General features: G+C 36.0%; 7 protein-coding genes across 18 annotated transcripts; 3 read left to right on the forward strand and 4 right to left on the reverse strand.

The window, feature by feature from the left end:
* Positions 1–1,091: 1,091 nt before the first annotated feature.
* On the reverse strand, positions 1,092–45,487 carry LOC115443673. 2 transcript variants are annotated; one of them, XM_030169164.2, is made up of 7 exons: positions 45,072–45,487; positions 27,372–27,501; positions 7,284–7,389; positions 4,025–4,167; positions 3,291–3,388; positions 2,725–2,890; positions 1,092–1,273 (listed from the first exon to the last, which is right to left on the reverse strand). In XM_030169164.2, exons 1-7 carry the CDS (start codon positions 45,195–45,197, stop codon positions 1,170–1,172), a joined length of 873 nt encoding a protein of 290 aa, XP_030025024.1. In that variant the 5' UTR covers positions 45,198–45,487; the 3' UTR covers positions 1,092–1,169. The 2 variants fall into 2 exon arrangements, with proteins under 2 accessions (XP_030025024.1, XP_030025023.1); XM_030169163.2 differs by lacking the exon at positions 2,725–2,890 and adding an exon at positions 2,024–2,189 and having other exon boundaries at positions 1,093–1,273.
* A 1,236-nt stretch (positions 45,488–46,723) lies between these two features.
* LOC115443672 (nudC domain-containing protein 3) lies at positions 46,724–49,101 on the forward strand. Its single transcript, XM_030169162.2, is given in 6 exon segments — positions 46,724–47,023; positions 47,107–47,501; positions 47,653–47,838; positions 47,929–47,985; positions 47,988–48,043; positions 48,729–49,101. Coding segments are annotated over 6 exon segments (987 nt in total). The 5' UTR covers positions 46,724–46,910; the 3' UTR covers positions 48,909–49,101.
* On the reverse strand, positions 48,967–50,372 carry LOC119189093 (zinc-type alcohol dehydrogenase-like protein SERP1785). The gene is given in 4 exon segments (XM_037437899.1): positions 48,967–49,263; positions 49,266–49,596; positions 49,598–49,738; positions 49,740–50,372. Coding segments are annotated over 4 exon segments (1,116 nt in total). The 5' UTR covers positions 50,211–50,372; the 3' UTR covers positions 48,967–49,090.
* Positions 50,373–52,599: 2,227 nt separating this feature from the next.
* LOC115443675 (TBC1 domain family member 16) lies at positions 52,600–61,086 on the reverse strand. Of its 2 annotated transcripts, XM_030169167.2 has the most exons (8): positions 60,543–61,081; positions 60,023–60,191; positions 58,806–59,002; positions 58,123–58,624; positions 57,206–57,350; positions 56,204–56,310; positions 55,449–55,630; positions 52,600–54,984 (listed from the first exon to the last, which is right to left on the reverse strand). In XM_030169167.2, the coding sequence occupies exons 1-8, from the start codon at positions 60,907–60,909 to the stop codon at positions 54,791–54,793; spliced, it is 1,863 nt and encodes a 620-aa protein (XP_030025027.1). In that variant the 5' UTR covers positions 60,910–61,081; the 3' UTR covers positions 52,600–54,790. The 2 variants fall into 2 exon arrangements, with proteins under 2 accessions (XP_030025027.1, XP_030025026.2); XM_030169166.2 differs by having other exon boundaries at positions 60,023–61,086.
* A 4,181-nt stretch (positions 61,087–65,267) lies between these two features.
* On the forward strand, positions 65,268–92,246 carry LOC115443674 ((E3-independent) E2 ubiquitin-conjugating enzyme). Of its 8 annotated transcripts, none has more exons than XM_037437797.1 (26): positions 65,268–65,604; positions 68,998–69,225; positions 69,580–69,822; positions 73,449–73,560; positions 75,574–75,705; positions 75,959–76,095; positions 76,498–76,670; positions 77,963–78,088; positions 81,442–81,658; positions 81,749–81,874; positions 82,583–82,612; positions 82,697–82,797; positions 82,930–83,065; positions 83,242–83,328; positions 83,515–83,668; positions 84,157–84,401; positions 84,925–85,014; positions 85,403–85,576; positions 85,844–85,946; positions 86,290–86,395; positions 86,812–86,901; positions 88,989–89,119; positions 89,421–89,644; positions 89,941–90,138; positions 90,230–90,380; positions 90,463–92,246. In XM_037437797.1, exons 1-26 carry the CDS (start codon positions 65,380–65,382, stop codon positions 90,801–90,803), a joined length of 4,080 nt encoding a protein of 1,359 aa, XP_037293694.1. In that variant the 5' UTR covers positions 65,268–65,379; the 3' UTR covers positions 90,804–92,246. The 8 variants fall into 8 exon arrangements, with proteins under 8 accessions (XP_037293694.1, XP_037293696.1, XP_037293690.1 ...); XM_037437799.1 differs by having other exon boundaries at positions 81,448–81,658; XM_037437793.1 differs by having other exon boundaries at positions 65,269–65,604; positions 77,936–78,088.
* Positions 92,247–93,060: 814 nt separating this feature from the next.
* Positions 93,061–105,345, reverse strand: LOC115443641 (transmembrane protein 104 homolog). The gene is made up of 5 exons (XM_030169120.2): positions 105,050–105,345; positions 104,044–104,256; positions 101,873–102,126; positions 97,496–97,704; positions 93,061–96,922 (listed from the first exon to the last, which is right to left on the reverse strand). The coding sequence occupies exons 1-5, from the start codon at positions 105,125–105,127 to the stop codon at positions 96,150–96,152; spliced, it is 1,527 nt and encodes a 508-aa protein (XP_030024980.2). The 5' UTR covers positions 105,128–105,345; the 3' UTR covers positions 93,061–96,149.
* A 6,270-nt stretch (positions 105,346–111,615) lies between these two features.
* Positions 111,616–130,319, forward strand: LOC115443628 (protein Gawky). Of its 3 annotated transcripts, none has more exons than XM_030169100.2 (17): positions 111,616–111,795; positions 112,735–112,829; positions 113,815–114,835; positions 115,363–115,467; positions 115,623–115,751; positions 115,972–116,150; positions 116,235–116,801; positions 116,873–117,318; positions 118,314–118,574; positions 118,804–118,960; positions 119,036–119,158; positions 119,240–119,374; positions 119,536–119,693; positions 120,022–120,166; positions 120,566–120,892; positions 121,207–121,326; positions 121,408–130,319. In XM_030169100.2, exons 3-17 carry the CDS (start codon positions 113,995–113,997, stop codon positions 121,657–121,659), a joined length of 3,945 nt encoding a protein of 1,314 aa, XP_030024960.1. In that variant the 5' UTR covers positions 111,616–111,795; positions 112,735–112,829; positions 113,815–113,994; the 3' UTR covers positions 121,660–130,319. The 3 variants fall into 3 exon arrangements, with proteins under 3 accessions (XP_030024960.1, XP_030024961.1, XP_030024963.1); XM_030169101.2 differs by lacking the exon at positions 111,616–111,795 and adding an exon at positions 111,840–111,983 and having other exon boundaries at positions 121,408–121,659; XM_030169103.2 differs by lacking the exon at positions 111,616–111,795 and adding an exon at positions 112,056–112,340 and having other exon boundaries at positions 121,408–121,659.
* Positions 130,320–133,057: the final 2,738 nt, after the last annotated feature.

The following is a 133,057-nucleotide window of genomic DNA, read 5'->3' on the forward strand; positions in this document are numbered from 1 at the left end:
CAAAAACAATCTTGACGTCAATTTAAAAATAGCGACAGATTCGTTTCGACGTAATTCAAACCAAATTACAGATAAATACACCTCCCTATTATGTTTATTTATTAACTAACAATCAGCCGACACTTTGTTCGTTGGAAAAATCACATGAAAATATGGAAGATACCAGTGGTGTCAGAGTTTCGTACAGCCGTGCCTCAGGGGCCGGGGAGCGAATTCGTTCGATGTCGTTCGGAGTCGGAACTACTGAACTAGTACACATCTACCGAACCACTCGCGCCGCAGCCCGTATAAAACGTGCCAATACCTACAACTATATCACTCAACCAGATTCGGGCCACCCATCAATAGAGAGTATGCAAACAGTGCAAGAATACAAACTTTTAATACGTAACGCAACGCGTCGTCTGCAACGGCCTTCGGTCGAAACTCGTCACCATTCCATTTCAGTCAACACGACGTCGCCGCTACCCTCGCGGTGGTCAATACATGAACGCCAGATATAAATTGCTATGTTTCGACTTTTTCACGTTGTATTTTCCTCGGTGTTGCACCACGTAGCCGTCGTCGCGGTAGAAGGCGTACTCGGGGTAGTGCAGCAGCGGCGCCAGCGGCAGCGCCACCGGCACGTCCGACATGGAGGCGCGGCGGCCGCGCGGCACGTCGCGCGTCATGTCGCCCGACACGTCGCTCGCGGTGCCGTCGGAGTCCTGCGGCCGCGCGTACTGCGGGCTGGGCGTGGCGCTGTCGCGGCGCGCGGCCAGCTCGTGGCTCTGGTTGCAGACGGGCACGCTGCGGCTCGTGTCGGCCGAGATGTTGGAGCGCGAGCGCAGGAACGGCGCCGTGGACGAGAAGTCGGCGGAGTGCTGCAGGCTCTTGGAGCGGGCGCGCACCGGAGACGACTCGTCGATGCGCGACAGCGTGCGGCGCGGACGGTACGGGGCCCGCGCCGCCGCGCCCGCCAGCCGCGGACGCTTCAGCTTGCGGTGGGAGTTGTACGTGTCGAGGGAGCAGGCGGAGGCCGCGGGGTGCGCGGCGTGTGAGGAGTGCGGGGACAGTGGGCCGGGGGGCGAGGGGTTACGCGCAGGTGCCTGCGGGGCGGGCGCGGGGGCGGGGGCGGGGGCGGGGGCGGGGGCGGCGAGCGGGGCCGCGTCCCTCATCTGGTCTCGTGCTCAGTAATTGTAGGGTCCGTATTGCGACCCGTGATAGTAGGGCCCGGGATACGCGGCGGGAGGGGGGTAACCAGCGTACGCATACTGCTGCTTCTGGGGGTACACTGCACACACAAAACGATACAAAATGTTAATGGCAGCATCGAGACAGTTCTTGAAATTAAATTCAATATTGAACTAAATAATTCTGGAAATATGTCTTAAATATTTTTTTGTTACATCATAGGAACTTAATTATGGCAAATATTAGAAGTTATCATTTTTTTTTTGGTTTAATATCACATATTTTTTAATCATATAGTTATAATATATAATAAACAAGTAATTTATAAAATTTACTGTACACTGTATAACCATGCACGGCACGACACCAACCTATCATCGAAGATAAAATATTTACAATAGATTTACAATTAGATTTAATTAATTAAACACACACCATAATTCAGAAATTAAAAGAGAAGTACAAGTAGGTTTTTGTTGCATAATATTAAAGTGGCACATAATTTCAGACCAACATTTTATTTTTAAATCAGCACACGTATTTTTTTCTAGCCCGACATATAACTACAATTACGATACATTGAACGCATTACTATACCAAGATATAACATTAGCTTAGATCTAGAGACCAACAAGAATCATTACGGACACCTAGGACCGCAATAATTATGCCGGTCTGTCACCGGATATACCGATTGATCTCAGATCCACTTTACACGAGTACAATGGTCACTTATCATATTTAAGGTGATCGCTATAAAAAAAAATCCGGTACCCCCGTACCACTTTCTTTGGCTTTACAATTAACAATAACTTAATATAAATGGGAGTTATATGAAAGCATCGTTTACCCGGCATGAGGTACTGCATGTTAAGCGCCTCTTCCCTCTCCCGTTCGCCGCGCAAGCAAATGGCCGCCGACGAGAACAAAATGGCGGACAGCAGCGACAGCCCCACGCCGCACCAAGCGACCATGTAAGACCAGTCGTACCACACGCGCGAATTGTCACGTAATATCTGGTTTAATACCGATTTTGAAGATTGTGGACGGGGTGGTTAATTTTTTTCGTGAAAGAATTTATTTTTTATATTGAAAATGTATTTGAATGGCATAGAAATATAATACATAAATATGTGAGGGTAGTTGTTGGTTTTGATGATGATTGATGTAGTTTATTTGTGTGTGGGGGTTTGATAATAGTATTATGTACAACACCAATGTTAAAGTTGGTAAGCGAGTTAGTATTGCGGGCGTAAACCAGATATTATGTGGCGCAATCATTATATGCATTAACCGACCGGTCGCGTTTCCGTAGTAGCCAAATCCACAGAAACATGAAAAGAAATAGGAAAAGCATTTTGTTAGTATGATAATACTTACATTTTTCACTTAGAACTAAGTTATGACTTAACTTATTGATGGATGAAAAAATATACAATAGATTTATAGCGTTCCTGTAAAGAATCATCCGTAACCGCCAAGCGTTAAGTTGCAGGCCAACAAGATGGCCGCCGGCGCAAAATGGCGGCCGGCACAAGATGGCGGTCTAACCTGGCATTATGTACTGCACGTTATTCTGCTGCTCGCGCCGCTTCTCCTTGCTCAAGCATATGGCGGCGGAGAAGAATAATATGGAACTGCCGAAGGAGACGCCGACAGACAACCACGCGAGTATGTACGACCAGTCGTACCAAATCGACGAGTTGTCTTTTAAAACCTGAGGTTGGGCTTCAGTCAGAATAGCAACAATTCAAAGGAGCTTTTATACGTATCTTATTACTATAATATTTATGCTAATTGCTTAATTCATATTTGTCAGAGTCTGAAGAAACTTTGTAACTGCATCAAATTAAAGTTCTCCAGTGTGATGATTTCTTATGTTTACACGAATGTTAGACATCGAGAAAAATCTAGTTTTCGGATCGCGGTTTTATTCTTAATTTTCTCCTGAAGTTTCGAAGACTTTATAAATAAAAAAAAAATCACTTAGAAAATTAAAATATAAAAACCGCGATAAAATCCCAAAACTAGTCTTATATCAAGTTCTTCAGTGTTTATGTCTTAATATAATAATATATTAGCGATTTACGAGTAAAATGCCAAATAAAACGACTTACATTAGGCCATTGTTGGTAAAATTCCTCTCCGACAACTTTTTCCTTCTCGTAGAATTCCACTCCGTGCCATAATGCCATGGCACCCGCTGATAGTAGACCTATAATTCAACAAAATAACGTTGAATTTTGAATGGCGTGACAAAGTACCTACTCCTTATACCTACCATGTAAATATTGTGAGTCTCACGTCACATCTATTTCACAGTCGACATATTTGGCTTCCATCTTATAGACAGATAAAAGAAGCATAATAGGGATGTTGTGTTCTGTTACTTAATACATATTGATTCATGATGAAAATCAGACTTTAGCATGGTGTTGTAGAAGGAAACTTATTCTTCATACAATTACTGAATAAATAATATCAGCCCTGTATTATATACTGTCCCACTGTTGGGCACGGGCCTCCTCTACTACTGATAGGGATTAGGCCTTAGTCAACCACGTTGGCCTAGTGCGGATTGGTAGACTTCACTCACCCTCGAAAATTCCTAATGGAGAATTTCTCAGGTATGCAGGTTTCCTCAAGATGTTTTCCTTCACCGTTAAAGCAAGTGATAATTCACAAAGAATACACACATATTTTTTAGAAAAGTCAGAGGGTGTGCCCTTGGGATTTCAACCTGCGCACATTCGTCTCGGCAGTCCGTTCCATAACCAACTAGGCTATCGCCACTTTTTGCCACTGCAATACTAACTACTAAATGCAATTTAATATATTGTAAAATACTAACAGGTGACAAGCATGAGTATAGCGGTGGCGGTGATGTTCCCAGGGCTTCGCTTCCAGCAGCCGACCACGCCGGTCCAGAAGGCTATGAAGAGCGCGAGGAACGCCACGATGAACAACGCCACCGTAGACCGCGCCATGTGCAGCCTGCAAAATACAATAGAAATTCATAAAATAACAGTCACAACTCATCTATACTCAACCTGCTTGCCGGGTTTTCCCTTGTGGCCCGATGAGCTTTTGTAAGGGGTCGTCAATTAATCACGTGAGGCTCGAAAGGGACCGAGAGGTTCGGAAATAAAATCACGATATATCACAACGAGGGGGGGGGGAGACTATGACATATCACGTGTATTTATTTCTCGTTAATCGAGCGATTTCTAAACCAAAAAGCGCGCGTGACCTTTGACTCACCGCCAAGCAACGATTTCCCCGCGCTTTGCAACATTCATGTACAAATATATGTTTTTTTTAACACCTTCCTTTATTCTTTTTACGCGTCTAAAAGAACCTGCAACCTGTTAATGTCTGTCTTAGACATTTTTTATCTCAATGCTTAATTTTCTAAAATTTAATCAGTTATACCTGTATCTAAAGATTGTTCTCATAATTTCCATATACTTTAAAAAAAAATACGTGATTTTGGGTAGGGGAGGGGCAGACTAAAACCTCACCACATATCACTAGCTTTAAAAAGTCACTAAAAACGTCACATGATTAATGGACGACCCCTAAGTGGATTAACAGAATTCAAAAATGTTAGTAAAGTGAAACCAAAATCATTTGAATTGTATACTGATCCTATAAGAATAATATCAATCAGTTAATTGTATGTACTTTTTATTTAAATACTATAATTTATAAACCGATTTAAAAAATACAGTTGTATGGATAAAATAGGATATAAAGTTCCCTATTCAATCCTGACCTGGTTTTTCTGTCCTCAAATAAAAGTTATCCATCTAATAAATTATAATCTGACTTATTATTTTAAGAACTTTATTATTTAAAGAAAAATAGTGCAGGACCTAATAATATATTTTAATTAATATCAAACAACGTCGTAAATTTTCATGGTCAGAAACGATTATAAAGCCTAATAAAAACATCGTTATTCCTTTCCACATTTTACTTAACGGATAAGAAACATTTAATTGAAAGTTTAAGATAAAACAAATGGGTATAACGCACATTTTCAAAATATTTTATCACCAAGGTTCGTTCCGTGCTCGATTTACTCACTTCCGGTGAAATATAACACACTTTAACTATTTAATTGTTATAATCCTTGACCGAATAACAGTTAAGACTGTGATGGTTTGATGATAATTGTAGTTGAAATTTTACATGCGTCGAAATCCTTGTGCGCGGAGGTCGCGTGGAATTGCTACGTATTTTCTATTTATAATTGTTCATTCGTGCAACAAACAAAACGAATATATGACATTTAGTAATAATGGGGGTCATTGAAATAAACGCGTAGTTTGGGTTCTCACACATTATTTGAATGTCGAGGGTCGGAAGGAAATACAAAAAATAATATTTACTTTGTGGATGAAAATTTAAAGCATTTGTCATGACAACAGCACATTAGGTTATAAGAAATGGCGTATAACCAAAAGTATTTTAACATGAAAATATTACCCTACTTTAAAATGTTTCAGTAAAGGAGACGTCACGTGACTTATCGGTAAGCATGGAACGAAATAATGGCCGAGGCGATTACGACGCGTAAACGAACCTGTACTTAGAAATATGGAACAGTGAGTCGGCTTGAATATAACGTATGTTGTAGATGGCCTTACTGTTATATATCGTAAATGATAGAGAAACGATTTATGGGTCATCTGGTTGGAAAATATTAGTACTTACTACCGTAGTTACTTGAATACCCATAAGCCTCAACATCAGTGAAATCGAGAATTTGGAAGCAGGTGCTACTTGTGCTGCAGAAATTTGTCGTTTTTTCTAAGCCAGTATTTTTCAGTTATTACCTAGCCCTGCCATATATTATTTAAAACACATACATACATACATACACACACACGTTTTTTATCCCCGAAAGGTTAGGCATTGACGGAACTGGTGCACCTACTTTCCGCCGTGTGCATTCCGTCCTATGTAATGCGGGACGGGCCTGTCACCATATCGGGTAAAAATTCCAGACTCCGGGCTGATAACGAACAAACAACCCAATATCACATTGCCCGACCCGGGGATCGAATCTGAGACCTCAGCACTGCAGTCGTACCGTAATACAACGGCACCAAGGCAGTCATTATGCATCATATAAAATAAGATCTAAACAATTAATCAGTATAAATACCATTTCACCTTGCAAGATTCGCATTGTTAGCCAAAATCCAATACAATCCAATTAATACCGAATGCCTCCAAATGTGATGGTAACAATAAATCAATAGTAAACATGATAAACAATGCAACGAATTGTTATCGAATTCGATCTACGTCTATTGGCGGCTGACCCACTTGCTTCGATCTGTTACAAGGCTCCGAGACGATTTATTACCACTTTTGTTAGCCATTGTCAACTTCGAAATGTATGGCACGCGCAACTTCATAATCAAACAGTTGTACTTAGACCTTTTTTTGTTAAATAGGAATGCAGTCAACACTGGGGAAGCCTATGAATGGGATACTAGAATCCCCCGGCTTAATGACTACAAGAGCCCATAGGATGGTAGAGAGGGGATGGGATTTGTGGGAAGGGTGGGGAGAGGAAGTTCTGGGTGTTAGGACCTGTGTCCCCTCCTCTACAACTCAGAGGGACCGGTACTTTAAACGATATATTGCTCAAAAAGTGAAGCGTTTCGCAAAACCTATGCCAGTCATAGAAGGAAAATTAATAATAAAAATGAGTAAATAACTTCTTGAATGCTTTGTTCAGGGCTGTAGGCACCACATACAATAAAGGGCTAAGTGGTTTAATGTTATTTTCGTTCTTTCCTTCCCTGAATATGACATACCTACCTATGTAAAAAGAAATACTGGCGAATTAAAGGAATATAATATTTTCGTGATAACTCACGAAGCAGGGAATAAACATTAAACAATCTCCTACATAGTAATGTCATACCATTTCTCGTTACTTAGCCGTATTCGATCCATAACACTACACATATTATTTAGTGTTCTTTTATTGCATATTAAAAATAATGCTACAATTATACAGTCGATAATACTGATTTACTAAAATTATTGTACAACCTCACCGAAATTGTATGAAGTAAAAATAACAGTACCTGTTCATCGCGTCGTCGGAGAGTCCCTTGGTTTCGTTGTTCTCGTCAGGGATGAAGTAGTCCACATTGCTGCAGTGTGTCTCTACAGGTGATAGGTAGATTTCAACTGAAACACGAGAAAAAGAAATTCAACTTTGGAATCGAAGTTATTGTCACCTTAAAGTATATGGACCGGATCTTGGGGACGGCATTAAGCAATAAAAATCTAAAGTTTTAAACTATTCCCAGATTTCGCAATACTGATTTGCCTCTAGTTCTGTTTATGGTTAGTTTCCCAACCATGGTTTAAATATATTATGTATAGTTCGACTAGTTTTTGCGATTAATATATTTATTTATTTTCAAGTAAGGGTTAAAAGTGGCGATAGCCTAATTGGGTGTGGAACGGACTGCGAAGACGAATGTCCGCAGGTTCAAATCAAAAGGGCATACCTCTGACTTTTCTAAAATCATGTGTGTATTCTTTGTGAATTTATCGTTCGCTTTAACGGTGAAGGAAAACATCGTGAGGAAACCTGCACATCTGAGAAGTTCTCTATAGGAATTTCGAAGGTGTGTGAAGTCTACCAATCCGCACTAGGCCAGCGTGGTGGACTAAGGCCTAATCCCTCTCAGTAGTAGAGGAGGCCCGTGCTCGGCAGTGGGCGAGTATTATATAATGGTTACAGACAGGATAAAGTAGGCACAGTGTTTTTAAAACTAGAGGTCACAGATATAAATTCACTTTAAATACAACACAATTTAAAAATCAATAGATAATGGCTAAACTAGATTCCAAGGAATCTGTACAATAGTCATGAGTAAGCGTATCGTACTACTTCGACTAGTTAAGAATAGATAAGATAAGTCACATATTCCTAAATTTAATATAATTTACCTCCAAAACTAACCACAATAGTCATTATCAATATCTTTACTAAAACGCTAAACGTGACAATATAATTTTATTGTTTGAAGCATGAATAGATTTACGGAGATTCACATAAATGCCAAGAGATTGAGTCATCGGTCACAGTTGATGTGACGAAATCTAGAATGCGGAGTTTAAGCACCGACTAAGGCCTTTCACGCACTATAACGCGTGATGTTTCACTGTTCGTAAATCTAGACACAATTATGGTCGAAGTAGTCGGATATCCAATAGGTTTAATTGTAGTGGCTAGTTAGCAGTATTTAGGGAGAGTAAAGTGCTTTGGGCTCAAGATTAGAGGGTCTACTTCGAAAAACGAACGTCGAAACGTCGGTCCGAAACGAAGAAACGACGAACTACGGATTTAACTCTACTACCAAATTACTTCAGATCCGTCACCGATCCGTAGCTTACCTTAGAGGTAGGATCTATCATATATTTTTTTTATGAAAGCAGTGAAAGTTTATCCTCGCAGATAGTTTTAAAAAGGGATGGCGAAACCCTATAAGTTTTTTACAAATTCCATGTCTGAAATATTGCGATGCACAGATCGGATCCGTCGTCGAATCCGTCATCGGATCCGTAACACCTCGTAACAACAAAACGTGCAATCCGTCATCCGAACTACGGATTTCGTTTTTCGAAGTAGACCCTCAGTTTTCAAGTCTCAGGAGTATATTTATCCGGCAAGTCGTATAAAGGTAACACATTAGCAAGAAAATAACGATATAGGGAAAGGTGCGATAATAAATTGCTCTTAATATTTCATGTGTGAAATACATGTATGATTTAATTTTATTTTATTGTTATGGTGATATTATTTTATTTGTAATATCTGCAAATAGCCGTTGGACCATTGTAATAATATAATATACATTCCTATAAACTGATGTATAATGTAACTTCGAGTAAGAACGAGCACACGAACACCAACAGACGCTTTGACATAGTTATAAAGTTCTAATTCTCGGGTATCACAACTATATAAGACAGACAGCATTTTGACAGGATTTTGAGCGGTCATGTTCTTGATGAAACTTGCAATAGGATGAAATAAAATGGAGGACAGGACAGCCATTTTACATAAAAAGACAAAATGTATTTTCACTTAATATTGTAATTGGCAGTTTAGAACTAATAAGCGCAGTATGTTATAGTTATTCTCTCATTAGTAGTCGTATGAGTTGAATACAAGTTTGCGTCATCGATCTTTAAAATAAACTTTTAATGTTCTTGCAACAAGATCTTACGCAAAGACCTTTGTATAGCCAATACTAACAATAAACTGACCTCATGAATGAATCAATGAATGATGAGAGTCAGTTCCCTGCAGGGAATGACGTAATTTTGTGCAATTGTCATGCTTTTGGTATGTTGGATAAATAAGTTTTAGATGCACAGCTACTATAAAAAATATTTTCAACGTGCTAAAATATTTCCCAACAATAGTTGGTTATTTTGTAAGGAATACACGTGTGAAAACTCGATTGAAGTAGCTGCGAACCAGGAAGCGAAGCATCTTCAAGTGCGTAGTACAAAGCATAGGAGGTAACGGTAAAAAATACACAAGTAAATAACAAACATTTTATAAAAATATGTTGGGTGATAAGAAAAAATAGAGGACATAAATATACATAATATATTACATTATTTTTGCATAAATAAAATTTGTACCTAGGCGAACCAAATGCCGTAGACAATCTCTCCCAGTCCAGCTTTAGATTGGAGCAGAGATGAATAAGGTAAGTGCATTAGAAAATGATGAAAAAAAGAAATATGTTGCGAAAATATAATAAATAGGTCTGCGACTAAATTCATTATTATTAACTGTTTTGTACAAATAGTTATTGTAATAACAATAGAATTATGTTCTCGTTACTGTTGTCTATTTATATACACACTTTACCGACCTATTAAATAAAAAAGTGTATATAGTATTGTTTGCATTACATTTTCCTGTTTATAGCGACTATAATATACCCTTATAAAGTATTAACAAAGACGTGAACAATATACATACACCGATTCTAAATACGTGGAATAAATATGTGTTTCAAAAATGTAAAACTCCACAAGTTTTTAAATTCTAAGATAACCTTTTAAAGTTACAAAACTAGGCACATTTACAACTTTTGCAACCTTTGAATATAACTGCTACTTAATTTTACTGTATTTGTCAATTAAGCTAATTAAGAACTGACTTATTCATTTAAGTGTAACTTACGTCAAATTTATGGTAACATTCCAAAAACCTACTTAATTTAATGTCAATAAAGAATGAATGCAATAAAAATTACGCTATTGTAACCCGTCACCGGTTCTCACATGTGATATCCATTCACTTCACTGCTTACGAATTTATTGTTTATCTCTTTCGCGCTAAGTACAAGCTTGAGCAAATGAAAGTGACAAAAGGTGGTTAAGTACTAGCTGCTTTGCGCCGACCGCGTTTCGATTTCACTAGGAAAAAAGTTTATTTTGTAAGATTTCCTGATGTTAAGTATATGTTGGCGACTTTAATTCTTGGGAATCTTGGTGTCACAACTTTCGATACCGACCGCATTTTCTATGAATTAGTTGCGTATGAAGGTTTTTTATGTTTTATTTCACGGAATTGAGAAATAAGCATGGAACGGGTTTGTTTTATTGCTGATTTAGCATCAATCTTTTGAGGAATGTGTCGACATACATACATTTAACATCGGAATTGCGTCCGACGTAAAATTATAAAGCCATTAATCATCTTCGTTAGGTTAAAGTAAATAAAAAATACCTATCATAAATGTAATGCCGTAAACTATAAATAAAATGAATATATAATTAAATTAAAATACCTTAATTACGAACAATACAGCCATTATATTACTTCTATTATCGATTTGCGGTTAAATCGATAGACATCTAAAATCAAAGGACATCGAAATGTGCCGCTGAAATAATAAAATACATATCTAATAGCTAGCACAAGGCCGTCAAGAATTTGTACTTAGCTATTGTCGGGCACGCAGCCTGTGCAAATGAATATTCAATGAAGCTTAATATTTAAGTGCGTCAAAGAACTCATTGTTCTACCTACAAGAGCATGGTATGCGATTATCTGGGAATGACTTATGGACAAACTATGTGCTGGACATGACCTAAGAAGGCCTTAAAAAGAAATTAAAAAATGATGGATGAATGATTTGATTATCAATCTCACAGACCACCTGTTCTATAAAAAAATGCCGTATTCTGGAACGCAATTTAGTTGACGTGAGCATATAAAAAAACCAAACCCATTTAAATCCACATAAATTATTATTTATGTAGTTATTACTAACAATTCCATGTGACATCAATTTGTTTTTAGTTGCTAATGAAGACCATATCCAGAGGTGCCGTGTTATCAATGGCGGAAATAAACATAACGAGGCAATATTGACTAATCAAGCACTAACTGCTTTTCAAAGATTACATCATTAACAAATTCATTGAAAGACCCATTAGCACAGTTTTCAAGTCTCTTCATTGCATATTCTATAGATTTTACATAATTATGACATTAATTAATTAGGGACGTTGCAATCGTTACGTCACCAGGAAATGTACATACGAAAAATACAAATCAATATTATATAAATAATAAATATTATAAACTGAAGTCTTCTAATAAACTCCAAAGCTAATTTATATACCAAATTTCGATCTAAGTCTGCAATCAGAGCATAACTTTGACGATAATTACAACGCGTTATCACTATTTCCAAAAACGAAAAAGTTTCATATAGTGTTTCAAATACTAAGTAGATACCTTTTGAAAAATAGCTACATATGTGGTGCATGAAATTTTTAACCGTATTTGATTCCGATTGCCACTTATATGCCTTTGTAAATCTAAACAGCCCAATAGCAATACGGGATAAATAAAACAAAAGATAATATTTTCGGCACAGCATTCCTAACACCCTCGAATACTATATTACAAGACTAGCATTCAAATAATTAGAACGATAGAAAGTCGTAAATAACAATTAGAACTTCTTCACCGATGGCACTTTCATTAGAAATCATGGAATGTTCGCAAATCGCTTCACGTACGGCGCTTGGACCACGTCCAAATATGATAAGTGTGTGCAGCAAATGGGTAACCCGGTCCGAGCGACATTTCGTTTAGCGATTCGTAGGCGCGGCATAGAGAAAGTCAATTGTATGTCCTTGTTGCGCGTGTACCACAGCCAGGTGTTTTGTAAGGCCTGCCTTTATCTTGACGCATGGAATTAGAGACTTCCTACTTTTTAATAAAATTCCTAATGCAACGGCACGGGCGAGCTTAGCTTTTAATCATTATTGAATTTCCTGCAACGGAAATATCAAATATTTTCACGACCATCTGACAGGTTAAATTAGAAGTTTTAATTAGACGACTTTATATGTTAGTGTTTTGTTTTTGGATTTAGAGTAATCCCTCTTAGAATATCAGCCACGGCCGATCTCAACAGTGATCAGGCAGGTATACAGGAGCTAAGTGTGTACACGATACACTGGTGAACTCTATTCCTTCACTCTCATAGTCCGGCGAGACGGCAATCCTACATGACAAGAGAAAGATCAAGCGCAGGACCAACGGCTTTATGTGCTTTTCGAGGTACGGAGGTATCACACGGCAAACCGCTAAATTTCTGGCTGCGAACTGCAACTGAATAATTTTTAAGATTGAAAAAGCCGATCATAATGTTTTTGCCCGACCCGGGTTTCGAACCCAGAACCTCATCGCAATAGTCGCATTCGTATCGCGTACCCGACACAACTACGGCACGCACCGAAGCAGTCAATAGTCAAATGTGCGATATAGGGTAACAATGATGTTTCTGCAAATTTTATCAATACCAAATTGTGAAATAAATTTTAACACATAGCATCTCTAAAGATATTTTAGTAAAAGATATTTCATTGAAACTGTTTATAAATCCTACGTCATCTGTAATCCGTGAAGGAAGTAAAACAAATCTCCATTAGATATCACATGTTTTATATAAACCTTATTTCTAAGGCCTATTGTTATCGACGCTTTCACAACGATCACAATTAAATAGAATGTTCGTACAACAAAAACCATTATCCGAAGAAAGTCTATAAAGAAAACAACCGCGCTATTCGACTGTATGCAATAATGAACTCATTTAAATAAGACATAGCTATTTGCTAAGTCATTTCGCGGTATAAAATAATAATAAACTTCGTACATTTTTATGTTGTATAAGAGTTACATAAAATTTTATAATAGTGTAAACGGACGCGATGTGATGTAAATTGTATCCGAGTTATGTAAATTAAATATAGCACCAGGTTGATACTGTAAATAAGGTCCAAATTGATTGTTACTGATGTGTGAATAACATAAAAGGTATTTCTGTATACATTCCTTGAAGACTAAATTTATCATACTTATTATACGTTGACTATGATATCGAATTAAGATATGAAGGTTTGTTCATGCCTAAATTTATAAGGCTACTTTTGTTAGACTTTTTATAATGATTTCCTATGTTCAAGCGACTGTTAGACATTAAAATAAATTTATTTTACGGATTTTATCGCGGTATTTATATAATAATTTTCTCCCAACATTTCGAAGACTACAGCCTTCGTGGCCACGAAAAATCCGTAGAATAATTATATTTTAAACATTTGATGTTTGCATTGCTTGATTTGTTAATAGCGGCAAATGAAGTATTAAATAAACTTAATTTATAACAATGATTTTTTCAACAAAACTTTCTTCCAATATCCGTCAATTGACCTAACCTTAATATCCGCATTATTGAATTAATGCACACTAAACCTCTAAGAAAACACGCCAAACGAACGTGAAGAAAAAGCCAAGCTGTCAATAATTTCCTCGGCTCAGTTTCCACGATAATTACACTACGGTTTCACTTTCACGATTTTCCAAAGTACGCTAATACTTAGAAAAGCGACTAGCGGTAACTTAATATCGTTTGCAATTAATGTTAATTCTGACCTCAGTATGCCCGAGAGACTGTCGAAGGCATGGAATCAAATGAGACATGTTTAAGGTATGGAGTTACTAAGTGGAACAAAGAAAGTGGATAACTCTAATGCATTTTTAACGGTTTCATATGACCACGGATTTGCCTTCACGACATTAAATTTGATTGCGTTTAATTGAAATCCGTCAAAGTAGTAACTTTTTACTACGCAGTTAAGATAAGTTGTTTCAATTAATACTATGAATTCAATTAAACAAACATAAACCAGTTAATTTGAAAGTGTTACTGAGACACAAGTTAACGATTTAAATATCACTTTTATCGTCTTTCTTGCGCGCTTTTGCTAGGGTTTTGCATTATACCTTAGATAATAATACCTCCTTGTAAAATTAGATCATTTATCAAAAACAATAAAGAACCTTTCTACGAAATTTCTTCTTTCTTACCTCGTAATACAAGACATTATGAGATACTGTTACAAAGTTTTGAAACTAATAACCTTGAAATTAAACTGAACCACAATTTCTATTGGCATTTGTCTAAGCCTTGCACGTAATTCGTGACAGTGGCCCAACACCCTACCCCACTTGCGGACATTCAGTACATTTTTACCATACAAGTACATTGACCAATAGATTCCAAAGTGTTATAATCAAACGGGCGGAATACAAATGCGCCCGTTTATAATTTACAAGTTTTACGAAATGAGCACAATGCAATTCCTTAACACGATTTATGTCGCCTTGAATGTGAACGTTACTTTAATCTGCATAGTAAAGGAGATAACGAGGGCTGTTTTAGGAGATTGGATTAGTTTAATATCGATTACGGACAAATTAAGGTATTGCAGTGAAATATTGGTTTAGGATATCTGTTAAACTGGTATCAGTCGTTTGAAAATTTTCGTCAATATTAAATTTTGGACATTTTGTGCAATTTGTGTCTGCTGTTGTAAAGTTTTCTAATTATAATTGAAGATCTTGCGATATGTCGGCGGAAGGTCACACAATATTTAAGCATCGAAATATCAGCTGCCCGATTCTCAGTGACATTTGAAATTTTCTCGATTCATCACATAATTTGCACTCCTGTGCATATCATAACAATATTAGTTGCAAAGCAGATTCAGAGTAAGTTGCGATATCAGCTGAGACGCTATCAAGTTAAAGTCAGCATCTTAAGGTAGTCTATATTTAAAACATATGCATAACGTCTTAAAATATATCTTAAGTCACAGTAGGTATGTAAGGGATTTTGAGCTGAGTTTTATTTATTGAACTGTGCCGACTCAGTTGACGGCAGGCGCATAAATAACAGTTCAAGTTTTGTTTCATTAATATCTCAATACGATAAATATCTACTTAAGAACATACTCATGTGAGACATACAACATACTCAGATGAGATTGCTTTGTTAATACCGCCCTTAAACACTCTGAGGAAGTATTGAGACTTGTAAGACCTAAGGATTGCGAAGCTTAAATCAGTCAGAACTTCGGTCTTCGACTAATAACATATTATGTGATAACTCAGCCGCTTAGTAAGTGATAGTTTGGCGTTGTTAATATTAAAATAAAACCTTTTGAATCTGATTTTCTACCGACGTTTCGAAGACTGCAGCTTTCATAGTCACAGAGGACTCAAGTGGTCGGAAGAGTCAAAGATACAATGTCTATCTACATTTTACAATATATATTTATATTTATAACGGTCCAATCTACACAGAATGAGCACACAGTGTCATGAAGTCTGGCAGTGCGACAGTGTATGTTAACATTACAAACCTATTTGACAAGTTAAGGAGTCATGAATTCGTGACTTACTTATAAAATTTGTGAGTATTGTTCACGTCTGTAGAATAAGTGTCACGCATCCATTGATACGTAACAGGGTTAGCGTGATCAGGCTGACCAGCGTGTTACGGTAGCAACGAGCTTCGAATGTTTTTCTAACTGTTGTGTCGATTCTACATCGGCTGATATGTAAATGCTAGTGTTCGAGCGTGATATTAGCTCGCCTGTTGGTAAACGTTCGATTTCAAATTATAGGTTGTTGTTTCTCGTTTCTTCTGTCTCACGTTCTACTAAGTATGTAGGTGTTTTTGTCTTCAGTTTATATGTGTGCGTTATCTTTTTATATCTTATGTTTAAGGTATTTATTACTGATGATTCAACATTCCATACCAATGTCTGCATAATTTTATATATGCATCTACGATCACACCTTAATATCCTTTGACCTATAGCTAAACTCAAATATTGCTCGCGGCTTCACCCGCGTGAAGAAATTTTCCGGATATAAAGCCCGCTATATATTTTCCCGGGATAGAAAGTAAACCTTCTCATGGTCTTAACCTATCGCGATACCAAATTCCATAAAATCCGTTCAGTAGATTTTGAGAAAATCGATAACATACTAAAATGTACAGACAGACAGAAAAGGGGACTTTGTTTTATAATTATCTTCAATGCGTAATAATTGCTTGAAATATCAAATAACATTTATATCCAAGCAATTCAATTAACTTTACATCAATAAATACGAAACTACAATTTACATTTCAATGACGAGGCTGTTATGTATACTTATTAAGATTAGATAGATAAACCGCTAGACTAGACCTCAGCAATTTACAAGACATTACAAAATTCCGCACGGCTGAGAACACCGAATATAAACAGTAAGTACTTCAAACAACTTAAACCCCTTAGAAGTCAAATTACCACAACAGTTACTAAACAGTTAATAGAAAAATTTCCGAGCTCAATTATTTCCTACTCATTAATGTGGTCATAGAAATGTCCTAATAGCCACGATTAGATGAAAGAAAGAGACATTTTTCTACGCAGTACTACGGGACAGCTAATTTCTTTGGCGGCGCAGGCGCAGTGCGGTCAACCAACGGGACCGGTGACGGACACGCGCCTCCACTCGCGCACAATGTGAGCCACTCACGTCGTAATATTGCACATTACCTGCGGTTTATCGGATTACATGAGCCAACACATCTTCCGCTATCGAGTGCCACCGGTACACATTATAACGTCCAACAGCGCTCAAACTGAACGCTCACGAGACGATGATTAATATTGAAACGTCTATCGTAAAATATCGACGTCGTCAACGCAAATTGTGATTACTGCGATTACACGCGTGTTGACTTCGAAATACGTTTATATTTATTTCATGCAATATAACCACTATTTCACTATTTCTTCTTATCACATGAATAGTTAGTCAAATTGAAAAACTACAAAATTACAGGATTTATCAAGATCAATGCTCACAGTTTCACTTTACAAGACCGTGGTGTATCAGATGTTTTAATTCAAGTGAATGGGCCGTATAACAAGTAGGCGCAGCGAAGGTCCGAACATCCTAACAATTGTGCATTCCTTCACGGTACGGTGGCTAGTTGCAACACTCTTTATATGGATTTACATTCGCCAGCGTTCGCCGTTTGCGAAATTTTAAATTATCAGTTGCGAGCCGCTTTACAGTGTTTTTGTTTCATCAGAAGCTCGTTGCCAATGCCGTAGTATACGCGCTTGTATAGGCCTGGATATACAAGTAAGTATCTTTGTTAATATTGCAGATTATTGTATCTCTATTAAAGTTATGCGCGAGATATATTTATAATATGTATATGTGTAGCACACCACAACACACGCTTTCTTACTATACTAGTATCGCAAATATTCAATTAATCTATACAAATATCTTAATCTACACCTATATGACCATATAAACTTCATTAATACAATTCTGCACACACGATACATAATACGCAATCACATTAGTATGAATATCAATGTTTAGCTTAGAAGCGTCTAACCTTTGTATATTAAAGCGTTGATTTCTAGTACGTGTATAAATTACTGTAATCAACGCCATAGGTACAAGATTACAAGGCGTAGTGGAAACTCATTAATTCTTGTACATCATAAAATTTCGCGTCAAGCAATAAAGCATTGTTTGCACATCATGTTATCTTAAACCGTAATCACACAAACAGCCAACATGACATCATTGAATAATCATTGTACTCGGCTCGAAGCGTCGCTGGATTGGTGGGTGGTAATTTTAACAGGAAATTGTTAATTCCGCCATGACCTCAAGTCTGGAAGTAAATACGTTTAAATCCTCTACTTTATTAATGGTCTTCGTTTCCGTTCGTTATCGATCATATCTCAAATTGTGGTTAACGTTGTTCTCATTTTTATTAGATTTTGTTTTAAATGTTTAAATCAATAAGTAATTTCAAAAGTAGTACATAAAACAATTTATATTCTAGACATATTTTATTAGAGACAGTGATAAGTATTCAATTTAAATAAAACAATGTGACCTAAATCAAGGAGGTTCAAAGCAATCTTTCAATTTGGGAACAATTGCAGAAGTGATCTCAGACAGATTGTAATCATTTGAACTGTTATGAGAAAATTACTGCTGTTCTTATAACATTTACTATTTGAGAAAGCTTTAGTTAATACTGTCAATAATTAAATTTGACACACTGAGAAGGTTTTACTGTTTAAAAACGAGAAACTAAATTAAACACAATTCCGATAAATTATTAGAAAAGCTATGATTCCGGTCAAGGTAGGATTAACACAAAAAGTATTTATAACTTTAGCAAACAATTAAAATATGCCTTAAGAAACTGCCATTGCGTGTAATTGTAATGTAAATCTAATAACGAATCACTTCCTGCGAGGGAAACAATCGCGTGTCTCAAACTTGTGCAGTCATCAGAGTGGCGTCAACAGCATTGAATACAATGCAAACATATATAATTATTAATTTATTACGAGGAGAACAAACGACGCGTAATAACACATGAATAATTCTAGTAACTTCTTAAAACGAGTCACAGTTTGTACTTGTGCTTTCGAAACTATAAAGGCATGCATAATGTAAGGACAGATAATTAAATAAGGTTATTAAAAGTTTTATTCTTCATGGTATAATAAGGATAAAATATATAAATACTTAAACTATATTAATCATAGTAAACGGTTTTATCCCTGTCTATAAGCTATAAAACCTAATGTGTCATTCCTTCATCAAATCTATTCTACATTTTTTCCTCGTGTTTGCATTAAAATATTCTTATTTTGAACTTAATTTCACAGAGCTTGCAATACGGTAAATAATATTCAGGTAAATAAAGATTATCAAGTCAAGTACGAGGCATGCATGTGTAACTAAAGTTTGCAGGTGTAGTGAGTCAGATATTTATCACAAAGGACAACAGGGCTGCCACGACATTCCTGCGTATGCGTGAGATCGCTTTGTACGGACCACGAGCACTGTTCGCGTATTAGTAACCGACAGTCGTCATCGTGCGCATTAAAATACTTTAATAATCACCAACTAATTATTATAATGGAAGTTTTCTAAACATTACGTAACTAAAATATGGTTTATGAGTCCGTATTTGGAACAGGTCAAACTGATATTACCCGATAACAAAAATGGCACATGAATAAATAGCTTTGGCTGCACGATACAGTCCTCCATGCAATTAAAGCTATTTCTTTAACTCAGTTTGTGGTTTAGTTTCTATTTTACAAATACAATACACCTTCCTGATTCTAATATGAGGAAATCTTAGTTAACCACACGTATTGAATATCTGTTCACAAAAAATCATACTGCAGCGTAACTGGTTTCAACGAACACAAACAACGGTCTATAGTTTTACAAACATCCTTTTGGGAGCCAAGTTTTTTGTGTTTCGTCTGACGACCTTCCCGGGCCTTCCCGACTATCTTAATCTTTTGAGCGAAAAGAAAAAATGTAAACCCGCCGGGGCATCTTGTTGTGACGAGCGAGATGCAGATAGCTGCCGCAGGACCGGTTATCTGTCGGTTTGTGGAACGAAGATTTCACCTCACCTGCGAGGCTGTTTGTTCTCATGTTAAATACCAATGTATTCATTGATATACCGAGAAAGTCAATTCGTAATCTAAATTAAAATTAAGTAGTGAGTACTAGGATTATGATGGGTGTTTATTAGTTCTGCAACTGTAATTATATTGTAAATCTATAATGTGTTTATTTTTTTGTTTTTGTTTTGCGCGGTTGCAATCTTTGATTTCTGCTAACTATCGCTTAAAACACAATGTACGTAAATTCCAAGCGTTAATAAACTTATAATAGCGTTTATTGATTTTCTAAATAGAAATATGAATATTCGCATATGTTAAGCATTCAAATCTTACACATATAATATTATAGTATGTATGTAATTATATAATTACAGAATATCCTAACCTCAAACACTGAGACGATCCATCGGATACGATGTTCTTACAGTTTTTGTGCGTTCGTGTTAACATATCCGTCTGGTAACAAAATTCGATTGCATGACTCACATCTATTAAATATCTGTACTAGTTGCTAATATAACAATTCGGGCCGTTGCCTAACTCACTATTCTGGTTTTGTACCCGCAGTACTATGTTAGAAACATTGAGTTGGCTTACTTCAATATTCTATTTACCAGCGCTTACTTTTACTATAATTATGTATTGTGATGTCCTTAAACTATTCTAGTTTAAAACTTATATGTGTATGCGCATAATTTGCATCCAAAATTAGTTGAGGATTTGTGATACGACCTTTGAGAATGAAACGAAGGTCTTCGAGATTCACTCTCTCCGTCGACTCGATGTTAAATTGCTGGCAAATATTAAAGTTGATTTTATTTAGTTCATACAGTATACGGTAGCTCTATAGTGTGTGGTAAACATTGGTATCTGTAGTGATCAAAATCGTCTCAAAGATGATTGTAGCCACACTACCAATAATAAAAACAGTGGAATATAAAATAGGGGACCGGCCTATGCTTGATTTTGTACATTATTCTATATGTAATGGTTAATAATTTGAAAAAGAAGCACTCCTGCGAAAACTGCATAAATATTGGCTAAAAAATGAGCGAGTAATTCATATTTCAAATATTGTAATGTGCAGAAGTGGGCGTGATGTGGGGATATCGCTTCATCTCTTTCTTTGCACGCGTCTTAATTCCCGATGACGTCACATGTGGGTATTTCGTCTCTTTTCTGTTTCTTCTTAATTACCCTTTCCACCGAAAATCAAAGACTTATAACTTGTTGATTTTTTACCGGATTTCAATAATTCTTTCTGTGTTATAATTTATATTATTAATTGATAATTAATATTTGATAATAGTAAAGAACAAAAATTAGTCCGGTACCCTATTGCAATATACCAACCCATAAATGACTACGCAGAGGTTTTGGTCATGTTTTACCACAATAAAGCCTAGAAGGAATAAATTAATTGTGGTTGATAAGACTGCGCACGCACTTACACAATAATATTTCTGCGAAATATATTAAACAGACATGAGCAATACTTGGAAAATATGATAATTGTAAACTATAAGTTATGACGAATTTAAACTACTGCGAATATACTAAATAGTATATTGACATCACTCGCAGTTACTTGTTACAAAATGATACATAAAGTTGCTCGCTCAGACATACTAAGTCTATAAAATGACTTTGTGTGAATTTAATGCTAGTCCTCATGATTCCATACAAGATAACGCAAAGTATCCTAGTCTAAAAAAGTTCTATTTTCTAAATTGGAGCTGGTAATTTGTTTTGTTTATGATTTATTCTCATTAAAATACTCAGCAACAAATTCAGCAAAAAAAGAAAAAAACATTCTTTTTTTTTAATATAACTCTGTATTTTTGGTTACAAGTAAGCAATTATAAAACAAACAAACATGTCAAAAGCTAATGCGAAATTATGCGTGAAGTAGGAATTAGGAGGTAGGTCAAGGTTTTCTTTAGTGTCCGTTTGTTTGTAGGCGTTCGGCCTTCTGCATTCCATACCCATAGTAGATTAAACACAGTAACGACAAATATAATAAATTATCTATATCTGTAAGTTTAATTTATAATTCGCAATGCAGGTCGAGACCGAAAAAGGTGGTTCGATATGAGAGACCTATACCCGGCAGTGCGACTCTATAAGTTGTGGATGATGATGATGATGGTGATGATGATGATGATGAATGCATATTCATCACCACAAATACTTAGTATGGCATCTCTTTCTCTCTGACAACACTCGTTAGCTTTAAATTTTTTGATCAGATTTTATGATTTATTACTGGACTGGTTAAGATGGTTAATGAAATTACATTATAATATTTAAAATTACAGTCAGCCACATAAGTATCTGAACAAATTCAATACTTCAAAACGCCTATACAATATGAGTTCTTACCATTTTTTTTTTTCACAAAAATTAAATAAAATGATTATTCTATGCTAAACAAAGAAAAAAAAAATTACTTACCGTATAGGCGATTTGAAGTTTTAAAATTATTTAGCTACTTATGTGGCTGGCTGTATATTAATATGATATACATTAGAAAGAAGCAGTAAATCTATCAATAATTTTGTTGAACGCGTCATTCACTTTGACACAAATACCTATGGAATATTTTCAATCAATCAATATCAATACCACCCGACTGCCTAACATTAGAATCGAATGATTTGATACTTTCTACGTCAATTACTAATCAGAAGTACTCTCAAAGCGAATTGCACTAGTTCAAACGTACTTTATGTTAATGTAGAAACGTTATTTGATCGCCATTAAGATATGTCTAATGCTGTCAAAACAAACATCGTTTAATATTATGTTATATGTTGTACCTACTTTTTAAGTGTATCAACAGTTACATTGCAAAATACAGATATTAAACACCGTTCCTTTGAACTACAATTATTTAGTAGCAAATTACCACTTCTCTTCTAGTTTTTCCAATGAATTACAAAATCTGAATGACGTTTAGATCTAGCGTGAATAAGGCAAATATATCAAGTATATTTTAATTCGTAATATGTAACTACGTTTGATTTGGTGCATTTTTAATATGCAACAGCAATTAGTACAAAAACGAAATCCTTCTGTGAAAAAAGCATTAAAATTCAATAAGAAATGAGGCAGTAATTCAAATTTCAAGTATTGCTACGTGCAGGTGGAGCATGGATTAGGGGTATCGCTCCATCTCTTTCTTTCGCACGTATAATGCTCGCTAACGTCACATGCAAGTATTTCGTCCCTTTTCTGTTCTTAGACACTCACCCTACTACATAATTTAAATGGCTTATAACTCGTGGATTTTCATCAGATTTTAATGATTTCTTCTGCTTTAGATTTTATACGACGTACTAATTTTAAAGTTATAAATAAAAGTAAGTTAAATACCTTGTTTTAAAAAGTATAGGAAAAAGAATGGCTGTATGGTCGCACCAATTAATTTGCAACTAGCTCTTAAGGAAAACAATCTATACAAACAATTAAAGGATATAAATAAATTTTCGTGTTGAAATACGGAAACATGAATATCTTCAGGGTACATATTTACTTAGTCATTCGCAATGGTTTCATCATTGACATGCCTTATGATTGAGAAAATCACTACATTGCAAACTACATTACGAATGATTGTCCGGAACGCAAGTATTGATGGCTTAAACTGGTATTCAATACTTACGTAACATATTGTAGGAAGAAAACGATCGAGGGCGACGAATGTATCGTTACATCATTTTCGTAGAAGTTGTGATTTTTATTAATTTCAGTAAGCTTCTAGCATTTAAAGTATTTCTTGTGGATTTAATTCAGAATGAAACCGTAAAAAATACATCCATCAGTGTACATTATCTACCAAAGAGTTTTCGTAATGTTTAAATTTTTAAATATTCTCAAATACTAGACTAATTAGCATTGACCACGTCGAACAATAATAAAATTACCCTCTCTACTTTATTACAATTTTTCAAAGAATTTCTCTGTGTATACCTAATGAGTCCTTGTTTTCATTTTTAAGAAGAAATAACAAATATTAGCCGCTTACTATCATACATATAGGTATCAACGTGATTTATCATTTAGATGCCGATATAGCCTTGTGGCTTCGGATGGTTCGTCTAGGCACGTCGTGTACTATAAGGTAATATGTAAATAGATATGCACACATGAATGACGCCAGTGGCGACACGACACGCACTTCACTTGTTAATGACATTATCATTGAAATCGTATACAACTTTATTTCGCTTATACATGTAGTACTTTGAGTTTACTTTAATTCGAACATTGCTGACCTCAAATATCTTACAATATTACCGAGTCAGATATTTCATTCGATACGCATAATAGATTACGATTTGATTCAAAACCAGGCTGCTTAATTCTAAAATTCTTGTGGAACGTTGAAATACATTGAACGACAACTTAATTAAAATATCTGATTCAGCTCTCAAAGCGGATATGCGAACAAATTACATGTATAAAGTCACAGTAACCTTAAACGTGAATTAATTAAGCAATTGTATGCGCACAAAGTCATGGGACCGGAATTTAATATTTTATAATCGATGCAACGATTTCGCGAGTCACACGTGCGGCCTAGACCTTCGGGAAACTGCCGCGTGGACGAAAACGTATGTCCCAAATACTAAGCGTTTATGGTTCATAGTCGCAAACATTTTTATGGCTCGCACACTTACGATGAATATTAATAATTACGGCCTCGGCTTTCCAATTTAATAAACCGGAGTATTCCTGCGTAGTGTATGGTCGGAGTTCAAGGAACCCGTGGGCGCCATTGAAAGTGATGATCTTGGAATGCGCATTATCTCCTTAACAGCCGCCCGCGCAGATTATATCGCTTTGTTTGAAGATTCCATTAAAATTATGTTTTAATGGATTTTGATCTCAATATGTTATATATGTGAGTTGTTAACTATTGAAATACGCTTTGTAATTTGTAAACTATTAAGATAAAAAGGATAAGTATGCGAAGCTGTAGTCGGTCGGTCAGTCAGTAGTCAGTAAGCTATCTTTGATAATCTACTACTAAAAACTGTGCTAATTTTAATTTGATGACATGAAAGAACAGTTATATTACATATAAAGAAACATTATTATACATTCATATTGTCATTATACTTTCGAAAACCAATCGATATGTGACTCACAATATAATATATACGGGCACCGAAACTTAATGCTTCCGTAACTTTTGATACGATATATTAGCATAGATAATTTTATCAATCCAGTGTAAAGAAAAACGAATACAATTTAATTAATTTGTACATCGCAATGTCCTAATTAAATTGAAAAACAGGTATTCTATCTACTTTATGTATATTTATGCGAAAAAAAGTATTTATTTAAAAACCTATGTAGTGCAAATTACTCGGTTCGAACTATTACAGGTACAACTATATTATACGCCATGTTCCAAGAGGTTATGTAACCTTAACGACAGACTTCATGCGACGCACTTCCTAACTTTATAGTATGTGTAACATGCGATGCCTTACTACATAGCAATTGCGTATCAACATTCCAAAAAGCGCATCCTAAAACGCGAGAAATCTAACGAACTCACTTCCGTACTAACCAAAATATGGGTTAAGTGACATTATAATTAATGGCGGTGAGTTTCGAAACTTACCAGAAAGAATTGTTATCTATGTATAAGTTTCATAACAGCGGAAGATAAACAAGCTTTCATAAAACCGAAAGAAGTTCATTAACATCACAAAAGCTTAATAACAAGTACTAACACTCTCACTATCATGTCGCTGATGAAGCTTGCATATATTACAAGACATATTTACCCACACTCGGGTTATAATACGTAATTGCTAGGCATCATGAGCAGCAGAACGAGCGCACCCTGAGAGTGAAATCAATCATTATAATCTCAGAACGTCTTACGAGAGTAATTTAAAACAATCTCTTGGATTCAGTTCCTTTCATACCGGTTTGCTTTTGGGGCACCTGCCAATGATATTCAAATCACTATGAATGGCACGTAACGGCGAATTAATAATAAAATATACCAGTTTGAGACAAATTTTGCGTTATACGAAATTGTTGATTTTTTTACGAGTTTAAATACCAAATTTTATCGATTCGTTTCTTAAAATGCTAATGATAAAATCACAGTGACTTCATAGCGTTTGGAATATTCACAGTAGACATCCAGAGATGATCATGATTTGTGAGAATTGTAAACAACTTGAACAGACTGGTGAATCAGTATATTGAACCAGACATACTGAAAAACTGACAGGTCATAACGTTCATAAGAAGGCGACAAAACACGAGAAAATGACCACCAGCAATAACCTAGATGTTCATACTAGCAACCATTATGATTATTGTTCTACAGCTACAGTTAGCCATCTGCCGCAGACCAAAATACCGTACACTTGATTTGCTCACTACGTTTCATGTCACGAATAATATTAGTGTCTATGTGTAATATGATAAAATCTACATTCCCGTACATCTGCTGGTGTATAATGCACGAATGGTTTTTAAAATCTACACAGGTATGATTAATTAGAGATATCTTGTTACCGTTTAACGTATCTGAGACGTTACGGGATGTATTAAGGCTAAACATTTGGGGCAAATTGCTCGCTCAATATGGACATTGTTTACATTTTCGAGCCGTATTTTTCATGGAATCAGAGAAGGAAAAGGCTGGTCGCTGTTAGCAGGTAATTTTATAACCAAATGTACCAAACTCCCGTGCCTACATAGAAACGAGTTACAATCAAAAGAACAATGTTGACACAAAAGATTGCATCAAAGTATTTCTTAACGTTCTATTAAGATAAAACAGGTTCTGAAGTTTGAAAAGCGACGTGTTAGTTTAAAGTTTAGTTATGAATAAGCAAGGTAAACTTCTATTCAAGTTATAATCCCAATTTATTATACACATAATAATGACCTCTCATGTTTACGCGAATGTTAGACATTGAAATAAAACTATTTTGCGGTTTTTATCGCAATTTTTTATATTATAATTTTCTCCCGACGTTTTGAAGATTGCACCCGTTGTGGTCACGGGTCGGACGGTAAAGGCAGTCTTTGAAACTTCGAGAGAAAATTATAATATAAAACCGCGATAAAATCCGTAAAAAGGTTTTATTTCAATACACATAATATTTTAGCCACTGATTTTCGCTATTTAATATAACTTTCTATCTTATTTTTTGGATTTAAAGTGAAAGACAAAACACTGATTAATAAATATGACGCACAATAATATCTTTTTATAAACTCTCAGTGTAAATAAGTATGGTCATGGTGTTTACCTGTAGGAGGTCGTTCCTTGGGGTAGCAGATGCGGAACAGCCCTCTCGTCCTCGTGTAGAAGAAGTATTTGTTATTGAGGCTGTCCAGTATCACCTGAGAGTTGTCCGCCGTGTTTTCCGCAGCGTATGCCTGGAACAATCGAAAAATGATTTAATTATTAAATCACTATGTACTTATTTCTTAATCAGTGATTTAACTAAGTATTCATTTACATAATGATTTCTTATGTTTACGCGAATGTTAGACATTGAAATTAAACTAATTTTCGGATTCTATCGCGGTATTGGTGTTTTATTTTCTCCCGACGTTTCGAAGACTTTGCAGCCTTCATGGCCATGGGGGGGACTGAGGTGTTGTTCATCTTCAAGACACTGTGAGCTCATTCTGCGTAGATCGGACCACCAACAGCTAAAATTTTAAAAAAGTTGTATAATTGTAAAATGTAGGTAGATATTGTAACTTTGACTTTACGGATGAACAACACCTCAGTCCCCCCCGTGACCATGAAGGCTGCAAAGTCTTCGAAACGTCGGGAGAAAATAAAACACCAATACCGCGATAGAATCCGAAAAAAATAGTTTAATTTCAATAAGTATTCATTTGTATTTTTATTCCCGACGGCAAATAAAAATAATCTAAGAGCTTTAGCGACTAATTTAGTAGTATTAATGAAATGATTATTAATTTCTTACGAACATTATTACCCCATTAAATTTAGAGCAATTCTTGTACAACGATTTTAACTTTTATTAGCATCACCATTTCATACCAGAAATAAGCATGTAATCCAAGGCATATAAATTCATAACACGATCATATGGCGAATAAAAGAATATGCGCCACCCGTATTGACTTCGTAATCAATCATGATGCTGACTCCCTTGCTGTGATTACCGCATCGCGACAAGTTTCTCGAGATAATCCCCAACTATAGCAATTGAACCGTAAGATATCGATGTACTAGTAACGTGTGTACTTGTGTCACTATATTTTTGTGAACAGCCTAGAGTAAATCAAAATTTTAAGAATATTATGTGCACTGTTTTTGTTAACGCATCCTGGGCTCTCTTATACATAGTTTCCGAAAAACATTAAAAACGAAATATACTTAAATAATGGTGAAATCATTAAGTGTATAACCAAGTACAAATGAAGTAGCTTGGTCCAGTATTGAGACGCGAACAATGGACCCTGTCGGTGGTCACAAAGGGTGTATAATTACGAGGAAACCGGCTCTGGTTCCCGCATTCTTAGCGTCGTTCTCAGGGACGGATCGGATTGATTACCTTGAGAGATATTCAGGGTCTTTTACAAGGTTGCCTCATGCCTGTATTATGTGTAATCAGGATATGATATTGATAAATTGTGAATACAGGTTGCATTTCTTATACGGGTTTTGTCAATATTAGTCTGGAAATATAATTTTAATAGAAATGTTTGAGCATAGTTTTATGGAGTACTTAAAAACAGTTGTTTCCAAGGACAAATATAGTATTGATTTATAAAATAGATTGTCAAGTGCGTAACGTAGGCGTTTCAATAGAAAATAGAACGCGTGCAAATTAAAATATTTTTTGTTGTTTTATCTACACTAGAGAACTTACCAAAAGTAACTGCCTAACTAATGTTTTTAAGTTACTATTTTTTGTACAGGTTGTTGCGTTACCATTGGATGCAACTATTTGTTAACAAAATATTCCCACAAATTATTTCTGTAACAGACCTATAAAAATATGAATCGTAATTAATCAATGAAATCATATTGTTTTACTTTTTTTTTCTTTTTATATCATACTGTGATGCCAGAAAACGAACAAATAGTAAACCAATTGTTACCACTCATAAACCTCGTCACTCAAAACTCTTGAGTAATTATAACAAACAGAAGAGATTTTTAAGGTAAATTTTGGGTTAAAATATTAGGTAATTCCTAAAATATTAAAATTTTTACTATGACATGAATATCTTTTTATTATATTATTCAAATTCATGAGGAAACGATAATGAATAAGCTGAAAGGAAGGAATGGAAGGGAAGGGATATGATTTGACGTTTGTTGAATTCTAAGAAAGATACGGGGTCGAAATCAGCAAAACTAGCAATTCACACCGATCTCCGAGACAGTTGTATAACACCGGGCTAACGAAAACTGGATACAACCTCTACCGTGTCTACAAACTTAAAAAGGTTAAGTAATCACTGCGTTTTAAATCGATGACATTTTAAAAACCATGAATGTCCCTCATATTTGATACATGGTTAATATTTACGGACGTGAAATTATTCCGTCGTGTCGAGTATACATTATAATGTAGTTAATATTCACGCTGCGGCTTTCAGTGATAAAGTGCGTGTTACATTGACTTTCAATGCCCTTTTTTGTCATTACTTTTCCGTAGATAGTGAACTACCTCTTTAACACGTTGAGGAAAATGTAGTCACATACTCATTAATATAACTTTTTTACTGTATTTAATAAAAATAGAGCTCTTTTATCTATCTAAGCTTCTTAATCTAAAAGATTTAAGGGATATCCATGCTTATGACACATTGTTATAACAAAAAAGTCGCTATCTTTAAATAAATGGTGATTTATGCCGAAAATTAGTTCGACGAACCGTAAAGCTAGTCAAAGACATATCTACCTATTCCTTTAAATATAAAAGTTTCAATTTATGTATTTAAGAAACTATAACTAATGAAAATTGCAAAACGGCTAACCGCAGAGCTACCGAACGCACAATTAGTAGAAAACCAACAATTTAAACTCGCTAGAAAACGTATGTTTCTTAATAATGCTGTGTCATCGCAATATTTTCTTAGAACGGCACAAACACCCATTGATCGTGAGAAACCTGGGCTCAGTGGGATCACAATGCCGCACACTGCGATGTCTATTGTAAGTGTATTTTGCTACCTGACTAGACTTTTTATTTACGAGTTTTTAAATTTACAAGTGGTCGAGTGGAAACAAAAACTAACATCTCGGTTATATAAAAGGCTAAGTTCAGATGTTTGTGGCGAAGGACGCGATTACGTCAGAACAGCTTTAGAAGCTTAGTACATGACTAGTGGCTTCCGCCCGCTTATCGTGATTTGGGATTTGATGTGAACCATTATTAATAACTCTAGCCAATAAAACCAACCTTAGTCCAAACTATAAAACAAAACACCATCGCAGATTTAGCGAGGAATTTATAAAATTATGTTCTCTTAACCAAAGCAGCGTAAGAGGTTTGACTTAAGACAACAAAGTCTTACGTTGGCAGTGTTTATTGAAAGCAAGACAGCGGAGTGGGAAATTCCAACAAACAGGTTCTAATGGCTTACTTCGCGTGGGGAGAATAGCGGAAGAATATACCACAGTTACAACTATTAAACTGTTTTTTACCCATCCCATAATACTTCAGTACTGTTGTTCCATTTTCTAACATTCACTCAAGAATTTATAAAACTATATTTTTCGAATTAAACTTTCATATTTATGAGTAATTGTCTATGAAATAGACTCGTCGATATCTAAAAACAACCCTTAAACATCTATCGGTGATCATTGAACGATCAGTCACCGCCGAAGCGCGACGTTCCTTCAACTCGAGAGTTCATCGCTCGCCGTTTTTACTCGCTATCGGATGACGATAATCGATGGGAAAGTCCAATGAAAGTTATATTTATACAAATGATATTCTCCGTCTAAATATAGCGAAACTGGATATGTTATAAGTTCACTTGCTATATTAAAGAGGTAGGTCTATATATATTGGAAACGTTTTAAGTCAACTTTCATAATGATTAATGTATCAGGTTATTACGTAAGTCTAAAAGAAATGATTTCATACCATATTTTTCGTCGCCAAAAATTATTTATAATTATAATAATTAAAATATTTAAAATGCAATCAACCTAATGTCACCAGAGAAGCCAATTCTCTATGTTCATTGTTCAATCCAATTGTTGATAAGACAATGAAATTCGATTGTATGAAAAACAATCAAGGCCGTCTACCCAACATTGTGGCGAACCCAAAACATCCTACAGAAGACACATGTTTCATTCGTCGACTTTCTCATTGTTCTTATTTTGGACAGTACAATTTCTGTGACAGTGACGTCCCCGATATCGCCAGGGACAGGGTTGTCACTAGAATAGATTTGTGGTCAATTACGGGTACTTTCGCCACACATCTCACGTCACTAATTACAAGGCCACGCCATTGTCTACCCACTTTCGCTAGCAACAAGTGCTTCCGTTTGCACCTTTCCATTTACTTCTGTAACTAAATATTCCACACACTGCACGATACCTTGAACATCTATAATGAAGCGACGTTACTTTAAATATAAGTAACAACGCATCAGACTATGATAAAAATTCGGACGTGTCAAGAGGAATGTTATTTGCTAAAAATAATAGCATTGATGACCTACGAATCGATTAAGTGTCGTTCGAAAAAAATATTATACTTAAGCAGTATTAACAATACTATAGGTACATGATAACATTTACAAATTATTCCACACTCAACTTTCTACAACTCTTTAATAAAAAAGATATTATTTGTTTCTTTCAGAATTGCTTTACCTTCCTTATATGTACATAATATTTTATAACATTTGTCGGTGGTGTATTAAATTTTTATTTATTACAAAAAAAGGTTAAATAAAAACCATAGTCCTTGTATCGCACAACAATGTTGCAGTCAACAAAACACTTAAAATTCTGAGCACGCGCTAAATGTATCCCGTTGATATCTTTTGTATTGAAAATATGTTATTTGGGTATGTGTCTTAAAATAACCATGTTTAGTGTGTAATCTAAATGCAATACCGTTGCAGAATGCAAATAGCATCGTTTGACTTTAAAACATTTCAACTAAACTTAGTACATCAGAGTCAAGATGTCTCTTGTTTAATAAAACATGTCGGGTTACACAAAGTACCCATTGTTTTATTTGTTGTCATTGGGCATAGTTTCAATACTTCATTTATGACAAATTAACATGCAGAATAAAATTTTATATAGGCTTTAATTTACAGCGAAATACAAAGTTTTAAGTCTATGCCACCCGAAATACCAACGAGAGAAGTTCATTATTATACAAGCTTCAGCACTAACCTGGACTATCGACCAATCCACACGTTATTACCAAAAAGTCAAATATGTTTTAAAAGTATGTCGGTAACCTTTTCAAGATATATATAGAAGGGACTACAATAAATTCATTTTTTATTTCACCTTTATTTACAGTAGATGTATACAGGTGGACTTATTGCCTAAGGCATAAGAACGGAGGCAAATTGCCTCAGTTCTCGCTTATATTACTTATAATAACATATATCATTGCATATTGTGAGTATAAAGTTCTTCGTCTTGTATGAATAAATGCATAACCACGTATAGAGATACTCATCAACACTTATATGACAATCACGTAGGGAATAATGTAACGCAGTCGTGTTAAAAACCCGTTTAAAGGTGCCTGTAAGCCAAAATTTCGCAATAATATGCGTTCTGTAGTACGTACCAGTATTACATTATATGTTGATTGTAATGATGAAAATTTTGTCAGTAAAGTAATATATAAAGAAATTGTGAATTAAAGTAAGTAAGGCGATACGGCTAATCGTATTTTCTACATTCCTAGTTTTGGTTTTTAAATATTCTTTTGTTCTAACTGTGCCCATAAAAATTTAATAGGATTCAAGTGACATACGGAATTTCTCTTGTATGAATTCAAAAGAAATACCTAGTTTCAAAAATAATAAAAACCTTACAAGTGCGAGTTCGATTCGCGCACCGGCGTGTTCCCTACAAACTTGTAAATAAGGTATCAAGTATAACTGTATATAAGTTCAAACTTATCATACTTAACTTTGCCGTCCGATCCCTAGACACGGTTACTCCACAAACCGCAAATAATAAGTTTGCAATGGTCAAACTTTTTTAGGTTTATTAAAGAACACGTGTACGGTTTTCAGATTTATTCCTTAACATGTGCTGGAAGACATGGTTTCTTGTACAATTTTGTGTTTCTAGGTCGATGGGAAATACCTTACTGGTTTTGATTCCCTTGTGAGTTCACAAAATAGGCGAAAATATGCGACATATGGTCACATTTTTTGATCGCGTTGACTTACAAGTTTGATTATTTCACAGCTGAAAGAGAACGTAGGCCCGAGTATTTGATACAAATTTCAACTCTATTCGCTCCTGAGAATAATCGTCTTGTCAGACAAACTCACGGACAACAAGGTAATCCTATAAGAGTTTCTTTTGGGACACGGAACCCTAAAAATGTACACGAAGCGACGACTCGACCGGAGCTATTATTAATATTAAAACGAGCATTATATGCATAATGGCGATATAAATACATGCACCCACCGCGCACCTCGCGCGAAGGATATACTGATGAAATCTACAATTTATGCGTGTTTTAGCGAATATAAAATGCAAATAAAACTCTGTGAATTGAACAGGTATAAAATTCGACGGAATGAAATACGTAAATTGATACAATAACATGTATTCAAAAATATCATTTAAATTGAATAAGTGTAACTATCGAGACAATGTAATTTTATTATCGATATCAAATTGAACCAATTTATTTGTCCCGAAAAACCGGTTAGTCTCTGGCTATCCGCGACTACGGACATGAAACACATTTATTAACTATTTAATATCAACACCAATACTCTCTCAATCATTTATTCATCATTTATCAACCTGTCATTTCGTAAAACATCAATAAATCAGACATTCCGGAAAACTTCAAGTGCATTTTACGCTACTTTTCCTCAACACAAAATTGAGCGTATCGATGCTTCAGTCTTGAACATACGAGTCAACGTTTTAATAATGGGTCGGCGGGCGGGTCGCGTACTTGGCTGCAATGCGTTGTCCGGGACTCGCTCACCTTGCAATGCCGAGCGTGAAGCCATCAACCCCATGTATAAACATGTCTGCCCGACATTAACGTGGAACGTGTTCGACGCTGTATTGAATACAATGTGTTTCAGTTAGTCTATGTTACTTTCGAAGTTAACTAGTCGAACGTAGATATTTATACGGTTGTTTATTCAAGTTATAATCGTTCAGATATTTTAATTACGCATTGTAGTTATTATATTAAAATTCTGTATTTTCCTACTGTAAGTGCGATTAAGCTTATCGTAAAACCCGCAAAAAAAAAGTTACGATACGTTCTCGTTTACATGACGTACAAACTTTGTAAATAAAATAATTGCTTTAAAATAAGCATGCATTAAGGAATTTGCTTGTAAAAATTAATCAGCGCACGTAATCTAATAAAAGTATCGTCATTCGTTAAAAATTATGCAATTTTAAACATCTAAAATCTACCCTCAATATTAAGCTAATAAGCATTGTAGCCCATTGTTGGTTTCAAACATCATTTAAAAAAACTATCCAAGCAATCTATTTTCGTAGTATTTAATAATGTGTTGATTTCAATTAGCGTTTAAAAAACTATCTAGACAAATTATTTTTGTAGTATTTAATAATTGTATGTCATGTTTTCATAGAGGTTTTATACAAGACAAAATACCGGTTGTTAAAGCATAACCCGCCAACCTTGAACATACGACGTATAAAAATAACAGCAAACTGAATAATACGTGGATAACCGTATAATTATCACTTATTTTTTATAGCAACGTTGAAAAATAAGCTCTACAAATTGAAACAAAATCTTTATAAAACAGACAAAAAAATAATATACTACCTACAATAATTTTTACCCATGGTAAATTCGCAAAACTTGTAACATTTATGTATCTGGATTATATTATGTATAGCTCATAAGTACATAGAGATTTCTTTTAAACATCTAAATAACAAAGAGTGTTTGCAAAATTTTGAATAACAATGACCTCTCGATATCTTTTGTAAAAAAATATATCCACCTTTAAACAAGGAATAGACGCATGCTAGTGCATTAACGTGTACAAAGACTTAGGCAGATATTTAAAAATAGAATGCACCTGCCCATTGCTAAATATAGCAATATCATCTGCTTAAATACCAGCACCCAGTCGATGGAAGCACCTACCTTCTGCCTAGCAGGTCCGATACCTAGTTTACTTTTTCTAAAAGTGGCAATATATCTAATATTATCAGCTTTTTCTTTAAAGTTATGTAGACATTACTTCATCGTTATTTAAATATTTAAATCACCTGTTACTTAAGACGAATGCAGAAAATTTCCTGTTGATTATTTAATCTGTGATTTTGGACATGCCTCAACTCTTTTGATCGTCTTCTAAAGATGACAAAGTTGACGATTATCCTATCGTATCGTTTAACACCGTAGCCATAAGATAACCTTAAATATAGTCGCCTGTAAACAATAGGAAATGGAAGGTTACCTCAAGGACTGCCCATCAATAAAAAAATAATTACCTATTGATTTTTGCGTGCACAATGTTGGGAAGCAATAAAGAAGACGCTGATTTTATAACTAACTTAAATTAAAAATATTTTCTATTGATATGTAAGAGAGCAACTAACGAGATGTCCCAAAAAGGATGAATGAATGTGAATACTTGAACAGTGGTATGGAGCTCGTAATGTTATATATTCTCCTAATTGGTTATTTACATAAATACCGCTATAGTGCACGAAACCATTTATTAGGAATAACTTAAACGTAATACTGAGCTTAGACAAATATTTATTAGATGTTCGTTCTCACTTCTTATTATTTGTATTGCGTTTTATGACGTGCAATTTACTCTTGGTTTTAAAGAGTCTACTTAGTAATTTGATTCTGATTATGGATGATTTGAAGACGACAAACTTTTATACTAGGTAAAAAAAATCAAAATCGACGACATTATCAGTTATATTCGATATCAAATGGGATAAATCGTTCATATTAGATAAGTTGAAATAAAAAGTATGACAGAAAATACACGGGACAAATGGAATCTAAAAACATATACCACATATCTCTAAAATTGTTCAAGCAAAACCAAAACATATAAAAGTACGAATGGTTAAATATTGAATCGCTTAGCCATTCCACGTTACGTAAAGAGAAATTAAATGTGCTCACACATTAACTTGAGACTAAGCTAATAAACTCGGTGATATAATGTCTTAATTCCAACAAAACTACTCCGACTAATCAACAGTGCGGCGGCCTCTTGAAATGACAAGTTTCACTCGTGTGGTGACAAACACGCAATGAAACAATTAAAGCAATTGTTTCTTTCTTTAATTTATGAGCTAATTACGAAAATGATTACATCTATTAATTGAAAACAAGAGTAGTGGTTTCTTTAAACGTGGAATAAGTTAGTCGTCACTGGCTTATAATAATATTAAAACATTTCATGAATACATCAGAAAGTCGTGGTTGAGTTTCCTTTAAGGAAAAAATAGGGATTCGGTATTGTTCCTTCGACAAATGTGCTGACCGTATGAAACACAAATGCAAGGCTTACTTCGCATCTATTTTAATACAAATTTCAGCTATACACATAACTGGTTACATTGTACCGTCGCCATATACCAAATAACTTTGATTCCGCACAACTGAACTATGCTTTAGTAAATCCTAAATATAGGTGAAATAGTAATTGATGCTACATTATTCCCAAATTTAATGCCATGTCAATAGATTCCATAATCACAAGCTTCATCAAAACAAATCCTGACACCAAAGATAACATTACAAACTGAGTATAAATAATAATGTTCCACATTAACTTCGCCCTACTAATTTATCAAGTTACGATTTTAATCAATGCCCATAGAAAGCTACGTGAGGTCGTGCCAGTTCAATAGTAATTTAGACGAAAATAAATGGAGCGTAAAATAGAGAGATAACACTGGTATTTGTGATGAGTTTGAAATAATTGAATTTTGAAACAATATTCATTATACTGAGTGCTCAGGAACTGGGCTAGGGAGGCTATTGAGATGTTATGTTGTTGACGTAAAATTGAAAGAATTTATGGAAATATATGTATTTAAAATGTAACTCATAGCATAAATTGCTAAATATTGGCCAATATAAACTGACACAACACATAACAATCATGAGAGTGCCGCGTGCGAACACAAAGTAGTTTGGCAAGAAACATTCTTATCCCATTATGTTAATAGTAATAGTTGATGTATGTAATATGTTCATTTTTAAGGTCTTAGTAAGGTCAGGAGGCCCTATTCCATTTAGGCGGGCAAATCTGACTGCTATTACGGTCTTTTTAATCAAAGGACATTTTTGATAGCCGTACCTATAGGTGAAAGAGTCCAACAATCCCCTATTTGCCCTATAAGGTAAATATAGGGAAATAAGATACTAGAGGGATATATGTTATGGGTCTATTAACTTCTATGGCTGATCCAGGTTAACATACATACTTACTATGTTTGATTCGGTATGAGTGATTTGGGAAATATATTATTCAGAACCAAAAAGTACATTAACACCATTAAATATCGGTGGAGATGAGGGAAACTAAACCAGTTACAATTTGTGAAAGGCAACAATAACAGCTCAACTAAAGATGATTATCTACACTTTCCAACATTTCTGTTTATTTTATTCATTTACAGACAACATTACATAATTTCATAATGTTATCATTATGGAAATCACTATTCGTGAGCTCTGTTCTATTCTCAAACTCTATCATAGCATCTGTTTTTGTATTCCACACCTTTACGTTAAATCTGTTAACAGAAGACCTAGGCATTTAAATATATGAGTGTCATAGCTATCTTGGAATATATAGGCCGTGCACTAATTGTTACCCATGATAAGCTATTTACAATCTGTTTCTTCACAGTCCTGGTTTCCTTGTTAATACGGCCATAGCGAAGTGAACCAACTGCACGAGACGGTAAGTGGAGTAGGGTCCAGAGAGGCAACTGACGAAAACTATTTACCTCTCACCAGTTGACATAATTAAACCGGGCTCTTTGAAGCCGGATATTCCGGTCCGCGACACACTTCTGTAGGTCACTATTGCCGGTCTTACTTTTATACGGTAGTCGCTATCCAGGCAAATACAAATAGCCTATCACAAACATTTTATGTGTAAAGTGTAAAAAAAGGTAATTCATTTTTCTATTATGCTTCTTCACCTGTCAACAGTTCAGTGGAACAATAATTATACTTGGTATACCGGACTATTAGAAGCCGCAATGACGCTTGACCGTGCAATATCCGCGCCTCTTGAGCAAGTTGGATTTCATAACCACCACACGATTATTTATATTCTTATGCACTGAAACTTCGTGTCTTTGGAACCTAATTAAGTGTTACTTTTATGTGACAAACAAATTAGGAAATTAAAAAGATTAGTCGCGTATACGGTATTATAATTTTGATTGATATGTAAGAATTCGATTAATATCTTGTCCCTGAAACCTGACCCATGAAACTAGAAAACTTGAAATATTGGAAATGTAAATAAGTTCCGATAAACATGTTAAAGAAAGGTCTCACGGCATATTTGTGTATTCACGAATCCAGCCAAAAGGAAAACATTGTACGTGGAAGCGTGCGCAATCATTAGTACATTCGATTACCTTTTTCTGAGCAAGCAAGAAAGCGGAATGGCATAAAAGAAACGACGTCACAAGTCGTGAGAAGTGTTATTATGCTAAGAAAGCAGGTTGTCGAGGTAATCGCTGTTATGAATGCCTGTTGTACGACAATTGTACTACGTTTACAATCAATTGAAACCCATTTAAAGAAATCTTATTAAATAAACACTATTAACTTATTTCAAAAGTAGCTAGATTCGTGTTAAAAATAAAACAATTAGTACTAATTGCTCAACAATCAAATGGAAGTTGCTTATAATAAAACTTAAAATCGTGGCTGCAATTGCTTTTATTAGTTCTTGTATTTCATTTTATCAAATAAAGGAACCAAACCTAATAGACCAATAATTTCTACCAGTGATCCAAAAATAGAGGAATGGTATGGAAGTTTTGCAATATATACAAATTTAAGTAATTTGTTTGCTTCTATCGATCACAATATTCAGATTCAACCCATTGGGAAATAGAAGCCAAACATAAAACGTATTTATAGTACTGTTTTTGGTTTCATAGTAAACAAAACTTCCACGTTTGATCCGTGTTTACCAACTGACATATTTATAGAACGTTAAAAGCGTAATATTTAGGCTTTGAATGATTGCATTTTTACTCTCTCTCTTTCTCTCTTCAGCCTATATATCCACGCAATGCTGAGTGTAGGTATCTTGCAATGCACGCTAGGTTTTTGTCGCCACGTGGACCAGGTCGTCGGTCCAACTCTTTGAATGCCTACCCTGGTTTCTTAGACATTTTTCTATGATATTCTTACATAGGAATGAATATCACGGTTAACACACTAAGAACTTTAGTCATTAAAGGTATAACAGATGAATTTGAATTCCAAGTGGAAGAGAAATGCAGGGCGATTGCATTACATTTTGTGTGGCATATGGTAAATGCGAGGCTAAAGTATCTTTTATCGGCACCGGGATGTTTTTTAGTTCCGCTAATATGTTTGTTCATTTTGACGTTATAAAGGAACATCCGGTCCTCAAGCAGGTAACACTGTCCTTCAATCCATCCCATTTCCTCTCTTAACAAAAAAGTCGATTCCCGTGCCGGCCTTTGTAAACACTCCCTTATCGTATATTCTAGTAGTTCATGTATAGAGTTCAATCTTTTACTATAGATAAACTGCTTTAATTATTATTATTATAGTTAGGAAGCCTATTCCATCTTCGAAAGCAAATTTGTCTTTTGGCAATTAGGGGGATTCTAATAGAACAGTTTTGATACCCGTATATTATGTTCATAGGTAAGAGTATAAGAGATCCTATATACCAGGGATGGCCAACCGGTCGATCGCGATCGACTGGTCGATCGCGACAACAAGTCCAGTCGATCGTGGTAAGGCAAAAATATAAATACGTAGAACAGATCGCGCCACATACCTAATCACTAACTGCTGCACGCATCGTCTTGTATAATTTTTTAATCAAAATAATAATAAATTGTGCACTGAACTATGTTGTTTCAGTTAAGATTTTCAGATGTCGGTAGCTTGGTAGATCGCACAGAGTATCATCAGTGAAAAGTAGATCTTGGGTCTTACCAAGTTGGCCACCCCTGCTATATACCTTAGGGCCCCCTGACTATATGGAATAAAAGCTATGCTTGTACAACTCATTAATTTTTATACTCATGCGCATAATATTTCCGAAACAACTGTCAAAATTATGATAATAAATTGTTTAATTGCAGCTCCTTATCTACGTATGCTACCACAATTAAATCATAGTACTATGACTTGCAGTAACCATCCTAAATTATATGCAGTACTCGAGAAGTTACAAATGCTGTTATTATTTTGTTATTAAGGTGATATTCAGGGCGGAAAATACCTTCAATAATGAAATTAACTATAAGAAAGCCAGCGTATAGGCAACAATTAGATAGGTAGAGCTAAATAGCACGCTCGATGGCATACAGAGCTTACCAAGAAACATTTAAAACGCGGAACTAAATTAACCAATTTTAATTCTAAAATTTAAAACATTTACAAATTTATGCGTATTGGCTTGTTTCATTAATTCTCGTTCCTCATGTTCCCTTTTACCTATGTAAAGTATGTTCCACCTCTAGAATTGATAGGCGAATAGTGTAAATTTAAAGGAAGTGTTTAATTAAATATACGAGAAAGTCTTTCGCGATTATCTACCGACGGAAAAATTGAGATCTTAAATTCGCTGGTCGAACAAACGTGTTTAATTATGTAAAGCAAGTATGTGATGCCTGTGATAAATTGAATTATTTACACAATTTTAACATTAAAAGCGTAGTGGTGACAAAATAATGTGACAAATACCTATGCTAACAACTTAGATATGCGAAGGAATTTTATATTTATACATCCGTGTTCACCTTTTATACATTTGATATCATAAAATACACAAATTATTTTTGGATATTTGTGACAATTTTATTTCAAAACACAATCCTTTCGGTATTATATATACTCTTTATTATGCGTAGGTTTCCAAGTGAAAATTAAAAAGTTACAAAAATATTTTTTTTGTTCTAATTGATTTTGTTTGATTTATTACCTTGCTATAACGACTATGATTCGTCATTTCTCGTTTAAAGAACATGAATATTGTCTCCTAACAATAAACCATAACTTACGCGTTTACGTTAGTAATTGTATAACACCAGTTACCGTAAACGTTACCACGACATGCATGTACACAGATCTTCTCACAGATTTAGTCACTTTCTCGATCGATTTCTCTCAAGCTTTCCAATGTTTGTCGTTTGCAGATCTAATAGGCTATTACGTGTGTGAACACATAAACATTCCATTCACGGGCATCCGGTGTTTCGACGCTTTGATTTTACTAAACGTCCACCGTGTTTAAAAGATCTACTTTTATATAGATTTTAGAACATGGTTGTTAACATACGAAGTTTTAGGATAGAGTTGGATTAAGATAATACTTTCAGTGGCAATGTTTGTACGTATTGACTTGTGACGTCTAGAATTAATAATTACTATAGATAAAGATTAACGTGGTATATGCAGTAATGTATATACACGATGAAACTAAAGTGCATATTTGATATTATCTACAGTCCTCGTATTTAACGTTCATAAAACGTGCTCAAATGAGAAAAATCAATGACGCACTGGAAATTCCATGCCATACTACTATTTTTAGATAAAAACTATGGACATGTGTATCTATTTAGCCCAGAACTTACATTTGGTCTGAGCCACATATCTGACAAATCTGTGACATTGCTAGATATTGCTTAATTGTCCTGTGCTAGAAAATTACCACGCACAAGATAAATATTTCCGCTCAATCAATACCTTAGTTCATTCGAAACCTAATTAGAATAATTATGTTCGCAACTTAGATGTCTTTGTAAAAAGCATTTGAGGTACCCAATTATACACATACACACCATCCTTTGTCAGCGAAGAGGTAGGCAAAGGCGCAATTGGTGCACCCACTTTTCGTCATGCGTGTTCCGTCCAATGGTGTCCATATATTCAATATACATACAAAGCATCACGCCTATCTCCCATAGGGGTAGGTACAGACCATGGATTACCACTTTGCACGATTCTGGCATACTTCTCTGGCTTCCTCCATCTTAATCAATCTTTTCATGCAGTCCCACCGGTTCAGGGAACTTTTGACCTGACCGTTACTAAGAATGTCCGATATTTGACATTCGAAGTTTCTGTGCGGTCGACCCCTACCGGCTCTTCCACCATGGTTTGATTGGGCCTAATAGTCATTTTCTTTAGAAACTGATTAATCGTGCTACCTCTAAGGCTTAATAACTTTGACTATAAAAGTCTATGACCGTAAAATATAAGCGTGGTCAGATAAAATAACAGTGGCCGCAGCCAAGACGCCTTTCTACAATAGCTTACGCTAATAGAAAATCATAGGCAATAAACAGTAAAGTTACTTATAGACCGGACATCAGGCGAATTTGTGCTCCAAAAGTTATTACCAGTCGTAAGTCGCTGTAATATTTGAAAAGCCCGTATGACAAGACGTCTTTCGATATTAATACAAAAATCACATACTCACAGAATATGCTTATATGCCCATTAAATACGTTCAAATCACTATATGGAATAAATATGAAGTATCTTACATTGATGTTTTGCTATTTCACGGTAGATTGACAACGCATAAGCGCAAAAGTTTTGTATGACAATCTTCCCAATGTCCTCTCTATATAATGTAAAAACAAATATAATATGTATAAATGACATGAGCGATAGACTGATCGCTTGAATATGTCATCCCCATACATCTTTTGTTTTCTCTTAGCTTTAACCAGGCATTAAAATTTGTAGAAAAGCATGCTGTCTACGGCCCCAGGGATTGATTATTTGTTTTTTCATAATTTAAACAAATACAGCCAGTTCGAGGGTATTAATTAGTAAAATTTAATTTTAAGAATGCTGTTCTGTGACTTGTTAATCTGGTTTCTTGATGGATATTATTTATCTTGCACAACATTTTGACGCAGTTTATACTCATTAGTTATTTTGATAGATTTGACACAGGTATTCTTCATTATTGTTACTCACTAAGTATCTAAGCCAAGTACAAAAGTAATAATAGACAAGAGGGCGTTGGTAGTTTTGTCGATGCGTAACATCGAGCAAAAACTCTTAGCACCGTAGTTAAAGAAAACAAACTACAAAGTTTGATAAAAACTGACGCAGTTAATAAATGAAATTAGTTCGTAATATTTTTTTACATTGCCCAACTAAACAGTTGAAAATGTTTTAGGCGACTGTACTTTTTTGAATACTGATAGCTAGTTGTAAACCAGTTTTTCGTAGAATAATGCATTTAAGATGTATTGCTAAAAAGATCTAAGGTTTTCAAGTGTATGTATGTCCATTTTTTATCTTATTGCCTAAAGAAATAGCGAACACGTTCATTAACAATTTGAGGACACCGATGACTCAGGAAAGGCGCTATGTTGGCGATATCCGTTCATATTAAATTCGACCATAGTGTTCATGGAATAAGGTTAGATAATTAAGGTTAGGTATTCAGTTTAACAAATTATACAAACTAATCCGGAATTTCTAGCCCTCTCATAATTACATTACAAAAACTAAGTAATTCCAAATGCAACACTAGGATCTCCAAGTTTTGATTATGGGCTGGTCATGTACATAAGTACTTAATAGTTGACAACTTGAATTCTAAAAGATCTTCGTTGAGTCACTTTAACTTTTTCTTATTACCATACACGTTTACAATGGGGAGATATATTTTATCGGTCAAATTTTTTATCTTCACGTACGGATGCGCAGGAGTCGCTCACGGAATAGTACAGTTACGTACACATTCGTGCCATTAAATACGTGCATATTTATGCGTAACGTGTCTACAATAACGGTGCCAACTGCCAACAGGCAAGGACTAAGAACAGTGGTAATACATTTTTATCATTGAATCATTTACTTTCGAACTAATTGAAGTTTCATTGTTTTGAATTGTTCATTGGTAATGTTGGGAAAACAATTGGCCATAAAGTAAACATACGTTATTTTATAAATATCTTTGCAATATTTTATGGGCGTGCGTATTCTGTTTTAATATCTGCTTATTTGTTTACTAAACGTAAAAGCAAAGATGGAAAGACAAATTACAAATTAACATATTTTTTTTATTTTATTAACTTGTTGCTAAATGTACCAATAAGTATTTAACCTACTGCCTATTTCCATATTACACACGCACTTCGGTATTTAAAAAAAACAAATATCCCGATAACTGTACCTTATACCTGCCTACTGGCATCGTAACTCCTAAGAATACCAGCATAACTTTGACTTATTAAGTGCAACTATGTTCGCCTACGTGATGAATAAAGCATTTTTTTTTTTTATTATTTTAAATTCTGTCCGTAAATTTCGGAATTTAATATTTAATCTAATTTATATTATAAATGTGGCAAAGTATAGATACATAGCAAAACTTACACTTTTCTTAGTATATTCAAACCTACATAACTTATCTAGCAAAACCACAATAAGGAAAAGTACAAAATACAAAAGTTACATTAACATATGTTTTTTCCGTAATTTAATTAGAAATATTAAACATAAGTAGTCTTTAAAACACCTCACCTGTATGTTACTGCGTTTTACTTCAATGTATAGCCAGTTATCTGTTGAAAAAGCTATGGCCATCAAAGCAGCAGCCACGATTGCTGTAATGGTCGCTATAGATAAAGTTACCGCTGAGCAAGGCATTTTTACAACCTTCGAGACAGTAAAAGATAGAATATAAAGATTATTAACACAATCACAACACTTTTCAGGATAGTTCACCTATACAGCATTTTCGTAAACATTTAACGGAACGGAGAACACGACAGCACACTCACAATATAATAAAAACTCATACGAATGCGGTCATCGCCTGCAGCGTACCAAGTTCGCGCGCGAGACTTCTTTGCCTACTTCACTTCGCCTTGCCTTGCCGCTCTCTTGCGGATGTGAAACTTTCGAAAGCGAAGTGGCCGCACCAAGTGGCGGGAATGTAAATTAAAAACAGGTCTTGGGATACCAGTAGTAAAATTAATCTAACAATATAGCAGTTATATTGGTATTCTTTTACAAAAGTTTTTAAAAAATGCGGGATTTTTTAAATTTCTTTAATATTCAGATTATAAATTAATATTCATAATGCAAAATTTTTTTTTAAAACGTCACGTCGTAAAGCGATACATCGTACTACAAAACATTTTTACAGGTGGATTAAAGTTATATGTTTATTTTTTTAAACACAAAGAATAAATAATTTATAATACTACACTTTGGAGTGTTTTTTTTTTATTCTAAATTATAAATAATCGTCTAGTTATACGGTAGGTGGTGCTTATAACTGATCTTATATAAAGCAAAAATTGATCCAAACAGATCAATCCGAATAATTTATATCAGAAAAAAAAAAGAATATGTGATGTACAATTGTAATATACAATTGGAATTATATTTAAAAACAATAAATTACACGCATGTTAATGGCACGCATCTGAAAACCTGAAGATTCATTATTATCCCAATAAGGTAGTACAAACTTTTAAAAATGCATTTATTAAAAATGTTAGTCATCCAAAATCTAACTGAAAAAGAATTTTGGAAAATCCACGCAACACTAATTAAGTTATAAAGCTTTGAAATTTGGCATAAGAGGTAGCTGTCAAATAACAGAAATAGCAAACTGTGACGTTATTGAGTATCACTGATCATGACGCTTCGTGCGTGAGATAAAGATAACACGATAACCCAAGCTCAACCCCACATTTGCTCATAACAATATTTCATATATGAATAACCTCTTTATTTTTTAATCAATTTTAATGATGATTTCACAGAAGATTTTTTTTTTAATATTTTATTTACCTACGATAATGTACAAAATCAAATGCAGCAAGCTATCCTATTGGAACAGTTGCACTATACTCATAAATAAATAATAACTAAATTATAGCTTTCTTTTTGTCATCGGTTGAAATACGTCATGTCTTTCATGCGACTAGTCAATGTAGCGAAATATAAAAGTACGTGTATTGTGTGTGTTGCGTACACATCTTTATCGTTTTTTTCTTTGTGTATAATTAATGAACCGATTCAGAACGGATCTACTAATAAAAAATTGTCGGTTTAGTTGTAAAATCGGGAGTTTCTCTTCGATCACGCGCTCAGTTAATTTTACGGTGGATTTTCTTAACCCTATTTTGTTTTTTTTTATTATAGGATATTGCAAAACTGACATCTGGTAACACTGCCGAGCGCTGTCATTGGGCTCAATTGACTGTTCTTTAGAGCGTAATATTTCTTTTTTAAAAATGCTGTCATTTGTCAATTTTGAATTTTCATAATATGGTGGAGACCGAGGTTTATATGTATACATTTTGAAAATCAAGTAAATAAAGGAATAATTATACGACCTAGTGAAAAATGTCTCATACAAACGATTTTACAAAATATGATGATGTATTGACAAATATATTGGTGAATGAAAAATCTATTCTGGGCTTCCTTTCGGCTATATTCAGCTTTTTAGCAAGACGGTATGTATGCATGATTTTCATACACATTGTAATACTTGTATACTTAAATTATTATTAAATCTCATGACACTTAATTTTCATAGGACCGACTTCTACTATGTCACCGAGGGACCCTACGAAAACATGGGCTTTCCGCCGGGAGTTGCGGAGGAATTAGTCATAAAAGTTCTCAAAACATGTGACCCAAAGAACCGAAAGGCGCCAAATGGCGCTCGCAAACCCTCAGACATAAATGACGAAATAATGTGCTCAACTGTTGCCCAAGAAGTGGAAGTTATTGCAGATAATGAGGATGATAATGAAGAAAATGAAACACAAGTTGTCACAGAAAATCCAAAGGAAGAAAAAGAAGCAACAGCTTCTATATCCATTCCTGAGGACTATAAACCTCCAGTGATACCAACACAAAAGAATAGTGAAACCTATAATGGTGCTCAAAGAGATAATTATTGTTGGTCGCAGTCTATCACAGAACTTGGTACTTATATAAATTTAATTACCTTCTTTTTTTTTCAATATTCACCTTCTCATTTATATTTTTAAATATTGTGTTGTATAAATATTTATTTATTATTTTTTAATTACAATAGATTATACTAATATAACATCATACATTTTTATACTTACAGATGTTACAATAAAACTGCCTCCAAGTGTGAAAAGCTCTAAAGATATAAAGGTGTCTATCAACCCAGGTGATATTTGTGTTGCTTGTAAAAACGGAGATGTTATAATAAAGGATTCATTGCCATTCAAAATCAAAACTATTGATAGCTTCTGGAGTATTAGCGAAGGCAAAGTTTTGATTCATTTAGGTAGCTATCATACTAATAACATACTTTCTATTTCAATTATTCCCTATATAATTTTTTCATCTACTATTTTTCCACAATGTCAATTTACAGAGAAAGTACAGGAACGATGGTGGGATAAATTATTAAATACTGAGGTACCAATTGATCTTTCAAAATAGATTGTTCTCGACGTTTGGATGAGTTACCTGAAGATCATATTGCAAAGGTAAATAATTATTAGAAACATACCTATATGAGTTCACCACTGCAACTCTTAAACGGTGCATAAAGATTTACTAGTGGCAGTCTTTTTATCTATATGTGATTGATATAAGTCTGTTTCATTTGAGAAAGAAAAGTCCAAGTTAGGACCCTGATTCCCTATGCCACATATTATTTTGACAGCATTATATAACATGCATTATGTAATTATAATTTGTATTTTATGTATTTCAATGTTATTAATTAGCTTACTTATATGCCTTATATTTAAATTAAATGTCAGTTACTTTATTTATGGCTAGTCAACCTTATAGTGGTACTCCACCATAAGGTTGTCTGGGAGGGAATACCTTTAGCTTTAAGTCTAAATACATTTGTATATAATATGCAAATAAATGAACATGCACATAATGCATCTTATCATGTTTACAACAATTGAAATTGGCACAACAATTGGAATTGTACACCATTTCACACCAATTCCAAGAAGCTATAATTTGAAAATTTTGCCCAACTTGGGATTTGAACCCTAGACCTATAGATCCAGCTCACAAACTCTGTCACTAGACTAAGGAAGAAACAAATGTCTATTGAATATACTTTTGAAAGAATACCATTTTCTCCTATTTACCCAAAATAGTTACAAGTTAATTACAATACATTATTGAAAATTTTTCAAATATTTTTAGATCAAGGAATTGCAATGGAATCAAGAACAAAAAAGTAAGGGTCTACCTACAAGTGATGACATACGTAACATGGAAATTTTGAAGAAGGCATGGAATGCTCCAGGCTCTCCATTTAAAGGACAAGAGTATGATCCTTCATTGTTGCAACTGTCATCACAAACATTGGGAAAAAAGGATTGAAATATAATAGAGATATAACGGAAAGATATTTTTCTTTTGTAAAAATAAATGCAACATATTTTTCTTATAAAATATTCTAGTATATTATGAATAAACTCATTTTATAAATATAAAAAAATATGCATAAACTTTAGAATATATAACAGTTCTGTGTAAAAAAAAAAAACATTTTTAAAATAAAGTCAAAATCCACTTAACACAAGCTTTCCAATCATTTTCTGCTCCTCTATAAGCCTATGGGCTTCCCTCAAATTGGCAGCATTAATCGGTGACAATGTTTTTGTAAGTGTACATTTTAGTGTACCATTGTCTAGCATTTTTGATACCTCCTGCAATATCTCATGATGGCGGAAAAATCTTCCGTATCATATTTGATTCTAGTTAACATGGACTCTGACACTAAAGTAACACTTTTGTCCTTCAAAGGCCTTAAATCAACAGGTCCGCTACTGTCAACAATGATTGAGATCTTGCCTTGGGGTTTAATTATTTTCATTAATGTATCCCAATAAGGAAATGGATCATAGTTTACTAGGATGAAATCAACACCATTTGCATAACCAAGTTTATCTAGCTGTGGTTCCAAATCCTCTGTGTGGTTGAGGACAATGTTAGCTCCATGTTGCAGAGTAAAAGCTTGAGATTTAGGCCGTGATGCAGTTCCAATTACAGTCAGCCCTAAATTCTTTTGCAATTTGAGTTGCCACAGATCCAACACCACCGGCACTGTTAATAATTAAAAGAGTTTTACCTTTATCTTTCTCAGACAGCAAAAGCCGGTCATATATTGTTTCATAGGCCGTCACTGAAGTTAATGGCATAGCAGCTGCTTTCCTCGAATGTTAAAGATTTCGGTTTTAAGCCCACTAAGACTTCATTTAAAGCGACATACTGTGCATTAGATCCATTTCTTCTTAAATCGCCGGTGAAAAACACTTCATCACCCACACTGAAAATCTTTGCATTTTCACCTTTAGCGACAACAACTCCTGATCCGTCCCAGCCTAGAATCCTCGGCGTTGCTTCTACATTTGGCTTAGGGGCCCGTTGTTTAGTATCAATTGGATTAACCGATGTAGCCTTTACTTCAACTAAAACATCTTTTTCTCGTATCTTTGGTATCTCAAGCTGTATATCCATAAGACTGTCGAAATTAGATATTGGTAAGTATTTATACAAACCAACACCTTTCATAGTTTTCGGTAATATTTGATTCAAAGAAGCCATTTCTTGCACAGTTGGACGTAGACCAATGACAAAATACGATAACGCGATAAATACGTAATTTAAACACACATGCATGCTTGCAATAAAATAGAAATACGGCCCAGATAATATCAGAATTTCTTTGTAGGTTGATAAGTTGTATATAGATACGGAAATAAATAAAAAAATTTGCTATCGAGATTATTGGCGGGAAATTGGGCCTCCCACCCTCGCTGGCCGTCGCATAAAACGGAGACAAATAAACTTTATAGAACTTAGGTACCTTTTTTATATTATTTAATTTTTAACCGAGAGTTTCCTGTTTCATAGTAGTTCACATTTATTTGACGTAATCGACTTTCAGTAGGTTTAAAAATTGGTAAAATTATATACCTACTTACATAAATTGTTAAAAATATTGTTAAAAGAAAAAATTATATAAACAATTAGAATTACTAACGACAGCTGATTTCTGAACTGATTCTGAATTCATATTTCCGTAAAATTTTGGCGGAAACTACGAACAGTCCATGGTGTCCTAAAATTTCGTAGACAGATATCCTGTAGGTATGTATATAATATTTAGTGATTTTTTATATTTACGCCAATGTTAGACATTGAAAAATACTATTTTACGGATTTTATCGCGGTTTTTATGTTATAATTTTCTCAATCAAGAAAAAGATTATAAAGAAAGAGGGAACTAGAAAGGATTTAACTAAGTATAATATAAAAATCGCGATAAAATTCGTAAAATATTTTTATTTCAATACATAATAATTCTACATTACATAATACATACCCAATGTTTGAACTTCAAAGATCACCTATATACCTACTTATCTATGTCAGTGTGTAAATTACCTACCTACTACTTTTATACCTACATAGCTACTCAAATGCATTTTATAAATTACTAGTTTTTGCTCGGGTCTCCAGCCAAGGAGAGCATTAAAAAAGTCCCACAATTACAAGATAAACAGTGTTGTGCGTAAAATTTCATCGAAATTAATTTAGCAGTTTCTGCTTTAACTTACCTACTTATTTCTAATAATTAATACCCAAAACTTTTCAGCCACTTCCACATACCAAGTATATAATATTGGCAAATCGATTAAGTTATTATCGACACCTACAACATCACTATAAATTACGGATTTTTTTATCACAATAATGTACGGTTGACTCACCTTTGACCTATTGATACGTTGCATAATATTGTTACCACCAATAAGACGAAAGTATATTCAATAAGTATAGATAGATATCTATAGTAGCGCTGCTAAATTATGGCTAGTTTGAAGTTAGACTGCTGATGCGCCACAAAAGGAGTCTTGATATTCATTGACGTAGGTATTGTTTTTTATTTCAATGGCTATGCTACCCTTTTGTAGGTGATCTATTTATTTTATTATATTTGAGCAATGGACTTTAGATAGTGACAGGCCACCGAGTGCAAAAAAAATGTGTTTTATGTTATTTCTCAATAATACGACTCTACCACTTTTGAGGAGAGTATCTTCCAAGATCGTTGAGAACCAGATATTAAATATATATTCGGGTCAAGAGCGTCGATGGGTTGATATGGAGAATAGATATGAGAAAAGTCGAGCACATCCCGCTTTATCAATAACGTCTTAATTGTAAATATTAGTGTGGTGCATTCATTTGAGCTTAACTGCATTGTGTCCCTTGTGAGTATACGAGTATCGTTTAGTCCATTGAAATGTTACATTTTTTAGGCCTTACGTTGACGCAAATTTTGAAATGTAGGGGGTCAGTGTAAAGTTAAAACCAAGTTTGTGTGGTCGCCACCCTTGTCCCACGTCCGCCATCTTGAAAATAGGGGTTGAAATGTTTTTTACGATGTATCTCTTAAACTATTTATCTGACAAAAAAAAATTATAATCATTTTTTGTTGCAAATTAAATTCTCTACAACTTTGGTCCAGTAACTTTTTGTCGTAGAACTAATAAATAAAAAAGTTATAAGCGAAAATGTGAAGAAATTCAATGTTAAGCAATGTCCATTGCATCGTCATCAGAACGTGTGTTTATAAGGTTCATAATACTTTTTTTTGTACTCTCATTACGTACAACACAAACCCGCGGTTGTCGGCTTGTACCCGAATTACTTGGATCCTGAATCGCTTTGGCACAGATGAAGCAATTGTTCACAAAATCAAAGTCTGACTCTGGAGCTTCTGAAACTGACGATATTTTCAAGATGGCGGCCGTGGGACAAGGGTGGCGACCCCACAAACTTGGTTTTAGCTTTACACTGACCCCCCCTACACTTCAAAAAAATAAAATTGCGTCCTCTAAAAAACACAACCCCAAATGTAACTTTTCAATGTACTATTTATCCGACATATAAAATTGACTGGCGCACTAAGTAAAAGTAGGTACCTAGTAATTTCTTTTTCCTTAAGAATTATGACAGAAGGTAAAAATAAAGCAAAGAAATCTGAAAATAAACAACATTCCATTGATGCTTGTACATTTATTTCTATTAAGATATGATAACTAATTTTCTCGTACGTCGTATCAACATTTACACATTATATTACAAGCCGATCGGTATATATCACAGAATATGCGTAACAAGTCACAATATGCGAAAATAACATCACTATAGCTTATTATTTCAAATAAATACATTTTATAACACAAAGATTATAATTAAGATGAGCAGGCAGGGCGATTACGTAGGACGTCAATAGGATGAGCAAAGAGGAGCTAATATCCGTCAACAGTCAAATCCAAAGGACGAAGCGACTTCTATTTTACGTCTACCTAAAGAACTACAAAATACAAATAATAAGTGCATTCAATCGCTATTAGACACCTATAGGTACACGATATAGCAATTTTAAATACTCATCTAATTCCACTTCATACAGACATCTGAACGAGGTTTATATTTTTTGTAAAATATTTTTATGATATGAGAACACATAGATATAGTCTGAGAATACAGTCTACACCATGAAGAATGAATACTTTAAGTATATGAATCAAAACAGTCTAAAACAATTATTTGGAACATTATAATCTCCTAACTATAATTAAGTTAGAATAAATATATGTAGTTTCTCTATTAAAGGTAAAATAAAATTATAACATCAACAAACTTATTAGAGTAAATCTACATTAAACCATTTACTTGTAACGTAATGCAAATTGATAGTAAAATTTAACGGTCTGGCATTTAATGTCATGTTGCAAAAGAAAAGCCTGTTCAGAGCGTCACGTCATTGCTTTAAAATCGCCTACGTCTATGACAATTGGTATACTTTCGTAATAAACATAGGCTTCAGAGGATTTTTTAGTTTTATATATAGGTAAGATACCTATCACAAAAAGCTACGAAGTTTCGGCTTTTATATTCATTTTCTAGGTGCTAGATGCTAAATAGTACTTATAGCATATTCTATTTTTTACATTACTTATTCCTACAAGTAAATGGCTATATGCGTTTTTATCCTTTCATAATTACTTATAACATGATAGGTATCTGATGATTTTAATACATTGAAATACTTAGGTACTGTACAAAAAGTTAAGTTAACATTTTGTAAATATTCAACGTCGGATATTAAATAATCCATTCATTAACAATGATATTATTAGAACATATTTTGTTTCTTCATTGATATGCTCTATCCCACAATAATGCCCATACAACACAAATTCATTCACTCTTCAAGAAGGTCAAAGTCGGTAGGAACAGTCTACAATTAGATAATTGTGGAGGTACTTACAATTTTCCATTCCCATACTGGAAATATGATTAAGAAATATAATTTTTTTGATTGCTTTGAATGACGAGATGAGCTTGCCGTCCGCCTGATGGTAAGCGATACGACGCCCATGAACAGTAGAAACACCATCCAACACCTTGAATTACAAATATTGTTTGGCATTCCACTGCGCTCGCCATCCTAAGATATGAGATGTTAAGTCTTATTATGTCCAATAATACACTGGCTACATTTCGCGTATTTTTCATTTCATAAGTAAATATCTTGAATGAATCAGGCAGTGCTTTTGGATATTAAAAATGGGACCATTTGTAGTCTATACCAACATAAACATAAGTACATATATATGTCATTTGTACTAAACATTTGTACAATCTTATACATTCAAACGCATAGTCAATATTCACACACTCATAATTACTTCCTTGGCCTTGAAATTAATCGTTTAATACTTTTATTACAGAAAGACATTATGTAGTGATACACGTCTCCTATTTATAATATGATGATTCCTTATTTTCATTAGTTTATAAATACATTGCAATCTTTATAAGTATACCATATCAAATACAATACGTACGATTTGTGTACCAACAGCCATTCAATAATTGATTATTTATCCCGTCAATTAATAATTATATTGTTTCTGTATACTATGTTAAATTTATAAATCAGGTCACGTTTTTATACAAAGTTGATTATTTAGTCCGATGCGACTTAGTATTTCATCACACTGTAATTAGGTTATTCAACATGTACGAGTATAATATAAAATGCCTCAATAAGTCAGATCATAATTCCATAAACGATAATAAACACGTAAATGCAAATATGGCAATAAATACATTTGGTACCGATATTAAAATTACAAACTTAAATGATTTTGTTACATTGAAAACGACTCGTTAATTATTTACTGAACAGTGTATTCGCAGAAGTCGTGGGCGCCAGTGCATTCGACGCTGGGACGGTGGGTGGAATCCCAAATCCCCGGGCCGCATCGCTGGCACATACCCGCCAGTGTGCAAGGAATGCGAACCAACTGCCTAAACTGGTGAAGCAAACCGCGAGCCTTGCGCAATATCAACCGACCGTCCATGTACATGGCTGAAAATAAATGTGTCATTGGAAATAACTTTGTAATGTTTTATGACGAACTGTTTTTGTAAACTTTCAAAGCAGCGATCATGTTTTGTTTGCGTTTGTTTACATGAGTTTATACCCAATCATTAAACAAATATAAATGAGAAATAGGATCCAATAAAACCCATACATAGTGGATGGTACCAACTTCTAATCAGTGATACAAAATATCCCCCTTTAACTCACAAAGTGATAGACGTATGAAACAAAGGGACAGAATAATATTGATTATAAGTAGATAATTATTAGCACCAGCGATTATCTAAATAACAATAAAAATAGGAACGTTTGTGAGTTTGTTTGTTTGAATATTTGTAGGGGCTTATCTCTGGAATTACTAAACCGATAAAAAAGAAACACGAATAGAAAGTTACATTACTCCTGAGTGCTATAGCCTACTTTTTATCATCATATAGAATATAACTTACCAAGAGAACTGAAGTGCAACAGCATTTCATCGGTGTTGAGATCTTGGGCGATGACGTCATCCGCGTAGACAGCAATGATGGCCAGGCACAGGAACAAGTGGAAGTAGTCCGTCTGGTAGTTCGCCCAGCAAGCTTCCCACATGCGCAGCGCTACGGCTTCGGTAAACTCCCTCTTGAAACACCTGTTATGTTTCATTAGAAATTTGATCCTTCGAGCTCGAGTTTCGGTTATGCGAGTTTGTAACGGAAATATTTAAAAGCTATTATGTAAGTTTTTGAGAGTCAAGTCATAATAAGAAATTAACGGTACCTTAGTATAATATTATGACTCAAGATCTGCAAGATTTACGTACATATTTGTACTTGCTAATTGTATTCAATGTAAGTAGGTATTGATTCTTTGATTCCATAGTCTATTTGCTAGCATAAGTATTTATAGCGTAGCTACGCGTTATGCTTCCGTGATATATTTGAAATTAATGGTGTTCTTCGCGAAGTACCCTTTATGTACTTATTGTGATATTGATATGGAAATCAATATCCGTAAAGATTTACTGATACTTTAAGTCCTTCCTATAGTTGGTGATGGACGTACACTACGAACTTAAAACATGCGGCTTTATAAGAACGCGTACATACTCGGTTAGATGTCTCAGACACACGACAGGCTTACTAATAATGGTTCATGGTGTCGAACAATGAAAACGAGGGCTGCGAAACACAGACAATAAAACGATGCATATTATGATACTTACAACAATATCCAACGGTGGCAGAACAGCAGTTCCATGGCATCCACGTGTTTCTCTAAGTGTTTGTAAAAGTGTGGCAGCATTAACCTTATCAGCTCTCGCAAATAACTCTGTAATTAATTGGATAAGCGTATTACGAGACATATTTTCAATTTAACGGAAACAAGGAAACTTCTGCTGTTTAATGTATTCCTAGAATCTGGGACAAACAATGTCTCAGAAGAGGTAATAAATAAATACTTATAAATTTAAAGACATATTTGACGCCATCATAATACTTATGTACTGAGAGCGTAATAGAGAAGGAAATAAAAAAAGACAATATACACATAATAATAAAAGATAAGGAAAAAGGACATAAGTACATTTTTAAAATATTGTAAGCAAGTAGCACTTAAGGTAATAAATAATTATGTACCTAATAATAAGTGTAGAGAGTAAGCATACATAAATAAAACATAAATAAGGAAAGAAAATAAATAAAATACATAAAAAAAAATAATAAAATATATAAAAACTCTGGTACTGCCAGGGGGAACGAGAAAAAAAAAATAAAAAATACTTATGTACTTGCGTATCATTCGTTTCGTTCCATATACATATACTATTTTAATCTCATAGGATCTAGATTTCTACAACTATGCACTAAAGAAAATTAGACAACAATGCATTACACCGTCGTAGTTTTACTTGTTTGCAACGTCGTAATCTATTTTACGCGGTAAATAGGTACCTAGAAATGGTGTTGAGTGTATTCGGAACTTAATAATTTACGACGAGACTGCTATATATTATGTTGTTTTTAATATTTTTTAATTTATTAAGTCTGTGCGATTTGGGGTTTTAGGATCGTGACATAAATGTTAAGTTGACAGAAGTTTTGGGCGCCAAAACGACCAGAGCAAGCAGTCAGTGTTATAAGTTAGACATAGTAGTTAACCATTATGTATTTTTAAATAAATAGTTGGCAATATAACCCAAATTCATTACATAAAAGGGACTTACAAGGTTATTATCCATGTCGTTATCTGTTGGTGTGCATACGAATATCGCTCGCTGCATGAGACCGACGAAACACCAGAATGCCTCCGCTTCGCATTTTATCTCGCACAAAACCGGCGCCAATAAATCGCTCATGCCTTGGGTGTAACTAAGGAAGGAAAACAGGACGTTAGTGAGATGTGAGGATCATTGCTTCTAGAAAATTAATGGTTATCAACTCATATGAATGCAACAGGGCTAGCGCAGATCTAACAAAAAATACTATATTATGGATGATAATAAAGTTCTATGCTATAGAATATTTTATTATTTTTTCTTTTTTTATACACGCAAATTGACTCTTCTGTACCTGACTATCGGTGCAGTGCAATGGCATCTTGATAGAGTATTGACTGACAGAGATAACACCTCATTAGTCAACATAATTACTACCGACAACTCCCAGGATTCGACACATTTACATACGTGAGCCACTATGGCACGTTTTACACCTTTCGCCGTGGTCGCTATAATGTAGCATTTAAAGAGTTGGGAAACCTGTTGTTTGCTGTATATACCTACTACTTTGTTAGTGGAAGTTAACAATGAAATGATAATGATGATACTGCTTAAATAGGTGTATAATGATTTAAAAAAAAAAACGCGGATACACACGCTCGCGATTCACACTTTTTAGTGGTAGACTCGTGCGTAGAGTTGTTAATTATTGTTTTTGCGTGTTTAACTTTGTTATACTTGCACAGTGTCAAATATTTTATCACTGAGTTTAAATCCCATATTGTGCGCATAGTTTTCCGCTAGATCTGCGCTAACCTTAATGAAATCCTGTTGCTGGCGGCTGGCTCTACTTGTGTACCTATAGTTAGTAGAATTACCATATTTTGTGAATTACTTTGATAGAAAATAACTTTGACGCTTACCCCAAAACAGGATTATATACAGCATAATTCAGCAATATGTTCTTCATGATCTCTACATTGTAATTGTTTTCTCCAGCGAAAAATGGGTTCCCACGATCTGTTCTTACAACATCTTTCTCAATCACGCATTGTATTGTTTTCCTAAACGCCGCATGTTGTTCTGGAGTCATCTTTTCAAGCCTCCTTCGTGTAATCTCTTCGTATTCCCGTGTCCTAATTTGAAGTATTATCTCTCTTTCTTCATATGTTGAATTGTATGGATAGCAATGTAACAGGAACGGCCAAACTTCTCTTCTCAACTCTTTGTCTAAACCTCCGAAGAAGACGCATTTCCTTAGAAACAAATCGTCTTCTATTACACCTTTTCCGTTCATGACTTTGCCATAAAATAGTTCTGGAGTGATTTTCGGAAGTTTTCCTTCTTCGGGGTGTTGCTCAGATTTCTGTACTTCAGGACGGCACACCATGAAATGACGATACGGCAAGTTGGGCTCCTCAGAACCTGCAAGGATGGACTATATTTGTACTCTCAGTCACCGCACCTAAAGCAATGAAACTGGCCTTATTCTGTTCCTATGTTCAGACTGAAAACTTCGCGAAATCTTCAAAAACGGTTAAACCAGATTCTTAATGAACAAAACGTATGAAGCAGAATAAGGCCTGACAACGCCTGCGTTACACACCTGGAGTGAGTTTAATGTTATGCAGCAATGAGTGCCATCTGTGTAACACTTGGGCCAGATGGTCTAACCCACCGTGGTGAAAGTGAAGTATTTTATATTGCGACTCTCTAGACGCCACTACGAGTTGCCCACACGTGCAATTATCATCGTTGAAGAATAGCCGAAGGGAACGCATCTGGCTAAGGTCTACTGAGAACCTGTAATTAATCAAATTAATTACATAGACATATATTTTTGGTGAACTTTATTTAAAATGGTCTTTATTATGATATAAAGAACTTAGTTATTTAAGTTGTAAATACTAAGTTTCGGGGTTTCGTCTTCTACCATTATAAAACGAAATCCGGATACTTAGTAACAATATAAATAAAAATGATATGCCAAGAACGTCCAATTAATATTAATAGCTTTGGTATTCGATAAATCCCTTAAAGCATTAATTAACCCGGGTGACCTCTATATTTCGAATATTACGTATACCCTAGTTTATAAGCAATTATAATTGCGTCACAGTAGAAACAGGCATAAGTGCTCTCCGTTCGACTTCAGAAAACCAATTAGAATTACAAATCACGTGAATATGAAACAAATTCTTGTTATGGAATAAATAAATAGCTGACTGAATTGATGAAATCAATAAATTCATTACACATATTAATGCATAAAGCAACTATCGTCATTAGTTCATTCATGTTGTCTATTTAAAGGTTTTTATAGGGACGTCTGCCCACGCACATGAATAATACAGAATAAGATGATAGTTAACCGCTCCCGCGAGTCCTCAGGAATGCCAGCTTAACGAAGTAGCGACGTGGGGTTGTCTATACACTTGTATATTATATAGAGTTATATAATCTAATATGTAGGTATTGATACCTATATATTAGATTATATAACTCTTAGTAGGTATGATATCAAAATATTGGTAGAGTCTCTTCTACTAGTATTAATATAGATAATATTATCCAATTTCGCCTGCAGTTTATAATGAATGCTACCACATATACCATTATGCGTATAAATCTGCATGTAATTTACACAATGATTAGTTAGCCAGGCTTGATATCTTATCAATATTATCATTATGTTTGTATAAAACGTTCATAGATATTTATAAATTCTTTCTTTAAAATATAAGTATATCTTTTTCTATGACGCTTAGATCTGAGAACGAAGATAGTACAAGCATAAATAGTTTAATCTATATTTGTACTGACCTTCGACATTTCATCGGAGCTCTTCTTTGCGGCACCGGCGAACTGTGCACGCTATCAGGAAACACCAAATTATGTTTTAGGGCTAAAAATTCTGGCGTGCTCATCCAATTGGGATTACCCTCGTCGCAAGAGCTCATTGACAGCGATCTGATAAATCTATCCCCTGAAACTGAATCAGGAGTCAAATCGGAATTTTCTATAGTAGGATTAGCTATTGTTATATTTACTGAAGTCATCGACTGTGACCTCACGTGCTTATCGTATACAAACACTTCATCCTTCATTTCTTCTTTTTCAAAACTGCCAAAGACATTATCTTTTGTAGAATCAATTGATTTTACTGTTGGTTTGGAGCTGGTCGATAGTTCCTCCTGTGTCGTATCATTTTGTGTAAATCTCGTATCTGAAGACTTAATACTTTGTTTGTCAGAATTAGAATTTAAACTAGTTGTTTCAGAAGAATCGGAAAAAGCATTTTCGTTATTGCTATAATTTTTTATCGTTTTATTTGTGTCATTACGTGATTTTGTGTAGGGGATTTCCTTCGGAGCAGCAGGTCTATTAGCCACACAGACTAGCTCATCACTCGGGCTGGTCTCCACAGCTGACGGACATTTCTTCAACGTAGAGTTCGGTATCCAATTAAGAAATAGCGTAGGCCGCTTGGCGTTGTTGTGCTGATCTGTGAATACTTTAGTTGTCACCGTCAAATAGCCAGGATGATGTACTATATCTAATTCATGCCTTGCGATAGTTGGGGGATGTACGCATACATTGTTCTTGCAAAACAATATTTCGTTGTCCACATAATCAGGTGGGTCTTCATCGTCAAACTCCAAGCCCAGAAAATAGCTCGAAGCTCGTTTCAACAACTCGGGCAACGGCATCGTTCACATTTCCTCAATTCGTCACTGCACAATAATTGCGACGTGGTATTTGTCACTCGGGACAGCCTCATTCAAGCGACACTCAATGTGTACTACGCGCATGTAAACACCTACACAACTGCGTTGATAACATTGTATTGATCCGAACAACGAGAATAGCAGCGGCACTCGGACTAACGTCACAGCTGTGCTTTATGACAGCGATCAGCGCCTTGCCTTTATCGTATTGCAACTATTTCTATAATAAGGCTTAATATTTTACAGTGTACAATTAATAATAATATGTACACTAATCAAGGAAACGTTTGGAATATGTATTTTAATACAACGTGAATGGATGCCTATAAAACGAATATTTAATATGTTGGTAAATTGAAGGTGATCAAAAGGTCAAAGGTAATAAAAACGATTACCTGACTATAGATGTGCATACGTAAAGTGTTATGCACATAAGTGCATCGAATTTATAACATAACGACGACGGTTCTACTTATGACAAAAGAATTTAATAGCTAAGTCTAGGCTACCATTTAAGGATACCTGGGACATATAATAATTATAAATCGGTCATCAATCATGTAGCCATAGCGTAACACTAAAAGCTCTGTAAATCTATGGAATGGGCGTGTAACAATTAATCAATAATTTACCGAGTACTGACAGATACAGGAGGCAGGACATCTAAAGCGTGCGTACAGTGTTAAAAGTTTTAAATAAAAAATACAAGTTTTGAATAATGCTGCCGTATTCGTACACAGAGGTAAGGAAAAACGTACGTATTACTTTTGAAGGTATTAAATTTGTAATTACCATATATACTACACGTTAATTTTAAAAACCAACGTTTGAGCCGCCATTACGTACTAGAGATGTACGGTTAACGAATCAAACAGTCTAGCACTAAAATTTGAGCTGGATCTACTATTATGGCAATTAAGTGGTCTTCCAAATTCGTTAAAATAATCTAAAAGATCAATAATGTAACTTCCATTAGCAAAATCAACTTATAATAGTAGGATTACAATCCTATCGATTAGCTTACTACCTTGCTTTTTTAAATAAAAATTGGCTAAATATTTTTACAGAGAGTAAGAATAACCATAAAAAATTGATTGGGTGTTCAATAATATTTTGTGTTATGAATGCTCTTTAAGTAAAATGGCTAGAGTATGGAAGTAGATAGGACAGACATAACATAATTTTAGGTTAATTATTGGACTTGATTAATTCGAGCTTTATTCGTAGCTTAGAATATATAGTTTATTTTTATATTATATCTACCAGTGTATAGGGAAAACATGATATGATTATGATACCAACAGCTTTGAGATTCTTAAGAAAACAATTGTGAAAAGCAGCCATTGTGTACCTATCCCGTGTACAGCCGGTCTCAATACATTCTTGACAAATTACAAACAGTAAAAATGGTCACTTTTGATGATTTTGATCGGAAGGTCGCATATGATTACTATCACTGTTGCATTTCGTTTTTGGCAACAATAAAAATAGGGTTAATATGCATTGTTCTAATAATTATCTATGCAGTATGTTATTCAAATTACTTTCCGTAAAATGGAATGTAATAATATTGAGAAGAATAATTATTATAGTTGAAAACATAATATGCCTATATGCTGTAGGTACCAAAGACATTTAAACCAGATATAGTAGGTACACAATAACATTTTTTAAAACATGACAACACTCAATGCAAAAATAAAACGCTTCAGCGGATGCACTTAGTATTAAGCTGTAAAATAGAGTTAAAATGATATTGAAGTAGCAGTAACGGTTAACGTAACTTTTACTATCCAGTGGAGATAGCAAATTCCAGTTAAATGTTAGTAAATTATTGAGACCGGCCTAATTGCTATACCTACCTATCTATAACTGGGTAATAAATGCAGTTATGTGCCTACATACAGGTATATATAGAAATGATGCCGATATTTTGTTTGATGATGAGTCACGATGTACATTTAGGAAACAATTAAGTAGGTACCTATCAATTTATGGCGAGTTTTGTGAGTATTTTTTTATTGACACGAAGGTAGATAAGTTAGATTGCTGTATTATTATAGCATTGGCATTGACATTTCTTGAAAATATTGTGTGCTTTTTTTTATAAAAGAAAAACAGACATTCAAACTGTCCCGTTAAACTATAATGAGGTATACACAATAATTGTAGGTACTTACATATTTTTCTGTGAGTAATATGTTTTTTTTCCTATTGCGACGAAATAAAGTAGGTACCTACTTGGCTTGGCTCAATTCAAACTCGTGAAAAATGTGCCTAATTTTTTAAAATGTTTATCTTAATTATTAAGCTTTATAAAGAGGATCACAGTCAAAGTTATGAAGATCATGAAGAAATGGAGGTGAAATGTGAAGAAATTTATTATTTGTCCTTAGAGAAATTAAGTCTTTATAAAAATACATGATTAGAAATGTACAGCTCTGTGATTTGTTGTTTTTTTTCCCTCAAAAAAACGTTTCTATTTGTATTATTGTAACACAGTAAGTTATACTTTCCTTTAAAGATCTACTCAAAAGCTACAATATTTTCAGCAATATTAAATAAAACATTGAGTAAGTATATAAATAGGTAACCTATATCAGTAGGTACCCCCTTGAATAAATTAAGGTCAGTCGGGGAAAGTGCGCCATAAAATTTTCATAGCTGGATTCAATGCAAAATAATTTCTTTTTGTGCTGACTTAACAATGTAAATTTATTAATTTAAGAATATTTGGTATTTTGTGATAACGATCTATAGCCATTCAAGGAAATCAGACAGTAAATTAATCATATTTTGCTCAAAGTAAAAAAAAATGGTAGTAGGCGCACTTGCCTCCGGAAATGGGGCAAGTGCACCTGTGTAAAAAAAACCGCCTATATGAAACATTATACAGAAAACACTCATTTTAGTCCATAGAAAAATTAGTTTTACCCGCATTGCTCTTGGATAATTTTTAATCACTCAACATTATAACAAACTATGGCTGTCAAATCAAATTCGGGGCAAGTGCGCCATATATTTGTAAATCAGGGCTTCTAAACATTTTACACATTTATTTTGCTATATTTAGGTATTCATATTAGAGTTTAATATGCGGATATGTCGTAATAAAAAAATGGTAGCTTTAATACGAAATCCATTTTATTTCTAAAAGCTAAAAAAACATACAAAAATGTAGGAATTAACAATTTTGAATGTGTTATAACTCAATTACTTTGAATAAGGCCTTATAACATTTGATATGTTTTAGCTGCATTATACCCAGATACCGTGCCTGATCGAACAGTTACAACCTCTGCACGTAAAGTTGCTCTAGACTAAGGTATTTCAGTATTTTTTTGTAATAACGAACCATCTAAAATAAACAAATATACGACGAGTTAACTAATACGCCCTTTTAATTAACTTCCTTAATTTTTCTTTCATAAGATCCTTCTCCTGATAATAACAAACACAACAAAAAAAAAGTGAAGTCGGTCCAGCCGTTCACGCCAAAGAGAATTATAATATATATGGAAAGGTTCACGCATGGCGTGTCCAAGGGAAATAGGGATTCATTTTTATATATATAGATATAAAAAAGTCATGACAAGTGAGTTCCTAACCTCTTCCCTTTTTAAATTTTAATTCAGTTGTTTACTTGCATTGAAGCGATAATAATAATTAAAGTCAAACCTTTTATAGCATAAGCAGTGTCGTTTATTTCTTGAAATTACCTTGATAAATTACGGTAAAACTTATCCATGCTTATATCAGGTACAATGTATAATTTGTGTCAGTATATTATGTATACCATTACAATATATTATACTTACTGATTATTTACTTGTATTAAATATAAACGTTTGTCGCAATGGTGTTTGTTTATTTCCACATACTTAAATACCTACATTAAAGAGATTTATAATAAGTATTTCAACTTAATTCTAAAATGGAATACAAAGACAATGTATAATCCGACATAGCAAGCTACATACTGAAAATTGAATTAAAACTTAGTAATTATATTATCTTTAAATTGTATAGGACGTTTTATTGGCTGTTCCTCAAATTTTCTAAATAATTTAAAAATTTAATAAAATAATCATTAAAAGAAAACTGCCCATCCAGTCTTATCTACTCTTCGATAAAATTCTGTCTCAGATATTCATCAAAATATATAATAAATGTATGTAAGACTCGTTTATTTCATTCCAACCCATAACGTCAGTAATCATTTGTTCTGCTTTGAGACAGTGTTTATCATTGTTTGATTTTGCCATATAAATCAAAATAAGTTATAAAGCGGCCTGAAATGGAACGTTGTTTTTATTTGCAAAGGCGCCACAAGATGGCGTTCCCGTTGCATAATTTATTGACGCATGCGCCACACATTGCAATCAGCTGTCAGAAAGAACATAATCACGTAAAAACAAAATTATTTGTGTCTTAAGTTAATTCCCGTCAAATATGGCGGGGCAGAATCCAGGTTCTCCCACTGACTTTCAGTATTTCTACGAGGATGAGGTATACAAGATCAACAATCGCGGGCAAGTGGTCTTCGGCCTGGTGCTCGAAAACTACGAAGCCAACTCCAGTGATCAGGAGAGCGACATTGAAACACCCGTACAAAAAGGAGAAATTCGTGTTGTGTGGCACCCTTCGGGCACTGAGCGTGTAATATCGGAGAAGTCGGTAAGTAAGGGTACATTTACCCAACGGTACTTTTGTTAGATACGTCGCCCGATTCTCTTTTTTGCGTTCGCAGCTGAAACACGCAAAGCATATTTCGAACAAGCAACAGTCGACCAGCATCCTGAACGAATTGTTTCTGGAAATTTTTCGTTAACATTATGAGGGTAGATCTAATATTTCACCTTGCTTTTTAAATATCTCAGTTTAAAAACAGTGAAATACAAATAGTTATGAAAAATATTATACCCAAATTAGTTCAACACAAATAATTCTTAAGTTACAATTAGGACAAACTTTAAAAATATTGTAATATGGCCAAATATATTATTTTTGAAAAAAATATTGTTAATAAACAAATCTGATAAGACAATAACCATTTGCTTGAGATATATTACCATATCATAGGAATACCCTAATAAAAAAAGTATTGCATTAACTTTGGTAATAATGAAAGTGATGTTTTTGGTGAATCAATAAATTGAAACATCTGTCTACATTTTAACATTATCAATGGAGGGTAGTTATTGGTTATGGGCTTTTACCGCATTTAGCTCATAAGTGTTAAGCCATTGTGCATTTAAAGGGTAGTTAGTAATAGTCTTAATTTCAACACTGTCTTACATCTAGTTGTAATGGCCCTATGTAAACAATATATTAACAAGAAAGCTTAAGAATTAGTATCTGAGTTTCATGATATTTATAAAACAACTGGCAGATTTTGATAAAATTTAAAATGCAAAATACTATTCTATTATAAATAATCATAGTTATAAATAACTATTGATTCAAATGGAATTAGAAATATTTTGAAATGCAAGAATACTGAGCGTCATAATAATATGAATTAAAATCTAATCACTTTGATGTTATGGTCATTAAGCATTTTTATCATTAAATTAATTAGTATAGAAGGACTTAGCAGATTTTTAGGCTACAATGTAGTATCTTGTAACTGGATTTTGAGATCAAATATTGCATTAACTGGTTTAGTTTTTATCTTCACTGACAACAAAACTATATTCGAGGATAGAACATAATGAATTTTCAGAAAATAAGTTAAAATATTTATTTTTCCTTGATTCAATTATATAAATATAAATTATAATGTGTAAAAGTATGTTGGGTTTTCAAAATTCTCTTTGTCAATTGTTTATACTTTTGCAAAGACTAAGGTATTCTCTATCATATAGCCTAACAATAAAAACTGGACAAGTATGAGTTGGACTTGCACACCTACGGTTCCATACAAACTTGTAGTTAAGGTATATAAGTTTATATATACAGTTTTAGGAATGTTTCGTTTACACAGGCTGTAAGGTATTGCTTCTCACTGAAAATCATGAGTCTAGGTCAATAGGAAGTACCCTATAGGTTTTGATCCTTCTGTAAAATCGCAAAATATGCAATATAAGCGATCTCTTGATTGGGGTGACTTGCATGTTGGATTATTTCATAGTTGAGAGATCATAGAACCAATGATCTCGACTTAACAACAATCTTGATGTTGATGTAAATTTCAAAATGGTCTTAAAAGACAGATAGAAAGACCAGACACGAAAGTTATCCTATAAGGGTTCCTTTTCAGGTAAGGAACTCTACAAATGTATATTATGAGAATAAATTTACAAAAATATGGGATTCACAGTGCCAATATTATTCATTGGCTCCATTTTTCCAATTAAGTGAATTTGTATCACCAGCATATTAAAAAGTCATGTCACAGAAATCTTTAGACTAGGGTAGGATAGAACTGCATGAGCTGAGCCAACCGTGACAGCGGCCAGCATACATCAGAAATAAATATTCAAGCGTGAAACTCCTTTATACATTTTCAGTATTTTTTTTTAAAGGTAGTTAGTACTTAGGCGTATTTTGAGAATGGTGAATTTCTAATTAGTTGCCATAATTATACCAATTGTGGTTGCAATTGTTTGACTTCAAAATTGTGTTACAAGGTTTTAAATTTTAACCAATTTTTAGGTATCAAACTACGGAAGTAATAGCAGTTAACAAAGAACTTTGTGTCCCTAAATGGTTTCTTATTCATTTACATATCATTAGCTTTTATAATGTATACCGTGATGTAGTGTTCAGAAATGTTTCTTTATAGGGATCTAACAATGTGTTTATTCTTTACATTGTCATGAATAAACTTGCACAAATGATTGCTGTACCAAAATTTATTTGCAATATGGTTTACGGACTAGATAAACTGAAGTATTTATTAAACCAGTTTAATTGTTATATATTAACACCTTGTGTCTATAATGTCTTATGTGATTATAACTAATGACAATCAGTAACTTAACTTGGATTAATGGATATTAGTTATCTATTATCATATCAAGAATTCAATTTGAATCTCAATTACTATATTTACACAGTTAAGTTGTTTAGAAGCCATAGAAGACATGTTTTCCATCCTATAAATAGTTCTGTAACCTGTACAATGTACATTCTATGATACAATAATAATAAATAATTCATATTCATAGGCTTATTTCATTGGCTTAGCACATATTACAAATATATCTTATTTAACAATATTCTAATTTTGATATGTTGGAATTAAATAAAAGACAAAACAAATCCATTAAAATATTATTTGCTTTGCTGTTTTATTCTGTGATTTAATGAAGACAATAGGACAAGACTCGCAGTAAAGCAACATATTTTGTATGTAATGGGCTGTTATTCCAAATTGTACTATTTGATTTAAGTATTAAGTGCAGGAATTGTAATTGTTCTTTTTGTATATGTGTAAATGTTATATATCGTAGTATAGTGTTTCATATTAGTTAAAAAAAAATATTCACATGAATACTTCTTCAGTGATCACACTGTTCAGAAACATCATATAGTAAAAAATACAATCAAAGGTGGCATCTCATGTCTCGTATTTTTTATCGATTGTATTAGATAGATTAGATTAATATAATACAGAATAGGCACCAAGTAAAATTTCTAAAGATTCCCCTGTATCAGGCAACTCTTTGTTACATCAATAGCAAATATTAAAACTGAAAAGTTGTGTTAGTGCTACTTTAAGCTAAATATACCTCTAATGTTGGATAAACTGACTGCCTCGGTGGCGTAGTTGTATTGCATGTCCGGTACAATAGCGCTCTGAGGTCCTGGGTTCGAATCCCGGGTCGGGCAAAGTGATATTTGGGTTTTTCTGCTCAGTATCAGCCCGGAGTCTGGAATTTGTGCCCGATATGGCGATAGGCTCGCCCCCTATCACATCATGGGACGGAACATACTTGGCGAAAAGTGGGTGCCCTAGTTGCGCCTCTGCATACCCCTTCGGGGATAAATGCGTGATGTTATGTATGTATGTTATGTATGTATGTTGGATAAAATATGTAGCGTTTTTATTTGTTGGTGCGGCAGGTTGGTTTGGCCGATCGGTCCCTCATGCCAGGCGACGTCGTGCGTCGTCTAATAGCCGGCAAGGACACCCAGCGCGGCTACTGCCGCGACATCGTCATGACAGCGGCCCTCCAGATCGTGGGCACCAAACATGTCATCCCAAGCGTAGCGAGCGAGAGGCTGCAACCCTTAGAAGAATTCACCCCAGACTTGGCCGTGTGCCTGGACTCTTGGGTAGGCACATCGAAGGTAATTTCAAAGTTCCAATGTTCCTTAACATCTTAATAATAACGTTTCAAAATAGAACCTTTATCGATTCTCGGAGACCGTTTGATGCTATTTATAAACCACTTGCTTCGCTCTAACTTTCCACCGACCCTTTTGTGTCGTAAGAAACCTGCTTAGTGATTCTTTAGAAAATTTACAACTCGCCGATCTCTATACACATTTGTTTATTTGAGTATAACAATAAGTAATATTATGTAATGATATACAATGAACTCTTTACATTACATTTTGAGAATATACATACGCGATCCTAAACATGAGTTTAATAAATATAGCAATAAAAGCTAGCATATCAATAGAAGTGTTTTGTTGCAGGCGGTTCACAGCAAACTCCGCCTCGTATCAGCTGACGGGTCCAGGCTAGAATACCCGGACCTAGACACGTGCCCGCTGGAAGACTACTCGATGCGCCGCCGCCGCTCCACGCCGTACTCCTCGTCCGAATTCTACCCAGGACAGGTAGTGTACGGGCCCCTCGGCTCCCTCGATAACGCGACCTGGCTGAGCGTCACCAAGGAGATGAAGGCGGCCAGGAAACATAAGATGCACGATCACAAGGTATGTGTTTTGGATATTTTTTTTTTTTAGGACGGCTTGGCGATTGGCGGTTGTTTGATGAACTAAGGTATATGGTCTTATTTACATTGATACTACAACTTTTATAAATGGGATAGGATTTACATGGGTCAGAGCGCCGGCGGACGAAGAGGCGGTGAAGATATTGAATTGAACTAAATATATTTAAGACTCAGCCTTGTGTGCTTTTATTAAGGGTCATATAGGACAATGAGGAGTAGGAGTACGAGCGGTTACGAGCTGCAACTTTTTCTATTCTGTTTGGGCTGATGTTAAGACGTAATAGTATTAATGTACATTGTACAACAGCCTTTACTTACCTACATACAAGCATGCATTGTTGACAACACGTTCGAGAATTTTCCGCGACATTCACAGCGAATTAATGAAGATTCTGCGGCGGGTGTGCAAAGTTATTTAGATTGCATTCCTAAATAGAGCACCCTTGACACGCCAGCTCCAAGTTGAAAGTGAAGAATATAGCTTGTGACTTCTTAGTTACAAGCGATATTTTATGAAGATCACAGATCATTGTATGAGACTCAATGTATCAATTTATTTGTCGCAACCTCGAGAGGTTAATAAATAATAACATACCAATCTTGTGAAGTTACTTTGGGAAATTACTAGGGACTTTCTGTCCTATAAGTAACTGCAGTTTTATAAAGCTTTCGTTCAACGGTTTGGCTTCGTTAGTGTCGTGTGGTAGTATAATTAGAATCTGTATTATACTATGTCTTACTTCTGTTCTAATACCAGTGCGGAAGTTTTTTTTTTGTTATCGGACCCCGTAACCAGAGGTTACCTGCAAATAGGATACTGGAATCCCCGGCTTAGCGAATGCAGGGTCCTAGAGGAAAGTTGGGAGGGGACAGCTGGAAATGAAGTGTGGGGGAACGATAAGGAAACCTCTTAGGATGGGAGGTGGGGCCAAGGCTAGGAACTGTCCGCGAGTCCTTATAGGCCTCAATGCGAATTGGTAACCATGAGGTATACATACTTAACTGTGTGCCTAGGGCCGCGACAAATGTCCCCCGTGTATGGGCGTGCATTCGGTGTGGAGACCGTGCACAAAAGAATTGTCTGGGCGGGTCAGTGCGGAAGTTTGGATATTTGTAATTAAATCACGCGGGAACGGCTGAACGGATATGGATGAAATTTGGCATAAAAATTGATATATATTTGATAATATATAGCGTGTGTTTATATTTGATAATATATAGCGTGTCTTTAAGCCGTCGAACTGTGAGCGAAAGTTCGTATTAAATTACTGAAACCTAGCGCAGTACTTATACTATAGTCCGATCAGCAAATTCAATAAATATTTATGTAAGGTGCCCTGGATTGTATACTACATGAGGAATGATTCGCTATCTCTTGGGTGGGTGCACATTTTTCTGCTTACTCTACAGAAACTGAAACCTTATTCTAAACTTATATAGTCGTAAATGCTTTTCTCAAAGATGTAGGTACTTCTTTAAGTGTGGTTTACCGTAATTTGCATATAAGTGAGATAAGAAGCTACACTATGACGTAAATATTATCAATATAGTTTTAATTTATGTAAAAGCGTGCGTTATGCTATATGCGCTATGTTGATATAGTGTTTAGATGTTTTACACATTATGGTATAGTAAATAGCAGCTCTTGATAACTTGAACGCCTACGGATTTACAAACTGTTAAAGTATTACTATTAAATAAATCAAAGGCTAGTAATGTAAATAAGAGCCAAAAAAAAACTATATGAGTGACTGCTGGTTCTTTGTTATAATATTAGTATTCATGAATACCCATTATGTAGGCTTCATTTGCATAAATACTAAGTTTTTTCGATAAACTTAAATTTATTTCATATTAAGTACTTAAATTTATCTTCTAAAAAGTGTTTTACATATAAACAAAACTCGTATCAAAATCAATATGGCGGCTTCGGAGTTCAATCAGAATGAAGACAAATTACCATATAGCGAGCACAAATAAAGAGCTCATCCGAAATCGCAGATCGACAGTTAACATTATTTATTTGTGTACACCGGCATCAGTGCGGCTGTGCGCCCAGACGGCATTATCGATTTTGAAACGCAACAAGTCGACGTAACTCACGTTGCATTTTGCAATACACTGATTCGCTCAAGGCTTATAAAATTAAAACTTTTTTTAGAATCGTCGACATAATATGTTAAAGATTGATATATCAATTCTAAAACGTAAACCTAAACGTAACTCCGTTTTTTAGTAATAGGCTACCTTATTTTTTTTTTTCATAACTAATCCTTTATTATTCCTCTAAAATTTACATTACAAAGACACGAAATTTTAATATTACGCCGTCGATAAATAATTTGTTAAATGCCTTTTTTTAGTAATAGGCTACCTTATTTTTTTTTTCATAACTAATCCTTTATTATTCCTCTAAAATTTACATTACAAAGACATGAAATTTTAATATTACGCCGTCGATAAATAATTTGTTAAATGCCTTTTTTTAGTAATAGGCTACCTTGTTTTTTTTTTCATAACTAATCCTTTATTATTCCTCTAAAATTTACATTACAAAGACACGAACTTTTAATATTACGCCGTCGATAAATAATTTGTTAAATGCCTTTTTTTAGTAATAGGCTACCTTATTTTTTTTTCATAACTAATCCTTTATTATTCCTCTAAAATTTACATTACAAAGACACGAACTTTTAATATTACGCCGTCGATAAATAATTTGTTAAATGCCTTTTTTTAGTAATAGGCTACCTTTTTTTTTTTTTCATAACTAATCCTTTAATATTCCTCTAAAATTTACATTACTAAGACACGAATTTTTCAAAGTACGCCGTCGATATATAATTTGTTAAATGGGATTTCAGCAAATCCGATACAATGACGTCGTTACAACCGATATGCAGATAGTCCCTATAACCAATAAATGTGCAGGTGCCCCGCCCTGCTCTCGGCATCGATTTTATGAAACTGGGAAAGCGCTGTGATAGTTTTGAACGTAGTTAAACAACAAAGAGAGATTCGATACGCATTGAATTAATATGTGTTGAAATGAATTTCAGACATGTTTTTTCTCGATTTAAGTTCTAATTTTATAGTTTTTGATAAGCTTGGTACAATATAATTATGCTGTAATTTGATAGAGCTTATCCACTATTTATCCTAATATAATTAAACAAGTGATGTATCTACCTACTGTCATATTACGATTTAACCGAATCGACACGTTCTGCATTATGTGATTATCTCACCAATATTATGCTAAGTTTACACTAGCAAGTTCTTGCAGCAATGTATTGCGCAATAACTTCCTAATACCTTTACATTATAAAGACAATATATCAATAATTCTATGCACTGTCGTGTGATATGACTGTGCCGCAATTCCTGCTAGCCCTAAAATTTGAAAGTCAATAATTTACCATGATCCTTTATACGGTAAAAATTGCTTGCGGAATTCGACTTCTGAAAGTTTTCTTGTTAAACTTCGCTTTTAAAAACCGAAACATAATGAAGATCTTGGATGTTTGTTAAAACTTGGAAGTAATCGCAGTAACCGCTGCGTAGATTTGGAACAAATGACGTCACTTTTGTCTCGTTTGTCAACAGTTCACCGTAGAAGCGGTGATGACGGAGAGCGTGAGCGTCCACTGGCAGTGCCGGGCGCTGTGCACTCACCCGGAGTCGGGCGCGCCGCATCAACCCAAGTTCCTCGTCGAAGGTGCGAATTTATACATGTGATTTCTTTTTTAAATGTGCACGGCAAAGTAGCTCCACTGCGCCTGATGGTAATTGGAGTGGGGTCCAATAGAATGGCGACTGAAGAGAGATGGTCCCTCGACAGTCGACACATTTATGCCGGCCTGGCGGAACCGGATATACACAGGCTGATCACGGAACGCGACACACTCATGTGGCTCACGCCGGGTTTTACCATGTGTACAGTGGCCGCTATCCGGTCAGATACAACTCATTAATAGGTTTTTCATACATGACTAGGATCAAATATGCATTCAATATCTTAATGGAGGTTTCGAAGAGCATCTCCCACACAAACGCAGAAAAGCAGTGTGTCTGTATTTTTTTCTAAATTTATCAGGAACAAATAACTGGTAAGACTGCCCCGGTGGTGAAGTTGTATTACGTCACTACAGTGCTGAGGTCTCTAGTTCGTTTCCCGGATCGGGCAGTGATGTTGGGATTTTCTACTCATAGATATGGCGATAGGCTCGTCCACTTATACATCATGAGACGGAAAGGAATACGCACGGCGAAAAGTAGAGTGCACCAGCTGCGCCTACCCCTTAGGGGATAATTGGCGTGAGTGTGTATGTGTGTGTGTGTTATCGTGAATAACTTTAGATGTCTTGACTTTTTAAAATATCATTATACTAAATACCATTTATATTCACATACGAATTAAAGGAAATAGACGCGTTGAGACATTGAAGTGTGTTCGCATTTTATAGGTAAGTAATCACAGCAATTGATATGTTTTATTTGAAACCAATAAATCGACCTTGGCCATTGCATCTGACGATCGTTCCACAATAGATTCGTTTGGCTCCATTGTTTCATGTCTTGGTCTAAGTGTGCGGTCGCGCTTCGCGAATTCCAGTGCCAACTGTCCTACGGTTTGATGCAACATTAACTGTACTTCAAATAAATGATAATACTAAGAAATAATTCGTTTATTCTTGAATACAGAATTGAGGATATAATTAACGTATACTTTAGTGATAAGAACATTTCACTTGCCCTATTTTGACCATGGCTGCCCTGTAAGCAATAGTAATGAAACAAGGACTTAAATATAAAAACCTGCGCATGTTTCCCCAAAACATTACACTTATACATCTTGTTATTACAGTAGAGGATCATCCTATGTTTAATATTGTACGTTATTCTATTTGTAATGGTTAATAATACGAGAAAGAAACCCCCTGCGAAATCTGCATAAAAATTGGTTAAAGAAATGAGCCAGTAATTATTTTTTCTAATATTGCGATGTGCAGAAGTGGGTGCGTTGTGGGAATATCGCTCTGTCTCTTTCTTTCGTACGTGTAGTGATTTCCGATGACGTCAAATGTTGGTATTGCGCCTTTATTCTGTTTCTTGTTAGTTACCCATGCCACCGATTTCGGTGTTTGAATTTTCAAAGACTTATAACTTGTTAATTTTTTACCGGATTTTAATAATTCCTTCTGTGTTATAATATATACAGAAGGAATAAATATTTGAAAGTTGTAAAGAACAAAAATGAGTCCGGTACCCTATTATTACAATGCTCTTCAAACTAACACACTATTGTTTGAGGGTTAATATACTTTAAAATGATTGATGAAAAATTACTGATTTTTAAGTTTACTCTAAATTGTATAACAATTTTTCATATATTATTCACGCCTTTCATGCCTGAAGGGGTAGGCAGAGGCGCAACAGTTGCACCCACTTTCCGCCGTGTGTATTCCGTCCCATAATGTGATAAGAGACGAGCCTAAGAGGCGAGGTCAAATTCCAGCCTCCGTGCTGATAATGAGTCGAAAATCCCAATATCACTGCTAGACCCGGGATCGAACCCGAGACCTCGCCACTGTAGTCGTATCGTAATAAAATTACGCCACCGAGGCAGTCATACGTTAAATACTTCGATTCAAAAATAGCTACACTATACAATTGAACTTCAACTTATTATAAAAACTTTTTGCTGATTCATTTGTATTTTTTGCACCAGGCGATGATCTGAAAAAGCTGAAACTGTTGAACGTGTTCGAGCCGTGCACGCTGCAGGTCGGCGACCGGAACTTCCTCACCATCGGGCCCGAGGACACGTTCATCAGCAAGAAACAGTGGAGGAAACAACAGAGTGAGTGTTTGAGTACATAGAAATAATTTTACAAATAGATTTCTTTAATTTCCAGTGAATTGTTAGGTCAGTGAGGTTATTCATTTGGTTGAACTCGTAAATTCTTTAGAGCCTTAGATTCTGTATTTAACATTAACTTTAAATAATAATAAATTTAATTTCATTCCCACAGAAACGGACTTTATAATTCTAATATTTTTAGAACTCACTTTTTATTACACGTTTTAAAGTTTTTTTTATCGTGTTGGAACAGGTAAATATCACAGGAACCTCCGTAAGCAGAGCCGCCCCACAAAGAAATCGTCCAAGTCCGAGACCAACTCGAGTGAACACGTGCCGTCCCGACCCAAGAAGCGCGCCTCGTCGCACCGCAAGCTCAAGAACACTGACGTACGTACATTCTACCAGCGGCCTATTACTTTTAACCGACTTCAAACAAAGGAGATTCTCAATTCGGGCGTATTTTTTATAAAGGACGTTTCGGTCGTCAAAAAGCGATAAAGTAGCAAAAGAAATGATATCAGCAAAACGATCTTATAAAATATCAACTGACCAATTTATACTTAAATCTTTTAATATCGGCATAGGAATTACAAGGCACACAATGGTATTTGAAGACACTATAGCTGAGACTAGAGAATCACCAATCTGTTAATAATCATATAAACATCTGTCAATGAGCCTCTATTACAAAATAAATATCTAGCAAAGTTATATTAAACACTCGAAATTATCAATCAATTCAACAGTTTTGATACCAGCTATCCCACTAATAAAATCCTATATATCTAGCATGAAATGGAAGTTGACACCGGTGAGGAGAAGTTGGAGTGTCTGGACGAAGTGTTGAAGACGGACCCCAACTGCCCCAGCATCAAGATCGAGCCCATCGGGGACGTGTCACTGCCCATGGCCAGCAGCCAGGAGGACACCGCCACCGAGGAGAAGAACGACTCGGGAATAAGGTACATAATGTTTTTATTATAGAGTCTATTTCAGCTTGAGCTCGAACAAACGGGCCGCACATACGTCACTGCGACTCTTTAAGCCACGAACGACAGTGACATATGCATGAGTGAGGAAGTTTGACAAGTCTGGAAGCACTTATCAGTTTTTGTAGCATTGTGTTAAACAAAGTCATTGAATACATTTCGTTAAAATAAAAAAAGAAAAAAGTATCTCAAGCTCTTTCCAACCAATGGGTTGTCAGAGAGGGGCAACAAGGGTATTCTTCTTATGCCATGTAAAACTTAAAATCTTTAACTAATTATCCACTAGAAATGGCAAAGCAGAAAACTCAAATCAACTAACTTATGCACATCTTGCTTTATGAATATCATAAAGCAAGATGTGCATAAGAGATTTATTCCTAACATTGTCAGTTGATGAGACGTAAGCAACAATGTTGAAGTTTTCGTAAGGTCAGCAAAATATTTTAACCCTTATTAAATAACCACTAATTTAGTCCTTAGAATATTTTAGTGTGAACATAGTTCCCAGTAACTACAAGTGTATTCGTTACTCAATTTCAGTTTGCCCTCTTTATGCTAACCATACCATTATATTACAAAATCTCAAAAATACTTGTTTCCATTTTTAATGCCTTCGTTTCTCATGTTTCCCCAATATCAGTTTTATTGTCACAAAATGTGTCAGACTCTTTGACTTTGACGCACATTTCGTCCCTTTTGGCATCTTGACAAATTAAATCCCAGTGAAACATAATAAATTTAATTAAATGTTTAGTATTTTAAACCAAACCTTGTTACTATAATTTGTAGTATTTTTTTCTTAGTTCCACCAATTTTATAGTTCTTATATAAGTAGTTTCATATAGTTTCTCGTATCCAAACAGTTTAGCTAAATAATTGATTACCTGTAGAAAGATTCATGCGTTTTAAAATTAATTTAGGAATTAGACAAGCATATATATTACACAAGCATTTTTAGAGCATGTTACCTTAGGTCCATCAACAACCGCTAAGCTTAGATAAAACTAGAGATCATGACTTAGCTCGTCTAAATATTGAGCAAAACAAAAGCAACGGAACAAATATTACCGGTGCCTTTATTTTGTGTTATTTTTAGGAAAAAAAAATAGTTTAGTAGGTCTTTTATAAGACATAATTCTTATAATCATCGACGCATTCCATAACTCGATATCATTAACTATCCGCATGTGTTTGAGAATGTTTAGTATATTTTATAATAATCCATTGTGACGGTGTAGTGGGCTAAGTAAATCCCACTTCCGCAGCCCGGAGCCGACCCGCGAGGAGAGCTTCAAGTTGAACGGCGACAGCAAGTCCGAGATTGTTGTCGCCAACGACGATGACTCAGACAACTGGGAGAACACCAGCAGTGATGGCAGCGATACTGATAGGTATGTGTAGTTATATTTTTATTTGTGAGTAGGATTCGTGCATCGAGTGTTCTGTGCCAGCGCATAATGTTGGGAAATGGCGTAGGCGTGTTTCAATGGAACCATTTAGTAAAATTTTAATTAATCAATATATTCAGCAAAATCTCGCGTTTTTGTAGGTATGGAAAAAAAAATATATTATAATCTATCATGTTGGATAAACGATTTGTAATATAGGTCGATTATCTAAAGCTGGCGCGCTGAACACGTTCACAAACTGCCAGTTTCTAGTTACTGAGAATTAGGGGTCGCAATACCGGACCATATTTCAAAACCGGTATTTTCGGTATTGACCTAAAATAAATTCCGGTATTTTCGGTATTTCCGGTATTTGAAGAAATATTAGAAAAATAGGAAATATACATTTAAGTTAGTAATTAAATGTCAAATTTTAGTGATAGCTTAGTGGTTAGTTAAAGGATGAATGAAAAGAGATTTTTGTAAGCCAACGTCCATACCGTTCTGATTTCTGAGAGCTGGCTCAAACTTCACCTTCCTTCGAACCTTTACCCCCCTCCCTGGTTTCATTCTGATTAGAAATGATCGATTTGACAGGAGAGGGGGGCGGAGTCGCTATATATTTACGTAGCGACCTGAAATATAAAACTGTAGTATCTTCCTCTGCTTCTTATTCCGCTTGTGGCGGAATTTCTATTTCTTGAGGTTTGGGTCAAGGGAGTGAAAACCTTACTAGGTGTTATTTACTGTCCCCCATCTCTTGATTACTTCTCCAGTCTGGAAACAGTTCTGGAATCTATAGGATCAGAATATGCTCATCACGTCATCATGGGTGATTTAAATACTAATCTCCTTACCAGCCACTCTTCCCGATCTCGTAAACTCCTTACTATCCTTGACTCTGCTAAACTGCATGTCCTACCACTGCAAGCTACCCACCATAATATGGATGGTCACGACACTTGGCTTGACATTATCCTCACCTCTGCTCCTTCCCTTGTTTTCTCCCACGGTCAATTTCCCGCTTCTGGCTTCTCTCACCATGATCTCATCTACATGTCTTTCGCCCTAAAACCTCCCAAGTTCCCTTCTAGGATATTGCACTTGCGTAGTATTGGTCGCATTGATGCAGATAAGCTGAAAGGAGACGCTGCTAACTTTAACTGGGATCACCTATTGGTAGCCACCTCCATTGACGATAAAGTCGCAATTTTTAACCGCAATGTCACTGCACTCTTTGATACCCATGCCCCTTTAAAGAAAATTAAATTAAAACGTCCTCCTGCACCATGGATTACACATGGGGTTAGATTGGCGATGAGACGACGGGCTTTTCGCCAGTACAGAAAGGATCGTTCGGAGGAGAATTGGTGCCTTATGCGTACTGGTACGTAATGCTAAACGCCGACACATTCTCTGTAATATTTCTTCCTCCTCGCCAGCCAGTATCTGGAGATTCCTCGGAACTCTGGATATTGGCAAAGTTAAAAACATAGATTTCCACGGTGAGCCTATTGGTTTGGATGACATTAATCAACATTTCACATCTGTTACCATGATTGATCACCAAACTAGGCGTCGTACCATGGATTTCTTAGCGGGTCTATCCAGGCCTAACATTAATACTTTTCACATTTCTTCTGTGCCGTTGGGTCAAATTAGAAAAGTTATCCTGTCCATTAAATCCAATGCCACTGGCTGTGACAACATCAGTCGTCGCATGATAATCCCTATCCTGGAGCAACTTCTACTAATCATGTCCCATATCATTAACGCCTCGCTCAGCACTGGTATCTTTCCGTCTTTGTGGCGGAGAGCTATTGCTATCCCTCTTCCTAAAATCCCTAACCCATCACTTGCTAAGCATTTCCGTCCCATATGCATTCTTCCTTTTCTCTCGAAAGTGCTCGAGGCCTGTGCACACAAGCAATTGTCTGAGCATGTGCACCGAAACAACCTACTGTGCCCACTCCAGTCTGGCTTCAGGCCTGGCCATAGCACTATTACTGCACTCCTCAAAGTGACTGGCGATATAAGGGCGGGCATGGAGGATTCCAAAGTCACTGTTTTGGCTTTGGTTGATTTCTCCAACGCTTTCAATAGTCAGTGACGACATTCTTCTTGCAAACCTCTCCCACCTTATAATTGCGCCTACGGCACTGAATTGGTTCTCTTCATATCTTCAGGGACGCCAACAGTTGGTGCGCCTAGACGATTTTTCGTCTAGCTGGCGTGATATAGACTGTGGCGTCCCTCAAGGCGACATACTCTCCCCATTATTGTTCTCTATCTTCATAAACCTCTTAACACAACATCTTCAATGTGCGTACCATCTGTATGCTGATGTCTTGCAAATTTATTCTCGGGAACAAGTCGATCGTGTGTCCGCAGCTGTAGATAGAGTAAATAAGGACAATTTCGGCCTTTCGGTAAACGCCGCGAAATTGCCATGAAATACCAGGCCATTATTGCAGGCAGCTCAAGGCTTTTAAACATGTTGTATTTTACATCAATTCCCTCTGTTATGTTTCTCAGCTTTGTTTATCTGACAGCTTGCTGTTTGTTCAGCTTTGTTAATCTGACAGCCAACTAGATTCAAGTTGTATCTCAATATTAGCCAATCACAACGGCCCTACGTCTACGCACTACGAAGGCTGCCATACCGTCAGCACTGAGAAACAGACTTGTTATCACAGCAATGCTCCGTCCTTAGATAAATAACGTCTATGAATAATGAGGATAGACTTTAAAGAACAAAAAATATTTCTAATAAGTTCTAATCTAAATAACAATTAACAGTTAACACCGCTATGCTTAGAACAAAACAAAAGTAGCAATATAGCCATAAGCAATGTATTTTGGTCGCTCTTTATAGAATATACGCCTATACGAATGAATGAAATTGCAAGCAGCTTAAATTTTTGCGATTTAAAACTCGAGAAATTAATAATTATACACACATTTTGTACTGAATTTTATTTTTATAAAATACCGAAAATCCCGGTTTTTCTAAAATCAATACCGGTATTTTGAAGTTCTTAATTTGGTCCGGTATTCCGGTATTTTCGAAATCCGGGATACCGGTTTGCGACCCCTACTGAGAATTAATCTACTTGGCGACTGCCAATGGCGACGCAACGCTCACGCATAAACAAAGTAAAAAAATATAGCGCGATATTTGTTGACATCTATGTATTCATAGTACTTCTGACCTTTCAATTGTAATACGAAACATTTTTTTACATAGAGTGTAAAAATTGTACTTGTGTGAGTACTGTGAACATGTTAGGTTTAATTAACCGACAATAGTGCGTTACGATGGTTTTGTAACGAGTAGAGCGGTGGTTATTGAGTAGTGTAAGTGTGTGCAGCGGCGCCACGTGGTCGTCGCGGTGCTCGTCGGCGGCGTCGGCGCGCGGCAAGCGCTCGCCGCAGCTGGCCGTGCGCCTGCTGCGCGGCAAGCGGCTCAAGCGCACGCCGCGCCGCGCGCCGCCCGCGCCGCCGCCGCGCCGCAGCGACCGCGTCGTCGTCGAGACGCTGCACACCGCCAGCCGCGCCAACGTCGTCTGGCAGGTACACCTACACCCCCCACACACCCCCCTACACACACAACCCAGCTCTTGTACACCTCACGTATATATTATATTAACACCTCGTTCGTAGGACGGTACGATAGAAATGGGCATACCATCCACACAGCTGTATCCCATTCACCATCTGGACGGGCAGGAGTGTTTCCCAGGGGACTTCGTCGTCAGCGGCGCGGCCAATGTCGAGGAGAATCAACAGGTATTTAATAACTAATAAAACTATCTTTGAAACGATTTCTCATCATTAACTGTAACTGTTAACTTCATTCAAAGTAAAATAAATTATATTTTGCTGTATATTTTTTGTGATCTAACAATTAATATACTTACAACCTTTTTTGTATTATAGTTTAAGTGGTCTAGTATCAATGAAAATCAAGGAAGATTTCCAGATTTAGTTCATTAAATTTGACGAAGGTTTAGACAAAATATTTTTCATAACAATTTTATCAGCCATTTTCCATAAGATGTAGATTGGTAAAATTGTAGAATTTGATAATATACTGTTGTCCAAAATTGTTATTCAGCAAATTAGAAATTAATCAAAGTTAGAAATTAACCAGTAACTATAATTGTTTTTTTATTAATTCACTAAATTCGAAACTAAGGGAGAGCGCGCACTACCATAATTCAATCGCGTGGCAATTTGATTTTATTATACATTCTAGATAGCCTCTAACATTTAACACTGCTTATTCTACCTTAGGTTAAATAATAATATTGAGCTTACTAGATCACCGATCGGTTCGATGGCCAACTAGTCTTGCCAAGTGATACATAGCAAACATAATTTATATTATCTTACACACACGACTGTCTATCCAGAATGTATATAATCAAGCTAATCTCGCGATAAACCGTGGTGCGCGCAATCCCTTAAACGAAACCTCTCTTTTTTTCGACGTAGCCGCCAGAAGAACAACTTGCCTATGAGATGGTAAGTGATTGTTGTGCCCGTCGTGATGTTGTGTGTATATTATCATCGTATTGTTCACATTGACAGCGTAATTTGTTGTTACAGCTGAAGCACAGGGAATATGGTGTGGTGCAACGCGTTGACCATCACGGACGCACTGCTATTGTGCACTGGTACAGGACCTACACCAGCACCGATGACCCAGTGTGAGTAGACTTAAATCCAATATCAATCATCTGTGTATTTTTAATGCATTCTTAAAATATTGTTTTGGTCCTTCGAGCCGTAAATTTAAAGCAAAATATTGCATAAATTTAAATGTTCCTTTTTTTACACAGGCCACAGATGCTACACGAGAGCGAAGTGAGCGTTTACGATCTGAAAGACCACCCGGACTTCCAGTACCGGCCTGGCACCGTCGTCATTCGGGTTGCCAATTTCACTGGCGAGGATGAGAAGTGCACAGCTGGGCAGGTGAACATCCTTATATTAATTATCATGTGCTGATTTATTACAGGGTTCTGACTTATATTGCTGCGTTGCAAATTGTGACACCTTTAGATTAGGTTCCAATATAATTATGAAGCTTTGTTATTCTAACTTTATGATCAGTACATCAATAATGCATAAAATGTGATTGTGTGTGACAGGTCATCGATAATTACCCAACTGGTCGCGTCAAGGTGTGGTGGGTGGATGGACACACAAGCATGTGCTGGCCCCAGGATCTGTACAAGGTACATAAAGATATGTTCAGCTCCTTATATCCTCGTAAGATATAGTTTCAAATAACTGTATAAATGAAATAATTTGTATATTGCGCTGATCTATATTTTTTTTTGTTGCTGCATGACATGTACAAATGCAATCCCAGAATAAAAACGGTCTAATTACTATCATGTTGAAAGTGTATGTAAATATATGTCCAGGTGGGCGAGTACGACTCCGAGGAGGGTGAGCTGTGGGGCTCGGACGGGTCGGGGTCGGAGGACTCGTGGGAGACGCAGAGCTCGGCGCACGAGCCCGACACGCGCTCGCCCGACTGCGTACTCGCCTCGCTGCCCGCGCACACCACGCGTGAGTCCCACCGCCCATACTACACATACTACCACTCGTATCTCCCCATGTGCGTCTCCACATGTGTTTACATCTGGAAATCCACAAAACATATTAGAACAACTTAGATAAAGCTTTGCCTGAAATGTGAACTCAGCCCAAGACCTATCGCATCCTATAGTCGCTACCAAGGAGGAGACCCTGCCATCAATTACGTACAAAATTTGGTTGATAATTCTTAATATATTTTAGTTTCGTAACACATTATCTCTTACGCCATATTATGCGCGGCCCCAAACTACTACAAAATAGTAAATACTATCATACGTCATACCACTGCAAAAATCAAAGAATTTAAAAAACTTTGAACTTTGGGAAGGGTTAGAAACATTAAGTGATGCTTACACACCTTAGTTTAATATGTTTGCGGTTGACATAGGCGAGGTTGTGAGCTAAAGCTAGTGTTTTATATTTTCGATCGCTCGATTAACGCCAATGTTTGGGCTTAGTGTACGTCAACACCGAAGCGCAACAGGCGGCCGGTGGCGAAGCCATCGACGTGGGTTCTGAAAAAACGATCAAGGTCAACGTGACGGTGGAGGACGTGGATGTGGACGTGGCGGCGGCTGGCGGCCCCATTCCCGTGCCGCGCCTGCTGGAGCCGCGCGTGGCGGCGCACATCGAGCGCGGACGCGTCGCCATGCGTCGCCTCGAGGAGATGTTCGCACGACACCCTGCACTGCAGAGCCAGGAGGTCAGTATTACACACCATAATAGGGTACCGGACTCATTTTTGTTCTTTATTATTATCAAATATTTCCATAATATAAATTATAACACAGAAGGAATTATTAAAATCCGGTAAAAAATCAACAAGTTATAAGTCTTTGAATTTCGGTGGAAGGGGTAATTAACAAGAAACAGAAAAGAGACGAAATATCCACATGTGACGTCCTCGGGAATTACGACGCGTGCGAGAAAAAGAGATGAAGCGATATCCCCACATCGCGCCCACTTCTGCACATTACAATATTTTAAATATGAATTACTCGCTCATTTTTTAACCAATTGTTATGCAGTTTTCGCAGGAGTGCTTCTTTTTCGTATTATTAACCATTACATATAGAATAATGTACAAAATCAAGCATAGGCCGGTCCCCTATTATAATTACCTTGCTCTTCATTTACTGAGTGTATCGGTGGGTAGTCCCCTAAAAATATTTTTGGGTACACTCATATATGTTGTATAAAATGTTTGTGTTGTTTTGTCATCGCAGATTATGCGAAAATTGCTCAACTTATACAAAGATTGCCGTTTCCTGGACCGTCTGATGGGTACATCGTTCTTCCATGAGGATCACTTTTTGGTAAGTACAATTATTTATACTTGCCTGAAAGACTTATGTAACTCAAGCATATCTGTAAACTAATTTTGGTGTTACTAAAATCTTCTATCCGGCCTGTAAAACTTTCCTGTATTTTATTTAAAAATTGTATGTACTATGAGTAATAAATGTCTCTACAACTGTTTTATTATTGTAAATTATTATTAGTAGACCGCAGTGGCGTAGCGACCATACAACCCGATTCCTACCAGCTTCCTTTTTAAGTTTATTAACGTTTGTCTTAGTCTTTGTTTTCTGTTAAATTGGCCGCGATACGTTATTAACCTTTCTCGGGTTACCTTTTGAATATTTTCACCGTTTCCCACTGGTAGACCGTATAGAACGTAACACAAGTCGTGTGCGTGCGCAGGGTCTCCTGGAGCGTGTGCGCGAGCGCGGGGCGAGCACGCCGCGCGCGGGCGAGCGCCGCGTGCACGAACAGCTCGCGCGCCTGTTCGCGCACGAGCCCGAGGACCACGAGGACCCCCCCGCGCCGCCCGGCCGCGCACTCATACACTCCAACCTTACCGTAGAGCCCATGGAGGTATACCCCTTATAACCAGAATTTTCATCGATAAATTGGAAACCTTAACAGTTGCCGCAATAAAGTCTACATTTAGGCAAAAGTAACAGAAACTTTGACTTCCTGTCGATAAAGAATCTGACCATTAGACATACAGAATGTTTGTCCCTATCAAGTTGACACAGGTAAAATAGGAAGATAAAGTAATCTCGCGGCCTATAAACATAATGAATATATTCTAAGCTTCAAAGGGGGTCGAATCCCTATTTCAAAATTATTTCTTTTAAGATTGAAGGCGACAACTCGAAGAAACTCTTTGCTGACGCGGCAGAACCAGCTCAAGCTTCTGGCTCGGATGTACCTAGCATGCAGGATATGCCTATTGATAACCGTAAGTATATCTTTATTACAAAAAAACCGCATCGATTCCGTGCATTCGTTTGGGAGCTACGATGGCACAAATTGACATACAGATACACCTTTACCTTATAACACCCCGTTTTATCCGCGGGGGTTAAATATAAGTCAACTTAACGATACAGCCAAGTTACACAATACACATAGTATAAGGAACACCTTTTAACGGAGTATACCAACCCCCATGAAAAATTCGTTTTGACGTTACAAAAAATATTCCAGAGTAGGACTTGGCCATTACTCTGAAGTTAACGATGAATATATGTAAAAAAAATGATATACAATAATAGATGATTTAACTCGGTGCGGTTCTGTAGTGTCCACAGACACGAACGACGTGGACGGCGCCACACGCAACGTGTGCTACAAGCTGTGCTCGCTCATACACACACAGCTCGTGAAGGCGCACGCCGAGGTCAGCCGGTACGTACGCACGCTTACACGCTTGTACACACACATACATACACACACACTCACACGTTTGTCTTTGGCTACATAAGCGATGGTAATGTGATAGAAGGGCAACTTAAGTCAAGGTTTTTATGTTTAGATAATATTGGATTGAATGTAGTTCGAAGTTAAAACTTATCAGTATGTATAATAAATGTGAAATTTAAGAATCATGGGTCTTTTACTATTAAGACTTGGCATTGATTTGTTACATTATCTTACACACAAGTGCTTTGTCATTTTAACTATTGATCAATGAAGACAAAGTTGTTCTACTACCGTTCATATTGTTGCTTGGCCTCGATAATGCTGGCATTTAACGTTACATGAACCATGGAGATACTAATAAATAAATAAGTACAAAAAATAAAAGCTAATTTGTTCCGCAGGAGGCGGCCGCAAGAGTTGGCCGAATTCCTTAACAACTTAATGAAACAGAAAGACGCGTCTGAGGAGAACTTACTCTACCACTTTTCAGTGTGAGCCTCCATGTTTATTTTCTGCCCCCGTATCCTCCTTCCTTAATTTGAAATGCTGTACCGTTATGCTTAGAAATAATACATGAATATACATTGGTCTTTCGAGCTGGATATAATGAATTATAATTCAGAGTTCTATGTGACAAGTTGCTGTAATTTACTTGGAAATTACAAGTATTACAGTGATGCAACTAACATTTTGTGCGTTCGTTTGGCTTGTTCGAAAATTGTACTTTCAATAATAGCAAACGTTACCGCGTTGTGTCACTATCGAACGCATTTTAATCTATAATAAAGTCCATTTTTATTCTTTGTAAAAACCTTGTATCGAAAAATATATTATTACCCAATATAATGCTTACTACAGTATTTCAAATGGTTATGTTATTTCCTTTGTTTTGTACAATTTGTATATTCGTTTTAATTTAATTTATTTTTTGTTTTGCATCATCCCTATTGGTATCGTGCACTGTTAGTGGGGTTTCACATATACAGTAAAACCAAATCACCTTCGATTATTGCCAGCAAGAACAAAACAAAAACCAATCTGGCCATTTCGACAAACAATGTGGGAGAAAATTTACAAAATTCGATTTATGTAATATTTGCTGGCAACTCTCGATAAAGTTGTGTCAAAGAGAATGCTTTATATGTTCTTAATGTGACTATGTCATAAGTTAGCGGGTATTATGTTGAACACTGTTGATATATCGTTTGCAATACTTATATTAAACAAACAAATACTATTTTTACATACAACACCATCACATCAGTGCTTATGTTTTTGTTTTGTATTGAGTCATCTTTAAATGGCATACTGTTTTAGCACATTTTATTACAACTGCGATTATCCTTAGATGATTATTAATGCTGCAACATAATATTTTTGATGAACCTACAGTTTTGATAAATCTTTTTTTTTTCATGTTCATATAGCACACGATATTTATGGCAACATTTCTTACTAAAAAAATATTCACCCAACAATCTACTTCAAAAGTTATATCGTAGAAAATCACTCAGTAATCTATTATGAATGACGTTATTGGTCTAGATCAACTTATTTAGTACAAATTAAAGTAATAAATCATTTCTCCTATCTGATACTAGCTATCCTTTCGGTACAGTCAGCATCGATAGTTGCTATGAGTTGTTCTTCTGAACGTATTTAAAAAAAACATAAATAATCGTATAAAATTTAAAAAGATTAGTAAGGTAATTTAAAATGTCTAACCACGTTAGATACTGAGGTTTTTTTAGTGTAAGCGACGACAATCATGCAGCCATATTGTGTCGACGTAAGTACTCCGATGAACCACATCAAATTATTCTCTTATTACTGGTGAACAGGAAAATACCACTAATATGTATAGTGTCAACTCAGGCAATTATTACTCGTTACATTATTTTTTATTATTTTTATTACAACTTTTGTTAAATTAAAATTACTTTCGCTGCTGACTGTATTCCACATGCGAATAATAGAAATAAATTACCCTTATAATGTCTTCATTTACTTTATTTAAATTTAGTCGCCAGCAAAGTTTTTAGATTTGGTAGTCACGTACCATTTTATTTACAGTATGCTATTTTATTTTAAATTTTGTTTTAAATTATATTTGTATATATTTTTTGTTGTTAATTTTTTAGATGACTCTGTAAAAGTGGTAACTTAATTTCTCTGATTTCCGATACATCCTATTCTAACGTCTGATTGTATTTATGGCGAATGACTCGATTTTATGTGTACGCGTAACTATGTGTGACATTTTTGTTTAATGTAAGTTTTGCATCATCATTCATGTTGATTCCTTCTGTAACAGATGAGTGCATGGTATAATCTTTGTATTATCTTACTTTCCAACAGTCTAACCGAATTGCTTCCTTGTGTGAATAACCCATGTCATCTGATTGCATTGACCGTCACTTGTATTTGGTATAGCTCATGTAATATAGTACCTATGCGACATTGTATGTACATTTTACAAATAATTCTTTTCTGTTACAAACTTTCCAATGATAGTAGACTCTTCATGACGGTCAATGCTCGAAACTGCACGATATTAATGCATTGTTGATGAATACAGTCAGTACGGTGCTCTTGTGGTGAACATGGGTGATGAGGATGAGAAGGAGGAGCCGAAGCCGATGCCCGAGGATGCTGACGTCAAGGACGCCACAACAACCACCATCGTTGCTAAAACCGATGGTGACAACGGTGAGTTCAGTTTGACATTTATATTGATAAGTTACTGTTGTATGAGAGATGTCTTTTTGTTATAGTAGGGGACATTATAGTTTGCTAAAATAACAAAAAATGAACTGCGAGAAAGAGGGCGTACGAGTATTAAATCATGCTCTTGCGTTGATCCTTGTTCTATGATTTTTTTTTTTCGCCATAATGTCACTGATTGCAAATAAGGTGATCATTTTTTGGAAGTATTTTTATGATTTTTTCATTTCTTATACTAACACAAACTATATATCGTACATTTAAACTACATATTTGTTGTACATAGGCCAAGCTGTAACAGAGGCTCCACTGGCCAGCGTGGAAGGCATGGAGGCCGAGGTGGCGGACACGGGGCCCGATGAGATCGCCGGCGAGGGCTTCAGCCTGCTGGAGTTCGCGCCGGCCGCTCACCGCTTCCGCATGTCCATGCTGCAGCCGTCCGACCCGCGCTCCTTCTACTCCGCCGTCAAGCGTGAGATCAAACTGCTCAAGAGCGACCTGCCGCCTGGCGTGAGTCATTTTATATGTGTCAACTGATGGGCGATAATCATCTCTTTGGAATTTACGTGCTATATGAAAAAAAAACTGCAAATATCATTTCAGTAGTTCCTCGGAATCGATTGATTATGGACATATATCTATAATCGATACGCATTTCCCGGTAGGCGACGGCTCCACTGTGCTTCTGGCATTGCAAAGACTAAGGGCGTGTGTTGCTAACCATCAGGCCGACCGCTTGCTCGTTTGCCTACAAGGCAAGAAAAAAAAAACTAAATATATTTACAAAACACCATGTATATCACCAGGTGTGGGTCCGCGGATACGAGAACCGCATCGATCTGCTGTCGGTGATGATTGCCGGCCCGACCAAGACCCCGTACGAGGACGGGCTGTTCGTGTTCGACGTGCAGCTCGGCGGCGAGTACCCGCGCGCCCCGCCTCTCTGCCACTACCACTCATACTGCAGCGACCGCCTCAATCCCAACCTCTACGAAGACGGAAAGGTAACACGAATTAGTTTTTATAATTGAATTATTTTAATTTGTTCGAAACTGTTTTTTATGCTATGCGGTAACTGTATGATGTCATCTCTAGGTTTGCGTTTCCCTTCTCGGCACATGGTCCGGCCGCGGCGTGGAAGTGTGGGGCAAAGACAGCTCTCTACTGCAGGTGATCGTCTCACTGCAGGGCCTCATTCTCAATTCTGAGCCATATTTCAATGAGGCCGGATATGAAAAACAAAAAGGTACGTAGCATATACTGACATCCTTTATGAATTTAGTAAAAAGTAAATGTTTATCATACGTGCGATTGCGTCGGTGTGTCAGGCACTCAACAAGGCAACGAGAACTCGCGCATGTACAACGAGATGGTGCTGCTGAAGCTGGTGCAGTCCATGACTAAGATGGTGCTGAACCCGCCCGAGCCGTTCCGGCGCGAGATCGTGCAGCACCTGCGCGCGCACGCGGCCGCGCTATGCCGCCGCCTCGAGGGGCTCGTGGCGCTGTCCCGCGGCGAGCCCGCGCCCGGCGCCGCGCTGCCCGCGCCGCCCGACTACCCGCTGGTGCCGGCCTCGCGCGGCTTCTGCCTCACGCTGCGCTCGTCGCTCGACGCCTTCCGCGCCGCGCTGCGCCGCAACGACATCCACGTGCCGCCCTCCACGTTATAGCCGCTGCGCTAAGCGCCGCCGCCACCTCCACACCACTAGTGCGTCTGTCGACCCATCCTATCGTCTGTATCGCCCCCGGTTTCCATTCACTTTACATATTCGAGTAGTAGAACCGACACCGAAGCACTGGCCGGTGTCGGTCCCCGCGATGTCCCTTTTACGGTTTAATAAAATAAATAAAAATGTCGTAGCTATAGTATTTATTGTGATGTACTTTTCGATTATAGGAATATTTTAGATGTTCGACCTGAGCTGTTAGGTCTATTATTGTTATTATTTTTTTTGTTTGTTTCTCACGAATAAAAATTACATATTCCGAGTTCTCTCTCATCATTAAGTATTTTATCATTAGTGTCGAATGCATGAAAGTCGAATTGGTTGTTCATATTGCTAGTCAATATGAAATAAACAGGTTCTCTTTAATATTTACAAATCAAATTCTAAATAATAAATGTCGATCTTATGCGAATGATATGATTATTATTAGATCTTTTAAATATTAGATTAATATTATTTATTTGTAACATGTTATGTCTACTTATAAATCAACAGCGTTATGGGTACTTATTTGAAAATTGCATACTTTTTACGAGGAGATGCTTTTTTGCTGTTGTTCAATTTTGCTACACGGAGTGTTGTTACTATGCTAATGATTTTAGATACGCGCCTAGATTATGATACGTTCTCATCCGTATGTTTGTTTTGTAATTCAATGCGATAATGTTATCATTTTGTGAACGAACGTGCGACTGTTGTGGATAGCAATGTTTTATTTTGTACGTGTGTTATGTGTGCGTAAATACTTTCATTCATTTTTGTATGTAATTATAATTATAATATTTCATTTCATTTTATACAGCGGGATATCTTTAATGTGTTGTGATAATTAGATACTATTTCAGTAAAATTTTCACTATTCAACAATCTTAGTCACTTAGTGTTTTGGCTTTACAACTGCAAGCACCCAATATAAGGTATATTGAATAGTTTCACTCGCCTAACTGTCTATACTATCGGTTTCTGTGCAAAAACAAAATAAAAAAAAAAGATTTTTTATTTATTTATAATTATTTTATTTATGTGGTGAGCCCATATTATTATTATGGCGTTAGTCACAAAATGTTTCTTCACGAAGAAATGCCGTTGTAGTCTAAATTGTATTAGTATTATTAACCAGTGTTACCTATTTCAGTAGTGATAATTCAAAATTGGTCTACTCGTATTATTTTTGGGTTATTGTGTTAGAAGCGATCCCGTGTTTAGTGCTTGTAGCGTTGAATTGTACGAGTCCATAGCTGCGCCGGCGCCGCCGCGCGGCAGCACAAATACAATGTAATTTCATGCCAAAGTCAATTGAGCTATGGAAGGCTTTTGTCGCTTGTGTACGCGAGATAAGTGACAACTGTGTATAATGATGATATAATAAATAATTCTTCGACCTTATTTGTTTTTCATTTATAGTTTTATTTCGTTTTGTAAAACTGCTCATAATATTAACACATCCAATAAATTAGTCACAAGTTAACAACACCCGGTCTCTAAACCGACGCCACCCAGTAGTCCTCGGTAACAATGGCTCTATCGCCACTCCTAACTTCAGGCCGATAATCACAGCAACCGTAGTACTTATATAGTGTACACTGTAGTACTTATATAGGGACATATTGACATTGCGTTAATATATGAAACCATAGATATCCACTAAAATAGGGCCATAATCATCACTGAGTAGCAAATATTTTCACCAATAATCGCAGTTTTACTTTTCTGTTTCTTTTTTGATAATTTTATAATTTAGTGCGAATATGGCGTGTTCATGAGTGTATTTATGACTGAAAGTGTGATGTCGCTGGGACTAACTCTTAGATTAGTAGTGGCATTAGAGCGAGTAAAAATAAAATTACACTTTATTTAGTATTCCACTGCGCTCGCAAGACGTGAGATGTTAAGTCTCATTATGTCCAGTAGTTAAAATGGCTACAAACCTTCAAACCGTAACATAACAGTGACTACACATTGCTGCTTGGCAGTATACAATTACATGCAGCGAGCCACATAACTATTATTGAACTATTACCGTTAGTGAAAACGCTTCTGGCAATTCGTAAGCATTATATTACTGCGAGAACGCGTTAGTCTAAACCTAGCTTTACAGCAGTTCGGCACATCACGGCAAACAAAGAACTTACCTGCTGATATGATTTGCTGTCATGATTGATCAATGATTATGAAATTAAATGACAATAAAACGCAGTAGTCAATCAAATCACACAATTTTATTTATTACAAAAATATTGAATCACTTTACACATTGTCAGTCATTCGATTTGTTTACAACAAATTTATATTTTAATACAGATATTTTATCACAGAAAAAAATAAAAGGACCGTTTTTTTTACCATAACAGACTTTGTGCGGAAAATTACATAATTAATTTCGAGTTTTGATTTATTAAACAAAAATAAAATCAAATGACTCAATTTAAATTTCATCTTTATTACTAAATTCTACGTGTTGTAATAAAAATATCACAGAGTTTAAATTATTACAGAGATAGTAGTTACAGTTAATAAGAGGCAATTAAATTTATATGAAAAGAGACATTTCATTTAGTGTGAATTACCTTGTTCGAAACTTAGTACTTATTGCTAGAGATTGAATCATTTTTGAAGCCAAATAATCAACTTTTCTAATTTTAAATATTACAAATTAGTATGAACATAAACTATCTAAAAAAGAAAACAAAATATAACAAAAATAACACAATTCAATATGGACAGCATAGTTTTTAAACATTTCAGTTTGATCGGGATACATTTATTAAAACATTTTCATATCTCGATATAATTTCGGAATCAATCCATTTGGGTAACATCAAGACTATTCTTTCGAAAGCATATATTTTTGGTTTAGTAAAATTTAGTTTTCTCATATCTAGGAACTATAGCGGCCTCGACAACCTCATAAAACGACAACATAATTTTACAATTCCACATTTCATTAATGTCCAACGTTTGAAATGGTAGAATCAAAGCAGTTACAAAAGAGCCAATACGTGGTACCATTCAAACAGATGTAATGAAAATGGGAAATGGCGGCTAACTATCACGAGACTCTGGCAGACCTTTGCGAGGCCTTTCTACCCGATTGCGGAAGGTGGGCAAGGTTCCTTACATTGAGCCCCTTGCTAGCACGAAGTCCCTCGAAGCGCGAGGCCCTGGGTGGTTGCCGCGTTCACCTACCCTTTGCCCACCGTTAAAAGTGGGTAGCACGTATGAAGGCAAATCATTTTGAGATCTCTAGACGTTGCATGGTGTTATTAATAATTATAATTCCAAGTAGGTAAAGTGTCATTACTCATAACAGTGACGATTTTTTTTTATAATTGCACGGCTAAGTGACTCTAGCGCACCTGATGGTAAGTGGAGAGGGGTCCAATACAATATTGACTGACGAGAGATGATTACCCCTCGGCAGTCGCTATCCGTTCGGATATAAAATATATCCTACCAGCTAAAAGTGTGTAAATTTTCCCATGATATCCTTGCGCATCCTAAATGCAAAAGAATCTGCTAGTCTTATTACTCTGATTGTGTTTACTCTGTAGCCGATCATATGGTAATAATTAGGATGCTAGAAGAATTGTGAATACGCCAATGAACTTGCGAAAGAGCAATAGAGAAAGGAATTATGAGATCTCTGGTAATCAAAAGATGTCAGTCAATGGACCGTATGTAACGCAACAGTAAAACTACCAACTTTTGCACACTTTTTTCTGTAGTTAATTTAACCAGTACCACCCTGGTAAACATCGCAAAATTAAGGGATCTAGGGAATCTCGTATGTTTAACATTTTTATCTTTACTTAACCGAAAAACAATATTCGCCAGATTAAACGGCTTGTAGTTTTTGGCAACCTGTTCTCTTTATATGTAAGACTAACTTTTTTTACCTAACTATAGATTAATATGTCAGAATAGTTTTCAGAATCTTAGGGCCTTAGTAATAAACCAATACCTCACCTTTGAGTACGATCTTAAAACACATTTAAGGCATTGAACTATGTAATAAACGAAACTTGGTTGTGAAAATTTTTAAGTTAAAAAAATAATTAACTAAGAATGAAATATTTGCGAAATCATAATGCGGTATTTTAGCCAGTGTAACGGGCATTGTCAACTTCGGTTGAACCTCGGGTTACTTCGGGGATTCACTGTCATTGGCTCCCGATGACGCGACATGTGCGTTCCGCCAATAAGAGCGCGTGAACCCTGTAGATAATGCGCGAGCGTTGAAAATCTAGAAACGTGGCATGTTATGTATTTACTTTTGCGAGTTGACACTGCAATTTACATCTGCAAAAGTTTACTTTTTTTTTCTTATTTTTACTGCTTTGCATGACGAGACGAGCTTGCCGTTCGCCTGATGGTAAGCGATACGACTGCCCATAAACAGTAGAAACACCATTAAATACCTTGAATTAGATAGTATTGTTCGGTATTCCACTGCGCTCGCCATCCTAAGACATGAGATGTTAAGTCTTATGTCCAATAGTTACACTATCATACCAGTCTTTATGTTGTCATCACTCATACTGTATCCGTTGTTACTTCATTATATACGTAATCGACTTAACTCTATACGCCACTGAAACCTAACTAACACACTAAGATAGGTTTTATTACAAAAAAGGAAGTTCTTTGGACATTATCAGTCTTACTTATAAACTTGTTTTAGCGTTAAGAATTGATTAAATAGCTGTCAAAAACATCACCGATTTCCAAGTTTAAACCTTATTATGAGGCTAGATGGCGGGTTTTGACTTACAGCTGATCGAGTAAATTTGTTTTAACTAAGCATAGCTTTGTGATTTTTTTATAAGTAAGACTGTATAGCACTAACTTATTTCTATAATTAAACGGTCGCAGTGTGCGTATATCCACCCGTTCTTAGACAGATGAGCCTTAAAATACCTAATAGGTCTTATAGAAAAGGCCGTATGATTCCAACCATACATTATAGTACTTAATAATTAATTGCGATACAACATGCATTGTTATTGACACAAAAATTGTAACGTTTCAAAATAGTTATTAATAGTTCATTAAATATTACGAAACGCTATTTTTTAACTACATTACAAAAAATGTTGCCATATGTAAAAAATATAATAGTAAATTTTAAATATGCGAATGATTTTATAGAAGGGCCGAGAACTTGAAAATTCAATAGAAATATCAATTCCGTATTGCGACTACATAAATGGAAGAGAATTTTTATGCCCATAAAATTGTGTTCGCGGCCCTTAGTATTGTCTTTTGTTCCTGTTAGCATCTTTAGCATCTTTAGTTAAAGTCAACGTATTTTTTCTCGAATATATGCACAGACACAAGCACTATACACATAAACGACCACAGAAGAACGAATATCGCCCACGCCGCGTTCGCAAATGGGCTTTTATATTTGTTCTCCACACCCAAGCCTAACAAACCAATGCAGTGACGCCTAGCGGACACCACCAGAAACGTAGGCATCAGATATTGAATTCCGGTGCCGGCATAAGAACCGGTGAATTCTATAAGTACACTTATATCCTCCAGGTAATACGTTAGCAACAACGGCGGCACAACAGTTACAACTGGAAACAACAATTTCCTCAACAAAAAGTTATAAGACTCCAAACGGCTCGTGTCCAGACACAAGGACTGCAAATTATTCCTTAACGTTATAGCGATAATAGGGAAACTGGTAGAGAGAGTGAACACGGGGAAGAGAGCTAAAAAATATTCAACAATTTCAAGAAGTATGTTTTCATTGTCCGTTGGTACGAAATTTAACGTGTAGAGGTCGCTGAGTTGCGCGAACGCGAACGCGCCCGTGAATGCTAAGAGGAGGTAGAATATGCTTATGAGAGCGTAGTCGAGAGCTAGATGCAAACCGATGTGGTTCTTCCCTCTGATGGGGCTGATGAGTCCCGGCAGAGAGTGGTGGCACATGAACGAGTACACGCATGCGCCGAACAACGTCGGCATCCCTGTGAAGTCGAATGCGGGCGGGTGTCCTTGCGGGCCTTTACCAATCAGCAAGTAGATGGCCATCGAGATCATTATTGAGAATGCTGAAACAAAGAGTGTATGAGTCAGATATTAGGCTTTAGTTACAAAAATCTATTCGTTTTTTCTTATAGGGACACGGTAACGTATCGCCTCTGGTACTAATGGTAAGCTAAGTGGGGTCCACGATAGAGAATATAATTATGGCGGTCTGTTTAAAACCGTATATACATAGGCTGAAGCCGGAATGTGACAATTACGTAGGGTTTTATACCTTGTGTGCAAATATCCTACCACGAACGTATCACTTTTATTGTTGTTTGTGGTGAAGATAATCTAACGTCAGGGGCCTTGTTCTCTATGACACATGCTATTTTAACAGAGCGTGAGAAGACCGTACCGCACCGCATTCCGTTTAAGACAGAATATTATTCCACGCTAATATCTGGAAGATAACTTAATTGCCGTAAATTGAGTTTACACTATCCTAGAGAATAAGGTCTTAGATAACCCACCAGCTCGATTAACGAACATATCCAAGTACATAAAAAAGTTCAAAAGCATCTTGGATCCGCTGTCTTTATAAACTTAAAAACTTCAAAATAAATACGAGTAACAGTTAAAATTACTAGACTCACCAAGCCACCGCATGAGCGACGTCAGCAGCTGCAGATACTTCGTCTTCTGCACGTTGAAGAACACGAAAGGTCCCATGACGGCCACAAAGGTGAGCAACGCGACGCGGTACACGTCGAGCCGCGTGTACACTCCGTGCTCCACAGACGACACGTTGAAGCACGGGACTTGCTCCCAATCGTTTATGCTCGTCGTGTTGGGCACTGTGGAGCTGTCAAAAAGAAATAGCATTAAAGTCTAGTTTTTACTATCTCATCAATTAAACAGCGGCTTTCGTGATCTTGTGTATTTCTAGGTCGAATTCATACTAAATTTTCAACAATTTAAGCAGAATTGGATTTCATAGAGTAAAAAAAAATGTTACAAAAGTGGTAATTTGTAGGTTTCTTGTATGCAAGAGATCATTTGTGAACGTATAATCACTTTCCCTATACTTTTTCATTGTAATACTTCATTATTATTTAATATCTAAGATGAAGGGCTGTCCAATGCCACACAGAACTTTAAATTTCAAAATGTTTGTATTGCACCCATTACGGGTAGTGGCGTCGCTTACCATCATGCGAACGGCTTGCCAGTCTTATCATTCATTTGTATAAAAATACCTGAAGCCAATAGTTAGCGGTCACAATGCTGCTAACTTCATGTTAATGCTGGGAACATGAAGTTAGCAGCATTGTGCGAGCACACCTGTGTTCGTAATATTATATTTCTTTAAACTAAATAGTTATAACCAGTTATCAGTTAGCAATAATACCTGTAGTTAATAAAAGAAATCGAAGTCGCCACTTCCACATGTTTATTACAATAAGCAGCTGATTAAATAAGTCCAATATCATATTGGAATTGTTTCGTTAAATTCTGTTTATTATTAAAGCATCGAGTATTCGGACTTCTTAATTGAATAATTTAAAATGATCAAGAAATAGGAGTAAACTTAGGGCTGCCATCCGTTCGGAATTCCCCGGATTTGTTCTAGTGTCCAAGGGTAGTCCGGCAAGGGTTTTTAAAAATGTCCGGTTGTAACACGGACACTTTTGTTGTCAGGGGAAATCCAATTGTTTTTATAGATAATCGATAAATTAAAATAAATCTTAATTCAAAATTCATAATAACCCACATTCAAGAAAGCACGACAAAATAGCCGACGATCGAACGCCCCACCTGTGCCCCTGCGCGTTGCAAAAAATATTTTTTCAGAGGTGTCCGGAGAAAAACCCATATTTTGCCCAAATGTCCGCAATTTTTGCCGTGTTTATCGGCAATTTCGGTGATGACAGCCCTATGTAAACTTATATTTATTAAATTCATGCCTTTATCTGAGATTGGGTAGGTAGAGTTACCTACTAGAATAGGTATGAAAGGGTCGATGAATTTTATTTCAATCACATAATATTATAGATGACCAGCTCAATCACCTTATATACAAATCAATTAATGTACACGCCAATTAAAGCGTTATCAACCCACATAACAACAGGATTTCCTTTTGTGTGCAAAGAGTTCATTAGTAAAATATAATATATTGATTATGTTATGCATAGGTTCCGGTTAGCTGTTAATCATTTATGTCATATACGAGGTAACAGATAAGATATTGAATATTTTAGATTTATAATTATTTATAGCAGTATAGTAAATTCCTACTTTAGGTATTGAATCAAACTCTATTTTCTGCAGCATCCAAAATAGTTGCTACTTTTCATATTTACATACCTAGAAATGTGATATTGGACGAAAATAATGAGTATTTAAAATTAAAAAAAAAAACATCTTTACCACGTAGGCGACTTTACGCCTTGACGTACCATAAGTGTAACCACGTAGGTTACACTTATGGTACGTCAAAACAATGCATAGGAATAATAATGATTATTTCTAAATAACAATTAAAATTACTTATATAACTATGGACATTTCAAATTAAGGATAAAATACATAAGGAATAACAAGGTACAAACCAAAGTAACCAGTTTGACATTATATACTTAATGGGAACTTCGTAATGTTATTGTTCATACATAAATCAGAAGCTTATTTATCAAAATATAGAAGTAAATCACATTATTACTTAAGTATTTACAAAGAAAAAATATTTATATAATAAAAAAAATAAAAATCATTTTTTATATTCTAACTTAGAATGGCACAAATGTGTGGAAATATCTGACAATGTGTTTAGTACAGTGTTGTTTGAATGTAATGGATATCAAAGAGAGGTTTTGCATTACTCAAACAGAAGTATATAAATTGTCAACTTAATAGGGGGTCAGTATATACCAATGATAAAAGAAGTATAGAGGATGGGTGATATGGTCACGTGACATGCGGCACATTTAATGCATAAAATGGTGCCGACTCCGCCCCTTACAATAGTGATATGCTAGTACCGAAAATTTTGTATCGACATCGAAGAATTAAGAGAGACAAACAAGCCCCAAAAAGATCAAATACGAAAGGGGTTAGGAACTACCATAATATAAATATAACAAACCATAATGTAAACAAACAAACTGAAACTGATTTATAAGTAACAATTGTTAAACAAAGCAGTACCTGTTGTGACAAACATCCAGTTGTGTTTGATCTATATTTGTATGTTGCACTATTCCTTGCTAAAAATTTAAGTTACAGATTAAGATATTTATTTAATACATGATAAATGGAATAAGATAGCGTAGCCAGCAATTATTTGGTTGGTTTTATTTTATTTTATTATTATGCTCTTTGATCGAGAACCATAACTATGGTTCAGCAAACTAAAATCAATGACCGTAAAAATGGTGGTTAAGATAATCAATTATAATAATTATTTGCAATAACAACAATATGATTATGTATCTATTTCCGTGCATGCAAAGATTGCTCGAAACATAAGACCGCCAATTGTAAAAATATATCTTACATTTCATCTTTATGTTGTTTCTTTTATGTTTATCTATTCTTTTATGTAACAATTCTAATTTTATTCATAGCAATATTATATTAAAGTAATATTACTATTAGGTGAAGTATAATAATCATTACTATTTTACTTATCGGGAATATTGTTGGAAAACAGTTATCTTTACTCGCGTTAATTAAACGTGTGGTTTATGCATATCTTCTCAAAATGTAAAGATATATGTATTTGGTGTAGGATTCCAATCACGTCGCTCAATATTCTCAATTCATTTTGCCTTGGTTTTTAAATTTTTTGGTTATCTTAAAAAAATATTCTAATTTCACTTAGTTTGTCGTTCTGAATAATACAATATTGATGTGTGCTCTAACATTCTTTCAAAGACAAAACCGTAACTGATAAACGGGCGTCTGTTAAAATATCGATATCAATAATTTCTAAACAAATCCACCCACCCATCCCTAAGCTCGTGTGTAAACAAACATAATGATTTTAATGTGTATAAATCACGCCTAAAAGGGTCCAAAGCTTAACAAACCAGATCCACATATAATTTTAATTGATAAAAACACATCCAAAAAGTAAATATACAAAGATATTTGCTAATTTTCGGTAAAACAGTTACTAACCTATGAAAAGATATTTCGGGGTCTTTCTTGCGTGAATTCGATTTGCATCCTTTCACACAACACTGAGTCATTTTCGAAACTTAACAAATACACTAATAAACACACTGAACAATTGAGAATATGATTATATTACTTTAAATTCAATATTTATGAAGATTTGTTTACATCGTCTGACACTACATGTACTTGCTGACTGGCCCGCATAAAATGAGCGTTTCTGCCGCAAGGCGGTCCCAGTGTGTTGAAGTAAACGAAATAGTGCCATATGCGAAGAAAGCAATTATTTTTGTCTTTTTGTTGCGTTCCAAATAAGCTTTGAGTAAAAGAGATAGACATATATATTGACAATTCTGCGTCGATTTCCCTAACATAAATATAACTTATTCATATAGCTAACTTTTGAGGCCTGTCCTCTTTATATTTAGTCATTGGTATATACTAATAGAAATAAGAGATGCCTATATCCCAGCAGTGGAATCCTATAATATAATGTGAATATTTAATGATTTCTTATGTATACGTGAATGTTAGACATCGAAATAAAACTTTTTTGTTTTCAATTTAATCGAGTTTTTTTTTTATATTTTAATTTTCTATCCATTTTCTCCCGACGTTTCGAACACTTTGCAGCCTACCTTTGATCGCGGTGAAGGTCGTCCGAAAAATCAACATTACAATGTCTACCTACATTTTACATTTATTTAATTTTTAAATTAGCTGATGTCGGATGGAAACATCGGGAGAGAATTTAAAATATAAAAAAACGGAATAAATCCCGAAAACTAGTTTTATATCAATGTGATTGTTTTCATATATTTATTGAATGGAGGTCAATATATTACACTTACCAAATAACATCCATGACAGACTTGGCAACAGCGGCGGAGTATATCGACAAGTCCCCATACAGGTACACACACAGCGTGCAGTAGAACATGGTGCGGCCGGTCCTGTTGAGGAACAGATTCGCCATTTCCCCGAGCTCCACGCGCCGGTCCAGGCTGTAGTATCGCGACGGTATCGTCTCGCCGCAGACAAGCGGCTCTTCCAACTCGCCGTAGTTACGTGATGCTGTCTCATCTTCCGAATCCTGCTCTTGTATCTGGAAGGGCAAACTATACTGAGACTCTCAACAGTCGAAGCCAATGTCCAGCAGTGTGTGGCTGCTTTTTTATTATTGTATTATTATAGTCACTTAGGACAGGAATATGAAATATGAAACAGTGAATATAATTAGAGTAAGTGGCAATTTGAAATATATATTTTTTTCTGATGTAATAAAGTTTAAATTATATTTTTTTTCATCGTGCATAATGCTAATACAATATCTATATGTGCAATAAAAATTCCACAAAAATAATTTCTAACAAACCTTTTTTATTTACTATGTCAGTCATAATATTTTACATGGTGAATAAGAAATAGTTATCAGTACCATACAATTGTGTATTATGTTATAATCAGCATGACTTAACCATGAAACGTAAATATTGATAAGATTTATTGAAATAAATAAAATTGTAACACTTGTGATTTTGTCATGAGTTCCATTAACTATGTGTTTATCGGCATGTTACCAAGACCCAAACACACACATGCAGACAGCAATAGTTTTATATTATGCTGTCTGCAGACGCACATTGGCCCGACTTTTTTACGGGCTAAGTGCGGAAAAAGGAGCCCATAACCATACCATAACAAACCATAACCATGCTGCCTGCAGAACATATGCGCAATTTTTATCACTAGTTATGTTAAAGCTGTACACCGCCAGAGAGAAGATAATAAAATGTAGCTCATTTCTAGTGACATAATTTTTTTTATTTACTACCTTGTGACTATTTCTCAAAATAAATGTATGTTACGAAATAGTTTTTATGAAATATAAAAATTTTTCTGTTGCATGTTTTGTTTTGTTTGCTTACTGCTGAATGTATTTCTATATATTTTAAACTATGAATATACTAAGAGAAAGAAAAATAAATGAGTAAAAATTTAATAAAAACTATTTTGTTACATAAATTTATTTTGTGACTATACCTATTTATATTTATGTAAAACACGACCACAATACACATAATATTTTCTTTTAGTTAGTTGAAGTAAAAACTAAAAAAAATAGTATTAAATTTTGTTTGGAGCATAAGATGCGGAATGTAAAAAAAACAATATTGCAATGCCATCCAATAATTTTTTCTCTTAACTCGCATGACAACTGATAACATTCTAAAATATGTATGCAAAATCAGACATTCTCTACACATTATGTTTTAAAAATATACAATGCCCATATCATAAATGTCACGGATGATATCATTGAGTTGAAAGAATGTGTATATTGTTGACAACTTTCACAATACAGCTATAAATAGTAATGCAATATTTGATAATAAATTCATATTTTATTATTTCAATACAATAATAATATTAGCCCTGTATTATATACTTGCCCACTGCTGAGCACGGGCCTCCTCTACTACTGAGAGGGATTAGGCCCTAGTCCATCACGCTGGCCTAGTGCGGATTGGTAGACTTCACACACCTTCGAAATTCCTATAGAGAACTTCTCAGGTGTGCAGGTTTCCTCACAATGTTTTCCTTCACCATTAAAGAGAACGATGAATTCACAAAGAATACACACATGATTTTTAGAAAAGTCAGAGGTGTGTGCCCTCGGGATTTGAACCTGCGGACATTGGTCTTGGCAGTCCGTTCCACACCCAACTAGGCTATTGCCGCTTTCAATACAATATCACTCTTATATTTATTTTATAGTAAAAACATATTCTTTTTAGCAATCACACAAATGACTTCTGTATCATGTTATGTTCAATAGTTTAACCATTTGTTGGTCAAAACTAATTACAGAGCCAAATTAGGTTTTGAATTTCTACACATTGCTTTAGACTACTAATAAAATAATCTTACTCTATTGCAAGTCTAAAAACCTTATACATCTACTTATAAAACTTTATACTATACTGTATCTTAATAATAAAACAATATTAAATCTACTCACACTTTCTCTCTGAATAGATTGAAGCCGCTTCCATTTGAAAACAGCATTGGCACAAGCCATAGTCTCTATAACATATGTGGCGTTCATAAAGCTCATGAATGCCAGGAATACCAGAGATATGGTGCTTAGGCCCCATCCTGCTCGAGCAAATGCTGCTGGGAGTGTGAGCGCTCCAGTGCCCACTATCAAATTAAATATATATATTAAGCCCACCTGTGGATAGACAATTTTATTAAATGTTTTATTTTACTGGAAATTTTTGTTTAACTTATGTTATTTGAACAGTTGTTTGTAAGACTTGAAGAAATGGCATATATTGTAACAATAGAAAACATTGTTGATATATACAGTAGCTTTAGTGTATTCAAGTCAACAGTTCACTACTGTTTTGAAAACTGAAAATAGATTGATTTTAAAACCGAAAATAAATATATAGATAGTAGTAAAGATTTAAAGCAAATCACTTAATTATACTCACAATAAGGTGATGTTCTACTATTAAAAAAAATGTGGTCAATTACAATTTTTTTTACAGTTTTAGTTTAAGGTAGTTTAAAATTTTATATGTTTGTCATATTTAATGTAGATATTTTATAAACTGAGCAAGCAATTAAGAAATGGAGTCATTTAATTTCCTATTTTAAATTAAGCAATACAACTTACAAGTAATCACTATGAATAAAAATAATATTTTTTATTTATTAAACAAATGAAATATTATAAATATCATACAATATTTAATAACAAGTCAATACACCTTGCTACATTAAACCATATTGCCCCTTGTTGCTAAATGAGTAGGCGTAACGAAATAACGACTTGTACGAATTAAGGACAAATAACAGTTACTTGTAAACAAGAGAGAACAAAGGAACACAAGTGGGTACCTCATAATAACTCATTTTATTTTAAACGGATATGTACTAAGATTAATCCTTGGCATATGTTACTTTAAAACTATATTTTCTTATAATATTTCGTATAATTTGATGAATAAATCGCTTACCCATACAGAATATTGATCCCCAGCCTCTCCGAGAGGCATTCTTAACCGTCGTCTCAGACCCCAGAATCGACGAAACATATTTCGCAACTTAAACACAACATTGCTACAAGACACCTGGCACTGAAATGGCAATTTATAGAATTTATCAGCGATAAAATACCTATCAATATTACCAAGTTGTCATTATCAATACAAATACACAACGCATGTATTTCGATTTACGAATTGCGAGTTTATTATGACACCTCGGAGCTCGGAAATTGTTGAGTGTTGTTGAGATTTGACAAAAGCAGCTGCCAGTTGCCAGTATTTATATTTAGAATATACTATTTCTACATCTATTTTTATGTATTTCAATAATGTAAAATTTCCCAGAAATCATGTCTACTAATTATTGGAAAATAAAAATACGAAAGGAAGACTATACTAGACACATAAATAAAAACAATGAAATATATCGAAACCAAAATAATATGAACTTAGTCCATTCCGTAACATAATTTAAATATTAACTAAAAGATACGTTTTCCTTTTTTATAATCCTATAAAAGTGAAATACGTAATATTATCTACTTTTTAACGCTTGATTTTAAAGAATTAAGAATCTTTAATTATTATTTACTCACGGAATAATTTAGCATGTGAGTAACGTATTATCATTTTGTATGAGATCCCGAGCGTTTTTAGCCCTGAATTCAGGAACGAAAAAAGCGACGTGTAATTCAGCTTTTATCATTTACTTATATCGTAAATACTTTATATATTAAGCTTTTTATATCAATTTAGTTTTATGAATAGTTTATGTTGATGTGTAGAAGAAATCTGTTATAAGCCACGAATTACAGATTTTATATCGTCTGGCAGTCCTACATTTAACAGCTTACACCACGACTAGTGACATCTATTGTCAAATTAAGGACATAAGGATAATAGAGCATAAGGAGAGAAACGTTTGTGTTAAATTCTGAGGACTGACTGAGGATAATATAATTGTCATTTTTCTTAAGGTGGTAGCAAAATGTATGAAAATGGACCTTGAGCTACCACCTTAAGATTAAATTTTACATTGTAATTACATATTTCGAAACATAAGGCTCTGAGAAATTATTTCGGTTTTCTAGGATGAAATCATTTTTTGGAATTGTCCGACACGACGCAACACAATATCTCAGTTCGAAAACCATCTAGCAACTTGTCCAAAATGTTAAGTTCCATGTTCACAGACCACGCACACCAAAGAACAATCATATGATAAAATTTTAGATACCTACCACTCTATCGACAGATCGAGGACTGTAAATTGAATTATGCAAGTACTAGGGACTTGGCTACTGCTGTTTCAGCTATATCAATGATACGGGTCCCTCACTTTAAGGGCCCCTTCTCACCCATACACTACCTTAACCTAAGCGGTCGCCCAAAAGGTTGAGTTTAATATTTTAAAAACTCTAAAGTGAGAACTATGCCTCGATTATTAAATTATCAAAAATCTTTCTACTTAAAATTTAAGCTCTCTTTTTACAATCGTGCTGGATCCAAATATTAGTAGAAGGTTCATACATTTGGCTTTAATCTGTAACAGTATTGGCAGTAAAAATTTAATTACGTCTAGTTAGTGATAGTTCTCGCAGTTGAGAAGAAAAATGTAAAAATAATTAATAATCATGGATATTTCTGCCTTTAAAATTTCGTCATATTAAATTTTAAAGGCCGAAATATCCATGATTATTAATTATTTTACGTTTTTCTTCAACTTCGAGAACTAATCACTAACTAGACGTGAATTTAAATTCTTTACTTGCCAATACTTGTTTAGTTACCCAGATTAAAGCCGAAACAAAATGTATGAAAATGGACCTTGAGCTACCACCTTAACAGAGAATGACGTTCTGAGTTACGTACCCTTAACAATCATTCCATTTCATATTCATCTTATCCATTATGCTCTGACCAGCGCGGCATAAAAAACCTAGACAGAGCGAATTTAATCTTTGATTATGGAGTTTCCTATTTTGAAAGAAGTCACGCGAATGTTGTTACTTCTCCGGTCTGTTGTTACTTGACTATAATATGCCTTAAAAAAGAGTATAGCCATTTTGAGAAATACTTAGCGCCAACAACCATTACTTATTTTATTAACAGCGCCCGAACCATAGTTGTACTAGTCCCGAGCGTAAGGCGGCCAAGATTATAAGTCCGCCTCTCGTCCCACCCAAAGGCCTTTTTTCGTCAAATGCTCTGGAGCTAGTGTTCCTAAGTATGTTATTACATAATATGTTCCTTTCCTTGCTAGTGTCACCAATATATTTCTAGATTAATAGTATCTACATATAAATCATCGTTTCCAAAAACGATAAAGGTCTAATAAAATAAAACTCGAAATAGCCGCTACATTCAGGCTATTACTATTTAGTTGATACTTGAAAGTTTGTCATCTCATATTTTACGAACTATAATGTTGTACTCTCTTTCTTTTTCTTATAGGCGTCGCTGTTTTGAAGGGCAATCAATACACGTGCGATGAGGTCATAAACAGAACGGACTATTCGTTGTATCATTCCATATTGTAAATCATTATAATGAGCTTGCCCCTTAGATGTCCATAGATGTCATGGTACAGAAATTTGTACAGTGACGTATCCATGGCGTCCTTGATTATCCCTCGGGAGTTACGGTATAATAAAACATTATATTGTGTTAGTTTTGGAATCTGGAAATACATTTTCAGCAGTCCTACAATCAATGGCTTATTACTCAAAATTTAAGATTTCCAAAGCTGCTGTTCAGGATCCTTGTATACAAGGATTAGTTAAGCCTAACTGTATTATTTGTTTTACCGTAAATCTAAAAAGGAATACCTACTGACTATTACAATTATTGTTGTTGGCGATTGAGTACCTACGTACAAATATTTCTATTTTGTAGGTACAAAATAGCAATAATATAATATAATGAAAAAAAAGTATAAATTATCTACATGCTCTATTTATAGATCTCTATCAACAGCATAAAACGATGTTTTAGAGAGAGGTACTTACCACATTAATTTAATAGATCACGTAGTTGTAAAGGAAACTGGGGAGATTTAATTCCAGTAGGACACACGCTACTAGCAATAAAAAAAATGATTCAAAATATGTAGAGTTAGAAATTATTTCATACTGAATTCCAAATCCAAGAGTTGAAAGTTATACGTACTTGCTCATTATAACCATTTTTGATTACGGTGTCCGGATGTAACTTATCCAGATGAAATTTATGTTTAATGGCAATGTCTTTTAATAATTACCATTGTCATTCCCTTGCTGATTTGAAGTTCTTCAAGATACCTTTACCTCGGCCAAAACATTTCATTAAAAAATTAAATATGAAAATTCTCTACGGGTGGGCTATATTAAGGAAGGAACAAAACATTTTAGAAGTGTTAAGTATATCTTAGTAATGTAATGTAAGTAAATAGTGCAGTGCCCGGGGGTTTTGACCTCGGATCTCTCAGGGGGTGTACGAATTTTTATATAACCTACGGGATATTGTTTTTTATGCTCTAAATTGCAATTTCTACCAATATTCTATTGTGCAATTAATTTTTTCAATGTATATAAAAAAAATATATGAGAGCATAATATTTTGTATGAAATTATATATGTTTTTTTAGTTATACGTAAAATTTTACCTAATTAGATAAAGATAAACATCTTTCCAACATTTCGTATAGTACGGGGTTTATGTGAAGGCTCGTAGGGACATCGAGCAGGGAGTTAAACGTGTAGGGGAGCATGGCAAGTGCTGCTTAGACTGCGTACTACTATATGCATTTTTTCTGGCTAGTTCAGTTATAAGTGAGGTATCCAGTAGATATTGTGTGCATGAATGGTAAAATTCTGTGGTTTTGTTGAAATTTTAAAATATTATCAAAGCTGTTTTTTAATCGGAGCGACTTGAAAATCCTTACATATTTTTACGCAAGTTTTATAAACAAATGGTTTTTTACAAAGTGATTTTTATTATATCGTTTGGTAAGTAATATAATTATAAATTCTAGTTTATTATTGTATGATTGACTAAAGTAAATAACAATTAATCATGGCTAAAATGCAATAAATCTATCATAGGAATATTTAATTGTTTTCTATTCTAGTTTTCGAGTGAAGGATCAACCAACGACCAGCAGCATTACTGATGAGCATATCTGTATAATGTGAGAAAAAATGGGTTCATCTTCCGGAAAAACGTTGCAGGTCTTGGGGAAATTGTAAACAGAGGTAGAGGAATAACAAATCTGAGAGCTGCCTCAAGTGAGCGAAAGGATTTCCACATTTACAAGCTGAATTTGTATACGCTCATTTAGGTTGTCACCTACAATTACCTGACAACGAAAAAATGGTCAGATTTGATGTTCAATTTCTTCTCACGAGCTTGCGAATACAAGATTGCATCAAAATGAATGAACGGTGAATATCATCACCATCCAAAATAGTTAGCTATCATTGTTTCAGAGAGACCAAGGAATTTGTAACGAAAAACACCTAGCCGAGCTGCAACATGTCAGGTACTGCGAGTCAACAAGCTCCGAATTCCACGCCGCCATCACAGAAACCGAATGAAGCCAGCCACAGTTGAACGAGTTCTGGTTGTATTACCATATGTAAGAGGAGTCACCGACAAAGATTGGCTATATCCTGAAGCGTGATTCCATTAAAACTTATTTTAAGCCGCCTAAGAATATATACTTACCTGATGTAAAATACCGACGCTCTACGAAGTCTGTAGTTGCTCAACATTCTGAAGAAGGCTGCAACCATTATCTGCAACTAGACAAGCCTCAAATGCTTGCCAAAAAACACCAATTCGTACATAGGATTATTGGCTAGGCTTTTGAAATTAAAAAACATCCGAATTTCAATTGAGAAGATAGTTGGAAGCTTGCACAAGCCTGGGATCCAGTTCTACATTTAATTAAATTGGAACCCAAAAGAACGGCTACCAGACTTCAAGACACTGTGAGCATTTATTCTGCGCAGATAGAACATTAAAAGCAAAAAAATTGTTGTATTATTGTAAAATGTAGATAAATATTGTAACTTTAACTTTGCGGATGACCTACACCTCAGTTTCCCCGTGACCACGAAGGCTGCAAAGTCATCGAAACGTCAGGAGAAAATTAAAATATAAAAACTGCGATAAAATAGTTTAATTGTAATGTCTAACATTCGCATAAATATAAGAAATCATTACACTACAATCATATTTTTTTTATTGTTTAATCAAATGCACAACTTTTAAATAGGTAGAGATTGTTATTTATATTATTCTTAACATATTCCCGCAAAAATCATTTAATTTCATCTTCCCCCTGAGAATTCCGAGGTTTTAACGTTTTTAACGCCCCAATAACTGCACTAAAAGGCTTTATGATAATTCACAGGTATTGCTTGACAAGCTTCAGTGATCTATGGAAGTTCTTGGACTACGGCCCTTTTGCGGTGTAGGACCACAAAGGGCAGGTAAGTCACATGGCACCTGATGCTAAGTGAACACTACCATCTATAGACCCTAACACTGCCAGAACATATGTATGCAACTATCAAACACATGCTCGGTTTATGAAGAACAATAAGGATTCAAAAAGGTACTTATACAAATTAATTGGTTCTAAATAATCTCAATGAACGTACAAAACATAGTATTTAGTTTAAAGCTATAACCATAAACAAATTGTTTGCGAGGTAGTGGTACCAAATTGTTCGGGCCAGCTCATACTAATAAATATTCAACCAGACCTAACTTATAGACAAAGTGAAGTTAAAAAGGAAGGGAGTTAGCCATGTCTGCCATCTGGGCGACAGGCGCCCGACTAGACCAGAGTAGCAGACTGAATGCGCTTAGAAAAACATAACATATAGGTTGCGCTACTGCACGAGGCTCCACGAAACTAGAAAGGTCGATGCTCACCTGGAGGTCCGCTATTAAAAGTGGACGGCGATAGTTTTAAACTCTATGCTTCCAATCCATACGAGCCTAGTCCAAGGCTGACAATAGAAAAAAAGTAAGTATTGATTAGCTATTTGGATTCTAATGGTAAACTACTAGATGTCTGCTGACAATTTTTCAACAACAAAAAAAATTAAAATTTTACAGATTCATGTTATTTTTACAATATTAGATATATACTTAAACAACTACTGGTATCAGTTTTCCTCAGTTGCCTCTAATAAAATTATGAAGTATGATATGAAGGATTATTCATGAATCTTGGAATTGCCGCCATTCAATTACTTTTTGCAATAACTTGTTAGACAGGTACCTGCCTGCTAATCTTATATTCGCTCAAATTTATACAAAACGCGCTCCCAGCGTTGTAAACTTGTATCTACCTGTATTAAATGTTACGAAGACAACCGCATAAATATAAGTAGGTGCGTAGGTATCTACCATACGGTATTATTATTATTATACGTACCGCATATTTTATAGGTGTATACAGTATACTATAGATAGATAATGCTTGTAGTGTATATGGGTATAGAAAATTGCTATTATCCTACCAAGGCAAAGATACGTTTGACGCATAACCAACGTTACGTTATTGTTGTTCAACTTCATTTTGTAGCATTTCCAAGTTCTTCGTGCGAACCCCGACGACGAAATCATTCCATCCAGCCGTCGAAGCCGTGTTCTCGGGGGTTTGGGATTGTGATTTTATATAAATCTCGACAGTTATCGTGCCAACAACCATACAAACGAAGGTATGCTTGAAAAACTGTAGTTTTTGGAAATAAACTTTGTGTCGCTGTGGTTAGTTCGGAGCATTTATGGCATCGCTTTCTCAGGCATATCCTCTGTCCCCCTCTGACAAACTGAATGTTAGTGTCACGTTCAATTTGCTTTCTCGTTCTCTCCAGTAATATAACACCGTTGTGCTCGGTCGTGTCACGTAAGAATTTTTTGTATTTTCTCTAAATAAATGGGTGATTTTTGACGAACTTATTCATTTATCGTGTTTATTGAGTGCATTTGTTGTTGGTAATATATGAATTAAGTAAAACATACGTTGGAATCGTCCGATATAGGTCGTGCTAACTTTCACTCTAGATATAGATAAGTGCCGTGGATGATATAGCATAGATAGCTACATGTATACGATATTCAACATCGAATCGTCGAGTCTCAAGGCCGAAATATACAAATACAAGTACCTACCCAAGAAAAGAATATTGAATTTTATAGAAATGCGAATTTTGTGATGGGTGTAGTGATAAATCGGATTCATTTTGATGTTGTTCATTCCGTTGTAAGTATTCGCGTTGTATGCACTATTGGAATGGCGTATTGGTGAACGACGGCGCATTATTTCAATATTTTCGATGTTGATATCGTTATAAAGGTTTATGTTGCTTGTGAACGTTTAAGTGCGTCGTAATAATATTGATGTAACTTTGTCTTCCTGGATCTTGTTTCGCTATGGCTGGTAGTAACGTGTTTGGTATATTGCTACATTTTTTAGTCCTTGGCATAACCTTAAAATGGATGGAATCTTTTTCGTTCCTATTTTTATTGTAAGGGTATTTAGATAGTGCTCGTCATGCTTTTTATTATGAAATCATCTATGCGTTATAATTTGTTTACTAATTAGAATCGTAAGAGTTGAAAATATTGTATATAGAACCGAAGTCTTTTGTGTGCAGATAAACTGAAACGAGCTGACTGCACAGCTGCTTGGGGATCAGCCGAGCCCGCATTATCTGTGATATACAGCTCAGCCTCTCGTCCGTCCTATAAGGTAAAATTTCCTTTGCACTAACTGGCTTCTTATATGGAACAGTTAATAAATCAATACAATTTAGTTTGAAGCTGTCTTTCCAATAAACTAGTTTCTAAGACGTTTTTCAGCCTCAATATACCTAGATATAATACAATTTTAATTGCACTTTTTATTTTATTATAAATATATAAACTTATCTAGAATAAATACCTAAGTAGGTCATACACAGGCTTCCTGGAACAGATTTTCTAAAAAAGACTTATTTGAATCCTATGGACATTTGTGTACATTGACATATAATAAAAAATCTTATTAATCTGTTGTTTATTAAGAATCAATATTGTTGACAACGGGGACTTGTATTTATAAGATAGTCTGTTCTATTTTTATAAAATTATTTATAAATAATTATCATGTCAGTTGTTGGTCAGTTTCCACTCCCACTATTGTTGCTTCCCGTCACCATTTCATCTCTGAAAATTATGCAGTCACATTGCTCATGACATCTTGGGCATGGTTAAAATGAGTGACGGCAGCAACAATGCTATAAATAATTATGTATTTTTTTTCTATTTAGAAAATTTCAAATATAAATCTACGTATTAATGATCAAACTAACATTACATCATACACAATTAACATTTTTAAATATTGTTAACATTTCTTTTATTCAAGATGGATTTCATTTAGAAGACCACAATATTTATGTGTAATTTATGAAAAATAATGACTACTTTAAATATTGTTGAATATCATTTATCTTCCCCATGCACATTGCGTTTATTAGCTATTTATTTCAAACATATTCCTCTGTGCCAACTTGGTATGTCAAGAGAGGTTATGCTTAAAATATTTCCATGAGTCATTTGTTATTGATAACGTAAGTTTGATATACAATTTAAGTCTGTATCAAGCTACCATTATCACCTATCAACTTTGCAATCTGTATGTGATCTTTATGTAGTGAGTAGTGTGGACCTGATGTAGTAATATATTGTTATAGGGCTGGGCCACCTGGGGCTAGGAGGCGAGTCCGCAGCAGCTTCCAGCGGTGATCTCACCTTGTCCTCTGACACAGAGGCACTAAACACTGCTACCTGCTTTATTGACTGCATCACGAACCATTGTTACTTAGTCTATAATTGAAACAATATGCAATCTGTGAAAATAAGTATAATGCTAGATGGATATTGTAGAAAATTATTCTATTTATAATAATTGTCTGATGTCTAATGTTTCTGTAATATTATGTGTTCCACATGTAATTAAGGATAATTGTTACTCCAATATTGATACTGTTACCGAACCAATGCAATGTAAACACTCCACCTCAATGGTGGTGAACACAAATAAATTTGGTGCTTTTAAGCGAGTCGAAGAGAAGAATGAGAGTCAGCGAGTTAGTGTAAAAATGATAGATAATAATATTTATAATGTAGTGTTTGTTGATAGAGTCCGACAAAACCAAATGATTGGCGACACGCCTAACTACTGCATTCCTGTAAAGATTAACGCCATAACAGTCCAGGGTATCTCATACAGTGACCCGTATTTCAGTAGCTTTAACTTAAACATTAAGATGGCGTTGGGAGCGCCAGAGTATATGAACAAGTCTGATTACGCTTTTAAATCCTCCGTTTGTATTATACGAAATGAGCCTTGCGAGACGCAACTACTGAGTGATAAGTCTGTTCATAATATGATATGCAAAACGAAAACTCGAATGATTTCTGATGCTGACAAGTTTATCAGAATACACCATGACAATAATGTATCGAAAGTTGATTGTAACGAATCGGAATCGGCGGATGAGCCCGCTCTGGGGACCTTCGCGAATGGTGATCTCACCTTTGATGCTATGATGGAATTGGCGAAGAACGAGGAGCGAATTATAAAGACTATGACAAACAAGGAAGATCTGGACAGCTGGGGCGTGCCACGACGCATGCGCCTCTGCGGCGGTGGGGAGAGCTCCCTCAACGCGGCCACCGGATGGGGCAGCCCGCCTACCTCCAACAACAGTGGTAAGTGCGACAAACACTTAGTATTATTAGCTGAAGATTTTAATTAAAAAGACTTACCACAGGGCCATACTCTTTGTTATAGTAGACTGATTGGCATATAGTCACAGGACTAATTATCGAGTCCTAGCAGTACCCTAAGGACACGATAGGCATAACTCCAAGGTTCTACTTCATAAATCTATCTTTTTTTGTCTGATTTATCAACAGTGCATAGATACTCAAAATGTTGCAGTAGGGACTTGAAGATTTTTTGGCTTTCCATAGTTTATGCTTGAAGGTAGAATAGCTAGATGCTAGATGGGCTAAAAATAAATGAATTGACATAGCTTCGTGGAGCTTATTACCTATACTGACTATTCACATCTTGTAAAGATAAGACAGTATATTATGTAGCGTCTGGCGGTTTTTCCTATTTGAACAGATTGTAAATGGCACTAGAATCGCGGCAAACATTTAATAAAATAATTTTCTTTATATCGACAGTGTGTATACATGTAGGTATGGTACATTGCGTGTTTTTTTGTCAGCTGGGAATTGGGGCGGCAGCACAAGTGGTCAATCAAATAATGGAACAAACAATACTCAACAATGGAATAACACGGCGCAGCGGCCGCCGACTTCTCAAGCGGATTGTAAGTAGTTTCGTACCGTAATGATGTCATGCAATTAATATTCGCTATGATTGACAATTAATGATGTTAATTGTGATAATTTTTGCGAAAAATAATCACTTATAAAAATATATTGTTATCTATGTAGTTATTAACGAATGTCAATATTTTTACAGTGAATAGCAATAAAACAAACGGCAATCCGATACCGCCCACGAGTGCAGCGTCTGCACAAAATTGGCAAAATAATCCGGCAAACATGCCAAATTCGCAGTCTAACAACAACGGGGCGCCTGCAAGCAACGGTTAGTGGACACATTATTGCGACAATGCAGCATTGTCGTGTATTAACCTCATTATTGAATTAAGAATATTATCGACTGAAATTATTAAGCTATTTTGATCGATATCTAGCTTGATTGCGGTATAGACTAATTATTATAAAGTTTGATCTTAACATCACATATGATAGTTTTTTTTTTGCTATCAATCTAGGGTTTATTTGATCTGTAAATCTATCCACAGGTACAAACAATGCTGCAAATGGTAATAATGGAGGTACAAATTCTAATTCATCTAATGCTAATGGACCCGCTAACGGGAATGGTAATGGTGGTAACAACACCAACAACACATCATCTGCAAAAATTGAGCAGTTGAACTCTATGAGGGAAGCTCTCTTTAGTCAGGATGGCTGGGGAGGTGTAAGTAAACATTTAATTGAAAAAATATGTATACACATATAGAAGATATAAGGATCATTCTTATAGCAAACCTTGTTGTTTTAGCAACATGTTAACCAAGATACCAATTGGGATGTGCCTGGGTCACCAGAACCTGGCTCCAAAGTAGAGCCCACTGCAGGAGGACCACCTGCTTGGAAACCCAACATTAATAACGGCGCTTTCCTTGGAACTGATCTTTGGGAGGCCAATTTGAGGAATGGTGGACAACCACCGCCGCAACCTGCCGCGAAGACTCCTTGGGGTCATACTCCTACCACCAACATTGGTGGAACTTGGGGTGAGGATGATGATGTCGCTGACTCTGCTAACGTGTGGACAGGTCCTCCGCCTCCACAGCAATGGCCCGCAGGTCCGCCTCAACACGCACAACAATGGGGCATGCCTAAAAAGGATGACTGGAATGCCTGGGGTGAACCTCACCGTCCTTCTGATCCGAGACTGGATCCCCACCGCACGACGGATCCTCGTCAGCAACCCGTCGACCCACGTCATGATCTACGAGGTGGAATCTCTGGCCGTCTTAACGGCGACATGTGGAGTCAGCATCAGCACCCCGCTGGCCCCAATAAAATGATGCCTACTGGTGGTGTCAACCAATGGGGAGGACAAGTAAGTGTAGCTTGTTAATAGACATTCTGTTGTTTAGTGTTACATGGTAGCTTATGGATGCGATTTTACAGGGTCCTAAAGATACAATGAAGTCTAGCGGATGGGAGGAACCATCACCGCCCGCGGCTCGCCGTGCTGGCGCTGGATTTGATGATGGTACAGCTTTGTGGGCTCAGCGCGCCGGAATGGGCATGGGTCGAGGAGGTCCTCAAGGTCCACCTGCGCCGACACGCATCCCGCCCACTCCTACCAAGCCAGACGCAGTTTGGGGAGCACACCCACAACGCAATGGTTCCTGGGAGGAACCGCACGCACCTGCATGGCCCGATCGCGATGCTCCAGCCTGGCCCGATGCATCTGGTCAAGGACTTTGGCCTGTGCCTAAGCCCAAGCCTTCCGGCCCTTCGGGCGGCTGGCCCGATGATATTGGCGAATGGGGAGGACCGAAACCTCCTCAGGGCGGTCCACTTGCCAAACAATTGCCCAAAGAAGTAGTCTGGAATAGCAAGCAGTTCAGGTTTGGGTCTTTTAGTACTTATTAGACTTGCAACGAATAGTACATTCGGCCAAATGCCCAATACCGAAAATTCGGCAAAAATATTCGGCCAGCGCGGGGCGTGATAGCTTATATGGAAGTGTTTGTGTCTCGCTTGATTATTCAATGTACAGCACTCTCATATCTACTACGCTCAAAAGGAGGAGGGAAACCAAAAACCTATTGCCTAAAAATGCAGGAAAATTCAGCATCATAATCTTCCATAAACATTTATTTAATATTGTTTATTGATTATGTTTGACTATTTTGATCATTATGAAACATAAAATATATATTTATTTATTTTACCAATTATTTATCTATAAGTATTTGGTATTCGGCCGAATAGTAACTAATTATTCAGTATTCGGCTGAATAGGATAAAAGTAACCGAAAAGGCCGAATACCGAATAGTACCCGAATATTCGTTGCTAGTTTAGTATTTATGGAATTGTTGAGTATAATAATTATCTACTGGGTGTTAGGTCGTGTTTGTCCACCTGGGTCGGCACTACAGTATTGACAATTATCGTCGCCAATCGACAGTAGCCAAGCGAAATGGCTAGATAAAGTTTTGGGGAAAAACTAATGTTTTAGCACGACAACTGTTTAAGGGTTGAGCTACGACCTTGCCGCTCGGAGCGGCAACTTAGTGCGGCGCGACGAGCGGCTAGAACAAATCTATGGGGAAGTACGAAGCACGTTACGAGTCGCCGCGTGTTCGCCAACGTGAGCGGCTTTGTGCCGAGCGACGAGCGGCAGCGGCGAGCGAGCGGGAATAGGGGGGAGGATGCTAGGCACAGAGTACTGCAGATACCGGCGTCGTTACTCAGCGTACGTCGCGTCGGAATCGCGCCGCTGCGCCGCTCGCCGCCTAAACCCATTTTCGTGGCTGAGCCGTAAGGGCCGGTGCTTATCATCAGAACTATCTTATCGCGTCAATTAATTTATATCAAAATACTATTTTTATAAAACAGGTTCCTGGTGGAGATGGGATTCAAGAAGGAAGACGCCGAGGCGGCATTGCGTAGTCGTGACATGAACGGCGAGGAAGCGTTGGAGTTGTTGGCGAGCGCGCGTGGTGATGGCTGGCGCCGCGGCGACGAGCACTTCCACCACGCAGGCGCGTTCCAGTCGCCGCCGTCGGTGCCGGCCGTGTCTCCCGCCGTGGTGCAGAAGCTGCTCAACCAGCCGCCGCCGCAGCCTGTACAGCATCATCAGCAATACAATCCTTCCAGGTAAACAGAATTTTTCAGGTCAGAATCCTTTTCTACGCAATACCAGTTGCTTCCATAATCATGTGTATGTTTGGGTTTCAGAGATATATCAGGGCGCATCATAACACGTGACATATTTTTATTGTTTCTATGTGCGGACTCTGTCTTTGCCTCTACAGTAAAGACACCTGTTCAATTAATTATAATCAGTTTTATATACATTTTTGACTAACGCATTCGCTTTTTATAGTGGAACCGGCAACAGTGGTCAGCCAAGCGCGGCGCAGTTGCGTATGCTCGTGCAACAGATCCAGATGGCGGTGTCGGCTGGTTATCTGAACCATCAGATCTTGAACCAGCCATTGGCTCCTCAAACGCTTGTGCTATTGAATCAACTCTTGCAACAGGTAAACAAACACCTTATCATTTTCCAACTTATTTTTGTTTATGAACATTGATAAAAAATGTTTGTTCTATTGCAGATTAAAGTACTACAACAATTGTTGCAACAAAACTCTCTCGCGATGACGAAAGGTCATTCATCTCTTGCTATTCAATACTCAGTGCAGATTACCAAAGCGAAGCAGCAAATCACTGCTCTTCAAGTAAGTTATTCAACAACAACAATACAATTTTGTTGACGATTGACTATGATTCATGTACTAATATGTTTTATTGTTGCACAGAACCAAATCACTACCCAGCAAGCGTTGTATATGAAGCAGCAGGCGGGCGGCGATCTGTTCAAGCAGGGCCATGACCCTCTCGTCCAGCTGCAGAACAACTTCAGTGACATGGCAATCACCAAAGATTCACAAGCGGTTAGTAATAGATTTTGAGCTGAAGTTTCGAATTACGTAACTTACCTAGTAATTTAAAATACATTTTTGATAGTGTTTCGGTCTAATTGAGATTTAATTTGCCGATATCGTATCTTGGATTTATAAATAAAACACATCATGAGATTTAAGTACCTGTGCAGACTTATGGCGCGAGTGGAAATCAACAATCCCGACTGACTCAATGGAAGCTGCCATCCCTCGACAAGGACGGTGAGGCGTCTGAGTTCAGCCGCGCTCCTGGTACGGCCAAGTCCACCACCAGCCCGCAGCTGAACCAACTCGGGCTGCAGCCCGACACGTAAGTGATGTTTCAATATTTTTTTTAAATAGTCATTGCTGTCTTTTTGCCCTCTCACAATTTTCGTAATCAATAAATTTAATGTTAGCATCAATCTTAAAAATTACTTCTGTTGCGTGTCCAACGTGTCCAAATTGCGTCTCTACATTTTTTCTACTATTTTTCAAGTGATATTTGTTTCTTTAAGAATTCTATATAGTTTTGTAGACGTATCCGACCATCCAATTAATTCGAGAAATTACATCCGATATGTTGCTACACTTAACAAGCAATACTCTGAAGGTTATTTGGTTGAAAGACAAAATAAACATATATTGTATTGTGGCAGCACTTGGGGAGTAGGGCGCGGCAACGAAGGCTGGGGTGATAGCGGCGCCGACGTGGCCGACGGCAAGGACGCGTGGCCCTCGCACGTCTCTCATCAGCCCGTGTACGATCTAGTGCCAGAGTTCGAACCCGGAAAGCCTTGGAAGGTAATTGTGTTTTTGTATTATTTATTTTTTTCAATCCACAACAGTCAGACAACAGTCGCCATTCAAACATTCCTGTTTTTTACATACATTAATTGTTCCATTTTATGCGTGTGTAGTACGCAAGTCATTGTACACACTCAAGTTGTGATTCGATGGGTTGAAAATAAGTTTATTATGCATATTGACTTAGTCATACTTTGTTTTATGTGTATTTTTAGTATAGAAATATAAGGAAGTTTACAACATACTTTATAACCATCTCAATAAGGTAGTGTTTAATAACAATGTTTCAACGTTATTTATAGCTAATGGTATTAGTAGGTTACAAACATTCCGATAGGCTTTAAAAAAAAATGATGAATCAAATGACTCTTTTGAGCTAACCTGAAATGGTCTCAGGGCAATCAAATGAAGACAGTGGAGGAGGACCCGGCGATGACTCCCGGGTCGGTGGTGCGCTCGCCGCTGTCGCTGGCCGCCATCAAGGACACGGAGATGCTGACGGGCAAGACGTCCCCGCCGGGCGGCGAGCGCTCGCTGTCGTCGTCCACGTGGAGCTACGCGCCCGCGGGCGGCGGCGCCGCGCTCAAGGGCGACGCGTGGGCCGGTAAGCCTCGCGCTGCACCGCCCGGCCTCAACAAACCTTGGCCGCAGCACCACCAGCCCCAGCGCTTGCCCTCCTGGCAGGCTTCCACTTGGCTGCTGCTTAAGAACCTCACCGCTCAGGTATGTTACTCTTACATAGTAAGGTAGACGGTGCGGCGCCGCTGATTAGTTTTGCTTATAAGACTTGATATATTTGTACTGCTTAAGATGTGGTAAAGTTAGTTATAAAGACAATAATTTTCTTGTCGTTGCATTTCTAAATACTTTCTTTTTCTCAGAGGTGGGATTTATTTGCATTTATTTATCTTGTCAATTGTTATTATAGAGTTGTCATACTTAACCTTGCAAGTCCCCTCTTTTTTCTTCTAAAGAAAACTACACTATAATTGTTATGTTTTGTGAACAAAAATATGAACGGAATAATGTTTCCCCAGATTGACGGTTCTACTCTGAAGACGCTGTGCGTGCAGCACGGTCCTCTTCAGAACTTCCATCTGTACTTGAACCAGGGTCTCGCCCTCGCTCGCTACTCGACCCGCGAGGAGGCGGCCAAGGTGGGTTTGGTGCACTTTAGTCATTGCCTCTGTTTAGCTGTATTGTTGGTGAGGTATGAACGTATCGTTTGTGTGGTGCAGGCCCAGATGGCGCTGAACAATTGCGTCCTGAGCAACACGACTATATTCGCGGAGTCGCCGGCGGAGTCGGAGGTGCAGCTGATCCTGCAGCACCTGGGCTCGGGCGGCGGCGGCGCGTGGCGCGGCGGCGGCAACAAGGACGGCTGGAACTCGTACCCGGCGCTGTGGCCCGACCAGCACGACCAGCGCGCCACGCCGTCCAGCCTGAACTCGTTCCTGCCGCCGGACCTGCTGGGCGGCGAGTCGATCTAAGCGCGCCTCGGGGCCGTCGGTAGGTAGTTGTAATTACGCTTGACGTCTCCCGCGCGGGGATGGACTAATTTTATTCGCCTAGTCAGAGAGCGTGGGACGCGTGGCGTGGCGCCGCGACGCGACGCGTCCGGCGCGGCCAACTGTCCACAACTATTATCTACTGTGTTGTAAGTGTTCATGTAGATTATTTAGTGTACATAAGATGATTCAGCGAGCGGCGGCCGGTGACGGCCGATGGCGGCGGCCGACGGTGGCGGCGAGGCGGGTGGCGTCGCTCGGCGGCTTGTATATTTACCAAATAGACGTAGCGTGGATGTGTACAGTAGTTGCGTCGCGGGCTACCTCAGTCACTCGTCCCGTGTCCTAAGTTAGTGTGTATTTATTTTGTTGCGCTCGCGGGGTGTTGTTGTTTCGCCCGCGGGCTGTTGCGTTCCGAATATCTTCATGTTCGTTTTTTTATTTTCTCGTTTAACCACGCAGCGTTTTAATTATTTATTCCGTTTTGAATTCTCACTATAGCGATGAGCTTTCGTTTTCCATTAGTGATATTTTATTCAGCAATAAACGCGCAAGTGCATTTTGCGGATAACAAAACGTTGAATAATTAGTTTGTAATGTTAATGTAACAAAATTTGAAAATAATGAGATTGAAAGTGCATTCTGTTAGCAGTAAATTCGTTTAAGCCACACGGTGAGAGATGTAGGCGCGTATACAAGAGTATAGGTCCGGAGCGGCGGCTCCCCGCGGCTCCCGCAATCCAGTAACCTGTGATGTATAGTATCTTGCCTATTGTAAGGATAATCTATTTTGTTGAGAGTATCGTAGAGCGAGTTGCCGGCGCGGCGGTCGGTCTCCGCCGATGCTGATGTTTCCCCAAATTTTTTCCAGTATTTGTGATTCAAGTGCCACTTTATGTTTAATATATGAAACGATTAACTAGATTATACGATTAATGTAAGGGTAACCTAATATATTAAATTGAAAATTGTTTTATCATTTTATATTACATACATTTGTGAGAAACGTTATAAAGTACTATAATAATAATGATCGACAGTAATTTAATATTACACTTTTGTGTATAGGTAAGAGTAAAGTTCTAACTTAAATTTAGCCATATCAATATCTATTTAATAAAAGATTTGTGGTATTTTCTATAGGCTCAATTTGAACGTTATTCAAAGTGACATATGCTTTAGATATTCTGTTAAAAATATACTTGTAGGTGTAGATGAGTCGGTATTACATCATCGTAGTTATAAGCGTACACTTAAGTCCCCTTAGGTATCTGTAAGCATACTGCTGATATTTAACGGCAACGATCGCACGTGTACATGTTAGTTATCATAAAGTTTATTTACATTTTTATTTACGTATTAATTTATTGATGGTGTGCCACAAAGATACTCTGCCAAAATAATTCATTACCAAGTGTTTGGGAGTAACTAGTGACTAGCGCACGCCCACCGCGCCGGCCGCGGGCGGGCTCCTCTCGTCTCGCGGCCGCTGTCATGTACACCGCATCTGTATTCGAGCATCTTCCAGTGATCTTACGATTGAACGTAACGATTCTAGTGTTAAGTTAGTTGTAAGCGATCGCTGTACCTTGTCGGGCCCCGCCCGGCCCCTATTCACAAATTAAGGAATTAGTTGTGTGAGCGCGACTCCGCGTCCACTTTGATCGCTTCGGACCTGTAGTAGTTGTGCTCGTAGTGTCGATGTTTCGATGTGTCGATGTGTCGTGTGATGTGTTGTAGAAACAGTTTGCATTACAACGTCATTTCGCTGTAGGGACCGGCGGTTGGAGTTTCGCGTTCTGTGTACTGCGTGTTCTCGGTTGCGTTTGGTTTTGTTCACGCGGAGCTCTGATATCTCTATCGACAGTACAAACGACTTCAATATTCTTTCGACTTAGGCTGCTATATGCTATATGAAAGGCACGGTGTATGCGGCCGAATCGGTTCGGCTCCGGGGCTATTATACTCGTAACTACATCGTCACGATGTTTACTGATAGGTGCCAAAGAGTGAGTATCAAAGATGAAAATGTCCGGAACGATTGACTGCATTTCTCTGCTTGTGTAATGAATGATTCTTCCAAAATTTTGAAATTGATTCGCGTTACGGGTTGATGATCTGATGTTCCTATTACATTACTTACTCGTTACTTCTGCAATAGTCACATAGTCTGGTTGGCGCGGACAAATGTCAATTGTAAGTATTGTTGTAAAGCTCAATTTACGCGAAAATATTATTTTCACCATTCAACAAACGATGCTCTTTATTTTAAACAACGTTCTGTCCACGCTCGCGCCATAATTTCTAACGCCTAATTTCAGTCGTTTACTGGTGCGTATGAATTTAATACAGCAATAAAATAACATATAATTAATTTTTATAAGATTTTTCAATTTTTAATATTAGACGAGTCGATCAAACGGAAAATATATAATGATCCAGTGTCCTTTAGACTGTGTTGTCCGTAGAATAACGACGATAGAAGTCATGCCTTGAAGATATTTAGTCAGTTAACTAATCAGTACTTAATAATGGACGCAGAAGTGCAGATAATAGAGACAAACTCGTAGGCGTCGTGGTGTAGCGATGTAGCGGTGTAGCGGCGTAGCGGCGTAGGGCGTACGTCGGCCGCGGGCTGCGAGCCGCCTTGGTTGTGACGTGTGGCGCTCACGCCGCCTTTACTGAATCTCCTTTCGGTTCAATGACTGCATCATTATTTCCTGCACACAATTATTGCGCCATGTGCAATTTAGTCTGTGTTATTATTATGTTGTTGTATATTTATATCTTACATCTTTACTGTAATATGTATATTGTGGAATTATATGCATAAAAGATTTAATACGCTTCATGCTTCTATTTTAACATTTTTTAGTGAGTCGTTTCTGTTATTTAGAATAAATTTACGTACCTAAAAGTAATTATTATAAATATCGTAGGTGTAAATGTAAGAGAAAAAAATATAAAAAAAATAAAAATAAAAAAAAAACGAAAAAAAGAAAAGCAATTAAAAGAAACCAATGATTGTGCCTCAATGAACTGTGGTACGTTACCGTAACAGATGGCAGGTGTAATCGTTTCCTTCAAAGTTATTATATGAAGTGTGCGCTAGGCACCGCTCGTGAGTCGTGACTTGCTGTACTGGCGGTGCTGGCGGTACTGGCGGTACGGTCTGTACTGGCCGTAGACAATATAAGGCTGCGAGCCGCGGCTGCGGCGGCGCGGCGCCCGCGCCCACGCCCACGCCTTGTGTAATCATTAATGAGCTTAGCTACGTTTTACTTTTATTGTAAGTGTTATTTCATCAATCTACATTTTATATGTATACACCTGTGTGTAAATATTTTATCTATTTATTATTTTGGTTTTCATGAAGTTTACCCGAATTCATATATTGTAACCTTGTAACATGTTTTTATTTATATTTTGATTTAATCAGCGTGGGTTTCGCGTGTACACTAATCACTACACGTTCAGTATGTCGCGTATTGTTTCAAACATTCGAATGCCAAAGTCGATGTGGAAATGCCATTCAACGACCACAAACGCCAGCACGTGAACTGCGTGGATCTCTCACATCACAACAAAACTATTGATCGTACAAATGGAAGCCATTTATTTTAAAACACGCCTCTTAGGTCGTTTTTCCTCCAAGCTGCTCCGGTATATTAGCTCAACTATAAAGGTAGTTTGCTCATAATTGTTATTAATTTTAATTTTTTAAATCTTAATAAATTATCTTTTTTCCACGACATGGAAATAAAATTCTGAAGTTGTGTGTTATCTCAAGTTAGCTTTTAATGCCTAAGGTCATTGGCGCGAGTTCGCATTGTATTTGCTTATGAGCCTTCCCGCCTAATACACGTAGACTGTGTAATTTTCGTGTTTATTTTTATTTCGTTTGCTCAGTCGCCCGCTCTCGTTACCATTCATTAACACCCGGCCACGAAACCAGACGGTGCATTGAATTGGTAACGTTTGGACGGGGTCTTTCCTTTGCTTTAGTTTCTACAGCTTGACATTGAGAGGCTTCGACAAATCGATGAAGCAAATGTCAGGCGACACTTGTTTCGACATCATTTTATATATAGGGACCAAACCAAGCACGGATACTGCGCAATTTCCTTTAACCGAACTCACATCGCAGCTGAATACAGACTCGATGCGTACTAAAAGACATTCGCGTTTTTCCATTGTTAACAACGTACATATTATGCCGTCGCGTGAAACTGACGAAGTTATTTTGTATGACATTATTATATTGTTAGTGTACGATATTCAGGGCCTTTTAATTTTAAAATAAGGTTAAAAATTTTGCTTGTTGTATTTATTTATATACATATGTATTATATATATTTTTGTACGTTAAGACGTTGACGTCCTGATACAATAGAGAACACGTTAGGTGATATCTACAAAGAAACTAGTCTTCCTTATTTACGAGGGGTAGCGTGAGTAGCGTCGGTGGAGACGGGACGGGGCGAGCGGCGACCGGCGCGCCCGCGCGTGCGTGCGTGCGCGCGTGCGTGCGCGCGTGCGGCGCGCGTCGACAGCCAAGCGCGTCGCCACAAGAGGCAATCATTCCTCTAGTCTTGTTATGTGGTGCGTTTAAGTGAATACCAAATATAAAATAACGAAGGCTTTGTCGTTAGTGTACGTAGGGGTAGGCGATAGATCGGCCCGAGCAGCTTGGACCCTGTCGAACTTACAAAGGAGTGATTGAGTAGTATTATTGTAATGCATTTATTTCTCTTTTTGTCATAGTCACTCAATCATATATTTAATTAATTGAGCTAACGCCTAAAATTGGAATATCAGAGTTTATTTAGGATGTTTCATATTTTACATTTTAGTGTTTAAATATCTAAAATTTACCTTAATTATAGTGAATGGATTTTTGTATTATTGGTATATATGTAGCTGTAAGACAAAGGTGTTCTTCATAAACACAAACAACTGATTATTACAAAATAAAATTAAAGTACTGAGTGACTTTACGTGTAAACCGTGGGCCATTGATAAATATGTTGAACTAAGCTAAATTCTCTATGTGGTAATTTATATAAATGTGATTGCTGAGAATATTTTACCTGCTATATGTATAGTTATAATAGATCAATAAGTCGCTATTGATTCGTTTGGTCGGCGGCACACGAGTGCACACGTGCCCGTGTGCACGACACTCCGCATACCTTCTGAGCATGTAATACAGTAATGTTGCATTTGATTCGTTACATCGGACGAATATATAGCGTTTATGTATATGTATGTATGTGTATGAAGGCCAACCTCCCACCAACAGTTAATTGATGCAGTAGACTCTTTCCTGCTGCTCGCTAACTACACAAAATACTGCTTCTCTAGTCTCTCTCGCATTCAAACGGCGGCGCGACCCCGCGGCCCGAGCGCGAGGCGCGTGCGCATGTTATCGAGCATAATAAACGACCATATCCTATATGATAGTAGTTTGTATTTGTATTATTCTTTCATTAGATCTCTGTTGTACCTGCGTGAAATTGTTTATATTCAATGTTCATTTGTACTGTAAGAGAAGTGAACCGGTCTCGAAGACACCACGCTCTGTACATCTATCTCTATACGTAATTTCGTATTAGAACGACCAAATTTTTGATGTTCCATTGATATGCTGATAAAACCTCTCAACTTAACGATATTTCTATTGGCAACAAAATCAATACTCTATGGTCTTAAATTAGTCACTTTTGTACCTTGATTGTACTTGTACTTGAATAATATCCTATGTAAGTGAGGAACGACTAATCCAATTCTGAAATATACTTAATTTAAATTTTGACAGACTGATATCTGTGATTAAGAAAATATTTTTAATATTATCCAGTGAGTCGGGTGAAAATATTTATTTTGTTAGGGGTTTCCTACTGCCAGCGGCACATAACGTATTTGTGACGAGACGTGATACATGTAATTGTTCGTTGTACTCATATTGTTCGCTACTTGTGACGCCTCGAGTCACGCCGGGACGTTTACGTTGTACAAACAAAACAAACGAACAAGCTTAATTATTATAAACAAACAAACATACCCCACCATTGAAACGTACCGATCCCAATGAAAGCAAGTGAAACGCGTTTATGTACCGCGGACGCGTTCACAGCGTTAACATGACATCACCGAGGTCACACAGACTGATAAACAAATTATGATTGTTGCGTACCACCGATGTCAACTGAAATTTGTTTTCCACCAACGATTGATCTTTGAACGTTGCATATCGACTACATTTCTAATTCGAATTATTTTGTTGTATTCATATCCGTGATTTCCGTGATGTGCGTTAAGTTTGATATTGTAATGAGCCTTTAGTTATCATAATAATGAATACTACTAATCTGTCCGCATGTAGTGTAATGTGTGTCATCTCTAAAATGAACGATTGGCGTTGTTTTAATATTATGAAAATTATATTTTTCGGTACCACCTTTGAGTTAAAGTACAATGTAGTTATATAAAGCATGTTTCAGCGACTTACGTCGAGTGCGAAATTGTGAACTAATCAATAAGTTAGATTAGACTTAAGCTGTCTCGTCTCACATTACACCAATTAATAATTAATTCTCCTTAATATATTTGTATCGGAACACTTGTCGTTTTAAGCAGATACTAAATTATGTCATAAATATATCAATAGGCTAAAAATATTTTTCTGTGCAAATCTCTGTGATGAGAAATTTATTCTAAAGATATAGTATTAACTGAAGGCGAAGCGAGGGTCGTACTATGAAGCTCTGACAAGCCTGACGGGCTTGCGAGTGGCCGCGGACCGGCCCTTCTCGCCTGGACGGCGGCTCAACACATTTATATTAAGACCCGAGTTTCGCCGTGACTTTAAAAGTTGAACTTTTCAGTCTTTTCGCGCAAAGGGTTGTGTATTATTTTTTATGTAGTACAAAATGTGTTCGCAATTTGATTGCTGCTGTAGTGTTCCTTATTTTCTTATTCAAATTATCTTTGTTGGGTATTTATTTGAAACCTTGTATTCTGAAATATAATTTTGTAATATAATATTTAAATAGTCGTGAGGCATGCGTAATAAAATTTCACGTAGTAAGTTATGTAAACGGCTGCCTTAATAGTTAATATGTATTTGTATCAATTTGTACACCATCCTCAATGTATGTTCCGTCGACGATTCACTATTTAGAATCGTTTGTGTTCCGTCACGTACCAAATAATAGCGTAGCTGGCGGCGGGTTCGCTAGCGACGCTTGTGTTCCGCTCTCGCCTCGCCACGCACACGCACTCGTTTGTAATATCTTCCGTTCGGTGGTGCGTGGTAGCGACGTGGCGGGTTGAGTGCGGGGCGTTGCAATCGACCGGTCGCCGTCGCAGCGATCTTCATGTCTTTATTACCTCATTCAGTAACCTCAGATAGTGTCTCCGCACCACTATTTATCGACTCTCCTTGTACTTACCACACGCACTGCACTGTTATTTGGTACACAGGTATGAATTTTCTTTATTTTAAGGTAATTATGGTGAATTTTATCAGTGTATTAAGTAAATAGTCGATATATTTTATTGTTATTTTTCTGATACTACATAAAAGCAATGTATATTACAAACAAAGCAGGAGAACAATAATTATTATGTAAGTGTAACAGTTAGTGAATTTAAGTGTGCTATTTTCCATTCCAGAACTCAACGATATCAATGTTCTTGTAATACTTATGTTCGGGTTTTAAAAAGATGTTATTATTGTATAATTAAACTAAACCTTATGTGATTGAAATGCAATGTTTAGAAGTATTTTTATTCTTTATTTTTTACCATTAATTAATAATAGTTAGTAGAGATCTATTTGAGAGTCTAATGTATCAATTATTTGTAAAGTTGGCTGTAACTAATTAGAGGTTACAATAAGTAGACATATTTTAATATAAACATTTGGAGAAAATTTTATGTAGATGACAAATAGTTGTTTTGAACATTATGTGAAGTGTTGTATCGTATTGTATGGTATCGTTAGCGCAATGTGTACGCACAACGGTGAGGCGGGTCGAGCGGCTCGGCGCCCGCGCTCGGCCGCTGCGCACGCGCACTCGCGCACACGCACCGCTCGACCGGCGAACCCTCGACTCTCACTGCACAGCACTGCTAGACTAATTCAGTTATTGCGTAAGGATATTTTTCTTACATTTCGATAAGAGTATAATATTTATAGAATAGGCAATAAATAATGTTTAACAAAAGTCCCTATGTAATCGAACTGACAACAGAAACGCATGTTATATTTGTGGCCTCTTTACGAATAAGATCTAAGTTACTGTTAAAGAAAATTAATTTTGCTATGCACAGAAATGATACTCAATTAATTGCCAAAAAGTTATATGTATATTCATAGTTCAACAATATTTCTTTTGGGCATATTTACTTTGAATTTATGCAAACTTAGATTATGAATAAGTAGGTTGTAGATTATATGTAGAGTGAATGCATATATTATAATATATCTATATATTTAACGTAAGCTGAATTTGAGAAATATCAATTTCTTGTATTGTTCATAAGTTTAGATAATAAATGGGTTTAGCCATACTTCGGCTGGTTTGATATGTATGTTATCTGATTCATTGTAAAAAAAAAATAAAAAATCATATAATTTCAGTGTTTTATTTATTATCCAAATACCTTCCCCAACAATATTACCATATTCATAGAGCGACAGAAGTAAGTGTTGCCAAGTATCGTGAGTTATGAAGTCTGTTGTATTTATAGTATTCAATTCCGAAAAAACTTAGGAACAGACATGGTTTTAAAGGAATGTCTTAGTCTAAATTTACTTTTGGTGTTTTCTGGATATGGTATACCTAATTTTAAGTAAATAAAAAAATAAAATCATTGCACCGTAATCCGTTGGCTCCTGATTGATGTAAAGTTGATATAAAGCTCAGGTTTTGTGCTCAATTTGAATGAAAAGTATTGAAAAATAATTTAACCACAAATACAATCTATGAAATTCTTGTTTCTATGAAAATGATGCTCTACATAGAGATTAAAATGTAGTTAATTTTATTCTACCAATAAATTCATATGGTGTGTGAAAAGTTGTTACTGATTCCTATGGTGAACTGCATAGTGATCATATTTGATGACAATGGCAGTTTATGATTGCATTTATTACTTTGTAATCAAAGAGAATCTACCCTGAATTTAATGTAATATTTTGATTAAATGTAAATCCGTGCCCAAAAGGCGATAGGCTCGCTCTCTATGACGTCAAGCGATAGGTACACGCGGTGGAAAGTAAGTCGCCAGTTGCACCTCTGCCTACTCCTTCGGGTTTAAAACGCATGAGGCGTGTAAATAAATTATGTGTAATAATTAATTTGATATAATTTATTCATTTTCCTCCATAATCGTAATAATGTAACATAAAAGGAGAGCAGATATATCACCATTTATCCAAAAAGGACTTGTTTGAAAAGAATGTAGATGTTAATAAGTTCAAAGATGCTATACAAACAAATCATTGAACCTTCAGTCAAGCATATATAAGGAAGTAATTCCGTATGGGAATTTTGACGCTATTCCTTGGTTTTGCAATAACAAAATATTAGGACTAAACTTATACATACCCACATTGATTTGTTATACAATCAGATAATCTCTACATATAATAAAATCGTATTAAGTAAATTTTGTTTATTACTGATATTGAAGAAAAACTAAGGGGGTCTTTATTACAGCTACAGAAGCCTAAACAACAGTTTTTAGAAATTTTATCTGTCTGTTTTGCGCAGGTATAACGCAAAAATTTTAATGAGGTACTGCTAGATTTCTAACTTAAAAATATAGGTTCCATTCTATCCCCAGAATATATAAAATGTGACTTATATCCCGGAATTTTTTTTCACGCGGTCAGAGCCGCGTGCAAAGCTTGTAATCTATTGAATATCTACTTAGATTACATAAGATTGGACACAGATGTGTCTGCAGATTAATAAAAATCCATTTAAAATAGGAAATAAAAGCTCAGTTTATGCTTACCTTATCCGTGGCTCTACCACTTTTTAAAGCAGAGAGGTTTCGGGTTCGATTCCCGAGTCGGGTAAAGCGATACTGGGTTCTGCCCACTATGAGGCCGGAGTCTGTAATTTTAAGCCAATTGGGATAGATCCCTACCTACTTTGTAATAAGACCGAATACACACCGCGAACCTATGCCATCAGGGATAAAAGGCATATGTTTCTGTGTATGTGTGTGTATTTGTAAAAAAGACCTATGTAGATTATTTAAAGTTTTATTTTATTTGTGTGGAGCATAGAGTTAATACGTTAAAATACTTTTAAATCTACCATATCAGTCTTACACACAAACCGTCAAGCATGAACACTACGAAAATACCTGATAAATATTCAAATTCTCCAAGGCACGGTGATCGTTTGAGCGAGTGTTTCTTTACGCCAAAGGACCGTAATGAGAAGTACGTGAGTGCCGGCGACGGACGTGTTAAATATGTAGGAGGTTGAATAATGCAGGCACTCAGCGCACCGTCTCGTCTCACGTTTTGCTCCTGTTTTCATGTTAAAGGAAATTGAATTTTACTTTAACATGTTTGAATTACTTCGATCTTGTTTATTTTCATGTTTAATCAAGTCTTGCATTATTAAACGGTTGGCGTTACTGTTGAATGTGTGTGATGCAGTGGCGAAAGGTGAGATTTTATGAAAGAGAACCCAACACAATACAAAAAGAGAGCCTCTCCGTTAGTTAAGTAAATTTATAGATTAAAGTATACAAAGTTGTGTTCTGTTATATTGTACAATAGTTTCCAATATGTATTAAAACCTTCCAGCTAGAAATTAACGTAGGTTGTATTATTAGCTATTTATAATATACAAGTTGCGTTAAATAGATAGTAAGTAGATGCTGTGAATCGCATTCATTATTCAATAAATAAATTTTTAGAATTGTAGAATAACTTCAATGACAGTCACTATTTCGTTTGAAATAATTTAATTGCACGCGAGGTAGGTAACTAAAATCGATAAACTGCTCGTAACTACCAGGGTTGCCATATGTCTTTCAGCGAAGTAGAGATTAGACTATAGGGATTAAACATGTGTAGGTGAATAATTCAGAAAAACGTTTCAATCAACATAAATTTTAATTCCAATCATAATTAATTTTACTTTAAAGAATGAAGAATACTTAATATAACCAAGGGTAGAATACTGACAAAGCTTTTTTTAGACATAAGAAATGTAGAACCTGGTAATTAAAGACATTAACAAAAAAGTAAACCTTATTTCATGCTGGTTGTGATTTTCAGGAATCTTTTTTGTTTCATTTTACTTAAAGATATTTTTCATACGTTCGACAACCCTATGTGTGCCTG

This window comes from Manduca sexta, chromosome 12, assembly GCF_014839805.1.
Source record: "Manduca sexta isolate Smith_Timp_Sample1 chromosome 12, JHU_Msex_v1.0, whole genome shotgun sequence".
NCBI classification, from domain to species: domain Eukaryota; kingdom Metazoa; phylum Arthropoda; class Insecta; order Lepidoptera; family Sphingidae; genus Manduca; species Manduca sexta.

Coding starts and splice junctions, on each gene's coding strand:
- LOC115443673 (XM_030169164.2), bottom strand. CDS start 45,197: ATGCCTTGCTCAGCGGTAACTTTATCTATAGCGACCATTACAGCAATC. Junction 27,502..45,071: donor TAAAACGCAGTAACATACAG/GTGAGGTGTTTT, acceptor CGATTGTTCCAG/GCATACGCTGCGGAAAACAC. Junction 1,274..2,724: donor CGTGCAGTACATAATGCCAG/GTTAGACCGCCA, acceptor TTGTGTGTGCAG/TGTACCCCCAGAAGCAGCAG.
- LOC115443675 (XM_030169166.2), bottom strand. CDS start 60,909: ATGCCGTTGCCCGAGTTGTTGAAACGAGCTTCGAGCTATTTTCTGGGC. Junction 56,311..57,205: donor ACGACATGGATAATAACCTT/GTAAGTCCCTTT, acceptor AATTAATTACAG/AGTTATTTGCGAGAGCTGAT. Junction 55,631..56,203: donor TGCCACCGTTGGATATTGTT/GTAAGTATCATA, acceptor GAAACATAACAG/GTGTTTCAAGAGGGAGTTTA.
- LOC115443674 (XM_037437793.1), top strand. CDS start 65,380: ATGGCGGGGCAGAATCCAGGTTCTCCCACTGACTTTCAGTATTTCTAC. Junction 78,089..81,441: donor GATGGCAGCGATACTGATAG/GTATGTGTAGTT, acceptor GTTATTGAGTAG/TGTAAGTGTGTGCAGCGGCG. Junction 85,577..85,843: donor TTACCGTAGAGCCCATGGAG/GTATACCCCTTA, acceptor ATTTCTTTTAAG/ATTGAAGGCGACAACTCGAA.
- LOC115443641 (XM_030169120.2), bottom strand. CDS start 105,127: ATGTTTCGTCGATTCTGGGGTCTGAGACGACGGTTAAGAATGCCTCTC. Junction 104,257..105,049: donor GGGATCAATATTCTGTATGG/GTAAGCGATTTA, acceptor GTCTATCCACAG/GTGGGCTTAATATATATATT. Junction 102,127..104,043: donor AATCTATTCAGAGAGAAAGT/GTGAGTAGATTT, acceptor TTGCCCTTCCAG/ATACAAGAGCAGGATTCGGA.
- LOC115443628 (XM_030169100.2), top strand. CDS start 113,995: ATGGATATTGTAGAAAATTATTCTATTTATAATAATTGTCTGATGTCT. Junction 116,151..116,234: donor GTCAGGATGGCTGGGGAGGT/GTAAGTAAACAT, acceptor TTGTTGTTTTAG/CAACATGTTAACCAAGATAC. Junction 120,893..121,206: donor TTAAGAACCTCACCGCTCAG/GTATGTTACTCT, acceptor ATGTTTCCCCAG/ATTGACGGTTCTACTCTGAA.